Source organism: Pleurodeles waltl, unplaced genomic scaffold (assembly GCF_031143425.1).
Source record: "Pleurodeles waltl isolate 20211129_DDA unplaced genomic scaffold, aPleWal1.hap1.20221129 scaffold_357, whole genome shotgun sequence".
NCBI lineage: Eukaryota > Metazoa > Chordata > Amphibia > Caudata > Salamandridae > Pleurodeles > Pleurodeles waltl.
This window is the reverse complement of record NW_027150063.1, coordinates 1-125,000: the sequence shown is the minus strand read 5'-3', so window position 1 is coordinate 125,000 and position 125,000 is coordinate 1. Positions and strand designations below refer to the sequence as shown.

The following is a 125,000-nucleotide window of genomic DNA, read 5'->3' as shown; positions in this document are numbered from 1 at the left end:
GATTGTAATATCGACGAAGGTACAGAAAAGTCCCTAAAAACCTTTATCGCAAAGCAATGAGCTTTCAGAGTGGAAAGAGATTCAACTGAAACCCATTCAGAAGAAAATGCAAAATAGCAGACAAACTACAGGTAGGTGCCAAAAAATCATGAGCAGAACATCACGTCTCAAAAGACTTCCAGTTCTTTGAGTAAGACTTCGAAGTAGAAGGCCTGCTGGAGTGCTGAATTAACTCCACTAAGGAAGAGGAAAGACCCTTTGCTAGCAGTCCAGACTTCTCAACCTCCAAAGCGATAGAGTGAGTTGGAGCAAGAAGGTCAGGGACGACGTTCTGAGAGAGACACACGTGAGCAGTACTCAAGGAGGTAGAAGAGCCAGGGGTTCAGAAGAGGAAACCATGACATCTCTGGCCAATAAGGGCCCACAAGAATAAAGTTCCCTCCCCCTGCTGAGACTTGGAGAGAACCATCTGGATCAATAAAAAGTGGGGGAATGTATAAAGGAGACTTCTCAGCCACTTTATCACCAATACGTCCACTACCTAGGCTCCTTGTTCCGGAAGCCTGGATCAGAATCGACAAAGATGAGCATTGTCCTTGTTTGAAAAGAGATCCAGAAAGGGTTTCACAAACTCTCGGCATATCTCTCAAAACAACGACCTGGATAACGTCAACTCCAGCAAATTTGGAAACATCCAGCTGTCTGCCATCACATTGTCGGTGCCCTTGATGTGTTCTGCCGACGTGTGCAACAGGTTGATCTCTGCCCAATAACCCAATTGTTCTGCTATTGCATTGAGGGATTTTGAATGCATGCTTCACTGTTGGTTAATGTAAAAGACAGCTACCTTATTCTCTGTCTTTACTAGCACATGTTTTTGAGACAGATGATGATGGGAAAACTTCAAAGCCCTGAAGATTACCATCAACTCCATCTATTTCCATGACCTCCGACTCTCTAGGAAAGACCACTTGAATCGACAGGATCAGTCCAACACAGTAGCTCTCCAGCCAGGTTTGCTGCCATCTGTTGCGAGGATTCAGGAGCATCCAGGTATATTAGTGTCCACTTAGACCAGTGGTCTTCAAACTCTTTAATGCCGCATCCACCCAATGGGGAAAAAAAACATTGGTGCCTCCCCTCTGAATTGTCCACAATTCTTCTATTAAATTGACACTGTTTAAATATGTCTAGACCTATTTAAACATTGCAGTTAAGTTCTGTTACTGTTTTAAAAATGCAATCAAATACATGACCCCAAATATACTATTCTGGTCAGGCCTGCCCTACTAACCAATTGCAGCGTCATGCTCTGCTGAGTAAACTTATCTCACGACAGTGAGGAATGCACAGGCCGGGTGGTGCCCGGCGCACAAAAGCACGCCTTCTTGTGTTGTACGTCTCTTCGCGCAAATGCAAACTCAGATTTCCTGCACTGCGGTCGGCAGGAGAGACATGGGAAGGCGAAGTAGGGAAGGCTTGAGCAACGAACCGTTGGCTATGTTTTGTTGTTACTTTGTTGACATGAGCTCAAGTAATTTGAAGCAGAAGGAACGGCCAGACCTAAAAAAAACTCTCTTACCTCCAACGCCGAATAACCACTATAATTATAATATCTCAAAAGCAGCTGGCCTTGTAAACTTAATGAGCAAGCAAGCCGATGCATTTTGGGTTTTGTTGTAAAAGAATAAAAATACTATCCATCCTTTCCTTTTTTTCCGGCAACAAGCGATGTTACAAAGATATCACAGCACACAGTGAGATTGAGTGAAAGAAGAGGCACTGAGGCTGGCGTGCAGCACTCCACAGCTCTTGTTATTGAAATCCAGACAGGGGGCGGAAGGAGAAAAGTATGAAGGAATTGCGATAGTGAGACCAACTCTTCTATCTATCTGCATTACATGGAAAAAGGATAGATTTAGTACTCATGGCCGGTTAGCTCAGTTGGTTAGAGCGTGGTGCTAATAACGCCACGGTTGCAGGTTCAATCCCCGTACGGGCCAGGTTGCATTTATTCTCTCAACTAAACTCTTTTTTCTCATTTAATCAAGCTCTTATAAATCCATACACTCTGTTGCTCCAGTATACGTTCACTTTCCATTAGTCCTTCTTTTGCCACTGCTGACCAAAGCTCAAGCCGGCAGTGCCAGTAGAACAACACAAGTGCAAGGGATTGTCTCTCCAAGATGGAGACACTGCCTCAGACTATGTCTCGTGAGAGGTGGAGGGAGACCAAGAGCTGATTATTAGGTGCGTGGGGATAAGAGGAACATAACTCAGGTGAACAGATTCTGGATAGTGATGCTATAGCTAGGATCAGCAATGTTACAGGGGAAAGAATAGGAAAATAATTAGGTGACAGAAGTATAGAAGTGGCTACAAGGGGGTGTGTCTCTTAAGAGGGCCGAAAGATACACTGAAGGCGAAGGTGAAGTAAAAGAAGAAAGAAAGATCAAAGTAAGTCGACAGTGATTGAGAGAAAACTCACAAAGGCAAATTGAGCAAAAGACAAAGCCTGGGGAGTTAGACTACTTCAATGCAAATTTACGCCGCAGATTAGCATGACAACTGACCCTTGTACAGTGGTGCTGAAACAATTTTCAGTGTGGGGGTGCTGCCATCAAAGGGCTTCTGAAAATCCAGGAATCATACAAAGAACAAGTCCTGCGGAATGAGCCACGGACATTCAGAAAGAATGGTGATGCGTTGGTTACTTATTGGTAATCTTCATTAGCCTTAGTCCATTGCGTCCTTGTGACAGTCATTACAAAGTAAGGTGATGTCACCTTCCAACAGGAAGAAAGAACAGGAGGATCCTTAAATGCTAGCCCCATGCACCCAACCTGGGTGCCAAGCCCTTGCCAAAGGACTGATGGGAAGGTGGGCAGGATGCAATGTTTGTGACAAAGACAAGATGGACTAAGGGTAATGCAGAGTTCAAAACATTGGTACTCAAATGCAAAACAGAAAAATTATTAAGCCATAATGCTTGACAAATGTATGCTCTGAGGACCAAGTAGCCACCCTAGGAATTTTCTAGATTGTTACTCACTGGAATTCAACCCAGGAGATGGCCATTCCTCTCGTAGACCATCCCTGAACTGGAAGATATTCTAAAAAGCCTTGCAAAGTCAGAAAAATTGACAACTTAATCCACCTACTCAGAGTCATAAAAGTCACCTTCTTGTCTTTTCCAGGCTGTCCAAAAGTCACAAACAAGGAGTCGGTTTTCCTGAACTGCAGAGGCCTGGTGACATAAATGAAAAGAGATCTTTAAACATCAAGTGTATTCAGCAAATGTTCCTCCGGAGAGGAAGGAGAGGGAATGAAAGAAGGAAGAATTATTTCCTAAGTTCTATCAAAAATAGACTTAACCTTTGCAGCAAAGGTAAGGCTCGGCCTTAAAGTTACCCCATCTTCCAAAGTATCAACTGAAGAGAGGACAGCATTTTAAGGCTCCCAGCTCCTCAGTTGTTCTCAGGAAGGTGATAGGAAATAGGAAAATAACTTTATAGGAAACAATCTTTATGTCTACAGTGTCCAGATCCTCAAAGAGATAAAATTGCAAAGCCTATAAAAGAGTAGGAAGATTCTGAGTTGGAGAAAAGGGATTTTTCAACTGGTCTTACAATTGACAAAAGATCAGAACAGTCTAGACACCAAAGATTGTAACATCGACGAAGGTACAGAAAAAAGTCCCTAAAAACCTTTATCGCAAAGCAATGAGCTTTCAGAGTGGAAAGAGATTCAACTGAAACCCATTCAGAAGAAAATGCAAAACAGCAGACAAACTACAGGTAGGTGCCAAAAGATCATGAGCAGAACATCACGTCTCAAAAGACTTCCAGTTCTTTGAGGAAGACTTCGAAGTAGAAGGCCTGCTGGAGTGCTGAATTAACTCCACTAAGGAAGAGGAAAGACCCTTTGCTAGCAGTCCAGACTTCTCAACCTCCAAAGCGATAGAGTGAGTTGGAGCAAGAAGGTCAGGGACGACGTTCTGAGAGAGACACACTTGAGCAGTACTCAAGGAGGTAGAAGAGCCAGGGGTTCAGAAGAGGAAACCATGACATCTCTGGCCAATAAGGGCCCACAAGAATAAAGTTCCCTCCCCCCTGCTGAGACTTGAAGAGAACCATCTGGATCAATAAAAAGTGGGGGAATGTATAAAGGAGACTTCTCATTCACTTTATCACCAATACGTCCACTACCTAGGCTCCTTGTTCCGGAAGCCTGGATCAGAATCGACAAAGATGAGCATTGTCCTTGTTTGAAAAGAGATCCAGAAAGGGTTTCACAAACTCTCGGCATATCTCTCAAAACAACGACCTGGATAACGTCAACTCCAGCAAATTTGGAAACCTCCAGCTGTCTGCCATCACATTGTCGGTGCCCTTGATGTGTACTGCCGACGTGTGCAACAGGTTGATCTCTGCCCAATAACCCAATTGTTCTGCTATTGCATTGAGGGATTTTGAATGCATGCTTCACTGTTGGTTAATGTAAAAGACAGCTACCTTATTCTCTGTCTTTACTAGCACATTTTTTTGAGACAGATGATGATGGGAAAACTTCAAAGCCCTGAAGATTACCATCAACTCCATCTATTTCCATGACCTCCGACTCTCTAGGAAAGACCACTTGAATCGACAGGATCAGTCCAACACAGTAGCTCTCCAGCCAGGTTTGCTGCCATCTGTTGCGAGGATTCAGGAGCATCCAGGTATATTAGTGTCCACTTAGACCAGTGGTCTTCAAACTCTTTAATGCCGCATCCACCCAATGGGAAAAAAAAAACATTGGTGCCTCCCCTCTGAATTGTCCACAATTCTTCTATTAAATTGACACTGTTTAAATATGTCTAGACCTATTTAAACATTGCAGTTAAGTTCTGTTACTGTTTTAAAAATGCAATCAAATACATGACCCCAAATATACTATTCTGGTCAGGCCTGCCCTACTAACCAATTGCAGCGTCATGCTCTGCTGAGTAAACTGATCTCACGACAGTGAGGAATGCACAGTCCGGGTGGTGCCCGGCGCACAAAAGCGCACCTTCTTGTTTTGTACGTCTCTTCGCGCAAATGCAAACTCAGATTTCCTGCACTGTGGTCGGCAGGAGAGACATGGGAAGGGGCAGTAGGGAAGGCTTGAGCAACGAACCGTTGGCTATGTTTTGTTGTTACTTTGTTGACATGAGCTCAAGTAATTTGAAGCAGAAGGAACGGCCAGACCTAAAAAAAACTCTCTTACCTCCAACGCCGAATAACCACTATAATTATAATATCTCAAAAGCAGCTGGCCTTGTAAACTTAATGAGCAAGCAAGCCGATGCATTTTGGGTTTGGTTGTAAAAGAATAAAAATACTATCCATCCTTTCCTTTTTTTCCGGCAACAAGCGATGTTACAAAGATATCACAGCACACAGTGAGATTGAGTGAAAGAAGAGGCACTGAGGCTGGCGTGCAGCACTCTACAGCTCTTGTTATTGTAATCCAGACAGGGGGCGGAAGGAGAAAAATATGAAGGAATTGCGATAGTGTGACCAACTCTTCTATCTATCTGCATTACATGGAAAAAGGATATCTTTAGTACTCATGGCCGGTTAGTTCAGTTGGTTAGAGCGTGGTGCTAATAATGCCAAGGTCGTGGGTTCGATCCCCGTACGGGCCAGGTTGCATTTTTTCTCTCAACTAAACTCTTTTTTTCTCATTTAATCAAGCTCTTATAAATCCATACACTCTGTTGCTCCAGTATACGTTCACTTTCCATTAGTCCTTCTTTTGCCACTGCTGACCAAAGCTCAAGCCGGCAGTGCCAGTAGAACAACACAAGTGCAAGGGATTGTCTCTCCAAGATGGAGACACTGCCTCAGACTATGTCTCGTGAGAGGTGGAGGGAGACCAAGAGCTGATTATTAGATGCGTGGGGATAAGAGGAACATAACTCAGGTGAACAGATTCTGGATAGTGATGCTATAGCTAGGATCAGCAACGTTACAGGGGAAAGGATAGGAAAATAATTAGGTGACAGAAGTATAGAAGTGGCTACAAGGGGGTGTGTCTCTTAAGAGGGCCGAAAGATACACTGAAGGCGAAGGTGAAGTAAAAGAAGAAAGAAAGATCAAAGGAAGTCGACAGTGATTGAGAGAAAACTCACAAAGGCAAATTGAGCAAAAGACAAGGCCTGGGGAGTTAGACTAATTCAATGCAAATTTACGCCGCAGATGAGCATGACAACTGACCCTTGTACAGTGGTGCTGAAACAATTTTCAGTGTGGGGGTGCTGCCATCAAAGGGCTTCTGAAAATCCAGGAATCATACAAAGAATAAGTCCTGCGGAATGAGCCACGCACATTCAGAAAGAATGGTGATGCGTTGGTTACTTATTGGTAATCTTCATTAGCCTTAGTCCATTGCGTCCTTGTGACAGTCATTACAAAGTAAGGTGATGTCACCTTCCAACAGGAAGAAAGAACAGGAGGATCCTTAAATGCTAGCCCCATGCACCCAACCTGGGTGCCAAGCCCTTGCCAAAGGACTGATGGGAAGGTGGGCAGGATGTAATGTTTGTGACAAAGACAAGATGGACTAAGGGTAATGCAGAGTTCAAAACATTGGTACTCAAATGCAAAACAGAAAAATTATTAAGCCATAATGCTTGACAAATGTATACTTTGAGGACCAAGTAGCCACCCTAGGAATTTCCTAGATTGTTACTCACTGGAATTCAACCCAGGAGGTGGCCATTCCTCTCGTAGGCCATCCCTGAACTGGAAGATATTCTAAAAAGCCTTGCAAAGCCAGAAAAATTGACAACTTAATCCACCTACTCAGAGTCATAAAAGTCACCTTCTTGTCTTTTCCAGGCTGTCCAAAAGTCACAAACAAGGAGTCGGTTTTCCTGAACTGCAGAGGCCTGGTGACATAAATTAAAAGAGATCTTTAAACATCAAGTGTATTCAGCAAATGTTCCTCCGGAGAAGAAGGAGAGGGAATGAAAGAAGGAAGAATTATTTCCTAAGATCTATCAAAAATAGACTTAACCTTTGCAGCAAAGGTAAGGCTAGGCCTTAAAGTTACCCCATCTTCCAAAGTATCAAATGAAGAGAGGACAGCATTTTAAGGCTCCCAGCTCCCCAATTGTTCTCAGCAAGGTGATAGGAAATAGGAAAGTAACTTTATAGGAAACAATCTTTATGTCTACAGTATCCAGATCCTCAAAGAGATAAAATTGCAAAGCCTATAAAAGAGTAGGAAGATTCTGAGTTGGGGAAAAGGGATTTTTCAACTGGTCTTACAATTGACAAAAGATCAGAACAGTCTAGACACCAAAGATTGTAACATCGAAGAAGGTACAGAAAAGTCCCTAAAAACCTTTATTGCAAAGCAATGAGCTTTCAGAGTGGAAAGAGATTCAAGTGAAACCCATTCAGAAGAAAATGCAAAATAGCAGACAAACTACAGGTAGGTGCCAAAAGATCATGAGCAGAACATCACTTCTCAAAAGACTTCCAGTTCCTTGAGTAAGACTTCTGAGTAGAAGGCCTGCTGGAGTGCTGAATTAACTCCACTACGGAAGAGGAAAGACCCTTTGCTAGCAGTCCAGACTTCTGAACCTCCAAAGCGATAGAGTGAGTTGGAGCAAGAAGGTCAGGGACGACGTTCTGAGAGAGACACACTTGAGCAGTACTCAAGGAGGTAGAAGAGCCAGGGGTTCAGAAGAGGAAACCATGACATCTTTGGCCAATAAGGGCCCACAAGAATAAAGTTCCCTCCCCCCTGCTGAGACTTGAAGAGAACCATCTGGATCAATAAAAAGTGGGGGAATGTATAAAGGAGACTTCTCAGCCACTTTATCACCAATACGTCCACTACCTAGGCTCCTTGTTCCGGAAGCCTGGATCAGAATTGACAAAGATGAGCATTGTCCTTGTTTGAAAAGAGATCCAGAAAGGGTTTCACAAACTCTCGGCATATCTCTCAAAACAACGACCTGGATAACGTCAACTCCAGCAAATTTGGAAACATCCAGCTGTCTGCCATCACATTGTCGGTGCCCTTGATGTGTACTGCCGACGTGTGCAACAGGTTGATCTCTGCCCAATAACCCAATTGTTCTGCTATTGCATTGAGGGATTTTGAATGCATGCTTCACTGTTGGTTAATGTAAAAGACAGCTACCTTATTCTCTGTCTTTACTAGCACATTTTTTTGAGACAGATGATGATGGGAAAACTTCAAAGCCCTGAAGATTACCATCAACTCCATCTATTTCCATGACCTCCAACTATCTAGGAAAGACCACTTGAATCGACAGGATCAGTCCAACACAGTAGCTCTCCAGCCAGGTTTGCTGGCATCTGTTGCGAGGATTCAGGAGCATCCAGGTATATTAGGGTCCACTTAGACCAGTGGTCTTCAAACTCTTTAATGCCGCATCCACCCAATGGGAAAAAAAAACAGTGGTGCCTCCCCTCTGAATTGTCCACAATTCTTCTATTAAATTGACACTGTTTAAATATGTCTAGACCTATTTAAACATTGCAGTTAAGTTCTGTTACTGTTTTAAAAAAGCAATCAAATACATGACCCCAAATATACTATTCTGGTCAGGCCTGCCCTACTAACCAATTGCAGCGTCATGCTCTGCTGAGTAAACTGATCTCACGACAGTGAGGAATGCACAGGCCGGGTGGTGCCCAGCGCACAAAAGCGCGCCTTCTTGTGTTGTACGTCTCTTCGCGCAAATGCAAACTCAGATTTCCTGCACTGTGGTCGGCAGGAGAGACATGGGAAGGCGCAGTAGGGAAGGCTTGAGCAACGAACCGTTGGCTATGTTTTGTTGTTACTTTGTTGACATGAGCTCAAGTAATTTGAAGCAGAAGGAACGGCCAGACCTAAAAAAAACTCTCTTACCTCCAACGCCGAATAACCACTATAATTATAATATCTCAAAAGCAGCTGGCCTTGTAAACTTAATGACCAAGCAAGCCGATGCATTTTGGGTTTTGTTGTAAAAGAATAAAAATACTATCCATCCTTTCCTTTTTTTCCGGCAACAAGCGATGTTACAAAGATATCACAGCACACAGTGAGATTGAGTGAAAGACGAGGCACTGAGGCTGGCGTGCAGCACTCCACAGCTCTTGTTATTGAAATCCAGACAGGGGGCGGAAGGAGAAAAGTATGAAGGAATTGCGATAGTGAGACCAACTCTTCTATCTATCTGCATTACATGGAAAAAGGATATATTTAGTACTCATGGCCGGATAGCTCAGTTGGTTAGAGCATTGTGCTATTAATGCCAAGGTCGCGGGTTCAATCCCCGTACGGGCCAGGTTGCATTTTTTCTCTCAACTAAACTCTTTTTTTATCATTTAATCAAGCTCTTATAAATCCATACACTCTGTTGCTCCAGTATACGTTCACTTTCCATTAGTCCTTCTTTTGCCACTGCTGACCAAAGCTCAAGCCGGCAGTGCCAGTAGAACAACACAAGTGCAAGGGATTGTCTCTCCAAGATGGAGACACTGCCTCAGACTATGTCTCGTGAGAGGTGGAGGGAGACCAAGAGCTGATTATTAGATGCGTGGGGATAAGAGGAACATAACTCAGGTGAACAGATTCTGGATAGTGATGCTATAGCTAGGATCAGCAACGTTACAGGGGAAAGGATAGGAAAATAATTAGGTGACAGAAGTATAGAAGTGGCTACAAGGGGGTGTGTCTCTTAAGAGGGCCGAAAGATACACTGAAGGCGAAGGTGAAGTAAAAGAAGAAAGAAAGATCAAAGGAAGTTAACAGTGATTGAGAGAAAACTCACAATGGCAAATTGAGCAAAAGACAAAGCCTGGGGAGTTAGACTACTTCAATGCAAATTTACGCCGCAGATGAGCATGACAACTGACCCTTGTACAGTGGTGCTGAAACAATTTTCAGTGTGGGGGTGCTGCCATCAAAGGGCTTCTGAAAATCCAGGACTCATACAAAGAACAAGTCCTGCGGAATGAGCCACACACATTCAGAAAGAATGGTGATGCGTTGGTTACTTATTGGTAATCTTCATTAGCCGTAGTCCATTGCGTCCTTCTGACAGTCATTACAAAGTAAGGTGATGTCACCTTCCAACAGGAAGAAAGAACAGGAGGATCCTTAAATGCTAGCCCCATGCACCCAACCTGGGTGCCAAGCCCTTGCCAAAGGACTGATGGGAAGGTGGGCAGGATGTAATGTTTGTGACAAAGACAAGATGGACTAAGGGTAATTCAGAGTTCAAAACATTGGTACTCAAATGCAAAACAGAAAAATTATTAAGCCATAATGCTTGACAAATGGATGCTCTGAGGACCAAGTAGCCACCCTAGGAATTTTCTAGATTGTTACTCACTGGAATTCAACCCAGGAGATGGCCATTCCTCTCGTAGACCATCCCTGAACTGGAAGATATTCTAAAAAGCCTTGCAAAGCCAGAAAAATTGACAACTTAATCCACCTACTCAGAGTCATAAAAGTCACCTTCTTGTCTTTTCCAGGCTGTCCAAAAGTCACAAACAAGGAGTCGGTTTTCCTGAACTGCAGAGGCCTGGTGACATAAATGAAAAGAGATCTTTAAACATCAAGTGTATTCAGCAAATGTTCCTCCGGAGAGGAAGGAGAGGGAATGAAAGAAGGAAGAATTATTTCCTAAGATCTATCAAAAATAGACTTAACCTTTGCAGCAAAGGTAAGGCTAGGCCTTAAAGTTACCCCATCTTCCAAAGTATCAACTGAAGAGAGGACAGATTTTAAGGCTCCCAGCTCCCCAATTGTTCTCAGGAAGGTGATATAAAATAGGAAAATAACTTTGTAGGAAACAATGTTTATGTCTACAGTGTCCAGATCCTCAAAGAGATAAAATTGCAAAGCCTATAAAAGAGTAGGAAGATTCTGAGTTGGAGAAAAGGGATTTTTCAACTGGTCTTACAATTGACAAAAGATCAGAACAGTCTAGACACCAAAGATTGTAACATCTTCGAAGGTACAGAAAAGTCCCTAAAAACCTTTATCGCAAAGCAATGAGCTTTCAGATTGGAAAGAGATTCAAGTGAAACCCATTCAGAAGAAAATGCAAAATAGCAGACAAACTACAGGTAGGTGCCAAAAGATCATGAGCAGAACATCACGTCTCAAAAGACTTCCAGTTCTTTGAGTAAGACTTCGAAGTAGAAGGCCTGCTGGAGTGCTTAATTAACTCCACTAAGGAAGAGGAAAGACCCTTTGCTAGCAGTCCAGACTTCTCAACCTCCAAAGCGATAGAGTGAGTTGGAGCAAGAAGGTCAGGGACGACGTTCTGAGAGAGAAACACTTGAGCAGTACCCAATGAGGTAGAAGAGCCAGGGTTCAGAAGAGGAAACCATGACATCTCTGGCCAATAAGGGCCCACAAGAATAAAGTTCCCTCACCCCTGCTGAGACTTGAAGAAAACCATCTGGATCAATAAAAAGTGGGGGAATGTATAAAAGAGACTTCTCAGCCACTTTATCACCAATACGTCCACTACCTAGGCTCCTTGTTCCGGAAGCCTGGATCAGAATCGACAAAGATGAGCATTGTCCTTGTTTGAAAAGAGATCCAGAAAGGGTTTCACAAACTCTCGGCATATCTCTCAAAACAACGACCTGGATAATGTCAACTCCAGCAAATTTGGAAACCTCCAGCTGTCTGCCATCACATTGTCGGTGCCCTTGATGTGTACTGCCGACGTGTGCAACAGGTTGATCTCTGCCCAATAACCCAATTGTTCTGCTATTGCATTGAGGGATTTTGAATCTTTGCTTCACTGTTGGTTAATGTAAAAGATAGCTACCTTATTCTCTGTCTTTACTAGCACATTTTTTTGAGACAGATGATGATGGGAAAACTTCAAAGCCCTGAAGATTACCATCAACTCCATCTATTTCCATGACCTCCGACTCTCTAGGAAAGACCACTTGAATCGACAGGATCAGTCCAACACAGTAGCTCTCCAGCCAGGTTTGCTGGCATCTGTTGCGAAGAATTCAGGAGAATCCAGGTGTATTAGTGTCCACTTAGACCAGTGGTCTTCAAACTCTTTAATGCCGCATCCACCCAATGGGAAAAAAAAACATTGGTGCCTCCCCTCTGAATTGTCCACAATTCTTCTATTAAATTGACACTGTTTAAATATGTCTAGACCTATTTAAACATTGCAGTTAAGTTCTGTTACTGTTTTAAAAATGCAATCAAATACATGACCCCAAATATACTATTCTGGTCAGGCCTGCCCTACTAACCAATTGCAGCGTCATGCTCTGCTGAGTAAACTGATCTCACGACAGTGAGGAATGCACAGGCCGGGTGGTGCCCGACGCACGAAAGCGCGCCTTCTTGTGTTGTACGTCTCTTCGCGCAAATGCAAACTCAGATTTCCTGCACTGTGGTCGGCAGGAGAGACATGGGAAGGCGCAGTAGGGAAGGCTTGAGCAACGAACCGTTGGCTAGGTTTTGTTGTTACTTTGTTGACAAGAGCTCAAGTAATTTGAAGCAGAAGGAACGGCCAGACCTAAAAAAAACTCTCTTACCTCCAACGCCGAATAACCACTATAATTATAATATCTCAAAAGCAGCTGGCCTTGTAAACTTAATGACCAAGCAAGCCGATGCATTTTGGGTTTTGTTGTAAAAGAATAAAAATACTATCCATCCTTTCCTTTTTTTCCGGCAACAAGCGATGTTACAAAGATATCACAGCACACAGTGAGATTGAGTGAAAGAAGAGGCACTGAGGCTGGCGTGCAGCACTCCACAGCTCTTGTTATTGTAATCCAGACAGGGGGCGGAAGGAGAAAAGTTTGAAGGAATTGCGATAGTAAGACCAACTCTTCTATCTATCTGCATTTCATGGAAAAAGGATATCTGTAGTACTCATGGCCGGTTAGCTCAGTTGGTTAGCGCGTGGTGCTAATAACGCCAAGGTCACGGGTTTGATCCCCGTACGGGCCAGGTTGCATTTTTTATCTCAACTAAACTCTTTTTTCCTCATTTAATCAAGCTCTTATAAATCCATACACTCTGTTGCTCCAGTATACGTTCACTTTCCATTAGTCCTTCTTTTGCCACTGCTGACCAAAACTCAAGCCGGCAGCGCCAGTAGAACAACACAAGTGCAAGGGATTGTCTCTCCAAGATGGAGACACTGCCTCAGACTATGTCTCGTGAGAGGTGGAGGGAGACCAAGAGCTGATTATTAGATGCGTGGGGATAAGAGGAACATAACTCAGGTGAACAGATTCTGGATAGTGATGCTATAGCTAGGATCAGCAACGTTACAGGGGAAAGGATAGGAAAATAATTAGGTGACAGAAGTATAGAAGTGGCTACAAGGGGGTGTGTCTCTTAAGAGGGCCGAAAGATACACTGAAGGCGAAGGTGAAGTGAAAGAAGAAAGAAAGATCAAAGGAAGTTGACAGTGATTGAGAGAAAACTCACAAAGGCAAATTGAGCAAAAGACAAGGCCTGGGGAGTTAGACTACTTCAATGCAAATTTACGCCGCAGATGAGCATGACAACTGACCCTTATACAGTGGCGCTGAAACAATTTTCAGTGTGGGGGTGCTGCCATCAAAGGGCTTCTGAAAATCCAGGAATTATACAAAGAACAAGTCCTGCGGAATGAGCCACGCACATTCAGAAAGAGTGGTGATGCGTTGGTTACTTATTGGTAATCTTCATTAGCCTTAGTCCATTGCGTCCTTGTGACAGTCATTACAAAGTAAGGTGATGTCACCTTCCAACAGGAATAAAGAACAGGAGGATCCTTAAATGCTAGCCCCATGCCCCCAACCTGGGTGCCAAGCCCTTGCCAAAGGACTGATGGGAAGGTGGGCAGGATGTAATGTTTGTGACAAAGACAAGATGGACTAAGGGTAATGCAGAGTTCAAAACATTGGTACTCAAATGCAAAACAGAAACATTATTAAGCAATAATGCTTGACAAATGTATGCTCTGAGGACCAAGTAGCCACCCTAGGAATTTCCTAGATTGTTACTCACTGGAATTCAACCCAGGAGGTGGCCATTCCTCTCGTAGACCATCCCTGAACTGGAAGATATTCTAAAAAGCCTTGCAAAGCCAGAAAAATTGACAACTTAATCCACCTACTCAGAGTCATAAAAGTCACCTTCTTGTCTTTTCCAGGCTGTCCAAAAGTCACAAACAAGGAGTCGGTTTTCCTGAACTGCAGAGTCCTGGTGACATGAATGAAAAGAGCTCTTTAAACATCAAGTATATTCAGAAAATGTTCCTCCGGAGAGAAAGGAGAGGGAATGAAAGAAGGAAGAATTATTTCCTAAGATCTATCAAAAATAGACTTAACCTTTGCAGCAAAGGTAAGGCTAGGCCTTAAAGTTACCCCATCTTCCAAAGTATCAAGTGAAGAGAGGACAGCATTTTAAGGCTCCCAGCTCCCCAATTGTTCTCAGCAAGATGATAGGAAATAGGAAAATAACTTTATAGGAAACAATCTTTATGTCTACAGTATCCAGATCCTCAAAGAGATAAAATTGCAAAGCCTATAAAAGAGTAGGAAGATTCTGAGTTGGAGAAAAGGGATTTTTCAAGTGGTCTTACAATTGACAAAAGATCAGAACAGTCTAGACACCAAAGACTGTAACATCGACGAAGGTACAGAAAAGTCCCTAAAAACCTTTATCGCAAAGCAATGAGCTTTCAGAGTGGAAAGAGATTCAAGTGAAACCCATTCAGAAGAAAATGCAGAATAGCAGACAAACTACAGGTAGGTGCCAAAAGATCATGAGCAGAACATCACGTCTCAAAAGACTTCCAGTTCTTTGAGTAAGACTTCGAAGTAGAAGGCCTGCTGGAGTGCTGAATTAACTCCACTAAGGAAGAGGAAAGACCCTTTGCTAGCAGTCCAGACTTCTCAACCTCCAAAGCGATAGAGTGAGTTGGAGCAAGTAGGTCAGGGACGACGTTCTGACAGAGATACACTTGAGCAGTACCCAAGGAGGTAGAAGAGCCAGGGGTTCAGAAGAGGAAACCATGACATCTCTGGCCAATAAGGGCCCACAAGAATAAAGTTCCCTCCCCCCTGCTGAGACTTGAAGAGAACCATCTGGATCAATAAAAAGTGGGGGAATGTATAAAGGAGACTTCTCAGCCACTTTATCACCAATACGTCCACTACCTAGGCTCCTTCTCCGAAGCCTGGATCAGAATCGACAAAGATGAGCATTGTCCTTGTTTGAAAAGAGATCCAGAAAGGGTTTCACAAACTCTCGGCATATCTCTCAAAACAACGACCTGGATAACGTCAACTCCAGAAAATTTGGAAACCTCCAGCTGTCTGCCATCACATTGTCGGTGCCCTTGATGTGTACTGCCGACGTGTGCAACAGGTTGATCTCTGCCCAATAACCCAATTGTTCTGCTATTGCATTGAGGGATTTTGAATGCATGCTTCACTGTTGGTTAATGTAAAAGACAGCTACCTTATTCTCTGTCTTTACTAGCACATTTTTTTGAGACAGATGATGATGGGTAAACTTCAAAGCCCTGTAGATTACCATCAACTCCATCTATTTCCATGACCTCCGACTCTCTAGGAAAGACCACTTGAATCGACAGGATCAGTCCAACACAGTAGGTCTTCAGCCAGGTTTGCTGGCATCTGTTGCGAGGATTCAGGAGCATCCAGGTATATTAGTGTCCACTTAGACCAGTGGTCTTCAAACTCTTTAATGCCGCATCCACCCAATGGGAAAAAAAAAACATTGGTGCCTCCCCTCTGAATTGTCCACAATTCTTCTATTAAATTGACACTGTTTAAATATGTCTAGACCTATTTAAACATTGCAGTTAAGTTCTGTTACTGTTTTAAAAATGCAATCAAATACATGACCCCAAATATACTATTCTGGTCAGGCCTGCCCTACTAACCAATTGCAGCGTCATGCTCTGCTGAGTAAACTGATCTCACGACAGTGAGGAATGCACAGGCCGGGTTTTGCCCGGCGCACAAAAGCGCACCTTCTTGTGTTGTACGTCTCTTATCGCAAATGCAAACTCAGATTTCCTGCACTGTGGTCGGCAGGAGAGACATGGGAAGGCGCAGTAGGGAAGGCTTGAGGAACGAACCGTTGGCTATGTTTTGTTGTTACTATGTTGACATGAGCTCAAGTAATTTGAAGCAGAAGGAACGGCCAGACGTAAAAAAAAACTCTCTTACCTCCAACGCCGAATAACCACTATAATTATAATATCTCAAAAGCAGCTGGCCTTGTAAACTTAATGACCAAGCAAGCCGATGCATTTTGGGTTTTGTTGTAAAAGAATAAAAATACTATCCATCCTTTCCTTTTTTTCCGGCAACAAGCGATGTTACAAAGATATCACAGCACACAGTTAGATTGAGTGAAAGAAGAAGCACTGAGGCTGGCGTGCAGCACTCCACAGCTCTTGTTATTGTAATCCAGACAGGGGGCGGAAGGAAAAAAGTATGAAGGAATTGCGATAGTGAGACCACCTCTTCTATCTATCTGCATTACATTGAAAAAGGATATCTTTAGTACTCATGGCCGGTTAGCTCAGTTGGTTAGAGCGTGGTGCTAATAACGCCAAGGTTGAGGGTTTGATTCCTGTACGGGCCAGGTTCCATTTTTTCTCTCAACTAAACTCTTTTTTTCTCATTTAATCAAGCTCTTATAAATCCATACACTCTGTTGCTCCAGTATACGTTCACTTTCCATTAGTCCTTCTTTTGCCACTGCTGACCAAAGCTCAAGCCGGCAGTGCCAGTAGAACAACACAAGTGCAAGGGATTGTCTCTCCAAGATGGAGACACTGCCTCAGACTATGTCTCGTGAGAGGTGGAGGGAGACCAAGAGCTGATTATTAGATGCGTGGGGATAAGAGGAACATAACTCAGGTGAACAGATTCTGGATAGTGATGCTATAGCTAGGATCAGTAACGTTACAGGGCAAAGGATAGGAAAATAATTAGGTGACAGAAGTATAGAAGTGGCTACAAGGGGGTGTGTCTCTTAAGAGGGCCGAAAGATACACTGAAGGCGAAGGTGAAGTGAAAGAAGAAAGAAAGATCAAAGGAAGTCGACAGTGATTGAGAGAAAACTCACAAAGGCAAATTGAGCAAAAGACAAGGCCTGGGGAGTTAGACTACTTCAATGCAAATTTACGCCGCAGATGAGCATGACAACTGACCCTTGTACAGTGGTGCTGAAACAATTTTCAGTGTGGGGGTGCTGCCATCAAAGGGCTTCTGAAAATCCAGGAATTATACAAAGAACAAGTCCTGCGGAATGAGCCACGCACATTCAGAAAGAGTGGTGATGCGTTGGTTACTTATTGGTAATCTTCATTAGCCTTAGTCCATTGCGTCCTTGTGACAGTCATTACAAAGTAGGGTGATGTCACCTTCCAACAGGAAGAAAGAACAGGAGGATCCTTAATTGCTAGCCCCATGCACCCAACCTGGGTGCCAAGCCCTTGCCAAAGGACTGATGAGAAGGTGGGCAGGATGTAATGTTTGTGACAAAGACAAGATGGACTAAGGGTAATGCAGAGTTCAAAACATTGGTACTCAAATGCAAAACAGAAACATTATTAAGCCATAATGCTTGACAAATGTATGCTCTGAGGACCAAGTAGCCACCCTAGGAATTTCCTAGATTGTTACTCACTGGAATTCAACCCAGGAGGTGGCCATTCCTCTCGTAGACCATCCCTGAACTGGAAGATATTCTAAAAAGCCTTGCAAAGCCAGAAAAATTGACAACTTAATCCACCTACTCAGAGTCATAAAAGTCACCTTCTTGTCTTTTCCAGGCTGTCCAAAAGTCACAAACAAGGAGTCGGTTTTCCTGAACTGCAGAGGCCTGGTGACATGAATGAAAAGAGCTCTTTAAACATCAAGTGTATTCAGAAAATGTTCCTCCGGAGAGGAAGGAGAGGGAATGAAAGAAGGAAGAATTATTTCCTAAGATCTATCAAAAATAGACTTAACCTTTGCAGCAAAGGTAAGGCTAGGCCTTAAAGTTACCCCATCTTCCAAAGTATCAAGTGAAGAGAGGACAGCATTTTAAGGCTCCCAGCTCCCCAATTGTTCTCAGCAAGATGATAGGAAATAGGAAAATAACTTTATAGGAAACAATCTTTATGTCTACAGTATCCAGATCCTCAAAGAGATAAAATTGCAAAGCCTATAAAAGAGTAGGAAGATTCTGAGTTGGAGAAAAGGGATTTTTGAAGTGGTCTTACAATTGACAAAAGATCAGAACAGTCTAGACACCAAAGACTGTAACATCGACGAAGGTACAGAAAAGTCCCTAAAAACCTTTATCGCAAAGCAATGAGCTTTCAGAGTGGAAAGAGATTCAAGTGAAACCCATTCAGAAGAAAATGCAAAATAGCAGACAAACTACAGGTAGGTGCCAAAAGATCATGAGCAGAACATCACGTCTCAAAAGACTTCCAGTTCTTTGAGTAAGACTTCGAAGTAGAAGGCCTGCTGGAGTGCTGAATTAACTCCACTAAGGAAGAGGAAAGACCCTTTGCTAGCAGTCCAGACTTCTCAACCTCCAAAGCGATAGAGTTAGTTGGAGCAAGTAGGTCAGGGACGACGTTCTGACAGAGATACACTTGAGCAGTACCCAAGGAGGTAGAAGAGCCAGGGGTTCAGAAGAGGAAACCATGACATCTCTGGCCAATAAGGACCCACAAGAATAAAGTTCCCTCCCCCCTGCTGAGACTTGAAGAGAACCATCTGGATCAATAAAAAGTGGGGGAATGTATAAAGGAGACTTCTCAGCCACTTTATCACCAATACGTCCACTACCTAGGCTCCTTCTCCGGAAGCCTGGATCAGAATCGACAAAGATGAGCATTGTCCTTGTTTGAAAAGAGATCCAGAAAGGGTTTCACAAACTCTCGGCATATCTCTCAAAACAACGACCTGGATAACGTCAACTCCAGCAAATTTGGAAACCTCCAGCTGTCTGCCATCACATTGTCGGTGCCCTTGATGTGTACTGCCGACGTGTGCAACAGGTTGATCTCTGCCCAATAACCCAATTGTTCTGCTATTGCATTGAGGGATTTTGAATCCATGCTTCACTGTTGGTTAATGTAAAAGACAGCTACCTTATTCTCTGTCTTTACTAGCACATTTTTTTGAGACAGATGATGATGGGTAAACTTCAAAGCCCTGTAGATTACCATCAACTCCATCTATTTCCATGACCTCCGACTCTCTAGGAAAGACCACTTGAATCGACAGGATCAGTCCAACACAGTAGGTCTCCAGCCAGGTTTGCTGGCATCTGTTGCGAGGATTCAGCAGCATCCAGGAATATTAGTGTCCACTTAGACCAGTGGTCTTCAAACTCTTTAATGCCACATCCACCAATGGGGAAAAAAAAACATTGGTGCCTCCCCTCTGAATTGTCCACAATTCTTCTATTAAATTGACACTGTTTAAATATGTCTAGACCTATTTAAACATTGCAGTTAAGTTCTGTTACTGTTTTAAAAATGCAATCAAATACATGACCCCAAATATACTATTCTGGTCAGGCCTGCCCTACTAACCAATTGCAGCGTCATGCTCTGCTGAGTAAACTGATCTCACGACAGTGAGGAACGCACAGGCCGGGTGGTGCCCGTCGCAGAAAAGCGCGCCTTCTTGTGTTGTACGTCTCTTATCGCAAATGCAAACTCAGATTTCCTGCACTGTGGTCGGCAGGAGAGACATGGGAAGGCGCAGTAGGGAAGGCTTGAGGAACGAACCATTGGCTATGTTTTGTTGTTACTTTGTTGACATGAGCTCAAGTAATTTGAAGCAGAAGGAACGGCCAGACCTAAAAAAAAACTCTCTTACCTCCAACGCCGAATAACCACTATAATTATAATATCTCAAAAGCAGCTGGCCTTGTAAACTTAATGACCAAGCAAGCCGATGCATTTTGGGTTTTGTTGTAAAAGAATAAAAATACTATCCATCCTTTCCTTTTTTTCCGGCAACAAGCGATGTTATAAAGATATCACAGCACACAGTTAGATTGAGTGAAAGAAGAAGCACTGAGGCTGGCGTGCAGCACTCCACAGCTCTTGTTATTGTAATCCAGACAGGGGGCGGAAGGAGAAAAGTATGAAGGAATAGCGATAGTGAGACCAACTCTTCTATCTATCTGCATTACATTGAAAAAGGATATATTTAGTACTCATGGCCGGTTAGCACAGTTGGTTAGAGCGTGGTGCTAATAACACCAAGGTCGTGGGTTCGATTCCCGTACAGGCCAGGTTCCATTTTTTCTCTCAACTAAACTCTTTTTTTCTCATTTAATCAAGCTCTTATAAATCCATACACTCTGTTGCTCCAGTATACGTTCACTTTCCATTAGTCCTTCTTTTGCCACTGCTGACCAAAGCTCAAGCCGGCAGCGCCAGTAGAACAACACAAGTGCAAGGGATTGTCTCTCCAAGATGGAGACACTGCCTCAGACTATGTCTCGTGAGAGGTGGAGGGAGACCAAGAGCTGATTATTAGATGCGTGGGGATAAGAGGAACATAACTCAGGTGAACAGATTCTGGATAGTGATGCTATAGCTAGGATCAGTAACGTTACAGGGCAAAGGATAGGAAAATAATTAGGTGACAGAAGTATAGAAGTGGCTACAAAGGGGTGTGTCTCTTAAGAGGGCCGAAAGATACACTGAAGGCGAAGGTGAAGTGAAAGAAGAAAGAAAGATCAAAGGAAGTCGACAGTGATTGAGAGAAAACTCACAAAGGTAAATTGAGCAAAAGACAAGGCCTGGGGAGTTAGACTACTTCAATGCAAATTTACGCCGCAGATGAGCATGACAACTGACCCTTGTACAGTGGTGCTGAAACAATTTTCAGTGTGGGGGTGCTGCCATCAAAGGGCTTCTGAAAATCCAGGAATTATACAAAGAACAAGTCCTGCGGAATGAGCCACGCACATTCAGAAAGAGTGGTGATGCGTTGGTTACTTATTGGTAATCTTCATTAGCCTTAGTCCATTGCGTCCTTGTGACAGACATTACAAAGTAGGGTGATGTCACCTTCCAACAGGAAGAAAGAACAGGAGGATCCTTAAATGCTAGCCCCATGCACCCAACCTGGGTGCCAATCCCTTGCCAAAGGACTGATGAGAAGGTGGGCAGGATGTAATGTTTGTGACAAAGACAAGATGGACTAAGGGTAATGCAGAGTTCAAAACATTGGTACTCAAATGCAAAACAGAAAAATTATTAAGCCATAATGCTTGACAAATGTATGCTCTGAGGACCAAGTAGCCACCCTAGGAATTTCCTAGATTGTTACTCACTGGAATTCAACCCAGGAGGTGGCCATTCCTCTCGTAGACCATCCCTGAACTGGAAGATATTCTAAAAAGCCTTGCAAAGCCAGAAAAATTGACAACTTAATCCACCTACTCAGAGTCATAAAAGTCACCTTCTTGTCTTTTCCAGGCTGTCCAAAAGTCACAAACAAGGAGTCGGTTTTCCTGAACTGCAGAGGCCTGGTGACATGAATGAAAAGAGCTCTTTAAACATCAAGTGTATTCAGAAAATGTTCCTCCGGAGAGGAAGGAGAGGGAATGAAAGAAGGAAGAATTATTTCCTAAGATCTATCAAAAATAGACTTAACCTTTGCAGCAAAGGTAAGGCTAGGCCTTAAAGTTACCCCATCTTCCAAAGTATCAAGTGAAGAGAGGACAGCATTTTAAGGCTCCCAGCTCCCCAATTGTTCTCAGCAAGATGATAGGAAATAGGAAAATAACTTTATAGGAAACAATCTTTATGTCTACAGTATCCAGATCCTCAAAGAGATAAAATTGCAAAGCCTATAAAAGAGTAGGAAGATTCTGAGTTGGAGAAAAGGGATTTTTCAAGTGGTCTTACAATTGACAAAAGATCAGAACAGTCTAGACACCAAAGACTGTAACATCGACGAAGGTACAGAAAAGTCCCTAAAAACCTTTATCGCAAAGCAATGAGCTTTCAGAGTGGAAAGAGATTCAAGTGAAACCCATTCAGAAGAAAATGCAAAATAGCAGACAAACTACAGGTAGGTGCCAAAAGATCATGAGCAGAACATCACGTCTCAAAAGACTTCCAGTTCTTTGAGTAAGACTTCGAAGTAGAAGGCCTGCTGGAGTGCTGAATTAACTCCACTAAGGAAGAGGAAAGACCCTTTGCTAGCAGTCCAGACTTCTCAACCTCCAAAGCGATAGAGTGAGTTGGAGCAAGTAGGTCAGGGACGACGTTCTGACAGAGATACACTTGAGCAGTACCCAAGGAGGTAGAAGAGCCAGGGGTTCAGAAGAGGAAACCATGACATCTCTGGCCAATAAGGACCCACAAGAATAAAGTTCCCTCCCCCCTGCTGAGACTTGAAGAGAACCATCTGGATCAATAAAAAGTGGGGGAATGTATAAAGGAGACTTCTCAGCCACTTTATCACCAATACGTCCACTACCTAGGCTCCTTCTCCGGAAGCCTGGATCAGAATCGACAAAGATGAGCATTGTCCTTGTTTGAAAAGAGATCCAGAAAGGGTTTCACAAACTCTCGGCATATCTCTCAAAACAACGACCTGGATAACGTCAACTCCAGCAAATTTGGAAACCTCCAGCTGTCTGCCATCACATTGTCGGTGCCCTTGATGTGTACTGCCGACGTGTGCAACAGGTTGATCTCTGCCCAATAACCCAATTGTTCTGCTATTGCATTGAGGGATTTTGAATGCATGCTTCACTGTTGGTTAATGTAAAAGACAGCTACCTTATTCTCTGTCTTTACTAGCACATTTTTTTGAGACAGATGATGATGGGTAAACTTCAAAGCCCTGTAGATTACCATCAACTCCATCTATTTCCATGACCTCCGACTCTCTAGGAAAGACCACTTGAATCGACAGGATCAGTCCAACACAGTAGGTCTCCAGCCAGGTTTGCTGGCATCTGTTGCGAGGATTCAGGAGCATCCAGGAATATTAGTGTCCACTTAGACCAGTGGTCTTCAAACTCTTTAATGCCGCATCCACCCAATGGGAAAAAAAAAACATTGGTGCCTCCCCTCTGAATTGTCCACAATTCTTCTATTAAATTGACACTGTTTAAATATGTCTAGACCTATTTAAACATTGCAGTTAAGTTCTGTTACTGTTTTAAAAATGCAATCAAATACATGACCCCAAATATACTATTCTGGTCAGGCCTGCCCTACTAACCAATTGCAGCGTCATGCTCTGCTGAGTAAACTGATCTCACGACAGTGAGGAATGCACAGGCCGGGTTGTGCCCGGCGCACAAAAGCGCGCCTTCTTGTGTTGTACGTCTCTTATCGCAAATGCAAACTCAGATTTCCTGCACTGTGGTCGGCAGGAGAGACATGGGAAGGCGCAGTAGGGAAGGCTTGAGGAACGAACCATTGGCTATGTTTTGTTGTTACTTTGTTGACATGAGCTCAAGTAATTTGAAGCAGAAGGAACGGCCAGACCTAAAAAAAAACTCTCTTACCTCCAACGCCGAATAACCACTATAATTATAATATCTCAAAAGCAGCTGGCCTTGTAAACTTAATGACCAAGCAAGCCGATGCATTTTGGGTTTTGTTGTAAAAGAATAAAAATACTATCCATCCTTTCCTTTTTTTCCGGCAACAAGCGATGTTACAAAGATATCACAGCACACAGTTAGATTGAGTGAAAGAAGAAGAACTGAGGCTGGCGTGCAGCACTCCACAGCTCTTGTTATTGCAAACCAGACAGGGGGCGAAAGGAGAAAAGTATGAAGGAATTGCGATAGTGAGACCAACTCTTCTATCTATCTGCATTACATTGAAAAAGGATATCTTTAGTACTCATGGCTGGTTAGCTCAGTTGGTTAGAGCGTGGTGCTAATAACGCCAAGGTCGCGGGTTCGACTCCCGTACGGACCAGGTTCCATTTTTTCTCTCAACTAAACTCTTTTTTTCTCATTTAATCAAGCTCTTATAAATCCATACACTCTGTTGCTCCAGTATACGTTCACTTTCCATTAGTCCTTCTTTTGCCACTGCTGACCAAAGCTCAAGCCGGCAGCGCCAGTAGAACAACACAAGTGCAAGGGATTGTCTCTCCAAGATGGAGACACTGCCTCAGACTATGTCTCGTGAGAGGTGGAGGGAGACCAAGAGCTGATTATTAGATGCGTGGGGATAAGAGGAACATAACTCAGGTGAACAGATTCTGGATAGTGATGCTATAGCTAGGATCAGCAACGTTACAGGGGAAAGGATAGGAAAATAATTAGGTGACAGAAGTATAGAAGTGGCTACAAGGGGGTGTGTCTCTTAAGAGGGCCGAAAGATACACTGAAGGCGAAGGTGAAGTGAAAGAAGAAAGAAAGATCAAAGGAAGTCGACAGTGATTGAGAGAAAACTCACAAAGGCAAATTGAGCAAAAGACAAGGCCTGGGGAGTTAGACTACTTCAATGCAAATTTAAGCCGCAGATGAGCATGACAACTGACCCTTGTACAGTGGTGCTGAAACAATTTTCAGTGTGGGGTGCTGCCATCAAAGGGCTTCTGAAAATCCAGGAATTATACAAAGAACTAGTCCTGCGGAATGAGCCACGCACATTCAGAAAGAGTGGTGATGCGTTGGTTACTTATTGGTAATCTTCATTAGCCTTAGTCCATTGCGTCCTTGTGACAGTCATTACAAAGTAAGGTGATGTCACCTTCCAACAGGAAGAAATAACAGGAGGATCCTTAAATGCTAGCCCCATGCACCCAACCTGGGTGCCAAGCCCTTGCCAAAGGACTGATGGGAAGGTGGGCAGGATGTAATGTTTGTGACAAAGACAAGATGGACTAAGGGTAATGCAGAGTTCAAAACATTGGTACTCAAATGCAAAACAGAAAAATTATTAAGCCATAATGCTTGACAAATGTATGCTCTGAGGACCAAGTAGCCACCCTAGGAATTTCCTAGATTGTTACTCACTGGAATTCAACCCAGGAGGTGGCCATTCCTCTTGTAGACCATCCCTGAACTGGAAGATATTCTTAAAAGCCTTGCAAAGCCAGAAAAATTGACAACTTAATCCACCTACTCAGAGTCATAAAAGTCACCTTCTTGTCTTTTCCAGGCTGTCCAAAAGTCACAAACAAGGAGTCGGTTTTCCTGAACTGCAGAGGCCTGGTGACATAAATGAAAAGAGCTCTTTAAACATCAAGTGTATTCAGAAAATGTTCCTCCGGAGAGGAAGGAGAGGGAATGAAAGAAGGAAGAATTATTTCCTAAGATCTATCAAAAATAGACTTAACCTTTGCAGCAAAGGTAAGGCTTGGCCTTAAAGTTACCCCATCTTCCAAAGTATCAAATGAAGAGAGGACAGCATTTTAAGGCTCCCAGCTCCCCAATTGTTCTCAGCAAGGTGATAGGAAATAGGAAAATAACTTTATAGGAAATAATCTTTATGTCTACAGTATCCAGATCCTCAAAGAGATAAAATTTCAAAGCCTATAAAAGAGTAGGAAGATTCTGAGTTGGAGAAAAGGGATTTTTCAACTGGTCTTACAATTGACAAAAGATCAGAACAGTGTAGACACCAAAGATTGTAACATCTTCGAAGGTACAGAAAAGTCCCTAAAAACCTTTATCGCAAAGCAATGAGCTTTCAGAGTGGAAAGAGATTCAAGTGAAACCCATTCAGAAGAAAATGCAAAATAGCAGACAAACTACAGGTAAGTGCCAAAAGATCATGAGCAGAACATCACGTCTCAAAAGACTTCCAGTTCTTTGAGTAAGACTTCGAAGTAAAAGGCCTGCTGGAGTGCTGAATTAACTCTACTAAGGAAGAGGAAAGACCCTTTGCTAGCAGTCCAGACTTCTCAACCTCCAAAGCGATAGAGTGAGTTGGAGCAAGAAGGTCAGGGACGACGTTCTGAGAGAGACACACTTGAGCAGTACCCAATGAGGTAGAAGAGCCAGGGTTCAGAAGAGGAAACCATGACATCTCTTGCCAATAAGGGCCCACAAGAATAAAGTTCCCTCGCCCCTGCTGAGACTTGAAGAGAACCATCTGGATCAATAAATAGTGGGGGAATGTATAAAGGAAACTTCTCAGCCACTTTATCACCAATACGTCCACTACTTAGGCTCCTTGTTCCGGAAGCCTGGATCAGAATCGACAAAGATGAGCATTGTCCTTGTTTGAAAAGAGATCCAGAAAGGGTTTCACAAACTCTCGGCATATCTCTCAAAACAACGACCTGGATAACGTCAACTCCAGCAAATTTGGAAACCTCCAGCTGTCTGCCATCACATTGTCGGTGCCCTTGATGTGTACTGCCGACGTGTGCAACAGGTTGATCTCTGCCCAATAACCCAATTGTTCTGCTATTGCATTGAGGGATTTTGAATGCATGCTTCACTGTTGGTTAATGTAAAAGACAGCTACCTTATTCTCTGTCTTTACTAGCACATTTTTTTGAGACAGATGATGATGGGAAAACTTCAAAGCCCTGAAGATTACCATCAACTCCATCTATTTCCATGACCTCCGACTCTCTAGGAAAGACCACTTGAATCGACAGGATCAGTGCAACACAGTAGCTCTCCAGCCAGGTTTGCTGGCATCTGTTGCGAGGAATTCAGGAGCATCCAGGTGTATTAGTGTCCACTTAGACCAGTGGTCTTCAAACTCTTTAATGCCGCATCCACCCAATGGGAAAAAAAAACATTGGTGCCTCCCCTCTGAATTGTCCACAATTCTTCTATTAAATTGACAATGTTTAAATATGTCTAGACCTATTTAAACATTGCAGTTAAGTTCTGTTACTGTTTTAAAAATGCAATCAAATACATGACCCCAAATATACTATTCTGGTCAGGCCTGTCCTACTAACCAATTGCAGCGTCATGCTCTGCTGAGTAAACTGATCTCACGACAGTGAGGAATGCACAGGCCGGGTGGTGCCCGGCGCACGAAAGCGCGCCTTCTTGTGTTGTACGTCTCTTCGCGCAAATGCAAACTCAGATTTCCTGCACTGTGGTCGGCAGGAGAGACATGGGAAGGTGCAGTAGGGAAGGCTTGAGCAACGAACCGTTGGCTATGTTTTGTTGTTACTTTGTTGACATGAGCTCAAGTAATTTGAAGCAGAAGGAACGGCCAGACCTAAAAAAAACTCTCTTACCTCCAACGCCGAATAACCACTACAATTATAATATCTCAAAAGCAGCTGGCCTTGTAAACTTAATGAGCAAGCAAGCCGATGCATTTTGGGTTTTGTTGTAAAAGAATAAAAATACTATCCATCCTTTCCTTTTTTTCCGGCAACAAGCGATGTTACAAAGATATCACAGCACACAGTGAGATTGAGTGAAAGAAGAGGCACTGAGGCTGGCGTGCAGCACTCCACAGCTCTTGTTATTGTAATCCAGACAGGGGGCGGAAGGAGAAAAGTATGAAGGAATTGCGATCGTGAGACCAACTCTTCTATCTATCTGCATTTCATGGAAAAAGGAGATCTATAGCACTCATGGGAGGTTAGCTCAGTTAGTTAGAGCGTGGTGCTAATAATGCCAAGGTCGCGGGTTCGATCCCCGTACGGGCCAAGTTGCATTTTTTCTCTCAACTAAACTCTTTTTTTCTCATTTAATCAAGCTCTTATAAATCCATACACTCTGTTGCTCCAGTATACGTTCACTTTCCATTAGTCCTTCTTTTGCCACTGCTGACCAAAGCTCAAGCCGGCAGCGCCAGTAGAACAACACAAGTGCAAGGGATTGTCTCTCCAAGATGGAGACACTGCCTCAGACTGTGTTTCGTGAGAGGTGGAGGGAGACCAAGAGCTGATTATTAGATGCGTGGGGATAAGAGGAACATAACTCAGGTGAACAGATTCTGGATAGTGATGCTATAGCTAGGATCAGCAACGTTACAGGGCAAAGGATAGGAAAATAATTAGGTGACAGAAGTATAGAAGTGGCTACAAGGGGGTGTGTCTCTTAAGAGGGCCAAAAGATACACTGAAGGCGAAGGTGAAGTGAAAGAAGAAAGAAAGATCAAAGGAAGTCGACAGTGATTGAGAGAAAACTCACAAAGGCAAATTGAGCAAAAGACAAGGCCTGGGGAGTTAGACTACTTCAATGAAAATTTACGCCGCAGATGAGCATGACAACTGACCCTTGTACAGTGGTGCTGAAACAATTTTCAGTGTGGGGGTGCTGCCATCAAAGGGCTTCTGAAAATCCAGGAATTATACAAAGAACTAGTCCTGCGGAATGAGCCACGCACATTCAGAAAGAGTGGTGATGCGTTGGTTACTTATTGGTAATCTTCATTAGCCTTAGTCCATTGCGTCCTTGTGACAGTCATTACAAAGTAAGGTTATGTCACCTTCCAACAGGAAGAAAGAACAGGAGGATCCTTAAATGCTAGCCCCATGCACCCAACCTGGGTGCCAAGCCCTTGCCAAAGGACTGATGGGAAGGTGGGCAGGATGTAATGTTTGTGACAAAGACAAGATGGACTAAGGGTAATGCAGAGTTCAAAACATTCGTACTCAAATGCAAAACAGAAAAATTATTAAGCCATAATGCTTGACAAATGTATGCTCTGAGGACCAAGTAGCCACCCTAGGAATTTCCTAGATTGTTACTCACTGGAATTCAACCCAGGAGGTGGCCATTCCTCTCGTAGACCATCCCTGAACTGGAAGATATTCTAAAAAGCCTTGCAAAGCCAGAAAAATTGACAACTTAATCCACCTACTCAGAGTCATAAAAGTCACCTTCTTGTCTTTTCCAGGCTGTCCAAAAGTCACAAACAAGGATTCGGTTTTCCTGAACTGCAGAGGCCTGGTGACATAAATGAAAAGAGCTCTTTAAACATCAAGTGTATTCAGAAAATGTTCCTCCGGAGAGGAAGGAGAGGGAATGAAAGAAGGAAGAATTATTTCCTAAGATCTATCAAAAATAGACTTAACCTTTGCAGCAAAGGTAAGGCTAGGCCTTAAAGTTACCCCATCTTCCAAAGTATCAAATGAAGAGAGGACAGCATTTTAAGGCTCCCAGCTCCCCAATTGTTCTCAGCAAGGTGATAGGAAATAGGAAAATAACTTTATAGGAAACAATCTTTATGTCTACAGTATCCAGATCCTCAAAGAGATAAAATTGCAAAGCCTATAAAAGAGTAGGAAGATTCTGAGTTGGAGAAAAGGGATTTTTCAACTGGTCTTACAATTGACAAAAGATCAGAACAGTCTAGACACCAAATACTGTAACATCGACGAAGGTACAGAAAAGTCCCTAAAAACCTTTATCGCAAAGCAATGAGCTTTTAGAGTGGAAAGAGATTCAAGTGAAACAAATTCAGAAGAAAATGCAAAATAGCAGACAAACTACAGGTAGGTGCCAAAAGATCATGAGCAGAACATCACGTCTGAAAGGACTTCCAGTTCTTTGAGTAAGACTTCGAAGTAGAAGGCCTGCTGGAGTGCTGAATTAACTCCACTAAGGAAGAGGAAAGACCCTTTGCTAGCAGTCCAGACTTCTCAACCTCCAAAGCGATAGAATGAGTTGGAGCAAGAAGGTCAGGGACGACGTTCTGACAGAGACACACTTGAGCAGTACTCAAGGAGGTAGAAGAGCCAGGGGTTCAGAAGAGGAAACCATGACATCTCTGGCCAATAAGGGCCCACAAGAATAAAGATCCCTCCCCCCTGCTGAGACTTGAAGAGAACCATCTGGATCAATAAAAAGTGGGGGAATGTATAAAGGAGACTTCTCAGCCACTTTATCACCAATACGTCCTCTACGTAGGCTCCTTGTTCCGGAAGCCTGGATCAGAATCGACAAAGATGAGCATTGTCCTTGTTTGAAAAGAGATCCAGAAAGGGTTTCACAAACTCTCGGCATATCTCTCAAAACAACGACCTGGATAACGTCAACTCCAGCAAATTTGGAAACCTCCAGCTGTCTGCCATCACATTGTCGGTGCCCTTGATGTGTACTGCCCACGTGTGCAACAGGTTGATCTCTGCCCAATAACCCAATTGTTCTGCTATTGCATTGAGGGATTTTGAATGCATGCTTCACTGTTGGTTAATGTAAAAGACAGCTACCTTATTCTCTGTCTTTACTAGCACATTTTTTTGAGACAGATGATGATGGGAAAACTTCAAAGCCCTGTAGATTACCATCAACTACATCTATTTCCATGACCTCCGACTCTCTAGGAAAGACCACTTGAATCGACAGGATCAGTCCAACACAGTAGCTCTCCAGCCAGGTTTGCTGGCATCTGTTGCGAGGATTCAGGAGCATCCAGGTATATTAGTGTCCACTTAGACCAGTGGTCTTCAAACTCTTTAATGCCGCATCCACCCAAGGGGAAAAAAAAACATTGGTGCCTCCCCTCTGAATTGTCCACAATTCTTCTATTAAATTGACACTGTTTAAATATGTCTAGAACTATTTAAACATTGCAGTTAAGTTCTGTTACTGTTTTAAAAATTCAATCAAATACATGACCCCAAATATACTATTCTGGTCAGGCCTGCCCTACTAACCAATTGCAGCGTCATGTTCTGCTGAGTAAACTGATCTCACGACAGTGAGGAATGCACAGGCCGGGTGGTGCCCGGCGCACAAAAGCGCGCCTTCTTGTGTTGTACGTCTCTTCGCGCAAATGCAAACTCAGATTTCCTGCACTGTGGTCGGCAGTATAGACATGGGAAGGCGCAGTAGGGAAGGCTTGAGCAACGAACCGTTGGCTATGTTTTGTTGTTACTTTGTTGACATGAGCTCAAGTAATTTGAAGCAGAAGGAACGGCCAGACCTAAAAAAAACTCTCTTACTTCCAACGCCGAATAACCACTATAATTATAATATCTCAAAAGCAGCTGGCCTTGTAAACTTAATGAGCAAGCAAGCCGATGCATTTTGGGTTTTGTTGTAAAAGAATAAAAATACTATCCATCCTTTCCTTTTTTTCCGGCAACAAGCGATGTTACAAAGATATCACAGCACACAGTGAGATTGAGTGAAAGAAGAGGCACTGAGGCTGGCGTGCAGCACTCCACAGCTCTTGTTATTGTAATCCAGACAGGGGGCGGAAGGAGAAAAGTATGAAGGAATTGCGATCGTGAGACCAACTCTTCTATCTATCTGCATTTTCTGGAAAAAGGAGATATGTAGTACTCATGGCCGGTTAGCTCAGTTGGTTAGAGCGTGGTGCTAATAATGCCAAGGTCGCGGGTTCGATCCCCGTATGGGCCAGGTTGCATTTTTTCTCTCAACTAAACTCTTTTTTTCTCATTTAATCAAGCTCTTATAAATCCATACACTCTGTTGCTCCAGTATACGTTCACTTTCCATTAGTCCTTCTTTTGCCACTGCTGACCAAAGCTCCAGCCGGCAGCGCCAGTAGAACAACACAAGTGCAAGGGATTGTCTCTCCAAGATGGAGACACTGCCTCAGACTATGTCTCGTGAGAGGTGGAGGGAGACCAAGAGCTGATTATTAGATGCGTGGGGATAAGAGGAACATAACTCAGGTGAACAGATTCTGGATAGTGATGCTATAGCTAGGATCAGCAACGTTACAGGGCAAAGGATAGGAAAATAATTAGGTCACAGAAGTATAGAAGTGGCTACAAGGGGGTGTGTCTCTTAAGAGGGCCGAAAGATACACTGAAGGCGAAGGTGAAGTGAAAGAAGAAAGAAAGATCAAAGGAAGTCGACAGTGATTGAGAGAAAACTCACAAAGGCAAATTGAGCAAAAGACAAGGCCTGGGGAGTTAGACTACTTCAATGCAAATTTACGCCGCAGATGAGCATGGCAACTGACCCTTGTACAGTGGTGCTGAAACAATTTTCAGTGTGGGGGTGCTGCCATCAAAGGGCTTCTGAAAATCCAGGAATTATACAAAGAACTAGTCCTGCGGAATGAGCCACGCACATTCAGAAAGAGTGGTGATGCGTTGGTTACTTATTGGTAATCTTCATTAGCCTTAGTCCATTGCGTCCTTGTGACAGTCATTACAAAGTAAGGTGATGTCACCTTCCAACAGGAAGAAAGAACAGGAGGATCCTTAAATGCTAGCCCCATGCACCCAACCTGGGTGCCAAGCCCTTGCCAAAGGACTGATGGGAAGGTGGGCAGGATGTAATGTTTGTGACAAAGACAAGATGGACTAAGGGTAATGCAGAGTTCAAAACATTGGTACTCAAATGCAAAACAGAAAAATTATTAAGCCATAATGCTTGACAACTGTATGCTCTGAGGACCAAGTAGCCACCCTAGGAATTTCCTAGATTGTTACTCACTGGAATTCAACCCAGGAGGTGGCCATTCCTCTCGTAGACCATCCCTGAACTGGAAGATATTCTAAAAAGCCTTGCAAAGCCAGAAAAATTGACAACTTAATCCAATTACTCAGAGTCATAAAAGTCACCTTCTTGTCTTTTCCAGGCTGTCCAAAAGTCACAAACAAGGAGTCGGTTTTCCTGAACTGCAGAGGCCTGGTGACATAAATGAAAAGAGCTCTTTAAACATCAAGTGTATTCAGAAAATGTTCCTCCGGAGAGGAAGGAGAGGGAATGAAAGAAGGAAGAATTATTTCCTAAGATCTATCAAAAATAGACTTAACCTTTGCAGCAAAGGTAAGGCTAGGCCTTAAAGTTACCCCATCTTCCAAAGTATCAAATGAAGAGAGGACAGCATTTTAAGGCTCCCAGCTCCCCAATTGTTCTCAGCAAGGTGATAGGAAATAGGAAAATAACTTTATAGGAAATAATCTTTATGTCTACAGTATCCAGATCCTCAAAGAGATAAAATTTCAAAGCCTATAAAAGAGTAGGAAGATTCTGAGTTGGAGAAAAGGGATTTTTCAACTGGTCTTACAATTGACAAAAGATCAGAACAGTGTAGACACCAAAGATTGTAACATCTTCGAAGGTACAGAAAAGTCCCTAAAAACCTTTATCGCAAAGCAATGAGCTTTCAGAGTGGAAAGAGATTCAAGTGAAACCCATTCAGAAGAAAATGCAAAATAGCAGACAAACTACAGGTAGGTGCCAAAAGATCATGAGCAGAACATCACGTCTCAAAAGACTTCCAGTTCTTTGAGTAAGACTTCGAAGTAAAAGGCCTGCTGGAGTGCTGAATTAACTCTACTAAGGAAGAGGAAAGACCCTTTGCTAGCAGTCCAGACTTCTCAACCTCCAAAGCGATAGAGTGAGTTGGAGCAAGAAGGTCAGGGACGACGTTCTGAGAGAGACACACTTGAGCAGTACCCAATGAGGAAGAAGAGCCAGGGTTCAGAAGAGGAAACCATGACATCTCTGGTCAATAAGGGCCCACAAGAATAAAGTTCCCTCGCCCCTGCTGAGACTTGAAGAGAACCATCTGGATCAATAAATAGTGGGGGAATGTATAAAGGAGACTTCTCAGCCACTTTATCACCAATACGTCCACTACTTAGGCTCCTTGTTCCGGAAGCCTGGATCAGAATCGACAAAGATGAGCATTGTCCTTGTTTGAAAAGAGATCCAGAAAGGGTTTCACAAACTCTCGGCATATCTCTCAAAACAACGACCTGGATAACGTCAACTCCAGCAAATTTGGAAACCTCCAGCTGTCTGCCATCACATTGTCGGTGCCCTTGATGTGTACTGCCGACGTGTGCAACAGGTTGATCTCTGCCCAATAACCCAATTGTTCTGCTATTGCATTGAGGGATTTTGAATGCATGCTTCACTGTTGGTTAATGTAAAAGACAGCTACCTTATTCTCTGTCTTTACTAGCACATTTTTTTGAGACAGATGATGATGGGAAAACTTCAAAGCCCTGAAGATTACCATCAACTCCATCTATTTCCATGACCTCCGACTCTCTAGGAAAGACCACTTGAATCGACAGGATCAGTGCAACACAGTAGCTCTCCAGCCAGGTTTGCTGGCATCTGTTGCGAGGAATTCAGGAGCATCCAGGTGTATTAGTGTCCACTTAGACCAGTGGTCTTCAAACTCTTTAATGCCGCATCCCCCCAATGGGAAAAAAAAACATTGGTGCCTCCCCTCTGAATTGTCCACAATTCTTCTATTAAATTGACAATGTTTAAATATGTCTAGACCTATTTAAACATTGCAGTTAAGTTCTGTTACTGTTTTAAAAATGCAATCAAATACATGACCCCAAATATACTATTCTGGTCAGGCCTGTCCTACTAACCAATTGCAGCGTCATGCTCTGCTGAGTAAACTGATCTCACGACAGTGAGGAATGCACAGGCCGGGTGGTGCCCGGCGCACGAAAGCGCGCCTTCTTGTGTTGTACGTCTCTTCGCGCAAATGCAAACTCAGATTTCCTGCACTGTGGTCGGCAGGAGAGACATGGGAAGGTGCAGTAGGGAAGGCTTGAGCAACGAACCGTTGGCTATGTTTTGTTGTTACTTTGTTGACATGAGCTCAAGTAATTTGAAGCAGAAGGAACGGCCAGACCTAAAAAAAACTCTCTTACCTCCAACGCCGAATAACCACTACAATTATAATATCTCAAAAGCAGCTGGCCTTGTAAACTTAATGAGCAAGCAAGCCGATGCATTTTGGGTTTTGTTGTAAAAGAATAAAAATACTATCCATCCTTTCCTTTTTTTCCGGCAACAAGCGATGTTACAAAGATATCACAGCACACAGTGAGATTGAGTGAAAGAAGAGGCACTGAGGCTGGCGTGCAGCACTCCACAGCTCTTGTTATTGTAATCCAGACAGGGGGCGGAAGGAGAAAAGTATGAAGGAATTGCGATCGTGAGACCAACTCTTCTATCTATCTGCATTTCATGGAAAAAGGAGATCTATAGCACTCATGGGAGGTTAGCTCAGTTAGTTAGAGCGTGGTGCTAATAATGCCAAGGTCGCGGGTTCGATCCCCGTACGGGCCAAGTTGCATTTTTTCTCTCAACTAAACTCTTTTTTTCTCATTTAATCAAGCTCTTATAAATCCATACACTCTGTTGCTCCAGTATACGTTCACTTTCCATTAGTCCTTCTTTTGCCACTGCTGACCAAAGCTCAAGCCGGCAGCGCCAGTAGAACAACACAAGTGCAAGGGATTGTCTCTCCAAGATGGAGACACTGCCTCAGACTGTGTTTCGTGAGAGGTGGAGGGAGACCAAGAGCTGATTATTAGATGCGTGGGGATAAGAGGAACATAACTCAGGTGAACAGATTCTGGATAGTGATGCTATAGCTAGGATCAGCAACGTTACAGGGCAAAGGATAGGAAAATAATTAGGTGACAGAAGTATAGAAGTGGCTACAAGGGGGTGTGTCTCTTAAGAGGGCCAAAAGATACACTGAAGGCGAAGGTGAAGTGAAAGAAGAAAGAAAGATCAAAGGAAGTCGACAGTGATTGAGAGAAAACTCACAAAGGCAAATTGAGCAAAAGACAAGGCCTGGGGAGTTAGACTACTTCAATGAAAATTTACGCCGCAGATGAGCATGACAACTGACCCTTGTACAGTGGTGCTGAAACAATTTTCAGTGTGGGGGTGCTGCCATCAAAGGGCTTCTGAAAATCCAGGAATTATACAAAGAACTAGTCCTGCGGAATGAGCCACGCACATTCAGAAAGAGTGGTGATGCGTTGGTTACTTATTGGTAATCTTCATTAGCTTTAGTCCATTGCGTCCTTGTGACAGTCATTACAAAGTAAGGTTATGTCACCTTCCAACAGGAAGAAAGAACAGGAGGATCCTTAAATGCTAGCCCCATGCACCCAACCTGGGTGCCAAGCCCTTGCCAAAGGACTGATGGGAAGGTGGGCAGGATGTAATGTTTGTGACAAAGACAAGATGGACTAAGGGTAATGCAGAGTTCAAAACATTCGTACTCAAATGCAAAACAGAAAAATTATTAAGCCATAATGCTTGACAAATGTATGCTCTGAGGACCAAGTAGCCACCCTAGGAATTTCCTAGATTGTTACTCACTGGAATTCAACCCAGGAGGTGGCCATTCCTCTCGTAGACCATCCCTGAACTGGAAGATATTCTAAAAAGCCTTGCAAAGCCAGAAAAATTGACAACTTAATCCACCTACTCAGAGTCATAAAAGTCACCTTCTTGTCTTTTCCAGGCTGTCCAAAAGTCACAAACAAGGATTCGGTTTTCCTGAACTGCAGAGGCCTGGTGACATAAATGAAAAGAGCTCTTTAAACATCAAGTGTATTCAGAAAATGTTCCTCCGGAGAGGAAGGAGAGGGAATGAAAGAAGGAAGAATTATTTCCTAAGATCTATCAAAAATAGACTTAACCTTTGCAGCAAAGGTAAGGCTAGGCCTTAAAGTTACCCCATCTTCCAAAGTATCAAATGAAGAGAGGACAGCATTTTAAGGCTCCCAGCTCCCCAATTGTTCTCAGCAAGGTGATAGGAAATAGGAAAATAACTTTATAGGAAACAATCTTTATGTCTACAGTATCCAGATCCTCAAAGAGATAAAATTGCAAAGCCTATAAAAGAGTAGGAAGATTCTGAGTTGGAGAAAAGGGATTTTTCAACTGGTCTTACAATTGACAAAAGATCAGAACAGTCTAGACACCAAATACTGTAACATCGACGAAGGTACAGAAAAGTCCCTAAAAACCTTTATCGCAAAGCAATGAGCTTTTAGAGTGGAAAGAGATTCAAGTGAAACAAATTCAGAAGAAAATGCAAAATAGCAGACAAACTACAGGTAGGTGCCAAAAGATCATGAGCAGAACATCACGTCTGAAAGGACTTCCAGTTCTTTGAGTAAGACTTCGAAGTAGAAGGCCTGCTGGAGTGCTGAATTAACTCCACTAAGGAAGAGGAAAGACCCTTTGCTAGCAGTCCAGACTTCTCAACCTCCAAAGCGATAGAATGAGTTGGAGCAAGAAGGTCAGGGACGACGTTCTGACAGAGACACACTTGAGCAGTACTCAAGGAGGTAGAAGAGCCAGGGGTTCAGAAGAGGAAACCATGACATCTCTGGCCAATAAGGGCCCACAAGAATAAAGATCCCTCCCCCCTGCTGAGACTTGAAGAGAACCATCTGGATCAATAAAAAGTGGGGGAATGTATAAAGGAGACTTCTCAGCCACTTTATCACCAATACGTCCTCTACGTAGGCTCCTTGTTCCGGAAGCCTGGATCAGAATCGACAAAGATGAGCATTGTCCTTGTTTGAAAAGAGATCCAGAAAGGGTTTCACAAACTCTCGGCATATCTCTCAAAACAACGACCTGGATAACGTCAACTCCAGCAAATTTGGAAACCTCCAGCTGTCTGCCATCACATTGTCGGTGCCCTTGATGTGTACTGCCCACGTGTGCAACAGGTTGATCTCTGCCCAATAACCCAATTGTTCTGCTATTGCATTGAGGGATTTTGAATGCATGCTTCACTGTTGGTTAATGTAAAAGACAGCTACCTTATTCTCTGTCTTTACTAGCACATTTTTTTGAGACAGATGATGATGGGAAAACTTCAAAGCCCTGTAGATTACCATCAACTACATCTATTTCCATGACCTCCGACTCTCTAGGAAAGACCACTTGAATCGACAGGATCAGTCCAACACAGTAGCTCTCCAGCCAGGTTTGCTGGCATCTGTTGCGAGGATTCAGGAGCATCCAGGTATATTAGTGTCCACTTAGACCAGTGGTCTTCAAACTCTTTAATGCCGCATCCACCCAAGGGGAAAAAAAAACATTGGTGCCTCCCCTCTGAATTGTCCACAATTCTTCTATTAAATTGACACTGTTTAAATATGTCTAGAACTATTTAAACATTGCAGTTAAGTTCTGTTACTGTTTTAAAAATTCAATCAAATACATGACCCCAAATATACTATTCTGGTCAGGCCTGCCCTACTAACCAATTGCAGCGTCATGTTCTGCTGAGTAAACTGATCTCACGACAGTGAGGAATGCACAGGCCGGGTGGTGCCCGGCGCACAAAAGCGCGCCTTCTTGTGTTGTACGTCTCTTCGCGCAAATGCAAACTCAGATTTCCTGCACTGTGGTCGGCAGTATAGACATGGGAAGGCGCAGTAGGGAAGGCTTGAGCAACGAACCGTTGGCTATGTTTTGTTGTTACTTTGTTGACATGAGCTCAAGTAATTTGAAGCAGAAGGAACGGCCAGACCTAAAAAAAACTCTCTTACTTCCAACGCCGAATAACCACTATAATTATAATATCTCAAAAGCAGCTGGCCTTGTAAACTTAATGAGCAAGCAAGCCGATGCATTTTGGGTTTTGTTGTAAAAGAATAAAAATACTATCCATCCTTTCCTTTTTTTCCGGCAACAAGCGATGTTACAAAGATATCACAGCACACAGTGAGATTGAGTGAAAGAAGAGGCACTGAGGCTGGCGTGCAGCACTCCACAGCTCTTGTTATTGTAATCCAGACAGGGGGCGGAAGGAGAAAAGTATGAAGGAATTGCGATCGTGAGACCAACTCTTCTATCTATCTGCATTTTCTGGAAAAAGGAGATATGTAGTACTCATGGCCGGTTAGCTCAGTTGGTTAGAGCGTGGTGCTAATAATGCCAAGGTCGCGGGTTCGATCCCCGTATGGGCCAGGTTGCATTTTTTCTCTCAACTAAACTCTTTTTTTCTCATTTAATCAAGCTCTTATAAATCCATACACTCTGTTGCTCCAGTATACGTTCACTTTCCATTAGTCCTTCTTTTGCCACTGCTGACCAAAGCTCCAGCCGGCAGCGCCAGTAGAACAACACAAGTGCAAGGGATTGTCTCTCCAAGATGGAGACACTGCCTCAGACTATGTCTCGTGAGAGGTGGAGGGAGACCAAGAGCTGATTATTAGATGCGTGGGGATAAGAGGAACATAACTCAGGTGAACAGATTCTGGATAGTGATGCTATAGCTAGGATCAGCAACGTTACAGGGCAAAGGATAGGAAAATAATTAGGTCACAGAAGTATAGAAGTGGCTACAAGGGGGTGTGTCTCTTAAGAGGGCCGAAAGATACACTGAAGGCGAAGGTGAAGTGAAAGAAGAAAGAAAGATCAAAGGAAGTCGACAGTGATTGAGAGAAAACTCACAAAGGCAAATTGAGCAAAAGACAAGGCCTGGGGAGTTAGACTACTTCAATGCAAATTTACGCCGCAGATGAGCATGGCAACTGACCCTTGTACAGTGGTGCTGAAACAATTTTCAGTGTGGGGGTGCTGCCATCAAAGGGCTTCTGAAAATCCAGGAATTATACAAAGAACTAGTCCTGCGGAATGAGCCACGCACATTCAGAAAGAGTGGTGATGCGTTGGTTACTTATTGGTAATCTTCATTAGCCTTAGTCCATTGCGTCCTTGTGACAGTCATTACAAAGTAAGGTGATGTCACCTTCCAACAGGAAGAAAGAACAGGAGGATCCTTAAATGCTAGCCCCATGCACCCAACCTGGGTGCCAAGCCCTTGCCAAAGGACTGATGGGAAGGTGGGCAGGATGTAATGTTTGTGACAAAGACAAGATGGACTAAGGGTAATGCAGAGTTCAAAACATTGGTACTCAAATGCAAAACAGAAAAATTATTAAGCCATAATGCTTGACAACTGTATGCTCTGAGGACCAAGTAGCCACCCTAGGAATTTCCTAGATTGTTACTCACTGGAATTCAACCCAGGAGGTGGCCATTCCTCTCGTAGACCATCCCTGAACTGGAAGATATTCTAAAAAGCCTTGCAAAGCCAGAAAAATTGACAACTTAATCCAATTACTCAGAGTCATAAAAGTCACCTTCTTGTCTTTTCCAGGCTGTCCAAAAGTCACAAACAAGGAGTCGGTTTTCCTGAACTGCAGAGGCCTGGTGACATAAATGAAAAGAGCTCTTTAAACATCAAGTGTATTCAGAAAATGTTCCTCCGGAGAGGAAGGAGAGGGAATGAAAGAAGGAAGAATTATTTCCTAAGATCTATCAAAAATAGACTTAACCTTTGCAGCAAAGGTAAGGCTAGGCCTTAAAGTTACCCCATCTTCCAAAGTATCAAATGAAGAGAGGACAGCATTTTAAGGCTCCCAGCTCCCCAATTGTTCTCAGCAAGGTGATAGGAAATAGGAAAATAACTTTATAGGAAACAATCTTTATGTCTACAGTATCCAGATCCTCAAAGAGATAAAATTGCAAAGCCTATAAAAGAGTAGGAAGATTCTGAGTTGGAGAAATGGGATTTTTCAACTGGTCTTACAATTGACAAAAGATCAGAACAGTCTAGACACCAAAGATTGTAACATCTTCGAAGGTACAGAAAAGTCCCTAAAAACCTTTATCGCAAAGCAATGAGCTTTCAGAGTGGAAAGAGATTCAAGTGAAACCCATTCAGAAGAAAATGCAAAATAGCAGACAAACTACAGGTAGGTGCCAAAAGATCATGAGCAGAACATCACGTCTCAAAAGACTTCCAGTTCTTTGAGTAAGACTTCGAAGTAGAAGGCCTGCTGGAGTGCTGAATTAACTCCACTAAGGAAGAGGAAAGACCCTTTGCTAGCAGTCCAGACTTCTCAACCTCCAAAGCGATAGAGTGAGTTGGAGCAAGAAGGTCAGGGACGACGTTCTGAGAGAGACACACTTGAGCAGTACCCAATGAGGTAGAAGAGCCAGGGTTCAGAAGAGGAAACCATGACATCTCTGGCCAATAAGGGCCCACAAGAATAAAGTTCCCTCGCCCCTGCTGAGACTTGAAGAGAACCATCTGGGTCAATAAAAAGTGGGGGAATGTATAAAGGAGACTTCTCAGCCACTTTATCACCAATACGTCCACTACCTAGGCTCCTTGTTCCGGAAGCCTGGATCAGAATCGACAAAGATGAGCATTGTCCTTGTTTGAAAAGAGATCCAGAAAGAGTTTCACAAACTCTCGGCATATCTCTCAAAACAACCACCTGGATAACCTCAACTCCAGCAAATTTGGAAACCTCCAGCTGTCTGCCATCACATTGTCGGTGCCCTTGATGTGTACTGCCGACGTGTGCAACAGGTTGATCTCTGCCCAATAACCCAATTGTTCTGCTATTGCATTGAGGGATTTTGAATGCATGCTTCACTGTTGGTTAATGTAAAAGACAGCTACCTTATTCTCTGTCTTTACTAGCACATTTTTTTGAGACAGATGATGATGGGAAAACTTCAAAGCCCTGAAGATTACCATCAACTCCATCTATTTCCATGACCTCCGACTCTGTAGGAAAGACCACTTGAATCGACAGGATCAGTGCAACACAGTAGCTCTCCAGCCAGGTTTGCTGGCATCTGTTGCGAGGAATTCAGGAGCATCCATTTGCATTAGTGTCCACTTAGACCAGTGGTCTTCAAACTCTTTAATGCCGCATCCACCCAATGGGAAATAAAAACATTGGGGCCTCCCCTCTGAATTGTCCACAATTCTTCTATTAAATTGACACTGTTTAAATATGTCTAGACCTATTTAAACATTGCAGTTAAGTTCTGTTACTGTTTTAAAAATGCAATCAAATACATGACCCCAAATATACTATTCTGGTCAGGCCTGCCCTACTAACCAATTGCAGCGTCATGCTCTGCTGAGTAAACTGATCTCACGACAGTGAGGAATGCACAGGCCGGGTGGTGCCCGGTGCACGAAAGCGCGCCTTCTTGTGTTGTACGTCTCTTCGCGCAAATGCAAACTCAGATTTCCTGCACTGTGGTCGGCAGGAGAGACATGGGAAGGCGCAGTAGGGAAGGCTTGAGCAAAGAACCGTTGGCTATGTTTTGTTGTTACTTTGTTGACATGAGCTCAAGTAATTTGAAGCAGAAGGAACGGCCAGACCTAAAAAAAACTCTCTTACCTCCAACGCCGAATAACCACTATAATTATAATATCTCAAAAGCAGCTGGCCTTGTAAACTTAATGAGCAAGCAAGAGGATGCATTTTGGGTTTTGTTGTAAAAGAATAAAAATACTATCCCTCCTTTCCTTTTTTTCCGGCAACAAGCGATGTTACAAAGATATCACAGCACACAGTTTGATTGAGTGAAAGAAGAGGCACTGAGGCTGGCGTGCAGCACTCCACAGCTCTTGTTATTGTAATCCAGACAGGGGGCGGAAGGAGAAAAGTATGAAGGAATTGCGATAGTAAGACCAACTCTTCTATCTATCTGCATTTCATGGAAAAAGGATATCTGTAGTACTCATGGCTGGTTAGCTCAGTTGGTTAGAGCGTGGTGCTAATAACGCCAAGGTAGCGGGTTCGATCCCCGTACAGGCCAGGTTGCATTTTTTCCCTCAACTAAACTCTTTTTTTCTCATTTAATCAAGCTCTTATAAATCCATACACTCTGTTGCTCCAGTATACGTTCACTTTCCATTAGTCCTTCTTTTGCCACTACTGACCAAAGCTCAAGCCGGCAGCGCCAGTAGAACAACACAAGTACAAGGGATTGTCTCTCCAAGATGGAGACACTGCCTCAGACTATGTCTCGTGAGAGGTGGAGGGAGACCAAGAGCTGATTATTAGATGCGTGGGGATAAGAGGAACATAACTCAGGTGAACAGATTCTGGATAGTGATGCTATAGCTAGGATCAGCAACGTTACAGGGGAAAGGATAGGAAAATAATTAGGTGACAGAAGTATAGAAGTGGCTACAAGGGGGTGTGTCTCTTAAGAGGGCCGAAAGATACACTGAAGGCGAAGGTGAAGTAAAAGAAGAAAGAAAGTTCAAAGGAAGTCGACAGTGATTGAGAGAAAACTCACAAAGGCAAATTGAGCAAAAGACAAGGCCTGGGGAGTTAGACTACTTCAATGCAAATTTACGCCGCATATGAGCATGACAACTGACCCTTGTACAGTGGTGCTGAAACAATTTTCAGTGTGGGGGTGCTGCCATCAAAGGGCTTCTGAAAATCCAGGAATTATACAAAGAACAAGTCCTGCGGAATGAGCCACGCACATTCAGAAAGAGTGGTGATGCGTTGGTTACTTATTGGTAATCTTCATTAGCCTTAGTCCATTGCGTCCTTGTGACAGTCATTACAAAGTAAGGTGATGTCACCTTCCAACAGGAAGAAAGAACAGGAGGATCCTTAAATGCTAGCCCCATGCACCCAACCTGGGTGCCAAGCCCTTGCCAAAGGACTGATGGGAAGGTGGGAAGGATGTAATGTTTGTGACAAAGACAAGATGGACTAAGGGTAATGCAGAGTTCAAAACATTGGTACTCTAATGCAAAACAGAAAAATTATTAAGCCCTAATGGTTCACAAATGAATGATCTGAGGACAAAGTAGCCACCCTAGGAATTTCCTAGATTGTTACTCACTGGAATTCAACCCAGGAGGTGGCCATTCCTCTCGTAGACCAACCCTGAACTGGAAGATATTCTAAAAAGCCTTGCAAAGCCAGAAAAATTGACAACTTAATCCACCTACTCAGAGTCATAAAAGTCACCTTCTTGTCTTTTCCAGGCTGTCCAAAAGTCACAAACAAGGAGTCGGTTTTCCTGAACTGCAGAGGCCTGGTGACATAAATGAAAAGAGCTCTTTAAACATCAAGTGTATTCAGAAAATGTTCCTCCGGAGAGGAAGGAGAGGGAATGAAAGAAGGAAGAATTATTTGATAAGATCTATCAAAAATAGACTTAACCTTTGCAGCAAAGGTAAGGCTAGGCCTTAAAGTTACCCCATCTTCCAAAGTATCAAATGAAGAGAGGACAGCATTTTAAGGCTCCCAGCTCCCCAATTGTTCTCAGCAAGGTGATAGGAAATAGGAAAATAACTTTATAGGAAACAATCTTTATGTCTACAGTATCCAGATCCTCAGAGAGATAAAATTGTAAAGCCTATAAATGAGTAGGAAGATTCTGAGTTGGAGAAAAGGGATTTTTCAACTGGTCTTACAATTGACAAAAGATTAGAACACTCTAGACACCAAAGATTGTAACATCTTCGAAGGTACAGAAAAGTCCCTAAAAACCTTTATCGCAAAGCAATGAGCTTTCAGAGTGGAAAGAGATTCAAGTGAAACCCATTCAGAAGAAAATGCAAAATAGCAGACAAACTACAGGTAGGTGCCAAAAGATCATGAGCAGAACATCACGTCTCAAAAGACTTCCAGTTCTTTGAGTAAGACTTCGAAGTAGAAGGCCTGCTGGAGTGCTGAATTATCTCCACTAAGGAAGAGGAAAGACCCTATGCTAGCAGTCCAGACTCCTCAACCTCCAAAGCGATAGAGTGAGTTGGAGCAAGAAGGTCAGGGACGACGTTCTGAGAGAGACACACTTGAGCAGTACCCAATGAGGTAGAAGAGCCAGGGTTCAGAAGAGGAAACCATGACATCTCTGGCCAATAAGGGCCCACAAGAATAAAGTTCCCTCACCCCTGCTGAGACTTGAAGAGAACCATCTGGATCAATAAAAAGTGGGGGAATGTATAAAGGAGACTTCTCAGCCACTTTATCACCAATACGTCCACTACCTAGGCTCCTTGTTCCGGAAGCCTGGATCAGAATCGACAAAGATGAGCATTGTCCTTGTTTGAAAAGAGATCCAGAAAGGGTTTCACAAACTCTCGGCATATCTCTCAAAACAACGACCTGGATAATGTCAACTCCAGCAAATTTGGAAACCTCCAGCTGTCTCCCATCACATTGTCGGTGCCCTTGATGTGTACTGCCGATGTGTGCAACAGGTTGATCTCTGCCCAATAACCCAATTGTTCTGCTATTGCATTGAGGGATTTTGAATGCATGCTTCACTGATGGTTAATGTAAAAGACAGCTACCTTATTCTCTGTCTTTACTAGCACATTTTTTTGAGACAGATGATGATGGGAAAACTTCAAAGCCCTGAAGATTACCATCAACTCCATCTATTTCCATGACCTCCGACTCTCTAGGAAAGACCACTTGAATCGACAGGATCAGTCCAACACAGTAGCTCTCCAGCCAGGTTTGCTGGCATCTGTTGCGAAGAATTCAGGAGCATCCAGGTGTATTAGTTTCCACTTAGACCAGTGGTCTTCAAACTCTTTAATGCCGCATCCACCCAATGGGAAAAAAAACATTGGTGCCTCCCCTCTGAATTGTCCACAATTCTTCTATTAAATTGACACTGTTTAAATATGTCTAGACCTATTTAAACATTGCAGTTAAGTTCTGTTACTGTTTTAAAAATGCAATCAAATACATGACCGCAAATATACTATTCTGGTCAGGCCTGCCCTACTAACCAATTGCAGCGTCATGCTCTGCTGAGTAAACTGATCTCACGACAGTGAGGAATGCACAGGCCGGGTGGTGCCCGGCGCACGAAAGCGCGCCTTCTTGTGTTGTACGTCTCTTCGCGCAAATGCAACCTCAGATTTCCTGCACTGTGGTCGGCAGGAGAGACATGGGAAGGCGCAGTAGGAAAGGCTTGAGCAACGAACCGTTGGCTATGTTTTGTTGTTACTTTGTTGACAAGAGCTCAAGTAATTTGAAGCAGAAGCAACGGCCAGACCTAAAAAAAACTCTCTTACCTCCAACGCCGAATAACTACTATAATTATAATATCTCAAAAGCAGCAGGCCTTGTAAACTTAATGAGCAAGCAAGCCGATGCATTTTGGGTTTTGTTGTAAAAGAATAAAAATACTATCCATCCTTTCCTTTTTTTCCGGCAACAAGCGATGTTACAAAGATATCACAGCACACAGTGAGATTGAGTGAAAGAAGAGGCACTGAGGCTGGCGTGCAGCACTCCACAGCTCTTGTTATTGTAATCCAGACAGGGGGCGGAAGGAGAAAAGTATGAAGGAATTGCGATAGTGAGACCAACTCTTCTATCTATCTGCATTTCATGGAAAAAGGATAACTGTAGTACTCATGGTCGGTTAGCTCAGTTGGTTAGAGCGTGGTGCTAATAACACCAAGGTCGCGGGTTCGATTCCCGTACAGGCCAGGTTGCATTTTTTCTCTCAACTAAACTCTTTTTTTCTCATTTAATCAAGCTCTTAGAAATCCATACACTCTGTTGCTCCAGTATACGTTCACTTTCCATTAGTCCTTCTTTTGCCACTGCTGACCAAAGCTCAAGCAGGCAGCGCCAGTAGAACAACACAAGTGCAAGGGATTGTCTCTCCAAGATGGAGACACTGCCTCAGACTATGTCTCGTGAGAGGTGGAGGGAGACCAAGAGCTGATTATTAGATGCGTGGGGATAAGAGGAACATAACTCAGTTGAACAGATTCTGGATAGTGATGCTATAGCTAGGATCGGCAACGTTACAGGGGAAAGGATAGGAAAATAATTAGGTGACAGAAGTATAGAAGTGGCTACAAGGGGGTGTGTCTCTTAAGAGGGCCAAAAGATACACTGAAGGCGAAGGTGAAGTAAAAGAAGAAAGAAAGATCAAAGGAAGTCGACAGTGATTGAGAGAAAACTCACAAAGGCAAATTGAGCAAAAGACAAGGCCTGGGGAGTTAGACTACTTCAATGCAAATTTACGTCGCAGATGAGCATGACAACTGACCCTTGTACAGTGGTGCTGAAACAATTTTCAGTGTGGGGGTGCTGCCATCAAAGGGCTTCTGAAAATCCAGGAATCATACAAAGAACAAGTCCTGCGGAATGAGCCACGCACATTCAGAAAGAATGGTGATGCGTTGGTTACTTATTGGTAATCTTCATTAGCCTTAGTCCATTGCGTCCTTGTGACAGTCATTACAAAGTAAGGTGATGTCACCTTCCAACAGGAAGAAAGAACAGGAGGCTCCTTAAATGCTAGCCCCATGCACCCAACCTGGGTGCCAAGCCCTTGCCAAAGGACTGATGGGAAGGTGGGCAGGATGTAATGTTTGTGACAAAGACAAGATGGACTAATGGTAATGCAGAGTTCAAAACATTGGTAATCAAATGCAAAACAGAAAAATTATTAAGCCCTAATGCTTGACAAATGTATGATCTGAGGACCAAGTAGCCACCCTAGGAATTTCCTAGATTGTTACTCACTGGAATTCAACCCAGGAGGTGGCCATTCCTCTCGTAGACCATCCCTGAACTGGAAGATATTCTAAAAAGCCTTGCAAAGCCAGAAAAATTGACAACTTAATCCACCTACTCAGAGTCATAAAAGTCACCTTCTTGTCTTTTCCAGGCTGTCCAAAAGTCACTAACAAGGAGTCGGTTTTCCTGAACTGCAGAGGCCTAGTGACATAAATGAAAAGAGCTCTTTAAACATCAAGTGTATTCAGAAAATGTTCCTCCGGAGAGGAAGGAGAGGGAATGAAAGAAGGAAGAATTATTTCCTAAGATCTATCAAAAATAGACTTAACATTTGCAGCAAAGGTAAGGCTAGGCCTTAAAGTTACCCCATCTTCCAAAGTATCAAATGAAGAGAGGACAGCATTTTAAGGCTCCCAGCTCACCAATTGTTCTCAGCAAGGTGACAGGAAATAGGAAAATAACTTTATAGGAAACAATCTTTAGGTCTACAGTATCCAGATCCTCAAAGAGATACAATTGCAAAGCCTATAAAAGAGTAGGAAGATTCTGAGTTGGAGAAAAGGATTTTTCAACTGGTCTTACAATTGACAAAAGATCTGAACAGTCTAGACACCAAAGACTGTAACATCGACGAAGGTACAGAAAAGTCCCTAAAAACCTTTATCGCAAAGCAATGAGCTTTCAGATTGGAAAGAGATTCAAGTGAAACCCATTCAGAAGAAAATGCAAAATAGCAGACAAACTACAGGTAGGTGCCAAAAGATCATGAGCAGAACATCACGTCTCAAAAGACTTCCAGTTCTTTGAGTAAGACTTCGAAGTAGAAGGCCTGCTGGAGTGCTGAATTAACTCCACTAAGGAAGAGGAAAGACCCTTTGCTAGCAGTCCAGACTTCTCAACCTCCGAAGCGATAGAGTGAGTTGGAGCAAGAAGGTCAGGGACGACGTTCTGAGAGAGACACACTTGAGCAGTACCCAAGGAGGTAGAAGAGCCAGGGGTTCAGAAGAGGAAACCATGACATCTCTGGCCAATAAGGGCCCACAAGAATAAAGTTCCCTCACCCCTGCTGAGACTTGAAGAGAACCATCTGGATCAATAAAAAGTGGGGGAATGTATAAAGGAGACTTCTCAGCCACTTTATCACCAATACGTCCACTACCTAGGCTCCTTGTTCCGGAAGCCTGGATCAGAATCGACAAAGATGAGCATTGTCCTTGTTTGAAAAGAGATCCAGAAAGGGTTTCACAAACTCTCAGCATATCTCTCAAAACAACGACCTGGATAACGTCAACTCCAGCAAATTTGGAAACCTCCAGCTGTCTGCCATCACATTGTCGGTGCCCTTGATGTGTACTGCCGACGTGTGCAACAGGTTGATCTCTGCCCAATAACCCAATTGTTCAGCTATTGCATTGAGGGATTTTGAATGCATGCTTCACTGTTGGTTAATGTAAAAGACAGCTACTTTATTCTCTGTCTTTACTAGCACATTTTTTTGTGACAGATGATGATGGGAAAACTTCAAAGCCCTGAAGATTACCATCAACTCCATCTATTTCCATGACCTCCGACTCTCTAGGAAAGACCACTTGAATCGACAGGATCAGTCCAACACAGTAGCTCTCCAGCAAGGTTTGCTGGCATCTGTTGCGAGGAATTCAGGAGCATCCAGGTGTATTAGTGTCCACTTAGATCAGTGGTCTTCAAACTCTTTAATGCCGCATCCACCCAATGGGAAAAAAAACATTGGTGCCTCCCCTCTGAATTGTCCACAATTCTTCTATTAAATTGACACTGTTTAAATATGTCTAGACCTATTTAAACATTGCAGTTAAGATCTGTTACTGTTTTAAAAATGCAATCAAATACATGACCCCAAATATACTATTCTGGTCAGGCCTGCCCTACTAACCAATTGCAGCGTTATGCTCTGCTGAGTAAACTGATCTCACGACAGTGAGGAATGCACAGGCCGGGTGGTGCCCGGCGCACAAAAGCGCGCCTTCTTGTGTTGTACGTCTCTTCGCGCAAATGCAAACTCAGATTTCCTGCACTGTGGTCGGCAGGAGAGACATGGGAAGGCGCAGTAGCGAAGGATTGAGCAACGAGCCGTTGGCTATGTTTTGTTGTTACTTTGTTGATATGAGCTCAAGTAATTTGAAGCAGAAGGAACGGCCAGACCTAAAAAAAACACTCTTACCTCCAACGCCGAATAACCACTATAATTATAATATCTCAAAAGCAGCTGGCCTTGTAAACTTAATGAGCAAGCAAGCCGATGCATTTTGGGTTTTGTTGTAAAAGAATAAAAATACTATCCATCCTTTCCTTTTTTTCCGGCAACAAGCGATTTCACAAAGATATCACAGCACACAGTGAGATTGAGTGAAAGAAGAGGCACTGAGGCTGGCGTGCAGCACTCCACAGCTCTTGTTATTGTAATCCAGACAGGGGGCGGAAGGAGAAAAGTATGAAGGAATTGCGATCGTGAGACCAACTCTTCTATCTATCTGCATTACATAGAAAAAGGAGATATTTAGTACTCATGGCCGGTTAGCTCAGTTGGTTAGAGCGTGGTGCTAATAACGCCAAGGTCGCGGGTTCGATCCCCTTATGGGCCAGGTTGCATTTTTTCTCTCAACTAAACTCTTTTTTTCTCATTTAATCAAGCTCTTATAAATCCATACACTCTGTTGCTCCAGTATACGTTCACTTTCCATTAGTCCTTCTTTTGCCACTGCTGACCAAAGCTCAAGCCGGCAGTGCCAGTAGAACAACACAAGTGCAAGGGATTGTCTCTCCAAGATGGAAACACTGCCTCAGACTATGTCTCGTGAGAGGTGGAGGGAGACCAAGAGCTGATTATTAGATGCGTGGGGATAAGAGGAACATAACTCAGGTGAACAGATTCTGGATAGTGATGCTATAGCTAGGATCAGCAACGTTACAGGGCAAAGAATAGGAAAATAATTAGGTGACAGAAGTATAGAAGTGGCTACAAGGGGGTGTGTCTCTTAAGAGGGCCGAAAGATACACTGAAGGCGAAGGTGAAGTGAAAGAAGAAGGAAAGATCAAAGGAAGTAGACAGTGATTGAGAGAAAACTCACAAAGGCAAATTGAGCAAAAGACAAGGCCTGGGGAGTTAGACTACTTCAATGCAAATTTACGCCGCAGATGAGCATGACAACTGACCCTTGTACAGTGGTGCTGAAACAATTTTCAGTGTGGGGGTGCTGCCATCAAAGGGCTTCTGAAAATCCAGGAATTATACAAAGAACAAGTCCTGCGGAATGAGCCACGCACATTCAGAAAGAGTGGTGATGCGTTGGTTACTTATTGGTAATCTTCATTAGCCTTAGTCCATTGCGTCCTTGTGACAGTCATTACAAAGTAAGGTGATGTCACCTTCCAACAGGAAGAAAGAACAGGAAGATCCTTAAATGCTAGCCCCATGCACCCAACCTGGGTGCCAAGCCCTTGCCAAAGGACTGATGTGAAGGTGGGCAGGATGTAATGTTTGTGACAAAGACAAGATGGACTAAGGGTAATGCAGAGTTCAAAACATTGGTACTCAAATGCAAAACAGAAAAATTATTAAGCCATAATGCTTGACAAATGTATGCTCTGAGGACCAAGTAGCCACCCTAGGAATTTCCTAGATTGTTACTCACTGGAATTCAACCCAGGAGGTGGCCATTCCTCTCGTAGACCATCCCTGAACTGGAAGATATTCTAAAAAGCCTTGCAAAGCCAGAAAAATTGACAACTTAATCCACCTACTCAGAGTCATAAAAGTCACCTTCTTGTCTTTTCCAGGCTGTCCAAAAGTCACAAACAAGGAGTCGGTTTTCCTGAACTGCAGAGGGCTGGTGACATAAATGAAAAGAGCTCTTTAAACATCAAGGGTACTAAGCAAATGTTCCTCCGGAGAGGAAGGAGAGGGAATGAAAGAAGGAAGAATTATTTCCTAAGATCTATCAAAAATAGACTTAACCTTTGCAGCAAAGGTAAGGCTAGGCCTTAAAGTTACCCCATCTTCCAAAGTATCAAATGAAGAGAGGACAGCATTTTAAGGCTCCCAGCTCACCAATTGTTCTCAGCAAGGTGATAGGAAATAGGAAAATAACTTTATAGGAAACAATCTTTATGTCTACAGTATCCAGATCCTCAAAGAGATAAAATTACAAAGCCTATAAAAGAGTAGGAAGATTCTGAGTTGGAGAAAAGGGATTTTTCAACTGGTCTTACAATTGACAAAAGATCAGAACAGTCTAGACACCAAAGATTGTAACATCTTCGAAGGTACAGAAAAGTCCCTAAAAACCTTTATCGCAAAGCAATGAGCTTTCAGAGTGGAACGAGATTCAAGTGAAACCCATTCAGAAGAAAATGCAAAATAGCAGACAAACTACAGGTAGGTGCCAAAAGATCATGAGCAGAACATCACGTCTCAAAAGACTTCCAGTTCTTTGAGTAAGACTTCGAAGTAGAAGGCCTGCTGGAGTGCTGAATTAACTCCACTAAGGAAGAGGAAAGACCCTTTGCTAGCAGTCCAGACTTCTCAACCTCCAAAGCGATAGAGTGAGTTGGAGCAAGAAGGTCAGGGACGACGTTCTGAGAGAGACACACTTGAGCAGTACCCAATGAGGTAGAAGAGCCAGGGTTCAGAAGAGGAAACCATGACATCTCTGGCCAATAAGGGCCCAGAAGAATAAAGTTCACTCGCCCCTGCTGAGACTTGAAGAGAACCATCTGGATCAATAAAAAGTGGGGGAATGTATAAAGGAGACTTCTCAGCCACTTTATCACCAATACGTCCACTGCCTAGGCTCCTTGTTCCGGAAGCCTGGATCAGAATCGACAAAGATGAGCATTGTCCTTGTTTGAAAAGAGATCCAGAAAGGGTTTCACAAACTCTCGGCATATCTCTCAAAACAACGACCTGGATAACGTCAACTCCAGCAAATTTGGAAACCTCCAGCTGTCTGCCATCACATTGTCGGTGCCCTTGATGTGTACTGCCGACGTGTGCAACAGGTTGATCTCTGCCCAATAACCCAATTGTTCTCCTATTGCATTGAGGGATTTTGAATGCATGCTTCACTGTTTGTTAATGTAAAAGACAGCTACCTTATTCTCTGTCTTTACTAGCACATTTTTTTGAGACAGATGATGATGGGAAAACTTCAAAGCCCTGAAGATTACCATCAACTCCATCTATTTCCATGACCTCCGACTCTCTAGGAAAGACCACTTGAATCGACAGGATCAGTCCAACACAGTAGCTCTCCAGCCAGGTTTGCTGGCATCTGTTGCGAGGAATTCAGGAGCATCCAGGTGTATTAGTGTCCACTTAGACCAGTGGTCTTCAAACTCTTTAATGCCGCATCCACCCAATGGGAAAAAAAACATTGGTGCCTCCCCTCTGAATTGTCCACAATTCTTCTATTAAATTGACACTGTTTAAATATGTCTAGACCTATTTAAACATTGCAGTTAAGTTCTGTTACTGTTTTAAAAATGCAATCAAATACATGACCCCAAATATACTATTCTGGTCAGGCCTGCCCTACTAACCAATTGCAGCGTCATGCTCTGCTGAGTAAACTGATCTCACGACAGTGAGGAATGCACAGGCCGGGTGGTGCCCGGCGCACGAAAGCGCGCCTTCTTGTGTTGTACGTCTCTTCGCGCAAATGCAAACTCAGATTTCCTGCACTGTGGTCGGCAGGAGAGACATGGGAAGGCGCAGTAGGAAAGGCTTGAGCAACGAACCGTTGGCTATGTTTTGTTGTTACTTTGTTGACAAGAGCTCAAGTAATTTGAAGCAGAAGCAACGGCCAGACCTAAAAAAAACTCTCTTACCTCCAACGCCGAATAACCACTATAATTATAATATCTCAAAAGCAGCAGGCCTTGTAAACTTAATGAGCAAGCAAGCCGATGCATTTTGGGTTTTGTTGTAAAAGAATAAAAATACTATCCATCCTTTCCTTTTTTTCCGGCAACAAGCGATGTTACAAAGATATCACAGCACACAGTGAGATTGACTGAAAGAAGAGGCACTGAGGCTGGCGTGCAGCACTCCACAGCTCTTGTTATTGTAATAAAGACAGGGGGCGGAAGGAGAAAAGTATGAAGGAATTGCGATAGTAAGACCACCTCTTCTATCTATCTGCATTTCATGGAAAAAGGATATCGGTAGTACTCATGGCCGGTTAGCTCAGTTGGTTAGAGCGTGGTGCTAATAATGCCAAGGTCGCGGGTTCGATCCCCGTAAGGGCCAGGTTGCATTTTTTCTCTCAACTAAACTCTTTTTTTATCATTTAATCAAGCTCTTATAAATCCATACACTCTGTTGCTCCAGTATACGTTCACTTTCCATTAGTCCTTCTTTTGCCACTGCTGACCAAAGCTCAAGCCGGCAGCGCCAGTAGAACAACACAAGTGCAAGGGATTGTCTCTCCAAGATGGAGACACTGCCTCAGACTATGTCTCGTGAGAGGTGGAGGGAGACCAAGAGCTGATTATTAGATGCGTGGGGATAAGAGGAACATAACTCAGGTGAACAGATTCTGGATAGTGATGCTATAGCTAGGATCGGCAACGTTACAGGGGAAAGGATAGGAAAATAATTAGGTGACAGAAGTATAGAAGTGGCTACAAGGGGGTGTGTCTCTTAAGAGGGCCGAAAGATACACTGAAGGCGAAGGTGAAGTGAAAGAAGAAAGAAAGATCAAAGGAAGTCGACAGTGATTGAGAGAAAACTCACAAAGGCAAATTGAGCAAAAGACAAGGCCTGGGGAGTTAGACTACTTCAATGCAAATTTACACCGCAGATGAGCATGACAACTGACCCTTGTACAGTGGTGCTGAAACAATTTTCAGTGTGGGGGTGCTGCCATCAAAGGGCTTCTGAAAATCCAGGAATCATACAAAGAACTAGTCCTGCGGAATGAGCCACGCACATTCAGAAAGAGTGGTGATGCGTTGGTTACTTATTGGTAATCTTCATTAGCCTTAGTCCATTGCGTCCTTGTGACAGTCATTACAAAGTAAGGTGATGTCACCTTCCAACAGGAAGAAAGAACAGGAGGATCCTTAAATGCTAGCCCCATGCACCCAACCTGGGTGCCAAGCCCTTGCCAAAGGACTGATGGGAAGGTGGGCAGGATGTAATGTTTGTGACAAAGACAAGATGGACTAAGGGTAAGGCAGAGTTCAAAACATTGGTACTCAAATGCAAAACAGAAAAATTATTAAGCCATAATGCTTGACAAATGTATGCTCTGAGGACCAAGTAGCCACCCTAGGAATTTCCTAGATTGTTACTCACTGGAATTCAACCCAGGAGGTGGCCATTCCTCTCGTAGACCATCCCTGAACTGGAAGATATTCTAAAAAGCCTTGCAAAGCCAGAAAAATTGACAACTTAATCCACCTACTCAGAGTCATAAAAGTGACCTTCTTGTCTTTTCCAGGCTGTCCAAAAGTCACAAACAAGGAGTCGGTTTTCCTGAACTGCAGAGGCCTGGTGACATAAATGAAAAGAGATCTTTAAACATCAAGTGTATTCAGAAAATATTCCTCCGGAGAGGAAGGAGAGGGAATGAAAGAAGGAAGAATTATTTCCTAAGATCTATCAAAAATAGACTTAACCTTTGCAGCAAAGGTAAGGCTAGGCCTTAAAGTTACCCCATCTTCCAAAGTATCAAATGAAGAGAGGACAGCATTTTAAGGCTCCCAGCTCCCCAATTGTTCTCAGCAAGGTGATAGGAAATAGGAAAATAACTTTATAGGAAACAATCTTTATGTCTACAGTATCCAGATCCTCAAAGAGATAAAATTGCAAAGCCTATAAAAGAGTAGGAAGATTCTGAGTTGGAGAAAAGGGATTTTTCAACTGGTCTTACAATTGACAAAAGATCAGAACAGTCTAGACACCAAAGATTGTAACATCTTCGAAGGTACAGAAAAGTCCCTAAAAACCTTTATCGCAAAGCAATGAGCTTTCAGTGTGGAAAGAGATTCAAGTGAAACCCATTCAGAAGAAAATGCAAAATAGCAGACAAACTACAGGTAGGTGCCAAAAGATCATGAGCAGAACATCACGTCTCAAAAGACTTCCAGTTCTTTGAGTAAGACTTCGAAGTAGAAGGCCTGCTGGAGTGCTGAATTAACTCCACTAAGGAAGAGGAAAGACCCTTTGCTAGCAGTCCATACTTCTCAACCTCCAAAGCGATAGAGTGAGTTGGAGCAAGAAGGTCAGGGATGACGTTCTGAGAGAGACACACTTGAGCAGTACCCAAGGAGGTAGAAGAGCCAGGGGTTCAGAAGAGGAAACCATGACATCTCTGGCCAATAAGGGCCCACAAGAATAAAGTTCCCTCCCCCTGCTGAGACCTGAAGAGAACCATCTGGATCAATAAAAAGTGGGGGAATGTATAAAGGAGACTTCTCAGCCACTTTATCACCAATACGTCCACTACCTAGGCTCCTTGTTCCGGAAGCCTGGATCAGAATCGACAAAGATGAGCATTGTCCTTGTTTGAAAAGAGATCCAGAAAGGGTTTCACAAACTCTCGGCATATCTCTCAAAACAACGACCTGGATAACGTCAACTCCAGCAAATTTGGAAACCTCCAGCTGTCTGCCATCACATTGTCGGTGCCCTTGATGTGTACTGCCGACGTGTGCAACAGGTTGATCTCTGCCCAATAACCCAATTGTTCTGCTATTGCATTGAGGGATTTTGAATGCATGCTTCACTGTTGGTTAATGTAAAAGACAGCTACCTTATTCTCTGTCTTTACTAGCACATTTTTTTGAGACAGATGATGATGGGAAACCTTCAAAGCCCTGAAGATTACCATCAACTCCATCTATTTCCATGACCTCTGACTCTCTAGGAAAGACCACTTGAATCGACAGGATCAGTCCAACACAGTAGCTCTCCAGCCAGGTTTGCTGGCATCTGTTGCGAGGAATTCAGGAGCATCCAGGTGTATTAGTGTCCACTTAGACCAGTGGTCTTCAAACTCTTTAATGCCGCATCCACCCAATGGGAAAAAAAAACATTGGTGCCTCCCCTCTGAATTGTCCACAATTCTTCTATTAAATTGACACTGTTTAAATATGTCTAGACCTATTTAAACATTGCAGTTAAGTTCTGTTACTGTTTTAAAAATGCAATCAAATACATGACCCCAAATATACTATTCTGGTCAGGCCTGCCCAACTAACCAATTGCAGCGTCATGCTCTGCTGAGTAAACTGATCTCACGACAGTGAGGAATGCACAGGCCGGGTGGTGTCCAGCGCACGAAAGCGCGCCTTCTTGTGTTGTACGTCTCTTCGCGCAAATGCAAACTCAGATTTCCTGCACTGTGGTCGGCAGGAGAGACATGGGAAGGTGCAGTAGGGAAGCCTTGAGCAACGAACCGTTGGCTATGTTTTGTTGTTACTTTGTTGACATGAGCTCAAGTAATTTGAAGCAGAAGGAACGGCCAGACCTAAAAAAAACTCTCTTACCTCCAACGCCGAATAACCACTATAATTATAATATCTCAAAAGCAGCTGGCCTTGTAAACTTAATGACCAAGCAAGCCGATGCATTTTGGGTTTTGTTGTAAAAGAATAAAAATACTATCCCTCCTTTCCTTTTTTTCCGGCAACAAGCGATGTTACAAAGATATCACAGCACACAGTGAGATTGAGTGAAAGAAGAGGCACTGAGGCTGGCGTGCAGCACTCCACAGCTCTTGTTATTGTAATCCAGACAGGGGGCGGAAGGAGAAAAGTATGAAGGAATTGCGATAGTGAGACCAACTCTTCTATCTATCTGCATTACATGGAAAAAGGATATCTTTAGTACTCATGGCTGGTTAGCTTAGTTGGTTAGAGTGTGGTGCTAATAACGCCAAGGTCGTGGGTTCGATCCCCGTACAGGCCAGGTTGCATTTTTTCTCTCAACTAAACTCTTTTTTTCTCATTTAATCAAGCTCTTATAAATCCATACACTCTGTTGCTCCAGTATACGTTCACTTTCCATTAGTCCTTCTTTTGCCACTGCTGACCAAAGCTCAAGCCGCAGCGCCAGTAGAACAACACAAGTGCAAGGGATTGTCTCTCCAAGATGGAGACACTGCCTCAGACTATGTCTCGTGAGAGGTGGAGGGAGACCAAGAGCTGATTATTAGATGCGTGGGGATAAGAGGAACATAACTCAGGTGAACAGATTCTGGATAGTGATGCTATAGCTAGGATCAGCAACGTTTCAGGGGAAAGGATAGGAAAATAATTCGGTGACAGAAGTATAGAAGTGGCTACAAGGGGGTGTGTCTCTTAAGAGGGACGAAAGATACACTGAAGGCGAAGGTGAAGTGAAAGAAGAAAGAAAGATCAAAGGAAGTCGACAGTGATTGAGAGAAAACTCACAAAGGCAAATTGAGCAAAAGACAAGGCCTGGGAAGTTAGACTACTTCAATGCAAATTTACGCCGCAGATGAGCATGACAACTGACCCTTGTACAGTGGTGCTGAAACAATTTTCAGTGTGGGGGTGCTGCCATCAAAGGGCTTCTGAAAATCCAGGAATCATACAAAGAACTAGTCCTGCGGAATGAGCCACGCACATTCAGAAAGAGTGGTGATGCGTTGGTTACTTATTGGTAATCTTCATTAGCCTTAGTCCATTGCGTCCTTGTGACAGTCATTACAAAGTAAGGTGATGTCACCTTCCAACAGGAAGAAAGGACAGGAGGATCCTTAAATGCTAGCCCCATGCACCCAACCTGGGTGCCAAGCCCTTGCCAAAGGACTGATGGGAAGGTGGGCAGGATGTAATGTTTGTGACAAAGACAAGATGGACTAAGGGTAATGCAGAGTTCAAAACATTGGTACTCAAATGCAAAACAGAAAATGTATTAAGCGATAATGCTTGACAAATGTATGCCCTGAGGCCCAAGTAACCACCCGAGGAATTTCCTAGAATGTTACTCACTGGAATTCAACCCAGGAGGTGGCCATTCCTCTCGTAGACCATCCCTGACCTGGAAGATTTTCTAAAAAGCCTTGCAAAGCCAGAAAAATTGACAACTTAATCCACCTACTCAGAGTCATAAAAGTCACCTTCTAGTCTTTTCCAGGCTGTCCAAAAGTCACAAACAAGGAGTCGGTTTTCCTGAACTGCAGAGGCCTGGTGACATGAATGAAAAGAGCTCTTTAAACATCAAGTGTATTCAGCAAATGTTCCTCCGGAGAGGAAGGAGAGGGAATGAAAGAAGGAAGAATTATTTCCTAAGATCTATCAAAAATAGACTTAACCTTTGCAGCAAAGGTAAGGCTAGGCCTTAAAGTTACCCCATCTTCCAAAGTATCAAATGAAGAGAGGACAGCATTTTAAGGCTCCCAGATCCCCAATTGTTCTCAGCAAGGTGATAGGAAATAGGAAAATAACTTTATAGGAAACAATCTTTATGTCTACAGTATCCAGATCCTCAAAGGGATAAAATTGCAAAGCCTATAAAAGAGTAGGAAGATTCTGAGTTGTAGAAAAGGGATTTTTCAACTGGTCTTACAATTGACAAAAGATCAGAACAGTCTAGACACCAAAGATTGTAACATCGACGAAGGTACAGAAAAGTCCCTAAAAACCTTTATCGCAAAGCAATGAGCTTTCAGAGTGGAAAGAGATTCAAGTGAAACCCATTCAGAAGAAAATGCAAAATAGCAGACAAACTACAGGTAGGTGCCAAAAGATCATGAGCAGAACATCACGTCTCAAAAGACTTCCAGTTCTTTGAGTAAGACTTCGAAGTAGAAGGCCTGCTGGAGTGCTGAATTAACTCCACTAAGGAAGAGGAAAGACCCTTTGCTAGCAGTCCAGACTTCTCAACCTCCAAAGCGATAGAGTGAGTTGGAGCAAGAGGGTCAGGGATGACGTTCTGACAGAGACACACTTGAGCAGTACTCAAGGAGGTAGAACAGCCAGGGGTTCAGAAGAGGAAACCATGACATCTCTGGCCAATAAGGGCCCACAAGAATAAAGTTCCCTCCCCCCTGCTGAGACTTGAAGAGAACCATCTGGATCAATAAAAAGTGGGGGAATGTATAAAGGAGACTTCTCAGCCACTTTATCACCAATACGTCCACTACCTAGGCTCCTTGTTCCGGAAGCCTGGATCAGAATCGACAAAGATGAGCATTGTCCTTGTTTGAAAAGAGATCCAGAAAGGGTTTCACAAACTCTCGGCATATCTCTCAAAACAACGACCTGGATAACGTCAACTCCAGCAAATTTGGAAACCTCCAGCTGTCTGCCATCACATTGTCGGTGCCCTTGATGTGTACTGCCGACGTGTGCAACAGGTTGATTTCAGCCCAATAACCCAATTGTTCTGCTATTGCATTGAGGGATTTTGAATGCATGCTTCACTGTTGGTTAATGTAAAAGACAGCTACCTTATTCTCTGTCTTTACTAGCACATTTTTTTGAGACAGATGATGATGGGAAAACTTCAAAGCCCTGTAGATTACCATCAACTCCATCTATTTCCATGACCTCCGACTCTCTAGGAGAGACCACTTGAATCAACAGGATCAGTCCAACACAGTAGCTCTCCAGCCAGGTTTGCTGGCATCTGTTGCGAGGATTCAGGAGCATCCAGGTATATTAGTGTCCACTTAGACCAGTGGTCTTCAAACTCTTTAATGCCGCATCCACCCAATGGGAAAAAAAAACATTGGTGCCTCCCCTCTGAATTGTCCACAATTCTTCTATTAAATTGACACTGTTTAAATATGTCTAGACCTATTTAAACATTGCAGTTAAGTTCTGTTACTGTTTTAAAAATGCAATCAAATACATGACCCCAAATATACTATTCTGGTCAGGCCTGCCCTACTAACCAATTGCAGCGTCATGCTCTGCTGAGTAAACTGATCTCACGACAGTGAGGAATGCACAGGCCGGGTGGTGCCTGGCGCACAAAAGCGCGCCTTCTTGTGTTGTACGTCTCTTCGCGCAAATGCAAACTCAGATTTCCTGCACTGTGGTCGGCAGGAGAGACATGGGAAGGCGAAGTAGGGAAGGCTTGAGCAACGAACCATTGGCTATGTTTTGTTGTTACTTTCTTGACATGAGCTCAAGTAATTTGAAGCAGAAGGAACGGCCAGACCTAAAAAAAACTCTCTTACCTCCAACGCCGAATAACCACTATAATTATAATATCTCAAAAGCAGCTGGCCTTGTAAACTTAATGAGCAAGCAAGCCGTTGCATTTTGGGTTTTGTTGTAAAAGAATAAAAATACTATCCCTCCTTTCCTTTTTTTCCGGCAACAAGCGATGTTACAAAGATATCACAGCACACAGTGAGATTGAGTGAAAGAAGAGGCACTGAGGCTGGCGTGCAGCACTCCACAGCTCTTGTTATTGTAATCCAGACAGGGGGCGGAAGGAGAAAAGTATGAAGGAATTGCGATAGTGAGACCAACTCTTCTATCTATCTGCATTACATGGAAAAAGGATATCTTTAGTACTCATGGCTGGTTAGCTCAGTTGGTTAGAGTGTGGTGCTAATAAGGCCAAGGTCGTGGGTTCGATCCACGTACAGGCCAGGTTGCATTTTTTCTCTCAACTAAACTCTTTTTTTCTCATTTAATCAAGCTCTTATAAATCCATACACTCTGTTGCTCCAGTATACGTTCACTTTCCATTAGTCCTTCTTTTGCCACTGTTGACCAAAGCTCAAGCCGCAGCGCCAGTAGAACAACACAAGTGCAAGGGATTGTCTCTCCAAGATGGAGACACTGCCTCAGACTATGTCTCGTGAGAGGTGGAGGGAGACCAAGAGCTGATTATTAGATGCGTGGGGATAAGAGGAACATAACTCACGTGAACAGATTCTGGATAGTGATGCTATAGCTAGGATCAGCAACGTTACAGGGGAAAGGATAGGAAAATAATTAGGTGACAGAAGTATAGAAGTGGCTACAAGGGGGTGTGTCTCTTAAGAGGGCCGAAAGATACACTGAAGGCGAAGGTGAAGTGAAAGAAGAAAGAAAGATCAAAGGAAGTCGACAGTGATTGAGAGAAAACTCACAAAGGCAAATTGAGCAAAAGACAAGGCCTAGGGAGTTAGACTACTTCAATGCAAATTTACGCCGCAGATGAGCATGACAACTGACCCTTGTACAGTGGTGCTGAAACAATTTTCAGTGTGGGGGTGCTGCCATCAAAGGGCTTCTGAAAATCCAGGAATCATACAAAGAACTAGTCCTGCGGAATGAGCCACGCACATTCAGAAAGAGTGGTGATGCGTTGGTTACTTATTGGTAATCTTCATTAGCCTTAGTCCATTGCGTCCTTGTGACAGTCATTACAAAGTAAGGTGATGTCACCTTCCAACAGGAAGAAAGAACAGGAGGATCCTTAAATGCTAGCCCCATGCACCCAACCTGGGTGCCAAGCCCTTGCCAAAGGACTGATGGGAAGGTGGGCAGGATGTAATGTTTGTGACAAAGACAAGATGGACTAAGGGTAATGCAGAGTTCAAAACATTGGTACTCAAATGCAAAACAGAAACATTATTAAGCCATAATGCTTGACAAATGTATGCTCTGAGGACCAAGTAGCCACCCTAGGAATTTCCTAGATTGTTACTCACTGGAATTCAACCCAGGAGGTGGCCATTCCTCTCGTAGACCATCCCTGAACTGGAAGATATTTTAAAAAGCCTTGCAAAGCCAGAAAAATTGACAACTTAATCCACCTACTCAGAGTCATAAAAGTCACCTTCTTGTCTTTTCCAGGCTGTCCAAAAGTCACAAACAAGGAGTCGGTTTTCCTGAACTGCAGAGGCCTGGTGACATAAATGAAAAGAGCTCTTTAAACATCAAGTGTATTCAGAAAATATTCCTCCGGAGAGGAAGGAGAGGGAATGAAAGAAGGAAGAATTATTTCCTAAGATCTATCAAAAATAGACTTAACCTTTGCAGCAAAGGTAAGGCTAGGCCTTAAAGTTACCCCATCTTCCAAAGTATCAAATGAAGAGAGGACAGCATTTTAAGGCTCCCAGCTCCCCAATTGTTCTCAGCAAGGTGATAGGAAATAGGAAAATAACTTTATAGGAAACAATCTTTATGTCTACAGTATCCAGATCCTCAAAGAGATAAAATTGCAAAGCCTATAAAAGAGTAGGAAGATTCTGAGTTGGAGAAAAGGGATTTTTCAACTGGTCTTACAATTGACAAAAGATCAGAACAGTCTAGACACCAAAGATTGTAACATCTTCGAAGGTACAGAAAAGTCCCTAAAAACCTTTATCGCAAAGCAATGAGCTTTCAGTGTGGAAATTGATTCAAGTGAAACCCATTCAGAAGAAAATGCAAAATAGCAGACAAACTACAGGTAGGTGCCAAAAGATCATGAGCAGAACATCACGTCTCAAAAGACTTCCAGTTCTTTGAGTAAGACTTCGAAGTAGAAGGCCTGCTGGAGTGCTGAATTAACTCCACTAAGGAAGAGGAAAGACCCTTTGCTAGCAGTCCAGACTTCTCAACTTCCAAAGCGATAGAGTGAGTTGGAGTAAGAAGGTCAGGGATGACGTTCTGAGAGAGACAGACTTGAGCAGTACCCAAGGAGGTAGAAGAGCCAGGGGTTCAGAAGAGGAAACCATGACATCTCTGGCCAATAAGGGCCCACAAGAATAAAGTTCCCTCGCCCCTGCTGAGACTTGAAGAGAACCATCTGGATCAATAAAAAGTGGGGGAATGTATAAAGGAGACTTCTCAGCCACTTTATCACCAATACGTCCACTACCTAGGCTCCTTGTTCCGGAAGCCTGGATCAGAATCGACAAAGATGAGCATTGTCCTTGTTTGAAAAGAGATCCAGAAAGGGTTTCACAAACTCTCGGCATATCTCTCAAAACAACGACCTGGATAACGTCAACTCCAGCAAATTTGGAAACCTCCAGCTGTCTGCCATCACATTGTCGGTGCCCTTGATGTGTACTGCCGACGTGTGCAACAGGTTGATCTCTGCCCAATAACCCAATTGTTCTGCTATTGCATTGAGGGATTTTGAATGCATGCTTCACTGTTGGTTAATGTAAAAGACAGCTACCTTATTCTCTGTCTTTACTAGCACATTTTTTTGAGACAGATGATGATGGGAAAACTTCAAAGCCCTGAAGATTACCATCAACTCCATCTATTTCCATGACCTCTGACTCTCTAGGAAAGACCACTTGAATCGACAGGATCAGTCCAACACAGTAGCTCTCCAGCCAGGTTTGCTGGCATCTGTTGCGAGGAATTCAGGAGCATCCAGGTGTATTAGTGTCCACTTAGACCAGTGGTCTTCAAACTCTTTAATGCCGCATCCACCCAATGGGAAAAAAAAACATTGGTGCCTCCCCTCTGAATTGTCCACAATTCTTCTATTAAATTGACACTGTTTAAATATGTCTAGACCTATTTAAACATTGCAGTTAAGTTCTGTTACTGTTTTAAAAATGCAATCAAATACATGACCCCAAATATACTATTCTGGTCAGGCCTGCCCTACTAGCCAATTGCAGCGTCATGCTCTGCTGAGTAAACTGATCTCACGACAGTGAGGAATGCACAGGCCGGGTGGTGCCCAGCGCACGAAAGCGCGCCTTCTTGTGTTGTACGTCTCTTCACGCAAATGCAAACTCAGATTTCCTGCACTGTGGTCGGCAGGAGAGACATGGGAAGGCGCAGTAGGGAAGGCTTGAGCAACGAACCGTTGGCTATGTTTTGTTGTTACTTTGTTGACATGAGCTCAAGTAATTTGAAGCAGAAGGAACGGCCAGACCTAAAAAAAACTCTCTTACCTCCAACGCCGTATAACCACTATAATTATAATATCTCAAAAGCAGCTGGCCTTGTAAACTTAATGAGCAAGCAAGCCGATGCATTTTGGGTTTTGTTGTAAAAGAATAAAAATACTATCCCTCCTTTCCTTTTTTTCCGGCAACAAGCGATGTTACAAAGATATCACAGCACACAGTGAGATTGAGTGAAGGAAGAGGCACTGAGGCTGGCGTGCAGCACTCCACAGCTCTTGTTATTGTAATCCAGACAGGGGGCGGAAGGAGAAAAGTATGAAGGAATTGCGATAGTGAGACCAACTCTTCTATCTATCTGCATTACATGGAAAAAGGATATCTTTAGTACTCATGGCTGGTTAGCTCAGTTGGTTAGAGTGTGGTGCTAATAACCCCAAGCTCGTGGGTTCGATCCCCGTACAGACCAGGTTGCCTTTTTTCTCTCAACTAAACTCTTTTTTTCTCATTTAATCAAGCTCTTATAAATCCATACACTCTGTTGCTCCAGTATACGTTCACTTTCCATTAGTCCTACTTTTGCCACTGCTGACCAAAGCTCAAGCCGCAGCGCCAGTAGAACAACACACGTGCAAGGGATTGTCTCTCCAAGATGGAGACACTGCCTCAGACTATGTCTCGTGAGAGGTGGAGGGAGACCAAGAGCTGATTATTAGATGCGTGGGGATAAGAGGAACATAACTCAGGTGAACAGATTCTGGATAGTGATGCTATAGCTAGGATCAGCAACGTTACAGGGGAAAGGATAGGAAAATAATTAGGTGACAGAAGTATAGAAGTGGCTACAAGGGGATGTGTCTCTTAAGAGGGCCGAAAGATACTCTGAAGGCGAAGGTGAAGTGAAAGAAGAAAGAAAGATCAAAGGAAGTCGACAGTGATTGAGAGAAAACTCACAAAGGCAAATTGAGCAAAAGACAAGGCCTGGGGAGTTAGACTACTTCAATGCAAATTTACGCCGCAGATGAGCATGACAACTGACCCTTGTACAGTGGTGCTGAAACTATTTTCAGTGTGGGGGTGCTGCCATCAAAGGGCTTCTGAAAATCCAGGAATCATACAAAGAACTAGTCCTGCGGAATGAGCCACGCACATTCAGAAAGAGTGGTGATGCGTTGGTTACTTATTGGTAATCTTCATTAGCCTTAGTCCATTGCGTCCTTGTGACAGTCATTACAAAGTAAGGTGATGTCACCTTCCAACAGGAAGAAAGAACAGGAGGATCCTTAAATGCTAGCCCCATGCACCCAACCTGGGTGCCAAGCCCTTGCCAAGGACTGATGGGAAGGTGGGCAGGATGTAATGTGTGTGACAAAGACAAGATGGACTAAGGGTAATGCAGAGTTCAAAACATTGGTACTCAAATGCAAAACAGAAAAATTATTAAGCCATAATGCTTGACAAATGTATGCTCTGAGGACCAAGTAGCCACCCTAGGAATTTCCTAGATTGTTACTCACTGGAATTCAACCCAGGAGGTGGCCATTCCTCTCGTAGACCATCCCTGAACTGGAAGATATTCTAAAAAGCCTTGCAAAGCCAGAAAAATTGACAACTTAATCCACCTACTCAGAGTCATAAAAGTCACCTTCTTGTCTTTTCCAGGCTGTCCAAAAGTCACAAACAAGGAGTCGGTTTTCCTGAACTGCAGAGGCCTGGTGACATGAATGAAAAGAGCTCTTTAAACATCAAGTGTATTCAGCAAATGTTCCTCCGGAGAGGAAGGAGAGGGAATGAAAGAAGGAAGAATTCTTTCCTAAGATCTATCAAAAATAGACTTAACCTTTGCAGCAAAGGTAAGGCTAGGCCTTAAAGTTACCCCATCTTCCAAAGTATCAAATGAAGAGAGGACAGCATTTTAAGGCTCCCAGCTCCCCAATTGTTCTCAGCAAGGTGATAGGAAATAGGAAAATAACTTTATAGGAAACAATCTTTATGTCTACAGTATCCAGATCCTCAAAGAGATAAAATTGCAAAGCCTATAAAAGAATAGGAAGATTCTGAGTTGGAGAAAAGGGATTTTTCAACTGGTCTTACATTTGACAAAAGATCAGAACAGTCTAGACACCAAAGATTGTATCATCGACGAAGGTACAGAAAAGTCCCTAAAAACCTTTATCGCAAAGCAATGAGCTTTCAGAGTGGAAAGAGATTCAAGTGAAACCCATTCAGAAGAAAATGCAAAGTAGCAGACAAACTACAGGTAGGTGCCAAAAGATCATGAGCAGAACATCACGTCTCAAAAGACTTCCAGTTCTTTGAGTAAGACTTCGAAGTAGAAGGCCTGCTGGAGTGCTGAATTAACTCCACTAAGAAAGAGGAAAGACCCTTTGCTAGCAGTCCAGACTTCTCAACCTCCAAAGCGATAGAGTGAGTTGGAGCAAGAAGGTCAGGGACGACGTTCTGACAGAGACACACTTGAGCAGTACTCAAGGAGGTAGAAGAGCCAGGGGTTCAGAAGAGGAAACCATGACATCTCTGGGCAATAAGGGCCCACAAGAATAAAGTTCCTTCGCCCCTGCTGAGACTTGAAGAGAACCATCTGGATCAATAAAAAGTGGGGGAATGTATAAAGGAGACTTCTCAGCCACTTTATCACCAATACGTCCACTACCTAGGCTCCTTGTTCCGGAAGCCTGGATCAGAATCGACAAAGATGAGCATTGTCCTTGTTTGAAAAGAGATCCAGAAAGGGTTTCACAAACTCTCGGCATATCTCTCAAAACAACGACCTGGATAACGTCAACTCCAGCAAATTTGGAAACGTCCAGCTGTCTGCCATCACATTGTCAGTGCCCTTGATGTGTACTGCCGACGTGTGCAACAGGTTGATTTCTGCCCAATAACCCAATTGTTCTGCTATTGCATTGAAGGATTTTGAATGCATGCTTCACTGTTGGTTAATGTAAAAGACAGCTACCTTATTCTCTGTCTTTACTAGCACATTTGTTTGAGACAGATGATGATGGGAAAACTTCAAAGCCCTGTAGATTACCATCAACTCCATCTATTTCCATGACCTCCGACTCTCTAGGAAAGACCACTTGAATCGACAGGATCAGTCCAACACAGTAGCTCTCCAGCCTGGTTTGCTGGCATCTGTTGCGAGGATTCAGGAGCATCCAGGTATATTAGTGTCCACTTAGACCAGTGGTCTTCAAACTCTTTAATGCCGCATCCACCCAATGGGAAAAAAAAACATTGGTGCCTCCCCTCTGAATTGTCCACAATTCTTCTATTAAATTGATACTGTTTAAATATGTCTAGACCTATTTAAACATTGCAGTTAAGTTCTGTTACTGTTTTAAAAATGCAATCAAATACATGACCCCAAATATACTATTCTGGTCAGGCCTGCCCTACTAACCAATTGCAGCGTCATGCTCTGCTGAGTAAACTGATCTCACGACAGTGAGGAATGCACAGGCCGGGTGGTGCCCGGCGCACAAAAGCGCGCCTTCTTGTGTTGTACGTCTCTTCGCGCAAATGCAAACTCAGATTACCTGCACTGTGGTCGGCAGGAGAGACATGGAAAGGCGCAGTAGGGAAGGCTTGAGCAACGAACCGTTGGCTATGTTTTGTTGTTACTTTCTTGACATGAGCTCAAGTAATTTGAAGCAGAAGGAACGGCCAGACCTAAAAAAAACTCTCTTACCTCCAACGCCGAATAACCACTATAATTATAATATCTCAAAAGCAGCTGGCCTTGTAAACTTAATGACCAAGCAAGCTGATGCATTTTGGGTTTTGTTGTAAAAGAATAAAAATACTATCCCTCCTTTCCTTTTTTTCCGGGAACAAGCGATTTTACAAAGATATCACAGCACACAGTGAGATTGAGTGAAAGAAGAGGCACTGAGGCTGGCGTGCAGCACTCCACAGCTCTTGTTATTGTAATCCAGACAGGGGGCGGAAGGAGAAAAGTATGAAGGAATTGCGATAGTGAGACCGACTCTTCTATCTATCTGCATTACCTGGAAAAAGGATATCTTTGGTACTCATGGCCGGTTAGCTCAGTTGGTTAAAGTGTGGTGCTAATAACGCCAAGGTCGTGGGTTCAATCCCTATACGGGCCAGGTTGCATTTTTTCTCTCAACTAAACTCTTTTTTTCTCATTTAATCAAGCTCTCATAAATCCATACACTCTGTTGCTCCAGTATACGTTCACTTTCCATTAGTCCTTCTTTTGCCACTGCTGACCAAAGCTCAAGCCGGCAGCGCCAGTAGAACAACACAAGTGCAAGGGATTGTCTCTCCAAGATGGAGACACTGCCTCAGACTATGTCTCGTGAGAGGTGGAGGGAGACCAAGAGCTGATTATTAGATGCGTGGGGATAAGAGGAACATAACTCAGGTGAACAGATTCTGGATAGTGATGCTATAGCTAGGATCAGCAACGTTACAGGGGAAAGGATAGGAAAATAATTAGGGGACAGAAGTATAGAAGTGGCTACAAGGGGGTGTGTCTCTTAAGAGGGCCGAAAGATACACTGAAGGCGAAGGTGAAGTGAAAGAAGAAAGAAAGATCAAAGGAAATCGACAGTGATTGAGAGAAAACTCACAAAGGCAAATTGAGCAAAAGACAAGGCCTGGGGAGTTAGACTACTTCAATGCAAATTTACGCCGCAGATGAGCATGACAACTGACCCTTGTACAGTGGTGCTGAAACAATTTTCAGTGTGGGGGTGCTGCCATCAAAGGGCTTCTGAAAATCCAGGAATCATACAAAGAATTAGTCCTGCGGAATGAGCCACGCACATTCAGAAAGAGTGGTGATGCGTTGGTTACTTATTGGTAATCTTCATTAGCCTTAGTCCATTGCGTCCTTGTGACAGTCATTACAAAGTAAGGTGATGTCACCTTCCAACAGGAAGAAAGAACAGGAGGATCCTTAAATGCTAGCCCCATGCACCCAACCTGGGTGCCAAGCCCTTGCCAAAGGACTGATGGGAAGGTGGGCAGGATGTAATGTTTGTGACAAAGACAAGATGGACTAAGGGTAATGCAGAGTTCAAAACATTGGTACTCAAATGCTAAACAGAAAAATTATTAAGCCATAATGCTTGACAACTGTATGCTCTGAGGACCAAGTAGCCACCCTAGGAATTTCCTAGATTGTTACTCACTGGAATTCAACCCAGGAGGTGGCCATTCCTCTCGTAGACCATCCCTGAACTGGAAGATATTCTAAAAAGCCTTGCAAAGCCAGAAAAATTGACAACTTAATCCACCTACTCAGAGTCATAAAAGTCACCTTCTTGTCTTTTCCAGGCTGTCCAAAAGTCACAAACAAGGAGTCGGTTTTCCTGAACTGCAGAGGCCTGGTGACATGAATGAAAAGAGCTCTTTAAACATCAAGTGTATTCAGCAAATGTTCCTCCGGAGAGGAAGGAGAGGGAATGAAAGAAGGAAGAATTATTTCCTAAGATCTATCAAAAATAGACTTAACCTTTTCAGCAAAGGTAAGGCTAGGCCTTAAAGTTACCCCATCTTCCAAAGTATCAAATGAAGAGAGGACAGCATTTTAAGGCTCCCAGCTCCCCAATTGTTCTCAGCAAGGTGATAGGAAATAGGAAAATAACTTTATAGGAAACAGTCTTTATATCTACAGTATCCAGATCCTCAAAGAGATAAAATTGCAAAGCCTATAAAAGAGTAGGAAGATTCTGAGTTGGAGAAAAGGGATTTTTCAACTGGTCTTACAATTGACAAAAGATCAGAACAGTCTAGACACCAAAGATTGTATCATCGACGAAGGTACAGAAAAGTCCCTAAAAACCTTTATCGCAAAGCAATGAGCTTTCAGAGTGGAAAGAGATTCAAGTGAAACCCATTCAGAAGAAAATGCAAAATAGCAGACAAACTACAGGTAGGTGCCAAAAGATCATGAGCAGAACATCACGTCTCAAAAGACTTCCAGTTCTTTGAGTAAGACTTCGAAGTAGAAGGCCTGCTGGAGTGCTGAATTAACTCCACTAAGGAAGAGGAAAGACCCTTTGCTAGCAGTCCAGACTTCTCAACCTCCAAAGCGATAGAGTGAGTTGGAGCAAGAAGGTCAGGGACGACGTTCTGACAGAGACACACTTGAGCAGTACTCAAGGAGGTAGAAGAGCCAGGGGTTCAGAAGAGGAAACCATGACATCTCTGGGCAATAAGGGCCCACAAGAATAAAGTTCCCTCCCCCCTGCTGAGACTTGAAGAGAACCATCTGGATCAATAAAAAGTGGGGGAATGTATAAAGGAGACTTCTCAGCCACTTTATCACCAATACGTCCACTACCTAGGCTCCTTGTTCCGGAAGCCTGGATCAGAATCGACAAAGATGAGCATTGTCCTTGTTTGAAAAGAGATCCAGAAAGGGTTTCACAAACTCTCGGCATATCTCTCAAAACAACGACCTGGATAACGTCAACTCCAGCAAATTTGGAAACATCCAGCTGTCTGCCATCACATTGTCAGTGCCCTTGATGTGTACTGCCGACGTGTGCAACAGGTTGATTTCTGCCCAATAACCCAATTGTTCTGCTATTGCATTGAAGGATTTTGAATGCATGCTTCACTGTTGGTTAATGTAAAAGACAGCTACCTTATTCTCTGTCTTTACTAGCACATTTTTTTGAGACAGATGATGATGGGAAAACTTCAAAGCCCTGTAGATTACCATCAACTCCATCTATTTCCATGACCTCCGACTCTCTAGGAAAGACCACTTGAATCGACAGGATCAGTCCAACACAGTAGCTCTCCAGCCAGGTTTGCTGGCATCTGTTGCGAGAATTCAGGAGCATCCAGGTATATTAGTGTCCACTTAGACCAGTGGTCTTCAAACTCTTTAATGCTGCATCCACCCAATGGGAAAAAAAAACATTGGTGCCTCCCCTCTGAATTGTCCACAATTCTTCTATTAAATTGACACTGTTTAAATATGTCTAGACCTATTTAAACATTGCAGTTAAGTTCTGTTACTGTTTTAAAAATGCAATCAAATACATGACCCCAAATATACTATTCTGGTCAGGCCTGCCCTACTAACCAATTGCAGCGTCATGCTCTGCTGAGTAAACTGATCTCACGACAGTGAGGAATGCACAGGCCGGGTGGTGCCCGGCGTACAAAAGCGCGCCTTCTTGTGTTGTACGTCTCTTCGCGCAAATGCAAACTCAGATTTCCTGCACTGTGGTCGGCAGGAGAGACATGGGAAGGCGCAGTAGGGAAGGCTTGAGCAACGAACCGTTGGCTATGTTTTGTTGTTACTTTGTTGACATGAGCTCAAGTAATTTGAAGCAGAAGGAACGGCCAGACCTAAAAAAAACTCTCTTACCTCCAACGCCGAATAACCACTATAATTATAATATCTCAAAAGCAGCTGGCCTTGTAAACTTAATGACCAAGCAAGCCGATGCATTTTGGGTTTTGTTGTAAAAGAATAAAAATACTATCCCTCCTTTCCTTTTTTTCCGGCAACAAGCGATTTTACAAAGATATCACAGCACACAGTGAGATTGAGTGAAAGAAGAGGCACTGAGGCTGGCGTGCAGCACTCCACAGCTCTTGTTATTGTAATCCAGACAGGGGGCGGAAGGAGAAAAGTATGAAGGAATTGCGATAGTGAGACCGACTCTTCTATCTATCTGCATTACCTGGAAAAAGGATATCTTTAGTACTCATGGCCGGTTAGCTCAGCTGGTTAAAGTGTAGTGCTAATAACGCCAAGGTTGTGGGTTCAATCCCTGTACGGGCCAGGTTGCATTTTTTCTCTCAACTAAACTCTTTTTTTCTCATTTAATCAAGCTCTCATAAATCCATACACTCTGTTGCTCCAGTATACGTTCACTATCCATTAGTCCTTCTTTTGCCACTGCTGACCAAAGCTCAAGCCGGCAGCGCCAGTAGAACAACACAAGTGCAAGGGATTGTCTCTCCAAGATGGAGACACTGCCTCAGACTATGACTCGTGAGAGGTGGAGGGAGACCAAGAGCTGATTATTAGATGCGTGGGGATAAGAGGAACATAACTCAGGTGAACATATTCTGGATAGTGATGCTATAGCTAGGATCAGAAACGTTACAGGGGAAAGGATAGGAAAATAATTAGGTGACAGAAGTATAGAAGTGGCTACAAGGGGGTGTGTCTCTTAAGAGGGCCGAAAGATACACTGAAGGCGAAGGTGAAGTGAAAGAAGAAAGAAAGATCAAAGGAAGTCGACAGTGATTGAGAGAAAACTCACAAAGGCAAATTGAGCAAAAGACAAGGCCTGGGGAGTTAGACTACTTCAATGCAAATTTACGCCGCAGATGAGCATGACAACTGACCCTTGTACAGTGGTGCTGAAACAATTTTCAGTGTGGGGGTGCTGCCATCAAAGGGCTTCTGAAAATCCAGGAATCATACAAAGAACTAGTCCTGCGGAATGAGCCACGCACATTCAGAAAGAGTGGTGATGCGTTGGTTACTTATTTGTAATCTTCATTAGCCTTAGTCCATTGCGTCCTTGTGACAGTCATTACAAAGTAAGGTGATGTCACCTTCCAACAGGAAGAAAGAACAGGAGGATCCTTAAATGCTAGCCCCATGCACCCAACCTGGGTGCCAAGCCCTTGCCAAAGGACTGATGGGAAGGTGGGCAGGATGTAATGTTTGTGACAAAGACAAGATGGACTAAGGGTAATGCAGAGTTCAAAACATTGGTACTCAAATGCAAAACAGAAAAATTATTAAGCCATAATGCTTGACAAATGTATGCTCTGAGGACCAAGTAGCCACCCTAGGAATTTCCTAGATTGTTACTCACTGGAATTCAACCCAGGAGGTGGCCATTCCTCTCGTAGACCATCCCTGAACTGGAAGATATTCTAAAAAGCCTTGCAAAGCCAGAAAAATTGACAACTTAATCCACCTACTCAGAGTCATAAAAGTCACCTTCTTGTCTTTTCCAGGCTGTCCAAAAGTCACAAACAAGGAGTCGGTTTTCCTGAACTGCAGAGGCCTGGTGACATGAATGAAAAGAGCTCTTTAAACATCAAGTGTATTCAGCAAATGTTCCTCCGGAGAGGAAGGAGAGGGAATGAAAGAAGGAAGAATTATTTCCTAAGATCTATCAAAAATAGACTTAACCTTTGCAGCAAAGGTAAGGCTAGGCCTTAAAGTTACCCCATCTTCCAAAGTATCAAATGAAGAGAGGACAGCATTTTAAGGCTCCCAGCTCCCCAATTGTTCTCAGCAAGGTGATAGGAAATAGGAAAATAACTTTATAGGAAACAATCTTTATGTCTACAGTATCCAGATCCTCAAAGAGATAAAATTGCAAAGCCTATAAAAGAGTAGGAAGATTCTGAGTTGGAGAAAAGGGATTTTTCAACTGGTCTTACAATTGACAAAAGATCAGAACAGTCTAGACACCAAAGATTGTATCATCGACGAAGGTACAGAAAAGTCCCTAAAAACCTTTTTTCGGAAAGCAATGAGCTTTCAGAGTGGAAAGAGATTCAAGTGAAACCCATTCAGAAGAAAATGCAAAATAGCAGACAAACTACAGGTAGGTGCCAAAAGATCATGAGCAGAACATCACGTCTCAAAAGACTTCCAGTTCTTTGAGTAAGACTTCGAAGTAGAAGGCCTGCTGGAGTGCTGAATTATCTCCACTAAGGAAGAGGAAAGACCCTTTGCTAGCAGTCCAGACTTCTCAACCTCCAAAGCGATAGAGTGAGTTGGAGCAAGAAGGTCAGGGACGACGTTCTGACAGAGACACACTTGAGCAGTACTCAAGGAGGTAGAAGAGCCAGGGGTTCAGAAGAGGAAACCATGACATCTCTGGGCAATAAGGGCCCACAAGAATAAAGTTCCCTCCCCCCTGCTGAGACTTGAAGAGAACCATCTGGATCAATAAAAAGTGGGGGAATGTATAAAGGAGACTTCTCAGCCACTTTATCACCAATACGTCCACTACCTAGGCTCCTTGTTCCGGAAGCCTGGATCAGAATCGACAAAGATGAGCATTGTCCTTGTTTGAAAAGAGATCCAGAAAGGGTTTCACAAACTCTCGGCATATCTCTCAAAACAACGACCTGGATAACGTCAACTCCAGCAAATTTGGAAACCTCCAGCTGTCTGCCATCACATTGTCAGTGCCCTTGATGTGTACTGCCGACGTGTGCAACAGGTTGATTTCTGCCCAATAACCCAATTGTTCTGCTATTGCATTGAAGGATTTTGAATGCATGCTTCACTGTTGGTTAATGTAAAAGACAGCTACCTTATTCTATGTCTTTACTAGCACATTTTTTTGAGACAGATGATGATGGGAAAACTTCAAAGCCCTGTAGATTACCATCAACTCCATCTATTTCCATGACCTCCGACTCTCTAGGAAAGACCACTTGAATCGACAGGATCAGTCCAACACAGTAGCTCTCCAGCCAGGTTTGCTGGCATCTGTTGCGAGGATTCAGGAGCATCCAGGTATATTAGTGTCCACTTAGACCAGTGGTCTTCAAACTCTTTAATGCTGCATCCACCCAATGGGAAAAAAAAACATTGGTGCCTCCCCTCTGAATTGTCCACAATTCTTCTATTAAATTGACACTGTTTAAATATGTCTAGACCTATTTAAACATTGCAGTTAAGTTCTGTTACTGTTTTAAAAATGCAATCAAATACATGACCCCAAATATACTATTCTGGTCAGGCCTGCCCTACTAACCAATTGCAGCGTCATGCTCTGCTGAGTAAACTGATCTCACGACAGTGAGGAATGCACAGGCCGGGTGGTGCCCGGCGCACAAAAGCGCGCCTTCTTGTGTTGTACGTCTCTTCGCGCAAATGCAAACTCAGATTTCCTGCACTGTGGTCGGCAGGAGAGACATGGGAAGGCGCAGTAGGGAAGGCTTGAGCAACGAACCGTTGGCTATGTTTTGTTGTTACTTTGTTGACATGAGCTCAAGTAATTTGAAGCAGAAGGAACGGCCAGACCTAAAAAAAACTCTCTTACCTCCAACGCCGAATAACCACTATAATTATAATATCTCAAAAGCAGCTGGCCTTGTAAACTTAATGACCAAGCAAGCCGATGCATTTTGGGTTTTGTTGTAAAAGAATAAAAATACTATCCCTCCTTTCCTTTTTTTCCGGCAACAAGCGATGTTACAAAGATATCACAGGACACAGTGAGCTTGAGTGAAAGAAGAGGCACTGAGGCTGGCGTGCAGCACTCCACAGCTCTTGTTATTGTAATCCAGACAGGGGGCGGAAGGAGAAAAGTATGAAGGAATTGCGATAGTGAGACCAACTCTTCTATCTATCTGCATTACATGGAAAAAGGATATCTTTAGGACTCATGGCCGGTTAGCTCAGCTGGTAAGAGCGTGGTGCTAATAACACCAAGGTTGTGGGTTCGATCCCCGCACGGGCCAGGTTGCATTTTTTCTCTCAACTAAACTCTTTTTTTCTCATTTAATCAAGCTCTTATAAATCCATACACTCTGTTGCTCCAGTATACGTTCACTTTCCATTAGTCCTTCTTTTGCCACTGCTGACCAAAGCTCAAGCCGGCAGCGCCAGTAGAACAACACAAGTGCAAGGGATTGTCTCTCCAAGATGGAGACACTGCCTCAGACTATGTCTCGTGAGAGGTGGAGGGAGACCAAGAGCTGATTATTAGATGCGTGGGGATAAGAGGAACATAACTCAGGTGAACATATTCTGGATAGTGATGCTATAGCTAGGATCAGCAACGTTACAGGGGAAAGGATAGGAAAATAATTAGGTGACAGAAGTATAGAAGTGGCTACAAGGGGGTGTGTCTCTTAAGAGGGCCGAAAGATACACTGAAGGCGAAGGTGAAGTGAAAGAAGAAAGAAAGATCAAAGGAAGTCGACAGTGATTGAGAGAAAACTCACAAAGGCAAATTGAGCAAAAGACAAGGCCTGGGGAGTTAGACTACTTCAATGCAAATTTACGCCGCAGATGAGCATGACAACTGACCCTTGTACAGTGGTGCTGAAACAATTTTCAGTGTGGGGGTGCTGCCATCAAAGGGCTTCTGAAAATCCAGGAATCATACAAAGAACTAGTCCTGCGGAATGAGCCACGCACATTCAGAAAGAGTGGTGATGCGTTGGTTACTTATTTGTAATCTTCATTAGCCTTAGTCCATTGCGTCCTTGTGACAGTCATTACAAAGTAAGGTGATGTCACCTTCCAACAGGAAGAAAGAACAGGAGGATCCTTAAATGCTAGCCCCATGCACCCAACCTGGGTGCCAAGCCCTTGCCAAAGGACTGATGGGAAGGTGGGCAGGATGTAATGTTTGTGACAAAGACAAGATGGACTAAGGGTAATGCAGAGTTCAAAACATTGGTACTCAAATGCAAAACAGAAAAATTATTAAGCCATAATGCTTGACAAATGTATGCTCTGAGGACCAAGTAGCCACCCTAGGAATTTCCTAGATTGTTACTCACTGGAATTCAACCCAGGAGGTGGCCATTCCTCTCGTAGACCATCCCTGAACTGGAAGATATTCTAAAAAGCCTTGCAAAGCCAGAAAAATTGACAACTTAATCCACCTACTCAGAGTCATAAAAGTCACCTTCTTGTCTTTTCCAGGCTGTCCAAAAGTCACAAACAAGGAGTCGGTTTTCCTGAACTGCAGAGGCCTGGTGACATGAATGAAAAGAGCTCTTTAAACATCAAGTGTATTCAGCAAATGTTCCTCCGGAGAGGAAGGAGAGGGAATGAAAGAAGGAAGAATTATTTCCTAAGATCTATCAAAAATAGACTTAACCTTTTCAGCAAAGGTAAGGCTAGGCCTTAAAGTTACCCCATCTTCCAAAGTATCAAATGAAGAGAGGACAGCATTTTAAGGCTCCCAGCTCCCCAATTGTTCTCAGCAAGGTGATAGGAAATAGGAAAATAACTTTATAGGAAACAGTCTTTATATCTACAGAATCCAGATCCTCAAAGAGATAAAATTGCAAAGCCTATAAAAGAGTAGGAAGATTCTGAGTTGGAGAAAAGGGATTTTTCAACTGGTCTTACAATTGACAAAAGATCAGAACAGTCTAGACACCAAAGATTGTATCATCGACGAAGGTACAGAAAAGTCCCTAAAAACCTTTATCGCAAAGCAATGAGCTTTCAGAGTGGAAAGAGATTCAAGTGAAACCCATTCAGAAGAAAATGCAAAATAGCAGACAAACTACAGGTAGGTGCCAAAAGATCATGAGCAGAACATCACGTCTCAAAAGACTTCCAGTTCTTTGAGTAAGACTTCGAAGTAGAAGGCCTGCTGGAGTGCTGAATTAACTCCACTAAGGAAGAGGAAAGACCCTTTGCTAGCAGTCCAGACTTCTCAACCTCCAAAGCGATAGAGTGAGTTGGAGCAAGAAGGTCAGGGACGACGTTCTGACAGAGACACACTTGAGCAGTACTCAAGGAGGTAGAAGAGCCAGGGGTTCAGAAGAGGAAACCATGACATCTCTGGGCAATAAGGGCCCACAAGAATAAAGTTCCCTCCCCCCTGCTGAGACTTGAAGAGAACCATCTGGATCAATAAAAAGTGGGGGAATGTATAAAGGAGACTTCTCAGCCACTTTATCACCAATACGTCCACTACCTAGGCTCCTTGTTCCGGAAGCCTGGATCAGAATCGACAAAGATGAGCATTGTCCTTGTTTGAAAAGAGATCCAGAAAGGGTTTCACAAACTCTCGGCATATCTCTCAAAACAACGACCTGGATAACGTCAACTCCAGCAAATTTGGAAACATCCAGCTGTCTGCCATCACATTGTCAGTGCCCTTGATGTGTACTGCCGACGTGTGCAACAGGTTGATTTCTGCCCAATAACCCAATTGTTCTGCTATTGCATTGAAGGATTTTGAATGCATGCTTCACTGTTGGTTAATGTAAAAGACAGCTACCTTATTCTCTGTCTTTACTAGCACATTTTTTTGAGACAGATGATGATGGGAAAACTTCAAAGCCCTGTAGATTACCATCAACTCCATCTATTTCCATGACCTCCGACTCTCTAGGAAAGACCACTTGAATCGACAGGATCAGTCCAACACAGTAGCTCTCCAGCCAGGTTTGCTGGCATCTGTTGCGAGAATTCAGGAGCATCCAGGTATATTAGTGTCCACTTAGACCAGTGGTCTTCAAACTCTTTAATGCTGCATCCACCCAATGGGAAAAAAAAACATTGGTGCCTCCCCTCTGAATTGTCCACAATTCTTCTATTAAATTGACACTGTTTAAATATGTCTAGACCTATTTAAACATTGCAGTTAAGTTCTGTTACTGTTTTAAAAATGCAATCAAATACATGACCCCAAATATACTATTCTGGTCAGGCCTGCCCTACTAACCAATTGCAGCGTCATGCTCTGCTGAGTAAACTGATCTCACGACAGTGAGGAATGCACAGGCCGGGTGGTGCCCGGCGTACAAAAGCGCGCCTTCTTGTGTTGTACGTCTCTTCGCGCAAATGCAAACTCAGATTTCCTGCACTGTGGTCGGCAGGAGAGACATGGGAAGGCGCAGTAGGGAAGGCTTGAGCAACGAACCGTTGGCTATGTTTTGTTGTTACTTTGTTGACATGAGCTCAAGTAATTTGAAGCAGAAGGAACGGCCAGACCTAAAAAAAACTCTCTTACCTCCAACGCCGAATAACCACTATAATTATAATATCTCAAAAGCAGCTGGCCTTGTAAACTTAATGACCAAGCAAGCCGATGCATTTTGGGTTTTGTTGTAAAAGAATAAAAATACTATCCCTCCTTTCCTTTTTTTCCGGCAACAAGCGATTTTACAAAGATATCACAGCACACAGTGAGATTGAGTGAAAGAAGAGGCACTGAGGCTGGCGTGCAGCACTCCACAGCTCTTGTTATTGTAATCCAGACAGGGGGCGGAAGGAGAAAAGTATGAAGGAATTGCGATAGTGAGACCGACTCTTCTATCTATCTGCATTACCTGGAAAAAGGATATCTTTAGTACTCATGGCCGGTTAGCTCAGCTGGTTAAAGTGTAGTGCTAATAACGCCAAGGTTGTGGGTTCAATCCCTGTACGGGCCAGGTTGCATTTTTTCTCTCAACTAAACTCTTTTTTTCTCATTTAATCAAGCTCTCATAAATCCATACACTCTGTTGCTCCAGTATACGTTCACTATCCATTAGTCCTTCTTTTGCCACTGCTGACCAAAGCTCAAGCCGGCAGCGCCAGTAGAACAACACAAGTGCAAGGGATTGTCTCTCCAAGATGGAGACACTGCCTCAGACTATGACTCGTGAGAGGTGGAGGGAGACCAAGAGCTGATTATTAGATGCGTGGGGATAAGAGGAACATAACTCAGGTGAACATATTCTGGATAGTGATGCTATAGCTAGGATCAGAAACGTTACAGGGGAAAGGATAGGAAAATAATTAGGTGACAGAAGTATAGAAGTGGCTACAAGGGGGTGTGTCTCTTAAGAGGGCCGAAAGATACACTGAAGGCGAAGGTGAAGTGAAAGAAGAAAGAAAGATCAAAGGAAGTCGACAGTGATTGAGAGAAAACTCACAAAGGCAAATTGAGCAAAAGACAAGGCCTGGGGAGTTAGACTACTTCAATGCAAATTTACGCCGCAGATGAGCATGACAACTGACCCTTGTACAGTGGTGCTGAAACAATTTTCAGTGTGGGGGTGCTGCCATCAAAGGGCTTCTGAAAATCCAGGAATCATACAAAGAACTAGTCCTGCGGAATGAGCCACGCACATTCAGAAAGAGTGGTGATGCGTTGGTTACTTATTTGTAATCTTCATTAGCCTTAGTCCATTGCGTCCTTGTGACAGTCATTACAAAGTAAGGTGATGTCACCTTCCAACAGGAAGAAAGAACAGGAGGATCCTTAAATGCTAGCCCCATGCACCCAACCTGGGTGCCAAGCCCTTGCCAAAGGACTGATGGGAAGGTGGGCAGGATGTAATGTTTGTGACAAAGACAAGATGGACTAAGGGTAATGCAGAGTTCAAAACATTGGTACTCAAATGCAAAACAGAAAAATTATTAAGCCATAATGCTTGACAAATGTATGCTCTGAGGACCAAGTAGCCACCCTAGGAATTTCCTAGATTGTTACTCACTGGAATTCAACCCAGGAGGTGGCCATTCCTCTCGTAGACCATCCCTGAACTGGAAGATATTCTAAAAAGCCTTGCAAAGCCAGAAAAATTGACAACTTAATCCACCTACTCAGAGTCATAAAAGTCACCTTCTTGTCTTTTCCAGGCTGTCCAAAAGTCACAAACAAGGAGTCGGTTTTCCTGAACTGCAGAGGCCTGGTGACATGAATGAAAAGAGCTCTTTAAACATCAAGTGTATTCAGCAAATGTTCCTCCGGAGAGGAAGGAGAGGGAATGAAAGAAGGAAGAATTATTTCCTAAGATCTATCAAAAATAGACTTAACCTTTGCAGCAAAGGTAAGGCTAGGCCTTAAAGTTACCCCATCTTCCAAAGTATCAAATGAAGAGAGGACAGCATTTTAAGGCTCCCAGCTCCCCAATTGTTCTCAGCAAGGTGATAGGAAATAGGAAAATAACTTTATAGGAAACAATCTTTATGTCTACAGTATCCAGATCCTCAAAGAGATAAAATTGCAAAGCCTATAAAAGAGTAGGAAGATTCTGAGTTGGAGAAAAGGGATTTTTCAACTGGTCTTACAATTGACAAAAGATCAGAACAGTCTAGACACCAAAGATTGTATCATCGACGAAGGTACAGAAAAGTCCCTAAAAACCTTTTTTCGGAAAGCAATGAGCTTTCAGAGTGGAAAGAGATTCAAGTGAAACCCATTCAGAAGAAAATGCAAAATAGCAGACAAACTACAGGTAGGTGCCAAAAGATCATGAGCAGAACATCACGTCTCAAAAGACTTCCAGTTCTTTGAGTAAGACTTCGAAGTAGAAGGCCTGCTGGAGTGCTGAATTATCTCCACTAAGGAAGAGGAAAGACCCTTTGCTAGCAGTCCAGACTTCTCAACCTCCAAAGCGATAGAGTGAGTTGGAGCAAGAAGGTCAGGGACGACGTTCTGACAGAGACACACTTGAGCAGTACTCAAGGAGGTAGAAGAGCCAGGGGTTCAGAAGAGGAAACCATGACATCTCTGGGCAATAAGGGCCCACAAGAATAAAGTTCCCTCCCCCCTGCTGAGACTTGAAGAGAACCATCTGGATCAATAAAAAGTGGGGGAATGTATAAAGGAGACTTCTCAGCCACTTTATCACCAATACGTCCACTACCTAGGCTCCTTGTTCCGGAAGCCTGGATCAGAATCGACAAAGATGAGCATTGTCCTTGTTTGAAAAGAGATCCAGAAAGGGTTTCACAAACTCTCGGCATATCTCTCAAAACAACGACCTGGATAACGTCAACTCCAGCAAATTTGGAAACCTCCAGCTGTCTGCCATCACATTGTCAGTGCCCTTGATGTGTACTGCCGACGTGTGCAACAGGTTGATTTCTGCCCAATAACCCAATTGTTCTGCTATTGCATTGAAGGATTTTGAATGCATGCTTCACTGTTGGTTAATGTAAAAGACAGCTACCTTATTCTATGTCTTTACTAGCACATTTTTTTGAGACAGATGATGATGGGAAAACTTCAAAGCCCTGTAGATTACCATCAACTCCATCTATTTCCATGACCTCCGACTCTCTAGGAAAGACCACTTGAATCGACAGGATCAGTCCAACACAGTAGCTCTCCAGCCAGGTTTGCTGGCATCTGTTGCGAGGATTCAGGAGCATCCAGGTATATTAGTGTCCACTTAGACCAGTGGTCTTCAAACTCTTTAATGCTGCATCCACCCAATGGGAAAAAAAAACATTGGTGCCTCCCCTCTGAATTGTCCACAATTCTTCTATTAAATTGACACTGTTTAAATATGTCTAGACCTATTTAAACATTGCAGTTAAGTTCTGTTACTGTTTTAAAAATGCAATCAAATACATGACCCCAAATATACTATTCTGGTCAGGCCTGCCCTACTAACCAATTGCAGCGTCATGCTCTGCTGAGTAAACTGATCTCACGACAGTGAGGAATGCACAGGCCGGGTGGTGCCCGGCGCACAAAAGCGCGCCTTCTTGTGTTGTACGTCTCTTCGCGCAAATGCAAACTCAGATTTCCTGCACTGTGGTCGGCAGGAGAGACATGGGAAGGCGCAGTAGGGAAGGCTTGAGCAACGAACCGTTGGCTATGTTTTGTTGTTACTTTGTTGACATGAGCTCAAGTAATTTGAAGCAGAAGGAACGGCCAGACCTAAAAAAAACTCTCTTACCTCCAACGCCGAATAACCACTATAATTATAATATCTCAAAAGCAGCTGGCCTTGTAAACTTAATGACCAAGCAAGCCGATGCATTTTGGGTTTTGTTGTAAAAGAATAAAAATACTATCCCTCCTTTCCTTTTTTTCCGGCAACAAGCGATGTTACAAAGATATCACAGGACACAGTGAGCTTGAGTGAAAGAAGAGGCACTGAGGCTGGCGTGCAGCACTCCACAGCTCTTGTTATTGTAATCCAGACAGGGGGCGGAAGGAGAAAAGTATGAAGGAATTGCGATAGTGAGACCAACTCTTCTATCTATCTGCATTACATGGAAAAAGGATATCTTTAGGACTCATGGCCGGTTAGCTCAGCTGGTAAGAGCGTGGTGCTAATAACACCAAGGTTGTGGGTTCGATCCCCGCACGGGCCAGGTTGCATTTTTTCTCTCAACTAAACTCTTTTTTTCTCATTTAATCAAGCTCTTATAAATCCATACACTCTGTTGCTCCAGTATACGTTCACTTTCCATTAGTCCTTCTTTTGCCACTGCTGACCAAAGCTCAAGCCGGCAGCGCCAGTAGAACAACACAAGTGCAAGGGATTGTCTCTCCAAGATGGAGACACTGCCTCAGACTATGTCTCGTGAGAGGTGGAGGGAGACCAAGAGCTGATTATTAGATGCGTGGGGATAAGAGGAACATAACTCAGGTGAACATATTCTGGATAGTGATGCTATAGCTAGGATCAGCAACGTTACAGGGGAAAGGATAGGAAAATAATTAGGTGACAGAAGTATAGAAGTGGCTACAAGGGGGTGTGTCTCTTAAGAGGGCCGAAAGATACACTGAAGGCGAAGGTGAAGTGAAAGAAGAAAGAAAGATCAAAGGAAGTCGACAGTGATTGAGAGAAAACTCACAAAGGCAAATTGAGCAAAAGACAAGGCCTGGGGAGTTAGACTACTTCAATGCAAATTTACGCCGCAGATGAGCATGACAACTGACCCTTGTACAGTGGTGCTGAAACAATTTTCAGTGTGGGGGTGCTGCCATCAAAGGGCTTCTGAAAATCCAGGAATCATACAAAGAACTAGTCCTGCGGAATGAGCCACGCACATTCAGAAAGAGTGGTGATGCGTTGGTTACTTATTTGTAATCTTCATTAGCCTTAGTCCATTGCGTCCTTGTGACAGTCATTACAAAGTAAGGTGATGTCACCTTCCAACAGGAAGAAAGAACAGGAGGATCCTTAAATGCTAGCCCCATGCACCCAACCTGGGTGCCAAGCCCTTGCCAAAGGACTGATGGGAAGGTGGGCAGGATGTAATGTTTGTGACAAAGACAAGATGGACTAAGGGTAATGCAGAGTTCAAAACATTGGTACTCAAATGCAAAACAGAAAAATTATTAAGCCATAATGCTTGACAAATGTATGCTCTGAGGACCAAGTAGCCACCCTAGGAATTTCCTAGATTGTTACTCACTGGAATTCAACCCAGGAGGTGGCCATTCCTCTCGTAGACCATCCCTGAACTGGAAGATATTCTAAAAAGCCTTGCAAAGGCAGAAAAATTGACAACTTAATCCACCTACTAAGAGTCATAAAAGTCACCTTCTTGTCTTTTCCAGGCTGTCCAAAAGTCACAAACAAGGAGTCGGTTTTCCTGAACTGCAGAGGCCTGGTGACATGAATGAAAAGAGCTCTTTAAACATCAAGTGTATTCAGCAAATGTTCCTCCGGAGAGGAAGGAGAGGGAATGAAAGAAGGAAGAATTATTTCCTAAGATCTATCAAAAATAGACTTAACCTTTGCAGCAAAGGTAAGGCTAGGCCTTAAAGTTACCCCATCTTCCAAAGTATCAAATGAAGAGAGGACAGCATTTTAAGGCTCCCAGCTCCCCAATTGTTCTCAGCAAGGTGATAGGAAATAGGAAAATAACTTTATAGGAAACAATCTTTATGTCTACAGTATCCAGATCCTCAAAGAGATAAAATTGCAAAGCCTATAAAAGAGTAGGAAGATTCTGAGTTGGAGAAAAGGGATTTTTCAACTGGTCTTACAATTGACAAAAGATCAGAACAGTCTAGACACCAAAGATTGTATCATCGACGAAGGTACAGAAAAGTCCCTAAAAACCTTTATCGCAAAGCAATGAGCTTTCAGAGTGGAAAGAGATTCAAGTGAAACCCATTCAGAAGAAAATGCAAAATAGCAGACAAACTACAGGTAGGTGCCAAAAGATCATGAGCAGAACATCATGTCTCAAAAGACTTCCAGTTCTTTGAGTAAGACTTCGAAGTAGAAGGCCTGCTGGAGTGCTGAATTAACTCCACTAAGGAAGAGGAAAGACCCTTTGCTAGCAGTCCAGACTTCTCAACCTCCAAAGCGATAGAGTGAGTTGGAGCAAGAAGGTCAGGGACGACGTTCTGACAGAGACACACTTGAGCAGTACTCAAGGAGGTAGAAGAGCCAGGGGTTCAGAAGAGGAAACCATGACATCTCTGGGCAATAAGGGCCCACAAGAATAAAGTTCCCTCCCCCCTGCTGAGACTTGAAGAGAACCATCTGGATCAATAAAAAGTGGGGGAATGTATAAAGGAGACTTCTCAGCCACTTTATCACCAATACGTCCACTACCTAGGCTCCTTGTTCCGGAAGCCTGGATCAGAATCGACAAAGATGAGCATTGTCCTTGTTTGAAAAGAGATCCAGAAAGGGTTTCACAAACTCTCGGCATATCTCTCAAAACAACGACCTGGATAACGTCAACTCCAGCAAATTTGGAAACCTCCAGCTGTCTGCCATCACATTGTCAGTGCCCTTGATGTGTACTGCCGACGTGTGCAACAGGTTGATTTCTGCCCAATAACCCAATTGTTCTGCTATTGCATAGAAGGATTTTGAATGCATGCTTCACTGTTGGTTAATGTAAAAGACAGCTACCTTATTCTCTGTCTTTACGAGCACATTTTTTTGAGACAGATGATGATGGGAAAACTTCAAAGCCCTGTAGATTACCATCAACTCCATCTATTTCCATGACCTCCGACTCTCTAGGAAAGACCACTTGAATCGACAGGATCAGTCCAACACAGTAGCTCTCCAGCCAGGTTTGCTGGCATCTGTTGCGAGGATTCAGGAGCATCCAGGTGTATTAGTGTCCACTTAGACCAGTGGTCTTCAAACTCTTTAATGCTGCATCCACCCAATGGGAAAAAAAACCATTGGTGCCTCCCCTCTGAATTGTCCACAATTCTTCTATTAAATTGACACTGTTTAAATATGTCTAGACCTATTTAAACATTGCAGTTAAGTTCTGTTACTGTTTTAAAAATGCAATCAAATACATGACCCCAAATATACTATTCTGGTCAGGCCTGCCCTACTAACCAATTGCAGCGTCATGCTCTGCTGAGTAAACTGATCTCACGACAGTGAGGAATGCACAGGCCGGGTGGTGCCCGGCGCACAAAAGCGCGCCTTCTTGTGTTGTACGTCTCTTCGCGCAAATGCAAACTCAGATTTCCTGCACTGTGGTCGGCAGGAGAGACATGGGAAGGCGCAGTAGGGAAGGCTTGAGCAACGAACCGTTGGCTATGTTTTGTTGTTACTTTGATGACATGAGCTCAAGTAATTTGAAGCAGAAGGAACGGCCAGACCTAAAAAAAACTCTCTTACCTCCAACGCCGAATAACCACTATAATTATAATATCTCAAAAGCAGCTGGCCTTGTAACCTTAATGACCAAGCAAGCCGATGCATTTTGGGTTTTGTTGTAAAAGAATAAAAATACTATCCCTCCTTTCCTTTTTTTCCGGCAACAAGCGATTTTACAAAGATATCACAGCACACAGTGAGATTGAGTGAAAGAAGAGGCACTGAGGCTGGCGTGCAGCACTCCACAGCTCTTGTTATTGTAATCCAGACAGGGGGCGGAAGGAGAAAAGTATGAAGGAATTGCGATAGTGAGACCAACTCTTCTATCTATCTGCATTACCTGGAAAAAGGATATCTTTAGTACTCATGGCCGGTTAGCTCAGTTGGTTAAAGTGTGGTGCTAATAACGCCAATGTCGTGGGTTCACTCCCCCTACGGGCCAGGTTGCATTTTTTCTCTCAACTAAACTCTTTTTTTCTCATTTAATCAAGCTCTCATAAATCCATACACCCTGTTGCTCCAGTATACGTTCACTTTCCATTAGTCCTTCTTTTGCCACTGCTGACCAAAGCTCAAGCCGGCAGCGCCAGTAGAACAACACAAGTGCAAGGGATTGTCTCTCCAAGATGGAGACACTGCCTCAGACTATGTCTTGTGAGAGGTGGAGGGAGACCAAGAGCTGATTATTAGATGCGTGGGGATAAGAGGAACATAACTCAGGTGAACAGATTCTGGATAGTGATGCTATAGCTAGGATCAGCAACGTTACAGGGGAAAGGATAGGAAAATAATTAGGTGACAGAAGTATAGAAGTGGCTACAAGGGGGTGTGTCTCTTAAGAGGGCCGAAAGATACACTGAAGGCGAAGATGAAGTGAAAGAAGAAAGAAAGATCAAAGGAAGTCGACAGTGATTGAGAGAAAACTCACAATGGCAAATTGAGCAAAAGACAAGGCCTGGGGAGTTAGACTACTTCAATGCAAATTTACGCCGCAGATGAGCATGACAACTGACCCTTGTACAGTGGTGCTGAAACAATTTTCAGTGTGGGGGTGCTGCCATCAAAGGGCTTCTGAAAATCCAGGAATCATACAAAGAACTAGTCCTGCGGAATGAGCCACGCACATTCAGAAAGAGTGGTGATGCGTTGGTTACTTATTGGTAATCTTCATTAGCCTTAGTCCATTGCGTCCTTGTGACAGTCATTACAAAGTAAGGTGATGTCACCTTCCAACAGGAAGAAAGAACAGGAGGATCCTTAAATGCTAGCCCCATGCACCCAACCTGGGTGCCAAGCCCTTGCCAAAGGACTGATGGGAAGGTGGGCAGGATGTAATGTTTGTGACAAAGACAAGATGGACTAAGGGTAAGGCAGAGTTCAAAACATTGGTACTCAAATGCAAAACAGAAAAATTATTAAGCCATAATGCTTGACAAATGTATGCTCTGAGGACCAAGTAGCCACCCTAGGAATTTCCTAGATTGTTACTCACTGGAATTCAACCCAGGAGGTGGCCATTCCTCTCGTAGACCATCCCTGAACTGGAAGATATTCTAAAAAGCCTTGCAAAGCCAGAAAAATTGACAACTTAATCCACCTACTCAGAGTCATAAAAGTCACCTTCTTGTCTTTTCCAGGCTGTCCAAAAGTCACAAACAAGGAGTCGGTTTTCCTGAACTGCAGAGGCTTGGTGACATAAATGAAAAGAGCTCTTTAAACATCAAGTGTATTCAGAAAATATTCCTCCGGAGAGGAAGGAGAGGGAATGAAAGAAGGAAGAATTATTTCCTAAGATCTATCAAAAATAGACTTAACCTTTGCAGCAAAGGTAAGGCTAGGCCTTAAAGTTACCCCATCTTCCAAAGTATAAAATGAAGAGAGGACAGCATTTTAAGGCTCCCAGCTCCCCAATTGTTCTCAGCAAGGTGATAGGAAATAGGAAAATAACTTTATAGGAAACAATCTTTATGTCTACAGTATCCAGATCCTCAAAGAGATAAAATTGCAAAGCCTATAAAAGAGTAGGAAGATTCTGAGTTGGAGAAAAGGGATTTTTCAACTGGTCTTACAATTGACAAACGATCAGAACAGTCTAGACACTAAAGATTGTAACATCTTCGAAGGTTCAGAAAAGTCCCTAAAAACCTTTATCGCAAAGCAATGAGCTTTCAGTGTGGAAAGAGATTCAAGTGAAACCCATTCAGAAGAAAATGCAAAATAGCAGACAAACTACAGGTAGGTGCCAAAAGATCATGAGCAGAACATCACGTCTCAAAAGACTTCCAGTTCTTTGAGTAAGACTTCGAAGTAGAAGGCCTGCTGGAGTGCTGAATTAACTCCACTAAGGAAGAGGAAAGACCCTTTGCTAGCAGTCCAGACTTCTCAACCTCCAAAGCGATAGAGTGAGTTGGAGCAAGAAGGTCAGGGATGACGTTCTGAGAGAGACACACTTGAGCAGTACCCAAGGAGGTAGAAGAGCCAGGGGTTCAGAAGAGGAAACCATGACATCTCTGGCCAATAAGGGCCCACAAGAATAAAGTTCCCTCCCCCCTGCTGAGACCTGAAGAGAACCATCTGGATCAATAAAAAGTGGGGGAATGTATAAAGGAGACTTCTCAGCCACTTTATCACCAATACGTCCACTACCTAGGCTCCTTGTTCTGGAAGCCTGGATCATAATCGACAAAGATCAGCATTGTCCTTGTTTGAAAAGAGATCCAGAAAGGGTTTCACAAACTCTCGGCATATCTCTCAAAACAACGACCTGGATAACGTCAACTCCAGCAAATTTGAGAACTTCCAGCTGTCTGCCATCACATTGTCGGTGCCCTTGATGTGTACTGCCGACGTGTGCAACAGGTTGATCTCTGCCCAATAACCCAATTGTTCTGCTATTGCATTGAGGGATTTTGAATGCATGCTTCACTGTTGGTTAATGTAAAAGACAGCTACCTTATTCTCTGTCTTTACTAGCACATTTTTTTGAGACAGATGATGATGGGAAACCTTCAAAGCCCTGAAGATTACCATCAACTCCATCTATTTCCATGACCTCTGACTCTCTAGGAAAGACCACTTGAATCGACAGGATCAGTCCAACACAGTAGCTCTCCAGCCAGGTTTGCTGGCATCTGTTGCGAGGAATTCAGGAGCATCCAGGTGTATTAGTGTCCACTTAGACCAGTGGTCTTCAAACTCTTTAATGCCGCATCCACCCAATGGGAAAAAAAAACATTGGTACCTCCCCTCTGAATTGTCCACAATTCTTCTATTAAATTGACACTGTTTAAATATGTCTAGACCTATTTAAACATTGCAGTTAAGTTCTGTTACTGTTTTAAAAATGCAATCAAATACATGACCCCAAATATACTATTCTGGTCAGGCCTGCCCAACTAACCAATTGCAGCGTCATGCTCTGCTGAGTAAACTAATCTCACGACAGTGAGGAATGCACAGGCCGGGTGGTGCCCAGCGCACGAAAGCGCGCCTTCTTGTGTTGTACGTCTATTCGCGCAAATGCAAACTCAGATTTCCTGCACTGTGGTCGGCAGGAGAGACATGGGAAGGCGCAGTAGGGAAGGCTTGAGCAACGAACCGTTGGCTATGTTTTGTTGTTACTTTGTTGACATGAGCTCAAGTAATTTGAAGCAGAAGGAACGGCCAGACCTAAAAAAAACTCTCTTACCTCCAACGCCGAATAACCACTATAATTATAATATCTCAAAAGCAGCTGGCCTTGTAAACTTAATGAGCAAGCAAGCCGATGCATTTTGGGTTTTGTTGTAAAAGAATAAAAATACTATCCCTCCTTTCCTTTTTTTCCGGCAACAAGCGATGTTACAAAGTTATCACAGCACACAGTGAGATTGAGTGAAAGAAGAGGCACTGAGGCTGGCGTGCAGCACTCCACAGCTCTTGTTATTGTAATCCAGACAGGGGGCGGAAGGAGAAAAGTATGAAGGAATTGCGACAGTGAGACCAACTCTTCTATCTATCTGCATTACATGGAAAAAGGATATCTTTAGTACTCATGGCTGGTTAGCTTAGTTGGTTAGAGTGTGGTGCTAATAACGCCAAGGTCGTGGGTTCGATCCCCGTGCAGGCCAGGTTGCATTTTTTCTCTCAACTAAACTCTTTTTTTCTCATTTAATCAAGCTCTTATAAATCCATACACTCTGTTGCTCCAGTATACGTTCACTTTCCATTAGTCCTTCTTTTGCCACTGCTGACCAAAGCTCAAGCCGCAGCGCCAGTAGAACAACACAAGTGCAAGGGATTGTCTCTCCAAGATGGAGACACTGCCTCAGACTATGTCTCGTGAGAGGTGGAGGGAGACCAAGAGCTGATTATTAGATGCGTGGGGATAAGAGGAACATAACTCAGGAGAACAGATTCTGGATAGTGATGCTATAGCTAGGATCAGCAACGTTACAGGGGAAAGGATAGGAAAATAATTAGGTGACAGAAGTATAGAAGTGGCTACAAGGGGGTGTGTCTCTTAAGAGGGCTGAAAGATACACTGAAGGCGAAGGTGAAGTGAAAGAAGAAAGAAAGATCAAAGGAAGTCGACAGTGATTGAGAGAAAACTCACAAAGGCAAATTGAGCAAAAGACAAGGCCTGGGGAGTTAGACTACTTCAACGCAAATTTACGCCGCAGATGAGCATGACAACTGACCCTTGTACAGTGGTGCTGAAACAATTTTCAGTGTGGGGGTGCTGCCATCAAAGGGCTTCTGAAAATCCAGGAATCATACAAAGAACTAGTCCTGCGGAATGAGCCACGCACATTCAGAAAGAGTGGTGATGCGTTGGTTACTTATTGGTAATCTTCATTAGCCTTAGTCCATTGCGTCCTTGTGACAGTCATTACAAAGTAAGGTGATGTCACCTTCCAACAGGAAGAAAGAACAGGAGGATCCTTAAATGCTAGCCCCATGCACCCAACCTGGGTGCCAAGCCCTTGCCAAAGGACTGATGGGAAGGTGGGCAGGATGTAATGTTTGTGACAAAGACAAGATGGACTAAGGGTAATGCAGAGTTCAAAACATTGGTACTCAAATGCAAAACAGAAAAATTATTAAGCCATAATGCTTGACAAATGTATGCTCTGAGGACCAAGTAGCCACCCTAGGAATTTCCTAGATTGTTACTCACTGGAATTCAACCCAGGAGGTGGCCATTCCTCTCGTAGACCATCCCTGAACTGGAAGATATTCTAAAAAGCCTTGCAAAGCCAGAAAAATTGACAACTTAATCCACCTACTCAGAGTCATAAAAGTCACCTTCTTGTCTTTTCCAGGCTGTCCAAAAGTCACAAACAAGGAGTCGGTTTTCCTGAACTGCAGAGGCCTGGTGACATGAATGAAAAGAGCTCTTTAAACATCAAGTGTATTCAGCAAATGTTCCTCCGGAGAGGAAGGAGAGGGAATGAAAGAAGGAAGAATTATTTCCTAAGATCTATCAAAAATAGACTTAACCTTTGCAGCAAAGGTAAGGCTAGGCCTTAAAGTTACCCCATCTTCCAAAGTATCAAATGAAGAGAGGACAGCATTTTAAGGCTCCCAGCTCCCCAATTGTTCTCAGCAAGGTGATAGGAAATAGGAAAATAACTTTATAGGAAACAATCTTTATGTCTACAGTATCCAGATCCTCAAAGGGATAAAATTGCAAAACCTATAAAAGAGTAGGAAGATTCTGAGTTGGAGAAAAGGGATTTTTCAACTGGTCTTATAATTGACAAAAGATCAGAACAGTCTAGACACCAAAGATTGTAACATCGACGAAGGTACAGAAAAGTCCCTAAAAACCTTTATCGCAAAGCAATGAGCTTTCAGAGTGGAAAGAGATTCAAGTGAAACCCATTCAGAAGAAAATGCAAAATAGCATACAAACTACAGGTAGGTGCCAAAAGATCATGAGCAGAACATCACGTCTCAAAAGACTTCCAGTTCTTTGAGTAAGACTTCGAAGTAGAAGGCCTGCTGGAGTGCTGAATTAACTCCACTAAGGAAGAGGAAAGACCCTTTGCTAGCAGTCCAGACTTCTCAACCTCCAAAGCGATAGAGTGAGTTGGAGCAAGAAGGTCAGGGATGACGTTCTGACAGAGACACACTTGAGCAGTACTCAAGGAGGTAGAAGAGCCAGGGGTTCAGAAGAGGAAACCATGACATCTCTGGCCAATAAGGGCCCACAAGAATAAAGTTCCCTCCCCCCTGCTGAGACTTGAAGAGAACCATCTGGATCAATAAAAAGTGGGGGAATGTATAAAGGAGACTTCTCAGCCACTTTATCACCAATACGTCCACTACCTAGGCTCCTTGTTCCGGAAGCCTGGATCAGAATCGACAAAGATGAGCATTGTCCTTGTTTGAAAAGAGATCCAGAAAGGGTTTCACAAACTCTCGGCATATCTCTCAAAACAACGACCTGGATAACGTCAACTCCAGCAAATTTGGAAACCTCCAGCTGTCTGCCATCACATTGTCGGTGCCCTTGATGTGTACTGCCGACGTGTGCAACAGGTTGATTTCTGCCCAATAACCCAATTGTTCTGCTATTGCATTGAGGGATTTTGAATGCATGCTTCACTGTTGGTTAATGTAAAAGACAGCTACCTTATTCTCTGTCTTTACTAGCACATTTTTTTGAGACAGATGATGATGGGAAAACTTCAAAGCCCTGTAGATTACCATTAACTCCATCTATTTCCATGACCTCCGACTCTCTAGGAAAGACCACTTGAATCGACAGGATCACTCCAACACAGTAGCTCTCCAGCCAGGTTTGCTGGCATCTGTTGCGAGGATTCAGGAGCATCCAGGTATATTAGTGTCCACTTAGACCAGTGGTCTTCAAACTCTTTAATGCCGCATCCACCCAATGGGAAAAAAAAACATTGGTGCCTCCCCTCTGAATTGTCCACAATTCTTCTATTAAATTGACACTGTTTAAATATGTCTGGACCTATTTAAACATTGCAGTTAAGTTCTGTTACTGTTTTAAAAATGCAATCAAATACATGACCCCAAATATACTATTCTGGTCAGGCCTGCCCTACTAACCAATTGCAGCGTCATGCTCTGCTGAGTAAACTGATCTCACGACAGTGAGGAATGCACAGGCCGGGTGGTGCCCGGCGCACAAAAGCGCGCCTTCTTGTGTTGTACGTCTCTTCGCGCAAATGCAAACTCAGATTTCCTGCACTGTGGTCGGCAGGAGAGACATGGGAAGGCGCAGTAGGGAAGGCTTGAGCAACGAACCGTTGGCTATGTTTTGTTGTTACTTTGTTGACATGAGCTCAAGTAATTTGAAGCAGAAGGAACGGCCAGACCTAAAAAAAACTCTCTTACCTCCAACGCCGAATAACCACTATAATTATAATATCTCAAAAGCAGCTGGCCTTGTAAACTTAATGACCAAGCAAGCCGATGCATTTTGGGTTTTGTTGTAAAAGAATAAAAATACTATCCCTCCTTTCCTTTTTTTCCGGCAACAAGCGATGTTACAAAGATATCACAGCACACAGTGAGATTGAGTGAAAGAAGAGGCACTGAGGCTGGCGTGCAGCACTCCACAGCTCTTGTTATTGTAATCCAGACAGGGGGCGGAAGGAGAAAAGTATGAAGGAATTGCGATAGTGAGACCAACTCTTCTATCTCTCTGCATTACATGGAAAAAGGATATCTCTAGTACTCATGGCCGGTTAGCTCAGTTGGTTAAAGCGTGCTGCTAATAATGCCATGGTTGTGGGTTCGATCCCTGTACGGGCCAGGTTGCATTTTTTCTCTCAACTAAACTCTTTTTTTCTCATTTAATCAAGCTCTCATAAATCCATACACTCTGTTGCTCCAGTATACGTTCACTTTCCATTAGTCCTTCTTTTGCCACTGCTGACCAAAGCTCAAGCCGGCAGCGCCAGTAGAACAACACAAGTGCAAGGGATTGTCTCTCCAAGATGGAGACACTGCCTCAGACTATGTCTCGTGAGAGGTGGAGGGAGACCAAGAGCTGATTATTAGATGCGTGGGGATAAGAGGAACATAACTCAGGTGAACAGATTCTGGATAGTGATGCTATAGCTAGGATCAGCAACGTTACAGGGGAAAGAATAGGAAAATAATTAGGTGACAGAAGTATAGAAGTGGCTACAAGGGGGTGTGTCTCTTAAGAGGGCCGAAAGATACACTGAAGGCGAAGGTGAAGTGAAAGAAGAAAGAAAGATCAAAGGAAGTCGACAGTGATTGAGAGAAAACTCACAAAGGCAAATTGAGCAAAAGACAAGGCCTATGGAGTTAGACTACTTCAATGCAAATTTACGCCGCAGATGAGCATGACAACTGACCCTTGTACAGTGGTGCTGAAATTTTTTTCAGTGTGGGGGTGCTGCCATCAAAGGGCTTCTGAAAATCCAGGAATCATACAAAGAACTAGTCCTGAGGAATGAGCCACGCACATTCAGAAAGAGTGGTGATGCGTTGGTTACTTATTGGTAATCTTCATTAGCCTTAGTCCATTGCGTCCTTGTGACAGTCATTACAAAGTAAGGTGATGTCACCTTCCAACAGGAAGAAAGAACAGGAGGATCCTTAAATGCTAGCCCCATGCACCCAACCTGGGTGCCAAGCCCTTGCCAAAGGACTGATGGGAAGGTGGGCAGGATGTAATGTTTGTGACAAAGACAAGATGGACTAAGGGTAATGCAGAGTTCAAAACATTGGTACTCAAATGCAAAACAGAAAAATTATTAAGCCATAATGCTTGACAAATGTATGCTCTGAGGACCAAGTAGCCACCCTAGGAATTTCTTAGATTGTTACTCACTGGAATTCAACCCAGGAGGTGGCCATTCCTCTCGTAGACCATCCCTGAACTGGAAGATATTCTAAAAAGCCTTGCAAAGCCAGAAAAATTGACAACTTAATCCACCTACTCAGAGTCATAAAAGTCACCTTCTTGTCTTTTCCAGGCTGTCCAAAAGTCACAAACAAGGAGTCGGTTTTCCTGAACTGCAGAGGCCTGGTGACATGAATGAAAAGAGCTCTTTAAACATCAAGTGTATTCAGCAAATGTTCCTCCGGAGAGGAAGGAGAGGGAATGAAAGAAGGAAGAATTATTTCCTAAGATCTATCAAAAATAGACTTAACCTTTGCAGCAAAGGTAAGGCTAGGCCTTAAAGTTACCCCATCTTCCAAAGTATCAAATGAAGTGAGGACAGCATTTTAAGGCTCCCAGCTCCCCAATTGTTCTCAGCAAGGTGATAGGAAATAGGAAAATAACTTTATAGGAAACAATCTTTATGTCTACAGTATCCAGATCCTCAAAGAGATAAAATTGCAAAGCCTATAAAAGAGTAGGAAGATTCTGAGTTGGAGAAAAGGGATTTTTCAACTGGTCTTACAATTGACAAAAGATCAGAACAGTCTAGACACCAAAGATTGTATCATCGACGAAGGTACAGAAAAGTCCCTAAAAACCTTTATCGCAAAGCAATGAGCTTTCAGAGTGGAAAGAGATTCAAGTGAAACCCATTCAGAAGAAAATGCAAAATAGCAGACAAACTACAGGTAGGTGCCAAAAGATCATGAGCAGAACATCATGTCTCAAAAGACTTCCAGTTCTTTGAGTAAGACTTCGAAGTAGAAGGCCTGCTGGAGTGCTGAATTAACTCCACTAAGGAAGAGGAAAGACCCTTTGCTAGCAGTCCAGACTTCTCAACCTCCAAAGCGATAGAGTGAGTTGGAGCAAGAAGGTCAGGGACGACGTTCTGACAGAGACACACTTGAGCAGTACTCAAGGAGGTAGAAGAGCCAGGGGTTCAGAAGAGGAAACCATGACATCTCTGGCCAATAAGGGCCCACAAGAATAAAGTTCCCTCCCCCCTGCTGAGACTTCAAGAGAACCATCTGGATCAATAAAAAGTGGGGGAATGTATAAAGGAGACTTCTCAGCCACTTTATCACCAATACGTCCACTACCTAGGCTCCTTGTTCCGGAAGCCTGGATCAGAATCGACAAAGATGAGCATTGTCCTTGTTTGAAAAGAGATCCAGAAAGGGTTTCACAAACTCTCGGCATATCTCTCAAAACAACGACCTGGATAACGTCAACTCCAGCAAATTTGGAAACCTCAAGCTGTCTGCCATCACATTGTCGGTGCCCTTGATGTGTACTGCCGACGTGTGCAACAGGTTGATTTCTGCCCAATAACCCAATTGTTCTGCTATTGCATTGAAGGATTTTGAATGCATGCTTCACTGTTGGTTAATGTAAAAGACAGCTACCTTATTCTCTGTCTTTACTAGCACATTTTTTTGAGACAGATGATGATGGGAAAACTTCAAAGCCCTGTAGATTACCATCAACTCCATCTATTTCCATGACCTCCGACTCTCTAGGAAAGACCACTTGAATCGACAGGATCACTCCAACACAGTAGCTCTCCAGCCAGGTTTGCTGGCATCTGTTGCGAGGATTCAGGAGCATCCAGGTATATTGGTGTCCACTTACACCAGTGGTCTTCAAACTCTTTAATGCTGCATCCACCCAATGGGAAAAAAAAACATTGGTGCCTCCCCTCTGAATTGTCCACAATTCTTCTATTAAATTGACACTGTTTAAATATGTCTAGACCTATTTAAACATTGCAGTTAAGTTCTGTTACTGTTTTAAAAATGCAATCAAATACATGACCCCAAATATACTATTCTGGTCAGGCCTGCCCTACTAACCAATTGCAGCGTCATGCTCTGCTGAGTAAACTGATCTCACGACAGTGAGGAATGCACAGGCCGGGTGGTGCCCTGCGAACAAAAGCGCGCCTTCTTGTGTTGTACGTCTCTTCGCGCAAATGCAAACTCAGATTTCCTGCACTGTGGTCGGCAGGAGAGACATGGGAAGGCGCTGTAGGGAAGGCTTGAGCAACGAACCGTTGGCTATGTTTTGTTGTTACTTTGTTGACATGAGCTCAAGTAATTTAAAGCAGAAGGAACGGCCAGACCTAAAAAAAACTCTCTTACCTCCAACGCCGAATAACCACTATAATTATAATATCTCAAAAGCAGCTGGCCTTGTAAACTTAATGAGCAAGCAAGCCGATGCATTTTGGGTTTTGTTGTAAAAGAATAAAAATACTATCCCTCCTTTCCTTTTTTTCCGGCAACAAGCGATGTTACAAAGATATCACAGCACACAGTGAGATTGAGTGAAAGAAGAGGCACTGAGGCTGGCGTGCAGCACTCCACAGCTCTTGTTATTGTAATCCAGACAGGGGGCGGAAGGAGAAAAGTATGAAGGAATTGCGATAGTGAGACCAACTCTTCTATCTATCTGCATTACATGGAAAAAGGATATCTTTAGTACTCATGGCTGGTTAGCTCAGTTGGTTAGAGTGTGGTGCTAATAACGCCAAGGTCGTGGGTTCGATCCCCGTACAGGCCAGGTTGCATTTTTTCTCTCAACTAAACTCTTTTTTTCTCATTTAATCAAGCTCTTATACAGTAAATCCATACACTCTGTTGCTCCAGTATACGTTCACTTTCCATTAGTCCTTCTTTTGCCACTGCTGACCAAAGCTCAAGCCGCAGCGCCAGTAGAACAACACAAGTGCAAGGGATTGTCTCTCCAAGATGGAGACACTGCCTCAGACTATGTCTCGTGAGAGGTGGAGGGAGACCAAGAGCTGATTATTAGATGCGTGGGGATAAGAGGAACATAACTCAGGTGAACTGATTCTGGATAGTGATGCTATAGCTAGGATCAGCAACGTTACAGGGGAAAGGATAGGAAAATAATTAGGTGACAGAAGTATAGAAGTGGCTACAAGGGGGTGTGTCTCTTAAGAGGGCCGAAAGATACACTGAAGGCGAAGGTGAAGTGAAAGAAGAAAGAAAGATCAAAGGAAGTCGACAGTGATTGAGAGAAAACTCACAAAGGCAAATTGAGCAAAAGACAAGGCCTGGGGAGTTAGACTACTTCAATGCAAATTTACGCCGCAGATGAGCATGACAACTGACCCTTGTACAGTGGTGCTGAAACTATTTTCAGTGTGGGGGTGCTGCCATCAAAGGGCTTCTGAAAATCCAGGAATCATACAAAGAACTAGTCCTGCGGAATGAGCCACGCACATTCAGAAAGAGTGGTGATGCGTTGGTTACTTATTGGTAATCTTCATTAGCCTTAGTCCATTGCGTCCTTGTGACAGTCATTACAAAGTAAGGTGATGTCACCTTCCAACAGGAAGAAAGAACAGGAGGGTCCTTAAATGCTAGCCCCATGCACCCAACCTGGGTGCCAAGCCCTTGCCAAGGACTGATGGGAAGGTGGGCAGGATGTAATGTGTGTGACAAAGACAAGATGGACTAAGGGTAATGCAGATTTCAAAACATTGGTACTCAAATGCAAAACAGAAAAATTATTAAGCCATAATGCTTGACAAATGTATGCTCTGAGGACCAAGTAGCCACCCTAGGAATTTCCTAGATTGTTACTCACTGGAATTCAACCCAGGAGGTGGCCATTCCTCTCGTAGACCATCCCTGAACTGGAAGATATTCTAAAAAGCCTTGCAAAGCCAGAAAAATTGACAACTTAATCCACCTACTCAGAGTCATAAAAGTCACCTTCTTGTCTTTTCCAGGCTGTCCAAAAGTCACAAAGAAGGAGTCGGTTTTCCTAAACTGCAGAGGCCTGGTGACATGAATGAAAAGAGCTCTTTAAACATCAAGTGTATTCAGCAAATGTTCCTCCGGAGAGGAAGGAGAGGGAATGAAAGAAGGAAGAATTATTTCCTAAGATCTATCAAAAATAGACTTAACCTTTGCAGCAAAGGTAAGGCTAGGCCTTAAAGTTACCCCATCTTCCAAAGTATCAAATGAAGAGAGGACAGCATTTTAAGGCTCCCAGCTCCCCAATTGTTCTCAGCAAGGTGATAGGAAATAGGAAAATAACTTTATAGGAAACAATCTTTATGTCTACAGTATCCAGATCCTCAAAGAGATAAAATTGCAAAGCCTATAAAAGAGTAGGAAGATTCTGAGTTGGAGAAAAGGGATTTTTCAACTGGTCTTACATTTGACAAAAGATCAGAACAGTCTAGACACCAAAGATTGTATCATCGACGAAGGTACAGAAAAGTCCCTAAAAACCTTTATCGCAAAGCAATGAGCTTTCAGAGTGGAAAGAGATTCAAGTGAAACCCATTCAGAAGAAAATGCAAAATAGCAGACAAACTACAGGTAGGTGCCAAAAGATCATGAGCAGAACATCACGTCTCAAAAGACTTCCAGTTCTTTGAGTAAGACTTCGAAGTAGAAGGCCTGCTGGAGTGCTGAATTAACTCCACTAAGGAAGAGGAAAGACCCTTTGCTAGCAGTCCAGACTTCTCAACCTCCAAAGCGATAGAGTGAGTTGGAGCAAGAAGGTCAGGGACGACGTTCTGAGAGAGACACACTTGAGCAGTACTCAAGGAGGTAGAAGAGCCAGGGGTTCAGAAGAGGAAACCATGACATCTCTGGGCAATAAGGGCCCACAAGAATAAAGTTCCCTCCCCCCTGCTGAGACTTGAAGAGAACCATCTGGATCAATAAAAAGTGGGGGAATGTATAAAGGAGACTTCTCAGCCACTTTATCACCAATACGTCCACTACCTAGGCTCCTTGTTCTGGAAGCCTGGATCAGAATCGACAAAGATGAGCATTGTCCTTGTTTGAAAAGAGATCCAGAAAGGGTTTCACAAACTCTCGGCATATCTCTCAAAACAACGACCTAGATAAGGTCAACTCCAGCAAAATTGGAAAACCTCCAGCTGTCTGCCATCACATTGTCGGTGCCCTTGATGTGTACTGCCGACGTGTGCAACAGGTTGATCTCTGCCCAATAACCCAATTGTTCTGCTATTGCATTGAAGGATTTTGAATGCATGCTTCACTGTTGGTTAATGTAAAAGACAGCTACCTTATTCTCTGTCTTTACTAGCACATTTTTTGAGACAGATGATGATGGGAAAACTTCAAAGCCCTGTAGATTACCATCAACTACATCTATTTCCATGACCTCCGACTCTCTAGGAAAGACCACTTGAATTGACAGGATCAGTCCAACACAGTAGCTCTCCAGCCAGGTTTGCTGGCATCTGTTGCGAGGATTCAGGAGCATCCAGGTATATTAGTGTCCACTTAGACCAGTGGTCTTCAAACTCTTTAATGCCGCATCCACCCAATGGGAAAAAAAAACATTGGTGCCTCCCCTCTGAATTGTCCACAATTCTTCTATTAAATTGACACTGTTTAAATATGTCTAGACCTATTTAAACATTGCAGTTAAGTTCTGTTACTGTTTTAAAAATGCAATCAAATACATGACCCCAAATATACTATTCTGGTCAGGCCTGCCCTACTAACCAATTGCAGCATCATGCTCTGCTGAGTAAACTGATCTCATGACAGTGAGGAATGCACAGGCCGGGTGGTGTCCGGCGCACAAAAGCGCGCCTTCTTGTGTTGTACGCCTCTTCGCGCAAATGCAAACTCAGATTTCCTGCACTGTGGTCGGCAGGAGAGACATGGAAAGGCGCAGTAGGGAAGGCTTGAGCAACGAACCGTTGGCTATGTTTTGTTGTTACTTTGTTGACATGAGCTCAAGTAATTCGAAGCAGAAGGAACGGCCAGACCTAAAAAAAACTCTCTTACCTCCAACGCCGAATAACCACTATAATTATAATATCTCAAAAGCAGCTGGCCTTGTAAACTTAATGACCAAGCAAGCCGATGCATTTTGGGTTTTGTTGTAAAAGAATAAAAATACTATCCCTCCTTTCCTTTTTTTCCGGCAACAAGCGATGTTACAAAGATATCACAGCACACAGTGAGATTGAGTGAAAGAAGAGGCACTGAGGCTGGCGAGCAGCACTCCACAGCTCTTGTTATTGTAATCCAGACAGGGGGCGGAAGGAGAAAAGTATGAAGGAATTGCGATAGTGAGACCACCTCTTCTATCTATCTGCATTACATGGAAAAAGGATATCTTTAGTACTTATGGCTGGTTAGCTCAGTTGGTTAGAGTGTGGTGCTCATAATGCCAAGGTCGTGAGTTCAATCCCCGTACGGGCCAGGTTGCATTTTTTCTCTCAACTAAACTCTTTTTTTCTCATTTCATCAAGCTCTTATAAATCCATACACTCTGTTGCTCTAGTATAAGTTCACTTTCCATTAGTCCTTCTTTTGCCACTGCTGACCAAAGCTCAAGCCGGCAGCGCCAGTAGAACAATACAAGTGCAAGGGATTGTCTCTCCAAGATGGAGACACTGCCTCAGACTATGTCTCGTGAGAGGTGGAGGGAGACCAAGAGCTGATTATTAGATGCGTGGGGATAAGAGGAACATAAATCAGGTGAACAGATTCTGGATAGTGATGCTATAGCTAGGATCAGCAACGTTACAGGGGAAAGGATAGGAAAATAATTAGGTGACAGAAGTATAGAAGTGGCTACAAGTGGGTGTGTCTCTTAAGAGGGCCGAAAGATACACTGAAGGCGAAGGTGAAGTGAAAGAAGAAAGAAAGATCAAAGGAAGTCGACAGTGATTGAGAGAAAACTCACAAAGGCAAATTGAGCAAAAGACAAGGCCTGGGGAGTTAGACTACTTCAATGCAAATTTACGCCGCAGATGAGCATGACAACTGACCCTTGTACAGTGGTGCTGAAACAATTTTCAGTGTGGGGGTGCTGCCATCAAAGGGCTTCTGAAAATCCAGGAATCATACAAAGAACTAGTCCTGCGGAATGAGCCACGCACATTCAGAAAGAGTGGTGATGCGTTGGTTACTTATTGGTAATCTTCATTAGCCTTAGTCCATTGCGTCCTTGTGACAGTCATTACAAAGTAAGGTGATGTCACCTTCCAACAGGAAGAAAGAACAGGAGGATCCTTAAATGCTAGCCCCATGCACCCAACCTGGGTGCCAAGCCCTTGCCAAAGGACTGATGGGAAGGTGGGCAGGATGTAATGTTTGTGACAAAGACAAGATGGACTAAGGGTAATGCAGAGTTCAAAACATTGGTACTCAAATGCAAAACAGAAAAATTATTAAGCCATAATGCTTGACAAATGTATGCTCTGAGGACCAAGTAGCCACCCTAGGAATTTCCTAGATTGTTATTCACTGGAATTCAACCCAGGAGGTGGCCATTCCTCTCGTAGACCATCCCTGAACTGGAAGATATTCTAAAAAGCCTTGCAAAGCCAGAAAAATTGACAACTTAATCCACCTACTCAGAGTAATAAAAGTCACCTTCTTGTCTTTTCCAGGCTGTCCAAAAGTCACAAACAAGGAGTCGGTTTTCCTGAACTGCAGAGGCCTGGTGACATGAATGAAAAGAGCTCTTTAAACATCAAGTGTATTCAGCAAATGTTCCTCCGGAGAGGAAGGAGAGGGAATGAAAGAAGGAAGAATTATTTCCTAAGATCTATCAAAAATAGACTTAACCTTTGCAGCAAAGGTAAGGCTAGGCCTCAAAGTTACCCCATCTTCCAAAGTATCAAATGAAGAGAGGACAGCATTTTAAGGCTCCCAGCTCCCCAATTGTTCTCAGCAAGGTGATAGGAAATAGGAAAATAACTTTATAGGAAACAATCTTTATGTCTACAGTATCCAGATCCTCAAAGAGATAAAATTGCAAAGCCTATAAAAGAGTAGGAAGATTCTGAGTTGGAGAAAAGGGATTTTTCAACTGGTCTTACAATTGACAAAAGATCAGAACAGTCTAGACACGAAAGATTGTAACATCGACGAAGGTACAGAAAAGTCCCTAAAAACCTTTATCGCAAAGCAATGAGCTTTCAGAGTGGAAAGAGATTCAAGTGAAACCCATTCAGAAGAAAATGCAAAATAGCAGACAAACTACAGGTAGGTGCCAAAAGATCATGAGCAGAACATCACGTCTCAAAAGACTTCCAGTTCTTTGAGTAAGACTTCGAAGTAGAAGGCCTGCTGGAGTGCTGAATTAACTCCACTAAGGAAGAGGAAAGACCCTTTGCTAGCAGTCCAGACTTCTCAACCTCCAAAGCAATAGAGTGAGTTGGAGCAAGAAGGTCAGGGACGACGTTCTGACAGAGACACACTTGAGCAGTACTCCAGGAGGTAGAAGAGCCAGGGTTCAGAAGAGGAAACCATGACATCTCTGGCCAATAAGGGCCCACAAGAATAAAGTTCCCTCCCCCGGCTGAGACTTGAAGAGAACCATCTGGATCAATAAAAAGTGGGGGAATGTATAAAGAAGACTTCTCAGCCACTTTATCACCAATACGTCCACTACCTAGGCTCCTTGTTCCGGAAGCCTGGATCAGAATCGACAAAGATGAGCATTGTCCTTGTTTGAAAAGAGATCCAGAAAGGGTTTCACAAACTCTCGGCATATCTCTCAAAACAACGACCTGGATAACGTCAACTCCAGCAAATTTGGAAACCTCCAGCTGTCTGCCATCACATTGTCGGTGCCCTTGATGTGTACTGCCGACGTATGCAACAGGTTGATCTCTGCCCAATAACCCAATTGTTCTGCTATTGCATTGAGGGATTTTGAATGCATGCTTCACTGTTGGTTAATGTAAAAGACAGCTACCTTATTGTCTGTCTTTACTAGCACATTTTTTTGAGACAGATGATGATGGGAAAACTTCAAAGCCCTGAAGATTACCATCAACTCCATCTATTTCCATGACCTCTGACTCTCTAGGAAAGACCACTTGAATCGACAGGATCAGTCCAACACAGTAGCTCTCCAGCCAGGTTTGCTGGCATCTGTTGCGAGGAATTCAGGAGCATCCAGGTGTATTAGTGTCCACTTAGACCAGTGGTCTTCAAACTCTTTAATGCCGCATCCACCCAATGGGAAAAAAAAACATTGGTGCCTCCCCTCTGAATTGTCCACAATTCTTCTATTAGATTGACACTGTTTAAATATGCCTAGACCTATTTAAACATTGCAGTTAAGTTATGTTACTGTTTTAAAAATGCAATCAAATACATGACCCCAAATATACTATTCTGGTCAGGCCTGCCCTACTAACCAATTGCAGCGTCATGCTCTGCTGAGTAAACTGATCTCATGACAGAGAGGAATGCACAGGCCGGGTGGTGCCCGGCGCACAAAATTGCGCCTTCTTGTGTTGTACGTCTCTTCGCGCAAATGCGAACTCAGATTTCCTGCACTGTGGTCGGCAGGAGAGACATGGAAAGGCGCAGTAGGGAAGGCTTGAGCAACGAACCGTTGGCTATGTTTTGTTGTTACTTTGTTGACATGAGCTCAAGTAATTTAAGCAGAAGGAACGGCCAGACCTAAAAAAAACTCTCTTACCTCCAACGCTGAATAACCACTATAATTATAATATCTCAAAAGCAGCTGGCCTTGTAAACTTAATGACCAAGCAAGCCGATGCATTTTGGGTTTTGTTGTAAAAGAATAAAAATACTATCCCTCCTTTCCTTTTTTTCCGGCAACAAGCGATGTTACAAAGATATCACAGCACACAGTGAGATTGAGTGAAAGAAGAGGCACTGAGGCTGGCGTGCAGCACTCCACAGCTCTTGTTATTCTAATCCAGACAGGGGGCGGAAGGAGAAAAGTATGAAGGAATTGCGATAGTGAGACCAACTCTTCTATCTGTCTGCATTACATGGAAAAAGGATATCTTTAGTACTCATGGCTGGTTAGCTCAGTTGGTTAGAGCATGGTGCTAATAACGCCAAGGTTGTGGGTTTGATCCCCGTATGGGCGAGGTTGCATTTTTTCTCATTTAATCAAGCTCTTATGAATCCATACACTCTGTTGCTCTAGTATACGTTCACTTTCCATTAGTCCTTCTTTTGCCACTGCTGACCAAAGCTCAAGCCGGCAGCGCCAGTAGAACAACACAAGTGCAAGGGATTGTCTCTCCAAGATGGAGACACTGCCTCAGACTATGTCTCGTGAGAGGTGGAGGGAGACCAAGAGCTGATTATTAGATGCGTGGGGATAAGAGGAACATAACTCAGGTGAACAGATTCTGGATAGTGATGCTATAGCTAGGATCAGCAACGTTACAGGGGAAAGGATAGGAAAATAATTAGGTGACAGAAGTATAGAAGTGGCTACAAGGGGGTGTGTCTCTTAAGAGGGCCGAAAGATACACTGAAGGCGAAGGTGAAGTGAAAGAAGAAAGAAAGATCAAAGGAAGTCGACAGTGATTGAGAGAAAACTCACAAAGGCAAATTGAGCAAAAGACAAGGCCTGGGGAGTTAGACTACTTCAATGCAAATTTACGCTGCAGATGAGCATGACAACTGACCCTTGTACAGTGGTGCTGAAACAATTTTCAGTGTGGGGGTGCTGCCATCAAAGGGCTTCTGAAAATCCAGGAATCATACAAAGAACTAGTCCTGCGGAATGAGCCACGCACATTCAGAAAGAGTGGTGATGCGTTGGTTACTTATTGGTAATCTTCATTAGCCTTAGTCCATTGCGTCCTTGTGACAGTCATTACAAAGTAAGGTGATGTCACCTTCCAACAGGAAGAAAGAACAGGAGGATCCTTAAATGCTAGCCCCATGCACCCAACCTGGGTGCCAAGCCCTTGCCAAAGGACTGATGGGAAGGTGGGCAGGATGTAATGTTTGTGACAAAGACAAGATGGACTAAGGGTAATGCAGAGTTCAAAACATTGGTACTCAAATGCAAAACAGAAAAATTATTAAGCCATAATGCTTGACAAATGTATGCTCTGAGGACCAAGTAGCCACCCTAGGAATTTCCTAGATTGTTACTCACTGGAGGTCAACCCAGGAGGTGGCCATTCCTCTCGTAGACCATCCCTGAACTGGAAGATATTCTAAAAAGCCTTGCAAAGCCAGAAAAATTGACAACTTAATCCACCTACTCAGAGTCATAAAAGTCACCTTCTTGTCTTTTCCAGGCTGTCCAAAAGTCACAAACAAGGAGTCGGGTTTCCTGAACTGCAGAGGCCTGGTGACATGAATGAAAAGAGCTCTTTAAACATCAAGTGTATTCAGCAAATGTTCCTCCGGAGAGGAAGGAGAGGGAATGAAAGAAGGAAGAATTATTTCCTAAGATCTATCAAAAATAGACTTAACCTTTGCAGCAAAGGTAAGGCTAGGCCTTAAAGTTACCCCATCTTCCAAAGTATCAAATGAAGAGAGGACAGCATTTTAAGGCTCCCAGCTCCCCAATTGTTCTCAGCAAGGTGATAGGAAATAGGAAAATAACTTTATAGGAAACAATCTTCATGTCTACAGTATCCAGATCCTCAAAGAGATAAAATTGCAAAGCCTATAAAAGAGTAGGAAGATTCTGAGTTGGAGAAAAGGGATTTTTCAACTGGTCTTACAATTGACAAAAGATCAGAACAGTCTAGACACGAAAGATTGTAACATCGACGAAGGTACAGAAAAGTCCCTAAAAACCTTTATCGCAAAGCAATGAGCTTTCAGAGTGGAAAGAGATTCAAGTGAAACCCATTCAGAAGAAAATGCAAAATAGCAGACAAACTACAGGTAGGTGCCAAAAGATCATGAGCAGAACATCACGTCTCAAAAGACTTCCAGTTCTTTGAGTAAGACTTCGAAGTAGAAGGCCTGCTGGAGTGCTGAATTAACTCCACTAAGGAAGAGGAAAGACCCTTTGCTAGCAGTCCAGACTTCTCAACCTCCAAAGCGATAGAGTGAGTTGGAGCAAGAAGGTCAGGGACGACGTTCTGACAGAGACACACTTGAGCAGTACTCAAGGAGGTAGAAGAGCCAGGGGTTCAGAAGAGGAAACCATGACATCTCTGGCCAATAAGGGCCCACAAGAATAAAGTTCCCTCCCCCCGGCTGAGACTTGAAGAGAACCATCTGGATCAATAAAAAGTGGGGGAATGTATAAAGGTGACTTCTCAGCCACTTTATCACCAATACGTCCACTACCTAGGCTCCTTGTTCCGGAAGCCTGGATCAGAATCGACAAAGATGAGCATTGTCCTTGTTTGAAAAGAGATCCAGAAAGGGTTTCACAAACTCTCGGCATATCTCTCAAAACAACGACCTGGATAACGTCAACTCCAGCAAATTTGGAAACCTCCAGCCGTCTGCCATCACATTGTCGGTGCCCTTGATGTGTACTGCCGACGTGTGCAACAGGTTGATCTCTGCCCAATAACCCAATTGTTCTGCTATTGCATTGAAGGATTTTGAATGCATGCTTCACTGTTGGTTAATGTAAAAGACAGCTACCTTATTCTCTGTCTTTACTAGCACATTTTTTTGAGACAGATGATGATGGGAAAACTTCAAAGCCCTGTAGATTACCATCAACTCCATCTATTTCCATGACCTCCGACTCTCTAGGAAAGACCACTTGAATTGACAGGATCAGTCCAACACAGTAGCTCTCCAGCCAGGTTTGCTGGCATCTGTTGCTAGGATTCAGGAGCATCCAGGTATATTAGTGTCCACTTAGACCAGTGGTCTTCAAACTCTTTAATGCCGCATCCACCCAATGGGGAAAAAAAACATTGGTGCCTCCCCTCTGAATTGTCCACAATTCTTCTATTAAATTGACACTGTTTAAATATGTCTAGACCTATTTAAACATTGCAGTTAAGTTCTGTTACTGTTTTAAAAATGCAATCAAATACATGACCCCAAATATACTATTCTAGTTAGGCCTGCCCTACTAACCAATTGCAGCGTCATGCTCTGCTGAGTAAACTGATCTCACGACAGTGAAGAATGCACAGGCCGGGTGGTGCCCGGCGCACAAAAGCGCGCCTTCTTGTGTTGTACGTCTCTTCGCGCAAATGCAAACTCAGATTTCCTGCACTGTGGTCGGCAGGAGAGACATGGGAAGGCGCAGTAGGGAAGGCTTGAGCAACGAACCGTTGGCTATGTTTTGTTGTTACTTTGTTGACATGAGCTCAAGTAATTTGAAGCAGAAGGAACGGCCAGACCTAAAAAAAACTCTCTTACCTCCAACGCCGAATAACCACTATAATTATAATATCTCAAAAGCAGCTGGCCTTGTAAACTTAATAACCAAGCAAGCCGATGCATTTTGGGTTTTGTTGTAAAAGAATAAAAATACTATCCCTCCTTTCCTTTTTTTCCGGCAACAAACGATGTTACAAAGATATCACAGCACACAGTGAGATTGAGTGAAAGAAGAGGCACTGAGGCTGGCGTGCAGCACTCCACAGCTCTTGTTATTGTAATCCAGACAGGGGGCGGAAGGAGAAAAGTATGAAGGAATTGCGATAGTGAGACCAACTCTTCTGTCTATCTGCATTACATGGAAAAAGGATATCTTTAGTACTCATGTGTGGTTAGCTCAGTTGGTTAGAGCGTGGTGCTAATAATGCCAAGGTCGTGGGTTCAATCCCCGTACAGGCCAGGTTGCATTTTTTCTCTCAACTAAACTCTTTTTTTATCATTTAATCAAGCTCTTATAAATCCATACACTCTGTTGCTCCAGTATACGTTCACTTTCCATTAGTCCTTCTTTTGCCACTGCTGACCAAAGCTCAAGCCGGCAGCGCCAGTAGAACAACACAAGTGCAAGGGATTGTCTCTCCAAGATGGAGACACTGCCTCAGACTATGTCTCGTGAGAGGTGGAGGGAGATCAAGAGCTGATTATTAGATGCGTGGGGATAAGAGGAACATAACTCAGGTGAACAGATTCTGGATAGTGATGCTATAGCTAGGATCAGCAACGTTACAGGGGAAAGGATAGGAAAATAATTAGGTGACAGAAGTATAGAAGTGGCTACAAGGGGGTGTGTCTCTTAAGAGGGCCGAAAGATACACTGAAGGCGAAGGTGAAGTGAAAGAAGAAAGAAAGATCAAAGGAAGTCGACAGTGATTGAGAGAAAACTCACAAAGGCAAATTGAGCAAAAGACAAGGCCTGGGGAGTTAGACTACTTCAATGCAAATTTACGCCGCAGATGAGCATGACAACTGACCCTTGTACAGTGGTGCTGAAACAATTTTCAGTGTGGGGGTGCTGCCATCAAAGGGCTTCTGAAAATCCAGGAATCATACAAAGAACTAGTCCTGCGGAATGAGATACGCACATTCAGAAAGAGTGGTGATGCGTTGGTTACTTATTGGTAATCTTCATTAGCCTTAGTCCATTGCGTCCTTGTGACAGTCATTACAAAGTAAGGTGATGTCACCTTCCAACAGGAAGAAAGAACAGGAGGATCCTTAAATGCTAGCCCCATGCACCCAACCTGGGTGCCAAGCCCTTGCCAAAGGACTGATGGGAAGGTGGGCAGGATGTAATGTTTGTGACAAAGACAAGATGGACTAAGGGTAATGCAGAGTTCAAAACATTGGTACTCAAATGCAAAACAGAAAAATTATTAAGCCATAATGCTTGACAAATGTATGCTCTAAGGACCAAGTAGCCACCCTAGGAATTTCCTAGATTGTTACTCACTGGAATTCAACCCAGGAGGTGGCCATTCCTCTCGTAGACCATCCCTGAACTGGAAGATATTCTAAAAAGCCTTGCAAAGCCAGAAAAATTGACAACTTAATCCACCTACTCAGAGTCATAAAAGTCACCTTCTTGTCTTTTCCAGGCTGTCCAAAAGTCACAAACAAGGAGTCGGTTTTCCTGAACTGCAGAGGCCTGGTGACATAAATGAAAAGAGCTCTTTAAACATCAAGTGTATTCAGAAAATATTCCTCCGGAGAGGAAGGAGAGGGAATGAAAGAAGGAAGAATTATTTCCTAAGATCTATCAAAAATAGACTTAACCTTTGCAGCAAAGGTAAGGCTAGGCCTTAAAGTTACCCCATCTTCCAAAGTATCAAATGAAGAGAGGACAGCATTTTAAGGCTCCCAGCTCCCCAATTGTTCTCAGCAAGGTGATAGGAAATAGGAAAATAACTTTATAGGAAACAATCTTTATGTCTACAGTATCCAGATCCTCAAAGAGATAAAAATTGAAAAGCCTATAAAAGAGTAGGAAGATTCTGAGTTGGAGAAAAGGGATTTTTCAACTGGTCTTACAATTGACAAAAGATCAGAACAGTCTAGACACCAAAGATTGTAACATCTTCGAAGGTACAGAAAAGTCCCTAAAAACCTTTATCGCAAAGCAATGAGCTTTCAGTGTGGAAAGAGATTCAAGTGAAACCCATTCAGAAGAAAATGCAAAATAGCAGACAAACTACAGGTAGGTGCCAAAAGATCATGAGCAGAACATCACTTCTCAAAAGACTTCCAGTTCTTTGAGTAAGACTTCGAAGTAGAAGGCCTGCTGGAGTGCTGAATTAACTCCACTAAGGAAGAGGAAAGACCCTTTGCTAGCAGTCCAGACTTCTCAACCTCCAAAGCGATAGAGTGAGTTGGAGCAAGAAGGTCAGGGATGACGTTCTGAGAGAGACACACTTGAGCAGTACCCAAGGAGGTAGAAGAGCCAGGGGTTCAGAAGAGGAAACCATGACATCTCTGGCCAATAAGGGCCCACAAGAATAAAGTTCCCTCCCCCCTGCTGAGACTTGAAGAGAACCATCTGGATCAATAAAAAGTGGGGGAATGTATAAAGGAGACTTCTCAGCCACTTTATCACCAATACGTCCACTACCTAGGCTCCTTGTTCCGGAAGCCTGGATCAGAATCGACAAAGATGAGCATTGTCCTTGTTTGAAAAGAGATCCAGAAAGGGTTTCACAAACTCTCGGCATATCTCTCAAAACAACGACCTGGATAACGTCAACTCCAGCAAATTTGGAAACCTCCAGCTGTCTGCCATCACATTGTCGGTGCCCTTGATGTGTACTGCCGACGTGTGCAACAGGTTGATCTCTGCCCAATAACCCAATTGTTCTGCTATTGCATTGAGGGATTTTGAATGCATGCTTCACTGTTGGTTAATGTAAAAGACAGCTACCTTATTCTCTGTCTTTACTAGCACATTTTTTTGAGACAGATGATGATGGGAAAACTTCAAAGCCCTGAAGATTACCATCAACTCCATCTATTTCCATGACCTCTGACTCTCTAGGAAAGACCACTTGAATCGACAGGATCAGTCCAACACAGTAGCTCTCCAGCCAGGTTTGCTGGCATCTGTTGTGAGGAATTCAGGAGCATCCAGGTGTATTAGTGTCCACTTAGACCAGTGGTCTTCAAACTCTTTAATGCCGCATCCACCCAATGGGAAAAAAAAACATTGGTGCCTCCCCTCTGAATGGTCCACAATTCTTCTATTAAATTGACACTGTTTAAATATGTCTAGACCTATTTAAACATTGCGGTTAAGTTCTGTTTCTGTTTTAAAAATGCAATCAAATACATGACCCCAAATATACTATTCTGGTCAGGCCTGCCCTACTAACCAATTGCAGCGTCATGCTCTGCTGAGCAAACTGATCTCACGACAGTGAGGAATGCACAGGCCGCGTGGTCCCCGGCACACAAAAGCGCGCCTTCTTGTGTTGTACGTCTCTTCGCGCAAATGCAAACTCAGATTTCCTGCACTGTGGTCGGCAGGAGAGACATGGGAAGGCGCAGTAGGGAAGGCTTGAGCAACGAACCGTTGGCTATGTTTTGTTGTTACTTTGTTGACATGAGCTCAAGTAATTTGAAGCAGAAGGAACGGCCAGACCTAAAAAAAACTCTCTTACCTCCAACGCCGAATAACCACTATAATTATAATATCTCAAAAGCAGCTGGCCTTGTAAACTTAATGAGCAAGCAAGCCGATGCATTTTGGGTTTTGTTGTAAAAGAATAAAAATACTATCCCTCCTTTCCTTTTTTTCCGGCAACAAGCGATGTTACAAAGATATCACAGCACACAGTGAGATTGAGTGAAAGAAGAGGCACAGAGGCTGGCGTGCAGCACTCCACAGCTCTTGTTATTGTAATCCAGACAGGGGGCGGAAGGAGAAAAGTATGAAGGAATTGCGATAGTGAGACCAACTCTTCTATCTATCTGCAGTACATGGAAAAAGGATATCTTTAGTACTCATGGCCAGTTAGCTCAGTTGGTTAGAGCATGGTGCTGATAACGCCAAGGTCGTGGGTTTGATCCCCGTACGGGCCAGGTTGCATTTTTTCTCTCAACTAAACTCTTTTTTTCTCATTTAATCAAGCTCTTATAAATCCATACACTCTGTTGCTCTAGTATACGTTCACTTTCCATTAGTCCTTCTTTTGCCACTGCTGACCAAAGCTCAAGCCGGCAGCGCCAGTAGAACAACACAAGTGCAAGGGATTGTCTCTCCAAGATGGAGACACTGCCTCAGACTATGTCTCGTGAGAGGTGGAGGGAGACCAAGAGCTGATTATTAGATGCGTGGGGATAAGAGGAACATAACTCAGGTGAACAGATTCTGGATAGTGATGCTATAGCTAGGATCAGCAACGTTACAGGGGAAAGGATAGGAAAATAATTAGGTGACAGAAGTATAGAAGTGGCCACAAGGGGGTGTGTCTCTTAAGAGGGCCGAAAGATACACTGAAGGCAAAGGTGAAGTGAAAGAAGAAAGAAAGATCAAAGGAAGTCAACAGTGATTGAGAGAAAACTCACAAAGGCAAATTGAGCAAAAGACAAGGCCTGGGGAGTTAGACTACTTCAATGCAAATTTACGCCGCAGATGAGCATGACAACTGACCCTTGTACAGTGGTGCTGAAACAATTTTCAGTGTGGGGGTGCTGCCATCAAAGGGCTTCTGAAAATCCAGGAATCATACAAAGAACTAGTCCTGCGGAATGAGCCACGCACATTCAGAAAGAGTGGTGATGCGTTGGTTACTTATTGGTAATCTTCATTAGCCTTAGTCCATTGCGTCCTTGTGACAGTCATTACAAAGTAAGGTGATGTCACCTTCCAACAGGAAGAAAGAAGAGGAGGATCCTTAAATGCTAGCCCCATGCACCCAACCTGGGTGCCAAGCCCTTGACAAAGGACTGATGGGAAGGTGGGCAGGATGTAATGTTTGTGACAAAGACAAGATGGACTAAGGGTAATGCAGAGTTCAAAACATTGGTACTCAAATGCAAAACCGAAAAATTATTAAGCCATAATGCTTGACAAATGTATGCTCTGAGGACCAAGTAGCCACCCTAGGAATTTCCTAGATTGTTACTCACTGGAATTCAACCCAGGAGGTGGCCATTCCTCTCGTAGACCATCCCTGAACTGGAAGATATTCTAAAAAGCCTTGCAAAGCCAGAAAAATTGACAACTTAATCCACCTACTCAGAGTCATAAAAGTCACCTTCTTGTCTTTTCCAGGCTGTCCAAAAGTCACAAACAAGGAGTCGGTTTTCCTGAACTGCAGAGGCCTGGTGACATGAATGAAAAGAGCTCTTTAAACATCAAGTGTATTCAGCAAATGTTCCTCCGGAGAGGAAGGAGAGGGAATGAAAGAAGGAAGAATTAATTCCTAAGATCTATCAAAAATAGACTTAACCTTTGCAGCAAAGGTAAGGCTAGGCCCTAAAGTTACCCCATCTTCCAAAGTATCAAATGAAGAGAGGACAGCATTTTAAGGCTCCCAGCTCCCCAATTGTTCTCAGCAAGGTGATAGGAAATAGGAAAATAACTTTATAGGAAACAATCTTTATGTCTACAGTATCCAGATCCTCAAAGAGATAAAATTGCAAAGCCTATAAAAGAGTAGGAAGATTCTGAGTTGGAGAAAAGGGATTTTTCAACTGGTCTTACAATTGACAAAAGATCAGAACAGTCTAGACACCAAAGATTGTAACATCGACGAAGGTACAGAAAAGTCCCTAAAAACCTTTATCGCAAAGCAATGAGCTTTCAGAGTGGAAAGAGATTCAAGTGAAACCCATTCAGAAGAAAATGCAAAATAGCAGACAAACTACAGGTAGGTGCCAAAAGATCATGAGCAGAACATCACGTCTCAAAAGACTTCCAGTTCTTTGAGTAAGACTTCGAAGTAGAAGGCCTGCTGGAGTGCTGAATTAACTCCACTAAGGAAGAGGAAAGACCCTTTGCTAGCAGTCCAGACTTCTCAACCTCCAAAGCGATAGAGTGAGTTGGAGCAAGAAGGTCAGGGACGACATTCTGACAGAGACACACTTGAGCAGTACTCAAGGAGGTAGAAGAGCCAGGGGTTCAGAAGAGGAAACCATGACATCTCTGGCCAATAAGGGCCCACAAGAATAAAGTTCCCTCCCCCCTGCTGAGACTTGAAGAGAACCATCTGGATCAATAAAAAGTGGGGGAATGTATAAAGGAGACTTCTCAGCCACTTTATCACCAATACGTCCACTACCTAGGCTCCTTGTTCCGGAAGCCTCGATCAGAATCGACAAAGATGAGCATTGTCCTTGTTTGAAAAGAGATCCAGAAAGGGTTTCACAAACTCTCGGCATATCTCTCAAAACAACGACCTGGATAACGTCAACTCCAGCAAATTTGGAAACCTCCAGCTGTCTGCCATCACATTGTCGGTGCCCTTGATGTGTACTGCCGACGTGTGCAACAGGTTGATCTCTGCCCAATAACCCAATTGTTCTGCTATTGCATTGAAGGATTTTGAATGCATGCTTCACTGTTGGTTAATGTAAAAGACAGCTACCTTATTCTCTGTCTTTACTAGCACATTTTTTTGAGACAGATGATGATGGGAAAACTTCAAAGCCCTGTAGATTACCATCAACTCCATCTATTTCCATGACCTCCGACTCTCTAGGAAAGACCACTTGAATTGACAGGATCAGTCCAACACAGTAGCTCTCCAGCCAGGTTTGCTGGCATCTGTTGCTAGGATTCAGGAGCATCCAGGTATATTAGTGTCCACTTAGACCAGTGGTCTTCAAACTCTTTAATGCCGCATCCACCCAATGGGAAAAAAAAACATTGGTGCCTCCCCTCTGAATTGTCCACAATTCTTCTATTAAATTGACACTGTTTAAATATGTCTAGACCTATTTAAACATTGCAGTTAAGTTCTGTTACTGTTTTAAAAATGCAATCAAATACATGACCCCAAATATACTATTCTGGTCAGGCCTGCCCTACTAACCAATTGCAGCGTCATGCTCTGCTGAGTAAACTGATCTCAGGAGAGTGAGGAATGCACAGGCCGGGTGGTGCCCGGCGCACAAAAGCGCGCCTTCTTGTGTTGTACGTCTCTTCGCGCAAATGCAAACTCAGATTTCCTGCACTGTGGTCGGCAGGAGAGACATGGGAAGGCGCAGTAGGGAAGGCTTGAGCAACGAACCGTTGGCTACGTTTTGTTGTTACTTTGTTGACATGAGCTCAAGTAATTTGAAGCAGAAGGAACGGCCAGACCTAAAAAAAACTCTCTTACCTCCAACGCCGAATAACCACTATAATTATAATATCTCAAAAGCAGCTGGCCTTGTAAACTTAATGAGCAAGCAAGCCGATGCATTTTGGGTTTTGTTGTAAAAGAATAAAAATACTATCCCTCCTTTCCTTTTTTTCCGGCAACAAGCGATGTTACAAAGATATCACAGCACACAGTGAGATTGAGTGAAAGAAGAGGCACTGAGGCTGGCGTGCAACACTCCATAGCTCTTGTTATTGTAATCCAGACAGGGGGCGGAAGGAGAAAAGTATGAAGGAATTGCGATAGTGAGACCAACTCTTCTATCTATCTGCATTACATGGAAAAAGGATCTTTAGTACACATGGCTGGTTAGCTCAGTTGGTTAGAGTGTGGTGCTAATAACGCCAAGGTCGTGGGTTCGATCCCCGTACGGGCCACGTTGCATTATTTCTCTCAACTAAACTCTTTTTTTCTCATTTAATCAAGCTCTTATAAATCCATACACTCTGTTGCTCCAGTATACGTTCACTTTCCATTAGTCCTTCTTTTGCCACTGCTGACCAAACCTCAAGCCGGCAGCGCCAGTAGAACAACACAAGTGCAAGGGATTGTCTCTCCAAGATGGAGACACTGCCTCAGACTATGTCTCGTGAGAGGTGGAGGGAGACCAAGAGCTGATTATTAGATGCGTGGGGATAAGAGGAACAGAACTTAGGTGAACAGATTCTGGATAGTGATGCTATAGCTAGGATCAGCAACGTTACAGGGGAAAGGATAGGAAAATAATTAGGTGACAGAAGTATAGAAGTGGCTACAAGGGGGTGTGTCTCTTAAGAGGGCCGAAAGATACACTGAAGCCGAAGGTGAAGTGAAAGAAGAAAGAAAGATCAAAGGAAGTCGACAGTGATTGAGAGAAAACTAACAAAGGCAAATTGAGCAAAAGACAAGGCCTGGGGAGTTAGACTACTTCAATGCAAATTTACGCCGCAGATGAGCATGACAACTGACCCTTGTACAGTGGTGCTGAAACAATTTTCAGTGTGGGGGTGCTGCCATCAAAGGGCTTCTGAAAATCCAGGAATCATACAAAGAACTAGTCCTGCGGAATGAGCCACGCACATTCAGAAAGAGTGGTGATGCGTTGGTTACTTATTGGTAATCTTCATTAGCCTTAGTCCATTGCGTCCTTGTGACAGTCATTACAAAGTAAGGTGATGTCACCTTCCAACAGGAAGAAAGAACAGGAGGATCCTTAAATGCTAGCCCCATGCACCCAACCTGGGTGCCAAGCCCTTGCCAAAGGACTGATGGGAAGGTGGGCAGGATGTAATGTTTGTGACAAAGACAAGATGGACTAAGGGTAATGCAGAGTTCAAAACATTGGTACTCAAATGCAAAACCGAAAAATTATTAAGCCATAATGCTTGACAAATGTATGCTCTGAGGACCAAGTAGCCACCCTAGGAATTTCCTAGATTGTTACTCACTGGAATTCAACCCAGGAGGTGGCCATTCCTCTCGTAGACCATCCCTGAACTGGAAGATATTCTAAAAAGCCTTGCAAAGCCAGAAAAATTGACAACTTAATCCACCTACTCAGAGTCATAAAAGTCACCTTCTTGTCTTTTCCAGGCTGTCCAAAAGTCACAAACAAGGAGTCGGTTTTCCTGAACTGCAGAGGCCTGGTGACATAAATGAAAAGAGCTCTTTAAACATCAAGTGTATTCAGAAAATATTCCTCCGGAGAGGAAGGAGAGAGAATGAAAGAAGGAAGAATTATTTCCTAAGATCTATCAAAAATAGACTTAACCTTTGCAGCAAAGGTAAGGCTAGGCCTTAAAGTTACCCCATCTTCCAAAGTATCAAATGAAGAGAGGACAGCATTTTAAGGCTCCCAGCTCCCCAATTGTTCTCAGCAAGGTGATATGAAATAGGAAAATAACTTTATAGGAAACAATCTTTATGTCTACAGTATCCAGATCCTCAAAGAGATAAAATTGCAAAGCCTATAAAAGAGTAGGAAGATTCTGAGTTGGAGAAAAGGGATGTTTCAACTGTTCTTACAATTGACAAAAGATCAGAACAGTCTACACACCAAAGATTGTAACATCTTCGAAGGTACAGAAAAGTCCCTAAAAACCTTTATCGCAAAGCAATGAGCTTTCAGTGTGGAAAGAGATTCAAGTGAAACCCATTCAGAAGAAAATGCAAAATAGCAGACAAACTACAGGTAGGTGCCAAAAGATCATGAGCAGAACATCACGTCTCAAAAGACTTCCAGTTCTTTGAGTAAGACTTCGAAGTAGAGGGACTGCTGTAGTGCTGAATTAACTCCACTAAGGAAGAGGAAAGACCCTTTGCTAGCAGTCCAGACTTCTCAACCTCCAAAGCGATAGAGTGAGTTGGAGCAAGAAGGTCAGGGATGACGTTCTGAGAGAGACACACTTGAGCAGTACCCAAGGAGGTAGAAGAGCCAGGGGTTCAGAAGAGGAAACCATGACATCTCTGGCCAATAAGGGCCCACAGGAATAAAGTTCCCTCGCCCCTGCTGAGACTTGAAGAGAACCATCTGGATCAATAAAAAGTGGGGGAATGTATAAAGGAGACTTCTCAGCCACTTTATCACCAATACGTCCACTACCTAGGCTCCTTGTTCCGGAAGCCTGGATCAGAATCGACAAAGATGAGCATTGTCCTTGTTTGAAAAGAGATCCAGAAAGGGTTTCACAAACTCTCGGCATATCTCTCAAAACAACGACCTGGATAACGTCAACTCCAGCAAATTTGGAAACCTCCAGCTGTCTGCCATCACATTGTCGGTGCCCTTGATGTGTACTGCCGACGTGTGCAACAGGTTGATCTCTGCCCAATAACCCAATTGTTCTGCTATTGCATTGAGGGATTTTGAATGCATGCTTCACTGTTGGTTAATGTAAAAGACAGCTACCTTATTCTCTGTCTTTACTAGCACATTTTTTTGAGACAGATGATGATGGGAAAACTTCAAAGCCCTGAAGATTACCATCAACTCCATCTATTTCCATGACCTCTGACTCTCTAGGAAAGACCACTTGAATCGACAGGATCAGTCCAACACAGTAGCTCTCCAGCCAGGTTTGCTGGCATCTGTTGCGAGGAATTCAGGAGCATCCAGGTGTATTAGTGTCCACTTAGACCAGTGGTCTTCAAACTCTTTAATGCCGCATCCACCCAATGGGAAAAAAAAACAGTGGTGCCTCCCCTCTGAATTGTCCACAATTCTTCTATTAAATTGACACTGTTTAAATATGTCTAGACCTATTTAAACATTGCAGTTAAGTTCTGTTACTGTTTTAAAAATGCAATCAAATACATGACCCCAAATATACTATTCTGGTCAGGCCTGCCCTACTAACCAATTGCAGCGTCATGCTCTGCTGAGTAAACTGATCTCACGACAGTGAGGAATGCACAGGCCGGGTGGTGCCCGGCGCACAAAAGCGCGCCTCCTTGTGTTGTACGTCTCTTCGCGCAAATGCAAACTCAGATTTCCTGCACTGTGGTTGGCAGGAGAGACATGGGAAGGCGCAGTAGGGAAGGCTTGAGCAACGAACCGTTGCCTATGTTTTGTTGTTACTTTGTTGACATGAGCTCAAGTAATTTGAAGCAGAAGGAACGGCCAGACCTAAAAAAAACTCTCTTACCTCCAAAGCCGAATAACCACTATAATTATAATATCTCAAAAGCAGCTGGCCTTGTAAACTTAATGAGCAAGCAAGCCAATGCATTTTGGGTTTTGTTGTAAAAGAATAAAAATACTATCCCTCCTTTCCTTTTTTTCCGGCAACAAGCGATGTTACAAAGATATCACAGCACACAGTGAGATTGAGTGAAAGAAGAGGCACTGAGGCTGGCGTGCAGCACTCCATAGCTCTTGTTATTGTAATCCAGACAGGGGTCGGAAGGAGAAAAGTATGAAGGAATTGCGATAGTGAGACCAACTCTTCTATCTATCTGCATTACATGGACAAAGGATATCTTTAGTACTCATGGCTGGTTAGCTCAGTTGGTTAGAGGGTGGTGCTAATAACGCCAAGGTCGTGGGTTTGATCCCTGTACGGGCCAGGTTGCATTTTTTCTCTCAACTAAACTCTTTTTTTCTCATTTAATCAAGCTCTTATAAATCCATACACTCTGTTGCTCCAGTATACGTTCACTTTCCATTAGTCCTTCTTTTGCCACTGCTGACCAAAGCTCAAGCCGGCAGCGCCAGTAGAACAACACAAGTGCAAGGGATTGTCTCTCCAAGATGGAGACACTGCCTCAGACTATGTCTCGTGAGAGGTGGAGGGAGACCAAGAGCTGATTATTAGATGCGTGGGGATAAGAGGAACATAACTCAGGTGAACAGATTCTGGATAGTGATGCTATAGCTAGGATCAGCAACGTTACAGGGGAAAGGATAGGAAAATAATTAGGTGACAGAAGTATAGAAGTGGCTACAAGGGGGTGTGTCTCTTAAGAGGGCCGAAAGATACACTGAAGGCGAAGGTGAAGTGAAAGAAGAAAGAAAGATCAAAGGAAGTCGACAGTGATTGAGAGAAAACTCACAAAGGCAAATTGAGCAAAAGACAAGGCCTGGGGAGTTAGACTACTTCAATGCAAATTTACGCCGCAGATGAGCATGACAACTGACCCTTGTACAGTGGTGCTGAAACAATTTTCAGTGTGGGGGTGCTGCCATCAAAGGGCTTCTGAAAATCCAGGAATCATACAAAGAACTAGTCCTGCTGAATGAGCCACGCACATTCAGAAAGAGTGGTGATGCGTTGGTTACTTATTGGTAATCTTCATTAGCCTTAGTCCATTGCGTCCTTGTGACAGTCATTACAAAGTAAGGTGATGTCACCTTCCAACAGGAAGAAAGAACAGGAGGATCCTTAAATGCTAGCCCCATGCACCCAACCTGGGTGCCAAGCCCTTGCCAAAGGACTGATGGGAAGGTGGGCAGGATGTAATGTTTGTGACAAAGACAAGATGGACTAAGGGTAATGCAGAGTTCAAAACATTGGTACTCAAATGCAAAACCGAAAAATTATTAAGCCATAATGCTTGACAAATGTATGCTCTGAGGACCAAGTAGCCACCCTAGGAATTTCCTAGATTGTTACTCACTGGAATTCAACCCAGGAGGTGGCCATTCCTCTCGTAGACCATCCCTGAACTGGAAGATATTCTAAAAAGCCTTGCAAAGCCAGAAAAATTGACAACTTAATCCACCTACTCAGAGTCATAAAAGTCACCTTCTTGTCTTTTCCAGGCTGTCTAAAAGTCACAAACAAGGAGTCGGTTTTCCTGAACTTCAGAGGCCTGGTGACATGAATGAAAAGAGCTCTTTAAACATCAAGTGTATTCAGCAAATGTTCCTCCCGAGAGGAAGGAGAGGGAATGAAAGAAGGAAGAATTATTTCCTAAGATCTATCAAAAATAGACTTAACCTTTGCAGCAAAGGTAAGGCTAGGCCTTAAAGTTACCCCATCTTCCAAAGTATCAAATGAAGAGAGGACAGCATTTTAAGGCTCCCAGCTCCCCAATTGTTCTCAGCAAGGTGATAGGAAATAGGAAAATAACTTTATAGGAAACAATCTTTATGTCTACAGTATCCAGATCCTCAAAGAGATAAAATTGCAAAGCCTATAAAAGAGTAGGAAGATTCTGAGTTGGAGAAAAGGGATTTTTCAACTGGTCTTACAATTGACAAAAGATCAGAACAGTCTAGACACCAAAGATTGTAACATCGACGAAGGTACAGAAAAGTCCGTAAAAACCTTTATCGCAAAGCAATGAGCTTTCAGAGTGGAAAGAGATTCAAGTGAAACCCATTCAGAAGAAAATGCAAAATAGCAGACAAACTACAGGTAGGTGCCAAAAGATCATGAGCAGAACATCACGTCTCAAAAGACTTCCAGTTCTTTGAGTAAGACTTCGAAGTAGAAGGCCTGCTGGAGTGCTGAATTAACTCCACTAAGGAAGAGTAAAGACCCTTTGCTAGCAGTCCAGACTTCTCAACCTCCAAAGCGATAGAGTGAGTTGGAGCAAGAAGGTCAGGGACGACGTTCTGACAGAGACACACTTGAGCAGTATTCAAGGAGGTAGAAGAGCCAGGGTTTCAGAAGAGGAAACCATGACATCTCTGGGCAATAAGGGCCCACAAGAATAAAGTTCCCTCCCCCCTGCTGAGACTTGAAGAGAACCATCTGGATCAATAAAAAGTGGGGGAATGTATAAAGGAGACTTCTCAGCCACTTTATCACCAATACGTCCACTACCTAGGCTCCTTGTTCCGGAAGCCTGGATCAGAATCGACAAAGATGAGCATTGTCCTTGTTTGAAAAGAGATCCAGAAAGGGTTTCACAAACTCTCGGCATATCTCTCAAAACAACGACCTGGATAACGTCAACTCCAGCAAATTTGGAAACCTCCAGCTGTCTGCCATCACATTGTCGGTGCCCTTGATGTATACTGCCGACGTGTGCAACAGGTTGATCTCTGCCCAATAACCCAATTGTTCTGCTATTGCATTGAAGGATTTTGAATGCATGCTTCACTGTTGGTTAATGTAAAAGACAGCTACCTTATTCTCTGTCTTTACTAGCACATTTTTTTGAGACAGATGATGATGGGAAAACTTCAAAGCCCTGTAGATTACCATCAACTCCATCTATTTCCATGACCTCCGACTCTCTAGGAAAGACCACTTGAATTGACAGGATCAGTCCAACACAGTAGCTCTCCAGCCAGGTTTGCTGGCATCTGTTGCTAGGATTCAGGAGCATCCAGGTATATTAGTGTCCACTTAGACCAGTGGTCTTCAAACTCTTTAATGCCGCATCAACCCAATGGGAAGAAAAAACATTGGTGCCTCCCCTCTGAATTGTCCACAATTCTTCTATTAAATTTACACTGTTTAAATATGTCTAGACCTATTTAAACATTGCTGTTAAGTTCTGTTACTGTTTTAAAAATGCAATCAAATACATGACCCCAAATATACTATTCTGGTCAGGCCTGCCCTACTAACCAATTGCAGCGTCATGCTCTGCTGAGTCAACTGATCTCACGACAGTGAGGAATGCACAGGCCGGGTGGTGCCCGGCGCACAAAAGCGCGCCTTCTTGTGTTGTACGTCTCTTCGCGCAAATGCAAACTCAGATTTCCTGCACTGTGGTCGGCAGGAGAGACATGGGAAGGCGCAGTAGGGAAGGCTTGAGCAACGAACCGTTGGCTATGTTTTGTTGTTACTTTGTTGACATGAGCTCAAGTAATTTGAAGCAGAAGGAACGGCCAGACCTAAAAAAAACTCTCTTACCTCCAACGCCGAATAACCACTATAATTATAATATCTCAAAAGCAGCTGGCCTTGTAAACTTAATGACCAAGCAAGCCGATGCATTTTGGGTTTTGTTGTAAAAGAATAAAAATACTATCCCTCCTTTCCTTTTTTTCCGGCAACAAGCGATGTTACAAAGATATCACAGCACACAGTGAGATTGAGTGAAAGAAGAGGCACTGAGGCTGGCGTGCAGCACTCCACAGCTCTTGTTATTGTAATCCAGACAGGGGGCGGAAGGAGAAAAGTATGAAGGAATTGCGATAGTGAGACCAACTCTTCTATCTATCTGCATTACATGGAAAAAGGATAACTTTAGTACTCATTGCTGGTTAGCTCAGTTGGTTAGAGCGTGGTGCTAATAACGCCAAGGTCGTGGGTTTGATCCCCGTACGGGCCAGGTTGCATTTTTTCTCTCAACTAAACTCTTTTTTTATCATTTAATCAAGCTCTTATAAATCCATACACTCTGTTGCTCCAGTATACGTTCACTTTCCATTAGTCCTTCTTTTGCCACTGCTGACCAAAGCTCAAGCCGGCAGCGCCAGTAGAACAACACAAGTGCAAGGGATTGTCTCTCCAAGATGGAGACACTGCCTCAGACTATGTCTCGTGAGAGGTGGAGGGAGACCAAGAGCTGATTATGAGATGAGTGGGGTTAAGAGGAACAGAACTCAGGTGAACAGATTCTGGATAGTGATGCTATAGCTAGGATCAGCAACGTTACAGGGGAAAGGATAGGAAAATAATTAGGTGACAGAAGTATAGAAGTGGCTACAAGGGGGTGTGTCTCTTAAGAGGGCCGAAAGATACACTGAAGGCGAAGGTGAAGTGAAAGAAGAAAGAAAGATCAAAGGAAGTCGACAGTGATTGAGAGAAAACTCACAAAGGCAAATTGAGCAAAAGACAAGGCCTGGGGAGTTAGACTACTTCAATGCAAATTTACGCCGCAGATGAGCATGACAACTGACCCTTGTACAGTGGTGCTGAAACAATTTTCAGTGTGGGGGTGCTGCCATCAAAGGGCTTCTGAAAATCCAGGAATCATACAAAGAACTAGTCCTGCGGAATGCGCCACGCACATTCAGAAAGAGTAGTGATGCGTTGGTTACTTATTGGTAATCTTCATTAGCCTTAGTCCATTGCGTCCTTGTGACAGTCATTACAAAGTAAGGTGATGTCACCTTCCAACAGGAAGAAAGAACAGGAGGATCCTTAAATGCTAGCCCCATGCACCCAACCTGGGTGCCAAGCCCTTGCCAAAGGACTGATGGGAAGGTGGGCAGGATGTAATTTTTGTGACAAAGACAATATGGACTAAGGGTAATGCAGAGTTCAAAACATTGGTACTCAAATGCAAAACAGAAACATTATTAAGCCATAATGCTTGACAAATGTATGCTCTGAGGACCAAGTAGCCACCCTAGGAATTTCCTAGATTGTTACTCACTGGAATTCAACCCAGGAGGTGCCCATTCCTCTCGTAGACCATCCCTGAACTGGAAGATATTCTAAAAAGCCTTGCAAAGCCAGAAAAATTGACAACTTAATCCACCTACTCAGAGTCATAAAAGTCACCTTCTTGTCTTTTCCAGGCTGTCCAAAAGTCACAAACAAGGAGTCGGTTTTCCTGAACTGCAGAGGCCTGGTGACATAAATGAAAAGAGCTCTTTAAACCTCAAGTGTATTCAGAAAATATTCCTCCGGAGAGGAAGGAGAGGGAATGAAAGAAGGAAGAATTATTTCCTAAGATCTATCAAAAATAGACTTAACCTTTGCAGCAAAGGTAAGGCTAGGCCTTAAAGTTACCCCATCTTCCAAAGTATCAAATGAAGAGAGGACAGCATTTTAAGGCTCCCAGCTCCCCAATTGTTCTCAGCAAGGTGATAGGAAATAGGAAAATAACTTTATAGGAAACAATCTTTATGTCTACAGTATCCAGATCCTCAAAGAGATAAAATTGCAAAGCCTATAAAAGAGTAGGAAGATTCTGAGTTGGAGAAAAGGGATTTTTCAACTGGTCTTAAAATTGACAAAAGATCAGAACAGTCTAGACACCAAAGATTGTAACATCTTCGAAGGTACAGAAAAGTCCCTAAAAACCTTTATCGCAAAGCAATGAGCTTTCAGTGTGGAAAGAGATTCAAGTGAAACCCATTCAGAAGAAAATGCAAAATAGCAGACAAACTACAGGTAGGTGCCAAAAGATCATGAGCAGAACATCACGTCTCAAAAGACTTCCAGTTTTTTGAGTAAGACTTCGAAGTAGAAGGCCTGCTGGAGTGCTGAATTAACTCCACTAAGGAAGAGGAAAGACCCTTTGCTAGCAGTCCAGACTTCTCAACCTCCAAAGCGATAGAGTGAGTTGGAGCAAGAAGGTCAGGGATGACGTTCTGAGAGAGACACACTTGAGCAGTACCCAAGGAGGTAGAAGAGCCAGGG

At 43.4% G+C, this 125,000-nt stretch overlaps 13 non-coding genes across 13 annotated transcripts; all 13 read left to right on the top strand.

Annotated features, from left to right (window-relative positions):
• The first annotated feature begins 9,263 nt into the window (after window positions 1-9,263).
• On the top strand, window positions 9,264-9,337 carry TRNAN-AUU (transfer RNA asparagine (anticodon AUU)). The gene has a single exon. It is a non-coding gene; the product is annotated as a tRNA-Asn (tRNA).
• A 14,590-nt stretch (window positions 9,338-23,927) lies between these two features.
• On the top strand, window positions 23,928-24,001 carry TRNAI-AAU (transfer RNA isoleucine (anticodon AAU)). Its single transcript has one exon. It is a non-coding gene; the product is annotated as a tRNA-Ile (tRNA).
• Window positions 24,002-31,258: 7,257 nt separating this feature from the next.
• Window positions 31,259-31,332, top strand: TRNAI-AAU (transfer RNA isoleucine (anticodon AAU)). Its single transcript has one exon. It is a non-coding gene; the product is annotated as a tRNA-Ile (tRNA).
• A 7,258-nt stretch (window positions 31,333-38,590) lies between these two features.
• TRNAI-AAU (transfer RNA isoleucine (anticodon AAU)) lies at window positions 38,591-38,664 on the top strand. The gene has a single exon. It is a non-coding gene; the product is annotated as a tRNA-Ile (tRNA).
• Window positions 38,665-42,256: 3,592 nt separating this feature from the next.
• TRNAI-AAU (transfer RNA isoleucine (anticodon AAU)) lies at window positions 42,257-42,330 on the top strand. The gene has a single exon. It is a non-coding gene; the product is annotated as a tRNA-Ile (tRNA).
• Window positions 42,331-45,921: 3,591 nt separating this feature from the next.
• Window positions 45,922-45,995, top strand: TRNAI-AAU (transfer RNA isoleucine (anticodon AAU)). The gene has a single exon. It is a non-coding gene; the product is annotated as a tRNA-Ile (tRNA).
• Window positions 45,996-49,586: 3,591 nt separating this feature from the next.
• Window positions 49,587-49,660, top strand: TRNAI-AAU (transfer RNA isoleucine (anticodon AAU)). The gene has a single exon. It is a non-coding gene; the product is annotated as a tRNA-Ile (tRNA).
• Window positions 49,661-56,917: 7,257 nt separating this feature from the next.
• TRNAI-AAU (transfer RNA isoleucine (anticodon AAU)) lies at window positions 56,918-56,991 on the top strand. Its single transcript has one exon. It is a non-coding gene; the product is annotated as a tRNA-Ile (tRNA).
• An 18,254-nt stretch (window positions 56,992-75,245) lies between these two features.
• On the top strand, window positions 75,246-75,319 carry TRNAI-AAU (transfer RNA isoleucine (anticodon AAU)). The gene has a single exon. It is a non-coding gene; the product is annotated as a tRNA-Ile (tRNA).
• A 7,259-nt stretch (window positions 75,320-82,578) lies between these two features.
• TRNAI-AAU (transfer RNA isoleucine (anticodon AAU)) lies at window positions 82,579-82,652 on the top strand. Its single transcript has one exon. It is a non-coding gene; the product is annotated as a tRNA-Ile (tRNA).
• A 14,590-nt stretch (window positions 82,653-97,242) lies between these two features.
• Window positions 97,243-97,316, top strand: TRNAI-AAU (transfer RNA isoleucine (anticodon AAU)). Its single transcript has one exon. It is a non-coding gene; the product is annotated as a tRNA-Ile (tRNA).
• Window positions 97,317-111,887: 14,571 nt separating this feature from the next.
• On the top strand, window positions 111,888-111,961 carry TRNAI-GAU (transfer RNA isoleucine (anticodon GAU)). Its single transcript has one exon. It is a non-coding gene; the product is annotated as a tRNA-Ile (tRNA).
• A 3,590-nt stretch (window positions 111,962-115,551) lies between these two features.
• Window positions 115,552-115,625, top strand: TRNAI-AAU (transfer RNA isoleucine (anticodon AAU)). Its single transcript has one exon. It is a non-coding gene; the product is annotated as a tRNA-Ile (tRNA).
• The last annotated feature ends 9,375 nt before the right edge of the window (window positions 115,626-125,000 follow it).